At 44.3% G+C, this 116341-nt stretch overlaps 2 protein-coding genes across 3 annotated transcripts; one reads left to right on the top strand and one right to left on the bottom strand.

The window, feature by feature from the left end:
* Window positions 1–544: 544 nt before the first annotated feature.
* On the bottom strand, window positions 545–46835 carry LOC136581702 (inactive hydroxysteroid dehydrogenase-like protein 1). Its single transcript, XM_066582326.1, has 5 exons — window positions 46733–46835; window positions 6498–6753; window positions 4344–4789; window positions 1976–2203; window positions 545–649 (listed from the first exon to the last, which is right to left on the bottom strand). The coding sequence occupies exons 2-5, from the start codon at window positions 6751–6753 to the stop codon at window positions 545–547; spliced, it is 1035 nt and encodes a 344-aa protein (XP_066438423.1). The 5' UTR covers window positions 46733–46835.
* Window positions 46836–86972: 40137 nt separating this feature from the next.
* Window positions 86973–110576, top strand: DNAAF1 (dynein axonemal assembly factor 1). Of its 2 annotated transcripts, XM_066583844.1 has the most exons (11): window positions 86973–87131; window positions 88678–88765; window positions 91147–91238; window positions 94657–94878; window positions 97181–97347; window positions 98866–98987; window positions 100083–100240; window positions 103335–103441; window positions 107044–107118; window positions 107956–108250; window positions 110447–110576. In XM_066583844.1, the coding sequence occupies exons 2-11, from the start codon at window positions 88695–88697 to the stop codon at window positions 110533–110535; spliced, it is 1398 nt and encodes a 465-aa protein (XP_066439941.1). In that variant the 5' UTR covers window positions 86973–87131; window positions 88678–88694; the 3' UTR covers window positions 110536–110576. The 2 variants fall into 2 exon arrangements, with proteins under 2 accessions (XP_066439941.1, XP_066439942.1); XM_066583845.1 differs by lacking the exons at window positions 86973–87131; window positions 91147–91238 and having other exon boundaries at window positions 88705–88765.
* Window positions 110577–116341: the final 5765 nt, after the last annotated feature.

Below are 116341 nucleotides of genomic sequence, written 5' to 3'. Positions count from 1 at the left end.
CACCTTTTTTTTAAATAAAAAAACAGGGTTTTAAAATCTTTTTGTATCCAAACTGCAAGCAGCATGTTATAGGCAGGATTGATGTCGACTCTGGGCCAGGCCTAAACACCACATTTGACCAAATTGCACCAAATTGGGTTGTTGAAACTCAAGTCAGAAATGAGCGGTATTGTTAAACACACTGGGTCAAGATGGGTATATAAACTTCACTTAACTAAGTGTGCTTAACAATACCACTCATTTCTGCCCTGAGTTTCAGCAACATCCCAATTTGGTGCGATTTGGTCAAATTTGGTGTTTAGACCTGCCCCGATTCTGGTAGACGACCATCTTTTTTTATGTATATAAACATTATAAGTATACGGACATTTCTTTAGCACCTAATAGCAACCATTCCAGCAGTTATCAGCAAGCAATTCTGCAAATATGAGAAAGCATTTTAAAAGACTTATATAGTATTTCAGCAGGATTTCCACTATATAAGGTTTTAAGATATTGCATTAACAAGCCATGAAGAATAAACGTGGATGAAGATCTGTGTTTCTCAGAGCTGTTTTTTTCTTGATAGGTACTCTGCTCGACCTTTCCTGTTCAGAACCATCCACAAGAAGACCCAAAGCCATTCTGGCATCCAAGATCCTAAGGATAACTGAAAAATGGTTTTTATTAGTAAAATCCTTATTTTTGTTATTACAATATGAAGTGTAGGAAGCTTCTATTCAACTCTATGAGGCCTTCTTCAGCTTCCGGAAGCAGCCGGAAATGAGTGAACGTAGCCAAGGGGGCACAGTGTTCACCCAGATAAACGCTGCAGCTCCTCATTCTAGCAATCAGCGGGTCTCTCAGCAGTGGGACCTCCAATGATCAATAATTTTGACAGGTCTCTCTTACATGTCAAAAGTTTTCTGAAAGTACAGGTACTCTTTAACTAAGTTCTAATTGGAGAAAACCTCCCAAGCTTATCTCTCCAGTATCTTCTATGTTTGACTCAAAATATACCTCAAAGGTCAAAGCTTGGCCAAAGTTTTTTTCCTAATTTCCAGTAGTGTTAGCTACAAGCCAAATACAGCAGACAGTTAAGTAATGTAAGCTGTGTCAGCAGATCATAATGTGTGGGTATAAGTTGGCAGCCTTTTTTCCTCAGATGGATATAACTCTAAATTACTTTCCATATTGGCCACTCCCGTCTGTCTCCACTGTCTCAATGCACATGCTGCCCAGATGCAGGCTGCGGGCTTCACAGTCTGGACTGTTATTTCTGTAATTTACAAACAAATAACAGGCACTTAGAGCACACTGACAGCCCTGATAAGTGCTCAGCAGCTCTTTAAAGGGGTTGTCCAGTTGTTCTTAGGATAGGCCATCAATATTTAATCGGTGGGGGTCTGCTGCTCAGGACCCATGCTGATCATCTGTTCGCTGGGCCAGTGTGCTCATACACTGAATGGATTTGTGCAGAAAGCAGACAGCTCTGTTCCCACTGCAGTGGCCAGGTTTGGTATTACAGGCAAAGTTCCTATTGAAATGATTGGCATGTAATAGCAAGACTGACCACTGCAGTGGGAATGCAGCTGTTTGATTCCTGCAGAAATCTTTTCACTTCAGTGCACCTGCGCATTGCCCATGAGAACAGCTGATCAGGAGAAAACATAGGCAACAGATCTACTATTGATGACCTGTTCTGGGGCTAAGGCATGAATAGTTTACAACTTGAGATACCCTTTAAACAGAGAAGATCTTCTGTCCTCAGTAAAATGGTTTGTGAGTTACTGAGCATGCCCAGAAGCATGTATACAGTGAGATTAGAATAGACAAGACATCTCTGCAGCACTGCATTTTGGACACATGAAGCAAATTGCTGAACTGCTCCATTTCACTTATTAGACACAATTACCATTGATTAATGAGATGGTAATACCCCTTTAATATCTTTGTTTTCCTTTTTTGGTCCTTGTCTCCCATTCACCATATTTACCTGGATGGAGTGAGACCAGTGGCCTGCTGTTCTTGATGATACTCCGATTGTTCTTACAGCGCTGTACGCATACTCATTCGCTAGCAGTACCAACAGCGACTTTTGTATTATGCCTTTAGCAAAGTCTACCATCTTTGTGATCACAAAGAAAGGAATCAAATTCTGTATAAATATTCCCTGGGAAGCATATTCATATTGCAAAGCCACAGTGAACCTATCCAGAAAAGCCTATAAGAAAAGACATAACTGCTGTATTAATATATGAAATAGTATTCCGGAACACGTAGCTGAAATTATGAAGTTATTGATTACTCATGAATAGAGAGGAGCGAGTATACTCGCTAAAGGCAATTGCTCGAGCGAGCATTGCCTTTAGCGAGTACCTGCCCGCTCGAGACTGAAAGTTCGGGTGCCGGCGCGGGGGAGCGGTGAGTAGCGGCTGTAAGCAGGAGGGAGCGGGGGGGAGAGAGGGAGAGAGAGATCTCCCCTCCGTTCCTCCCCGCTTTCCCCCGTAGCTCCCTGCCCGTCGCCGGCACCTGAACCTTCAGTCTCTAGTGGGCAGGTACTCGCTAAAGGCAATGCTCGCTCGAGCAATTGCCTTTAGCGAGTATACTCGCTCATCTCTACTCATGAAGTAATGTAGTCCAGATAAGTGTACAGCTGTAGCAAAGTTTTAACTGAGACTCAGATGGACACTCACTTGTCATACAAGATCTGCTCATCTAACAGCCATTAATCTTGTAATATACTTGCATAAATTGTGTTTTTGTTTTACCACTGAAAATCAAGCTTGAAGTACTGCCACCAGGGGGTCTCCCTTCCCACTCTTTGCAAACCACTGCCTGTTATTAGGGATTTGGCTTCTCTAGTAACAGGGACATAGAAACACTGTTAGTTATTACATTCAACATGATATGGATTGCAAATAGCAGAAAAATAGGAAAATCTACTTGGAAAACTGAATTAATAGAGTTCACACTGGGTGCAAACAGCAGCAAAGCAGCAACCAGTGAGGACCAGAGCTGCTTTTGAAAATGTCTTTAGACCTCAGGTATGCTCTAGCACATAAAAATTAATTTTTTTGCCAATTTATTTGCAATTTGAATGGCTTTTTAATGGTTGTCTGAGTTGATAACAATTGCTTTTCAATTACTTAAGTTAACTTCAGAGGAATAGCTGTTGTCAGCCGCATACCAAATAAGTACGTTCTGTGGTGAAGTAATCATCACAGGTGCTTGCTCCATAGTATAGGGTTTAGACTCCTCAGCTCTCAATATTCAGACCAAGATACATATAGGGGTGCAGCACTCAGGAACTCAATCCGGCATCATGTTAGTAAGTGAAATTGTAGAACTTTATTCTTCTTCCATAAAATGCATGCAATGTTTCGACCAGTAAGACATCGGTTTTTGTCAAGCATACAAAGACTGGTGTCTTAATGGTTGAAATGTTGCATGCATTTTATGAAGGAAGAATAAAGTTCTACAATTTTACTTACTAACATGATGCCGGATTAAGTTCCTGAGTGCTGCACCCCTATATGTATCTTTACTGAAGTTAACTTGTCACAGAATGTTATCACACTCAAGTTAAACTTTGCTACATCTGTATCTGTTTCCTAGTTGTAGATCACTAAAACCATCAGAAAAAACTGTCCACTGAAGCAACCACAGTATAAAGAAACCTTGGTTTCCTAGGAAATACTTATATAGTAACATAGTATGTTAGGCTGAATGAAGACAATGTCCATCTAGTTCAGCCTGTTTCAACCCCCTTGTTGATCCAGAGGAAGGCAAAAAAAACCAAGAGGCAGAAGCCAATTAGCCCATTCGGGGAAAAAAATTCCTTCCCAACTCTATAATAGCAGTCAGAATAATCCCTGGATCAACCTTTGATAGTTCCTAGCTAAATGTAAGACCTGGAACAACAACCCCGCTGGTAACCTAATGTCTATATCCCATAATATCTTTGTGCTCTAGAAAGATGTCTAGTCCCCTCTTAAACTTCTCAGTGGATTTTGCCGTCACCACAGTCTCACTACTCTTACAGTAAAGAAGCCCCTTATGTGTTGGTGATGAAACCTGCTTTCTTCTAGATATAGAGGATGCCCTTTTGTTACTGACGCAGTCCTGGGAAGACTGCTGTATATAGTATTGGAAAAGACAACTGTATACCTGCAAGTTAATTCTAGATGCCAATGGAGTAGTACTTGGACATTTGCAATACGTGAAGTGAATTATCACAAGAGAGAATATGACACCGTTATATGTACCACAGGAACAAAAGGGACCAGGACACGCAAACGTTATCAGATATATTGTGACATCAAACACTAATCAGAATAAGGTGTATAGCTTTAAAAAAATACCTTGGAGGCAGCATACACAGTTGCCATAGGCACAGTTTTACAACTTGTTGCTGAGGACACATTGATTATTGCTCCCCTCTTCCGTTGTAACATACCAGGCAGCACTACATATACCATCATTACAGCAGCGGTAATGTTGACGTTGATGATGTCCAGACTTTTTTCTTCTGGTACTTCAAGGAGGCAGGCTGGATACTCATAAAATACTCCTGCATTGTTCACCAGAATCCCAACATCTACATCTTTTAGAGCCTCCTTAATGGGCTGGAAGACCTCTGGGCCCTTGCTGAAATCGGCAACTATGAAACGAGTTTTCACTCTGTAGGTTGAAGATATGGATTCAGACACATTTTGGAGCTTTTCAGTGCTGCGGCCTAACAAGATGATGTTCACACCAAGACTGGCCAACTCCTCGGCGTAGGCTTTGCCAATACCGTCTGAGGCTCCTGGGGAATTAATACAAAATACATTTTTACTCTATAAAAAGATGAATAAGATTTTCCAAATGAAAGAATCTTAAAAATGCTCTCAACACACAGACCAAAACATTCATAACATAGTAACAGTTTGTAAGGCTGAAAATAGACATACGATCATCTAGTGCAGCCTATTATCCTGCAAGGTTGATCAAGAGGAAGGCAAAAAAACCTTCCTCACCCCAAGTCAATCAGAATAACTTCTTGGATCCCCGACCCTTCTGAAGTAGTCAGTGAGTATAACATCTAATATTGTAACGCTCACAAAAGACATCCAGGCCCCTCTTGTACTGTTTTAGTGAGTTTGCCATCACCACGTTCTCAGGCAAAGAGCTCCATAGTCTCACTGCTCTTACAGTAAAGAACCCCCTTCTATGTTGGTATAGAAAGCTTCTTTCATCATGCATACTGCGATATTAAAAATCTGTGTTGTGTAGAGCAGGAAAATGACACCCATACACTGCTATGAACCAGACTGTACCTACTCGAAACTCCAACTTTCTTTAACAAGTCTTTTATTAAAATTTTCAATATGAGTAGAGTTCAAAAACACAGTAAATGCCATCCAATTGTCACAGGTTTACATAGTTATTTAATGGAGCACACCAGGAAACATATGAGCAGAGAACATAACGCCATAACAGAGGGAAAAGAGAAGGGCGTAGAATACATCTATAGCCTAAATAAACAAATTCTTGCGGTTAGTTTCTGTTGCGTCAGTTTGTAACAAATTGTTCTCATAGATTTTATTTCACTAAACTATCTAAACCTGGTAGAAACAGTGGTGGTCCAAAGGTTACTCTTTCCAATCCACTGTCTGACCACTGAAGACATTATGATTTAAGGCTGTACAGCTCTGATGTTGGAACACATCCGTCGGGGTTCTCTTACTGTATATTGCCAGCCTCTCTACTGTCGGAGCCTATCCAACGTGTCACCTCCTGCAGTACTGGCTTTAGCCAGCAGATAGCACCATTGTATAACATCAGAAAAAGAGTAAGCCCCCTAGGAAAACCAGGATACAAATTGAATTGGAAAGGGTTAAAACTTCAATTTTTTTTCTGGAGACAGAAGGAGGAATTTCTTCATGGATTGTTAAAAATAGTGGTGGCATGTTCCATAGCATGATGTATTAGGGTGGACACCCACTTGCGTTTTTCTTGTGCATTTTTGTTTCACGCAATATCGCTGCCTTTTTTTCACGCGATTGTCAATGGGACTTTCTAATGTTAAAAACGCATCACACAAAAATTGCAAAGCACAAACTTACAATGCGTTTTTAACATGAGAAAGTCCCACTGACAATTGCGTGAAAAAACGCGCAAGAAAAACGTAAGTGTGCAGGAGCCCTTACAGAGGTTCTCTTGCAATAGATCTGGCTATGACACCACATGTAGTGCCTAAGGCTCCATAATGGGGAACCATAGGGAAACCATGTAGCCATAAAGGCTCTGTACATGTGGCTTTATGGTGGATGCAGGAAGCCGACTGGTCCAGACTCAATCATCAGCTACTGCATGATGACCAAATGGAATACATTTAGAATGGATTTATTCAGTGATTTCAGTAAAATGTTTGTAGAACTTTTAAGTTTCTATTTAAAAATAATCCTTTATAAATTCAAATTCCCATATAAAATATAAAGATATCCTGTATCTTCCATATGATTTTCACTTACCAGTGACTACTGCCCACTCTCCATATTGCAGTATTGTTTTGGTATTGCTAAAAATACGAGTGAAGATTTGATGTTTTATGAAACGATAACATCCACTCAGCAAATTAAAACCTTTCCACATTATGTAGCAGACTCCAACTACAGCCAGAATTTCCATATTATTGTGATAGGATTGTGAAAGCTCTTTGGCTAGTGACGAGGTGATGTCGTTCACAGCATTTGCCAGCTTTGCACTATTAAAGTCGTAGGGCGACATCTGAAACAGAAGAATAGGCTGGAATTACTTGAAACATCTTTATAGTACTATGATCTCAAAATAACTTATATTTATACCAAAACCCTTCCTGGAAAGTACAATTATGCACCATATACTTAAAATCTACATAAATGGGAAAAAGTATAATGCCCCTACAGCGCCACCTATTACCGTAGTATGCCAGCATCCTTATAAGTCAATGTCCAACCTTCTAACAGCTCTTGCAACATGACTTAGGATTAGAGATGAGCGAACACGTTCGGCCCCGCCCCTTTTTCGCCCGAACACCGAACTTTGCGAACACTTCAGTGTTCGGGCGAAAAAGTTCGGGGGCCGCCGTGGCAGCGCGGGGGGGTGCGGCGGGGAGTGGGGGGGAGAGGGAGAGAGAGAGGGCTCCCCCCTGTTCCCCGCTACTGCCGCCCGCGCCGCCGCGCATCTCCCCGCCCCCCGGCGGCACCCGGACCTTTACGCGCGAACACTGCAGTGTTCGGCAAAGCCGGTGTCCGGGTGCGGATGTGTCCGTAACGGACATGTTCGCTCATCTCTACTTAGGATGTACAGTAAGCCAAAAAGGGAAAGCTAGCCATGTGCAGACAACTTTTTCGAAGTACTTGCCCCACATCAGTGCACGATAAGATTGCAGGTTGCCGTATGGTTGCTGTAAGGTCCCAGGGCTGTCATTGCAAACTGCCTATCAAGCCATGCCTATAGCGTGGCTTGATAGATTGCCTGTCAAATCGCGGTATTATGTAATTCTATGGCATTTCATTATACTGTAGAACATCGCAAGCTCATGTTACCTCTGGGGAGTAAAAAAGAAAAAGTAAAAATAAATGTTAAAAAGTTTTACTAATTATTTTTTTTAAAAAAGTAATAAAAGTAAAAAAGAAAACCTTTTGTCATATTTATAATAAAATAATCTAAATGCTAAAACAAAAATACATGTTTGGTATCGCTGCGCCCATAAAAGTGTGATCTATCAAAGTAACACATTATTTACCCCACATGCTGAATGCCATCAGAAAAAATAAACAATGCCAGAATTGAGCTTTTGGTCATCCTGTCTCCAAAAAGAAATGTAATAAAAAGCGATCAAAAAGTCATATATATTCCAAAATGATACCAACAGAAACTACAGAACGTCCCGCACAAAATGAGCCCCCGCACAACTATGTCGACAGATAAATTATAAATTAAGTTATGGCTGTCAGAAGAAGGCGACAGAAAATAATTTAAAAAAATTAAATATCTTTAAAAATAAATAAAAGTAGTACAGCAGAAACAAACTATATACATTTTATATCGTAGTAATCGTATTGTACCATAGAATAAAGTTATTGTGTCATTTCTGTTTCAGTGTGTCCGCCGTAGAAACAAGAATAAATCGAAGGATGAAAGAGCGCTCCGTTATTTCACATACTGTATTAATTATACGAATATAGGTGATGGGAAGCACTCACCTGGTGCCAGGTGCGAATCACCTTAGATAAGGAGACCCACCGCACCTAAGATCCAAGTTTGCATATAGACATTATCCGTTCCACAATCCAGTGAATAACCAGAGAGCCAGCTAGGAATCAGGAAAGGCTTAATCAGCAGGGAGCCTTAACATAGCCAAGACGTCCCATGTAGAAAAGAACGATTCCGTGCTCAGAGAGTCCAGGACAAACAATTCATGGTCCAAGAAATAGGTATACAGTTATACGGTCCTTTATTGCAAGGAGTTTCGGCTGACGCGTTTATCAAGCAATACATTTACATATTAAAAACCGCACCATATATATAGTATACAATGTACTCACTCGCTGGACGCTAAACTCATTAACATGTGCGCGTAGGAGGAGGAGTTAGTCCACTGACATAAGAACGTATACTAGGTGATATCTTAGAACCCATCGTGCGCTCCAATATTGAATGACATGGAACGCATTCGCTGCCTTCCATTCTTACTATTACAACAAACTGATGTGAATGTTACCCATTCATAAGTACCAATCAGGGGTAAAATCATTAGAACAAAGTTCATTTATACACCATAAGGAGGAAAGTTTTTAGGTGTTCAAGATATAAAAAACAACAAATATTATAAAAACATTTTTCATACAATAATAAATTAAACAAAACAAACAAACAAAAACATATATTTCATTAGTATATCAAAACTTATCATAGCTGCATATTATCTCTCTATATTTTCTATAATTGCTCATTTGAACCCTGCGGAATCAAAGTTTGTAGGCGAAAGATCCAATACACCTCTTTTAGAGATAAGCAAAATGCTCAGGTGCTCGTTGCTCGAGTTGAGCTTTTCATAATTCTCGAGAGCTCGTTTGAGTAACGAACCCCATTGAAGTCAATGGGAGACTCAAGCATTTTTCAAGGTGACCCATGCTCCGCATAGGGGAGGTTGCGTGAATCACCTGAAAACATCAGAAAGTCATGGAAACACCACAGAAACGGATAGGGAATGGCAGGGACAGCATGCATGGATGCATCTGAGGCTCCCAGGTCGAACTATTAAGCCAAATTGTGGGAAAGAGCCTGGCGGTCACCCCCCTAACAATTTAGTTGGGACAGACCATAATCAGCAAGGCACACGCGCTGGCACATCTTAGCTAAGCACCACACTAGGTGCAATAAAAGCCAATCACCGCCTGTGGGTGACACCACTGCCTCTTCTTCTGTGTTACATGCTGGCATTGCTGTCCAATCCTCCGCACGAGCCTGCGTCCACAGCGTCCTCAAATTTTTCCCAGCGCAGCGTTCAGCTGTCCTCATACCACACGGTCGCTTGATAGCCACACCACCCTCATGTCTATTTATAAGTGCGTATTGCATGAGGAGGAACCGGAGACTCACCCTGCAGAGGGGTGGCAGGGACCCTTTTTGAAATTGTGGGCGATAGCCCACAATGCTGATGAGAATTGCTGATAAATTAACGTATGATCATAATTCCAATCCCATGCCATCTCCGTCACAATTTCATGAGCCGCAAACATGGGCATAAAGGAGACTCAGATGCCAGTACTTCTACACATCTCCACAATTCAGCAACGCATTTTAAAACCAAAGATTTGTTTTAAGCAGGAGGTGTCACAAAAGTAGCCACCACAGGTATACAGTGACTGTGTGAAACTCTCATTACATCAGTTATGCTTCCTGTGAACACTCCAATCCAGTATCTCGGATAATTGTGGTAAAACTAGAGCTAATACATGCCGACCAGTGAGTTCTGTCTTGCTATACAATGCTGATCAGAATTCCAATGCCAATACCACCTCCGTCACAAAATAGTCAGGAGCCACAAATGTGGCCATAAAGGGGACTCAGATGCCAGTACTTCTAACCATCTGCACAATTCAACAACCCATTCTACAACAAAAGATATTTGTACCCAGAGTGCAGGTGAATCCCTGAAACATTGGTGTACCAAGAGTATAGGTGAACACTTAGACTGGGGAGTGGTGACAGTCTGGCTGGGGAGCGTTCCCCTACCTGCACTGGACATGCTGCCTGTTCCCCGCATCTCCCCTGCTAGTTGGCCCACTGAACTCCGTCCTCTACCGCCAGCGTTGTCAGATTGGAACTTTAGTATCAGCTTTTCCACTAGGGTCTTGTGGTATTGTATCACTCTTGTACTCCTTTCCTCTTCGGGAATGAGAGTGGAAAGGTTCTCCTTATACCATGGGTCGAGAAGGGTGAACACCCAGTAATCCGTGTTGGCAAGAATGCGTCTAACACGAGGGTCACGGGAAAGGCAGTTTAACATGAAGTCAGCCATGTGTGCCAGAGTCCCAGTACGCAACACATCGCTTTCCTCACTAGGATGACTCAGTCTCCTCCTCCTCTTCAGCCCATACATGCTGAACAGATGTGAAGGAAGTAGCATGGGTACCCTCTGCAGTGTGGGCAGCAGTCTCTTCCCCCTCTTCCTCCAATACGCGCTGAGAAACAGACGTGAGGGTGGTCTGGCTATCAAGCGACGTATTGTCATCCCCTATCTCCTGTTCTATCCACAAAGCATCGGCCTTAATGCTTAGCAGCAACCTTCTCAGCAGGCAAAGCAGTGGGATGGTTACGCTGACAATGGCCGCATCGCCGCTCACCATTTGTGTAGACTACTCAAAGTTTCCTAAGACCTAACAGATGTCAGACATCCATGCCCATTCCTCTGAAGAACTGCGGAGGCTGACTACCACTCCGATGGCCATGTTGCAGCTGGTATTCAATAGCTCTACGCTGCTCGTAAACCCTGGTCAACATGCGCAATGTTGAATTCCAGCACGTGGGCACGTCGCACAATAGTCTGTGCACTGGCAGCTGCAAGTGATGTTGCAGTGTCCTGAGGGTGGCAGCATCTGTGGTGGACTTGCGGAAATGTCCCCACATGCGACGCACCTTGCTAACCAGCTCAGACAAATTGGGGTCGTTTTTAAGAAAGCGCTGAACCACCAGATTGAACATGTGGGCTAGGCATGGCACGTGTGTTTGTCTGCCTAGCTGCAGAGCCACCACCAGGTTACGCCCATTGTCACACACCACCAGGCTGGTTGGAGGTTCAGTGGCAAAAGTCGCAGATCTGTCTGCTCTGTCAAACCCTGTAACAGCTCTTGGGTAGTGTGCCTCTTGTCACCTAAGCTCAGGAGTTTCAGCACGGCCTGCTGACGCTTCCCCACGGCAGTGCTGCAGCGCCTCGAGCTTCCGACTGAAGGCAACAAGCTCACACATGGTAATTGAGAGGGGGAGGAGGGGGGGGGGGTTTGGAGGAGGTGGCATAATAAGCCGGAGAAACCATGACCGAGGTAGGACCCGCAATCTTTGGTGTGATTAGCTTGTGAGCGGGCCCAGGGTCAGACTCAGTCCCAGCCTCCATCAGGTTAACCCAATGTGCCGTCAGGGAGATGTAATGCCCCTGCCTCTCAGCACTTGTCCACGTGTATCCAAAGTTGGTAACCTGCAGCACTCCCAGTTATGCTTAATAATGCAGAGGTTTGAAGTATATGCAAAGCCACTCATGGGACCATGGATCTCCAGTCCTCGTATAGTAGCCAAAAAAAGTAGTGGCAGCATCCAGTAGTGAATTTAAATAAAAGCCAACTTTTATTGCTCCATATTATAAAAAGTACAGGCAACGTTTCGACTAAAGGTAGTCTTTCTCAAGCCTGTTAACATGCCATAAAACCAAACATTATATAGCACTGACAAACAAAAAACAGGCGGAACATACCCACCCAAAACCAATTAGACAGAACACACAACATCTGACATCAATTGCTTTGAATAAAAACAAGAGGTGTAGTCACCTGACGCTCCCTCTGCTCCATGTCAGCACAGCAGGGTCTGGCATCCCACATAATGAAATACAGGTTGGTGATAGAAGCCCGGCGTCCAAAAAGTCCAAGGCGCATACGCAAGCGTCACAGCGACGTGCCGTGGTGATGTAGACACGGCAACAGAGGCGCAGGGTGCATGTGCAACAATTCTATATTACAGCATCATAAATATGTGTGTGCCACATACAAGGTGGCCAAGGCAAGAAGAGCGCATGCGCAGACACAGTCGCACAGCACCATGATGATATAAGGGCACAAAACAAGAGTACATATACCGGTGCCAACCACTGCTGAAGGCAGCAAGTAAGGACGCCAATCACAAGTAAAATGCTTTGGCACCATAATCCACATAAAAATAAAGTGATAACCACGAAAAAAAGGGGTTTGGCTACGTTGGTGAGATCACACTTGAGGCAACAACTCGCATCATTAAACACAAAAGTACCATCTGAACTAAGTGCCTTGATCTGATATAGCACACCAACTAATGTGCCCCCTCTCCAAGTAAGATGACCCAAGTTCAAATCCCCAATATGTCATGAAAACAATGAATAAATAGATTTCGCAATTAACAGTGAACCAATACACAATGTATACATTATAAACAGTGGCATAAATCTATAAAAAGTACAAGCAAAAGACTTTACAATAGATACACACATATACCATTGAACCAGTCAAATATGGGAAAACATCAAAATAGTCTAAATATGATGATTTTCACAAAGAGTGGAATAGAGTGAATAGAGGTGTCACACAGTGCTCCCCAAGTGCAGTGCAGAAGTGAGAAGAAGAAAAAACAGAAGAGTATCCAAAATTTTTTTTATATACATCAGGAAAGGGATACATAGTGAAAAAACAATGGGTGAGTATGGGGCTGAATGCCCATTTTACAAGTTAAACAATCCATTGGATGTTGCATTTGGTTCATCACTTGGAAAATAGAGAACATATACCACGGTGATAATTTCATGTATATCAAAAAGCATTAAAAAATGCGTGGATCCATTTTGTGTTTTCATAGTAATACAGTAGAGTATTTTTGTATCGTTTAGCAATTGTGCCTAATTTTTTGGTTAATTTATTGTCTCTGTTGATCCACAGAGGTATCTTTGGTCCACACTATGGACTTTAGGCAATATGAAGCTACTTGGCACTTACAGACCAACGCATTTTTTGGAGGAAATGAGATTTCTGGTGATGGTGGTGAGCAGAGAGATATGAGAGGCTGCAAAACTGAATGGAAACAATTGATCCAAAAACGATTAAAAGCATGGTGGAACAAACTGACATTGGAAAATTATCTCCAAAAGAATTTGATACCAAGGGGTTTAAGAGTACAGATTTTTCCTTCATTTGGGAGGGATGATCTCTATTTCACGAATAAGTAGAAACATATCTGCACCCAATGCTCCAGGGATTTGATGAAATTAAGTATTGCACATAATGAGGTAATCTTGGGATCCCAGGAGAAACAAATAAAGGAACTTGATGATGATTGATTTAGTTGGTATGTTGCCAACAGACGATATTGCCAAATAGAAGCTGGAAATTGCAGAGACAGTTAAAATCTGGGAAAAACAAGTCAGCAACTTGAAGTCTAAAAAATACCAAAGGGATCTTCGATTTCCGTGAAGATCGGTTCTTTAGATGGAAGTACAGCAACAGACTACTAATCATAGTAGATCGATGTCCCTTTCTTCTGCTTCTGAAGGCGAGGAGTTGGAAAGGATGTCACAGTCTTCTGATCATTACAAATTGCATGGTGCCAAACATGAACTAGAATTCACTAAAAGATGGGAGCCACACAGTACAAGAAAGCCAAGGACTGAGGTGAAGGACAGAGAACCAACATTCAAGGTAATCAATCTGTCCTCACATACATTTACAAGAGATCAATTAGATGTATTAGAACTAGGTCCCTCTTTCTCACCTGTTGCTTCCTTTGATACTTTTACAGCTATAAAAGATCTACACCTCTTTGCTATGAAACTTGTGTTTAAAAAGATTTTCTCGGAAGGCACAACTGTCTCAAACACGTCTATGTTAGAGGCGCAAGCCCTCAATGACCTTGTGGCCTTATTGGATGAACAACCACCTGATCCCTGGGGTAAGTTCCCTAAGCATCTACTGAGCAAATCAGAAAAATTTCCCCATACTTCCATTTATTCCAATATTGATCTTTTTGTTAAACTAGTGAATCAGGATTTTGAAAAAATTCCCCAAAATTTTGAATTGGATAACCTCTCTCCATCACATAGACGGTCACTAAAAGAGCTGAAAAAAATGAAAGAGGTGGTTATTAAGAGCTCAGATAAAGGTGGAAATGTGGTTATTTGGCCTTCAGCAATGTATGAAAGGGTAACTAAAAGGCAACTAGGAGAAAGGGATAAATACAGACGGCTCACCTTTCATCCTTTATCTAAATTTAAGTAGGAATTGGAAAATATAATCTGTATTGCCATGCGGGAGGACATTATCACACAAAAGGAAGCTTATTGCTTGATCTTGGACAATCCAACACTACCAGTGTTGTATCTCTTACCAAAAATACATAAAGTTTAGAGATGAGCGAACGTGTTCTTCCGAGCTTGATATTCGTGCGAATATTAGGGTGTTCGGGATGTTCGTTATTCGTAACGAACACCATGCGGTGTTCTGGTTACTTTCACTTCCTTCCCTGAGACGTTAGCGCGCTTTTCTGGCCAATTGAAAGACAGGGAAGGCATTACAACTTCCCCCTGTGACATTCAAGCCCTATACCACCCCCCTGCTGTGAGTGGCTGGGAAGATCAGGTGTCACCCGAACATAAAAGTCGGCCCCTCCCGCGGTTCGCCTCAGATGCCGTGTGAGTTAGATGAGGGACAGTGCTGTTTGTACCGGAGCTGCTGTAGGGAAAGAATTGGTAGTTAGTGTAGGCTTCAAGACCCCCCAAAGGTCCTTATTAGGGCCACTGATAGCTGTGTGTTGGCTGCTGTTAGCAGTGGCAATTTTTTTTTTCCTCAAAATCGGCTCTGCAGAGCGTTGCACCTGGCATTAGGGACAGAAGTGCTGCATAGGCAGGGAGAGTGTTAGGAGTGAGTGTAGCCTTCAAGAACCTCAACGGTCCTTTCTAGGGCCATATTTATCCGTGTGCAGTACTGTCCAGGCTGCTGTTAGCTGTGCTGCATTTTTTTTTGCTTCTCAAAATCACCTCTGCAGAGCATTGCACCCTCCATTGATACTGCAGGGAAAGAATTGTATAGGCAGGGCCACAACACAGTTATTATTCATTGAATATACGCAGTGCTGCCTTTTGCTTGTAAAACAAGTAAAAAAAAATTCTATTTGTCCTGCCTCTGTCCGTCCTAAGGGCGGTGGACACGTGTCGGCTGCGTGTGCAACCTGTAAAAATCAGACGCACCCAGCTACGTTTTACTCCTGGCTTCGCCATTTGCTTTCCTTAATTGGGAAAAAAAATACCTGCTCTGCCACAGTTAATAACTCTGCTACCCTCACGTTCTGTGACACATTAGCAGGAAAACAGCACAGTTATTAAACTTCTCATGTTCATAGAATATACGCAGTGCTGCCTTTTGGTGCAAAAAAAACGGAAAATAATTCTATTTGTCCTGCCTCTGTCCGTCCTAAGGGCGGTGGACACGTGTCGGCTGCGTGTGCAACCTGTAAAAATCAGACGCACCCAGCTACGTTTTACTCCTGGCTTCGCCATTTGCTTTCCTTAATTGGGAAAAAAAATACCTGCTCTGCCACAGTTAATAACTCTGCTACCCTCACGTTCTGTGACACATTAGCAGGAAAACAGCACAGTTATTAAACTTCTCATGTTCATAGAATATACGCAGTGCTGCCTTTTGGTGCAAAAAAACGGAAAATAATTCTATTTGTCCTGCCTCTGTCTGTCCTGAGGGCGGTGGACACGTGTCGGCTGCGTGTGCAACCTGTAAAAATCAGACGCACCCAGCTACGTTTTACTCCTGGCTTCGCCATTTGCTTTCCTTAATTGGGAAAAAAAATACCTGCTCTGCCACAGTTAATAACTCTGCTACCCTCACGTTCTGTGACACATTAGCAGGAAAACAGCACAGTTATTAAACTTAGATTATACATTCACTAGAGGCAGTGGGGCCTTTCGTTTTCAAAAAAAGGAAAAAATTATATTTGGCCTGCAGTCTTGCGCCAATTTATTAACTGCCTGTGAAATCAAATCACTGGTAATACAGCATGCTGAGGGGTAGGGGTAGGCCTAGAGGACGTGGACGCGGCCGAGGACGCGGAGGGCCAAGTCAGGGTGTGGGCACAGGCCGAGCTCCTGATCCAGGTGTGTCGCAGCCGACTGCTGCGCGATTAGGAGAGAGGCACGTTTCTGGTGTCCCCACATTCATCGCCCAATTAATGGGTCCACGCGGGAGACGGTTATTAGAAAATCAGCAGTGTGAGCAGGTCCTGTCCTGGATGGCAGAAAGTGCTTCGAGCAACCTATCGTCTACCCGCAGTTCTGCGCCGTCCACTGCTGCAAATCCGAATCCTCTGTCTGCTGCTCCTCCTTCCTCCCAGCCTCCTCACTCCACTACAATGACACCTGCTCAGGAGCGGGAACACTCCCAGGAACTGTTCTCGGGCCCCTGCTTAGATTGGGCAGCAGCGGTTCCTCTCCCACCAGAGGAGTTTATCGTCACTGATGCCCAACCATTCGAAAGTTCCCGGGGTCCGGGGGAAGAGGCTGGGGACTTCCGCCAACTGTCTCAACAACTTTCTGTGGGTGAGGAGGACGATGACGATCAGACACAGTTGTCTTGCAGTGAGGTAGTAGTAAGGGCAGTAAGTCCGAGGGAGCAGCGCACAGAGGATTCGGAGGAAGAGCAGCAGGACGATGAGGTGACTGACCCCACCTGGTGTGCAACGCTTACTCAGGAGGACAGGTCTTCAGAGGGGGAGTCAAGGGCATCAGCAGGGCAGGTTGCAAGAGGCAGTGCGGTGGCCAGGGGTAGAGGCAGGGCCAGACCGAATAATCCACCAAGTGTTTCCCAAAGCGCCCCCTCGCGCCATGCCACCCTGCAGAGGCCGAGGTGCTCTAAGGTCTGGCAGTTTTTCACAGAGACGCCTGACGACCGACGAACAGTGGTGTGCAACCTTTGTCGCGCAAAGCTCAGCCGGGTAGCCAACACCAACAGCCTCACCACCACCACCATGCGCAGACATATGATGGCCAAGCACCCCGCAAGGTGGGACGAAGGCCGTTCAGCGCCTCCGGTTTGCACCCCTGCCTCTCCCCCTGTGCCCCAACCTGCCACTGAGATGCAACCCCCCTCTCAGGACACAGGCACTACCGTCTCCTGGCCTGCACCCACACCCTCACCTCCGCTGTCCTCGGCCCCATCCAGCAGTGTAGTTCAGCGCACCGTCCAGCCGTCGCTTGCGCAACTGTTGGAGCGCAAGCGCAAGTACGCCGCCACGCACCCGCACGCTCAAACGTTAACCGTCCGCATAGCAAAATTCATCAGCCTTGAGATGCTGCCGTATAGGGTTGTGGAAACGGAGTCCTTCAAAAGTATCATGGAGGCGGCGGCCCCGCGCTACTCAGTTCCCAGTCGCCACTACTTTTCCCGATGTGCCGTCCCAGCCCTGCACGACCACGTCTCCCGCAACATTGTACGCGCCCTCACCAACGCGGTTACTGCCACGGTCCACTTAACTACGGACACGTGGACAAGCACAGGCGGGCAGGGCCACTACATCTCCCTGACGGCACATTGGGTGAATTTAGTGGAGGCTGGGACAGAGTCAGAGCCTGGGACCGCTCGTGTCCTACCCACCCCCAGAATTGCGGGCCCCAGCTCGGTGGTGGTATCTGCGGAGGTGTATGCTTCCTCCACTAAAGCACCCTCCTCCTCCTCTGTCTCGCAATCAAGATGTGTTAGCAGCAGCATGTCGCCAGCAGTCGGTGTCGCGCGGTGTGGCAGCACAGCGGTGGGCAAGCGTCAGCAGGCCGTGCTGAAACTACTCAGCTTAGGCGATAAGAGGCACACGGCCCACGAACTGCTGCAGGGTCTGACACAGCAGACCGACCGCTGGCTTGCGCCGCTGAGCCTCCAACCGGGCATGGTTGTGTGTGACAACGGCCGTAACCTGGTGGCGGCTCTGCAGCTCGGCAGCCTCACGCACGTGCCATGCCTGGCCCACGTCTTTAATTTGGTGGTTCAGCGCTTTCTGAAAAGCTACCCACGCTTGTCAGACCTGCTCGTAAAGGTGCGCCGGCTCTGCGCCCATTTCCGCAAGTCCCACACGCACGCTGCCACCCTGCGCACCCTGCAACATCACTTTAAGCTGCCAGTGCACCAACTGCTGTGCGACGTGCCCACACGGTGGAACTCTACGCTCCACATGTTGGCCAGGCTCTATGAACAACGTAGAGCTATAGTCGAATACCAACTCCAACATGGGCGGCACAGTGGGAGTCAGCCTCCTCAATTCCTTTCAGAAGAGTGGGCCTGGTTGGCAGACATCTGCCATGTCCTTGGTAATTTTGAGGAGTCTACCCAGGTGGTGAGCGGCGATGCTACAATCATTAGCGTCACCATTCCTCTGCTATGCATCTTGAGAAATTCCCTGCAAACCATAAAGGCAGCTGCTTTGCGCTCGGAAACGGGGGCGGGGGAAGACAGTATGCCGCTGGATAGTCAGGGCACCCTCCTGTCTATTTCTCAGCGCGTACAGGAGGAGGAGCATGAGGAGGATGAGGAGGAGGGGGAAGAGACAGCTTGGGCCGCTGCTGACGGTACACCGGCTGATTGCCTGTCATCCTTTCAGCGTGTATGGCCTGAGGAGGAGGAGGAGGAGGAGGAGGAGGAGGATCCTGAAAGTGATCTTCCTAGTGAAGACAGCCATGTGTTGCGTACAGGTACCCTGGCACACATGGCTGACTTAATGTTAGGATGCCTTTCTCGTGACCCTCGCGTTGCACGCATTCTGGCCACGACGGATTACTGGGTGTACACACTGCTCGATCCACGGTATAAGGATAACCTGCCCACTCTGATTCCCGAAGAGGAAAGGGGTTCAAGAGTGTTGCTATACCACAGGACCCTTGCGGACAAGCTGATGGTAAAATTCCCAGCCGACAGCGCTAGTGGCAGAAGGCGCAGTACCGAGGGCAAGGTAGCAGGGGATGTGCGTAGATCGAGCAGCATGTACATCCCAGGCAGTGCAACAGTCTTTAAGGGCCTGGCCAGCTTTATGGCTCCCCACCAAGACTGTGTCACCGCTCCCCAGTCACGGCTGAGTCGGAGGGAGCACTGTAAAAGCATGGTGAGGGAGTACGTAGCGGATCGCACGACCATCCTTGGTGACGCCTCTGCCCCCTACAACTACTGGGTGTCGAAGCTGGACACGTGGCCTGAACTAGCGCTGTATGCCCTGGAGGTGCTTGCTTGTCCTGTGGCTAGCGTCTTGTCGGAGAGGGTGTTTAGTGCGGCTGGGGGAATCATCACAGATAAGCGTAGCCGCTTGTCAACCGACAGTGCCGACAGGCTAACACTCATCAAGATGAACAAAGGCTGGATTTCGCCAGACTTCTGTTCTCCACCAGCGGACAGCAGCGATACGTAAGCAATACGTAGGCTGCACCCGCGGATGGAAGCTACGTTCTCTCTCACCATCCAAAACGGGGACATTTCTGCTTCATCAATCTGTGTCTAATATTCCTCCTCCTCCTCCTGCTCCTCCTCCTGAAACCTCACGTAATCACGCTGAACGGGCAATTTTTCTTAGGGCCACAAGGCTCACTCAAATAATTTTTCTGAACAATTTTTATAAGTTTCAATGCGCTTAAAAGCGTTGGAACTTTAACTTGAACCAATTTTTCGTTACACTGGGCTGCCTCCAGGCCTAGTTACCACTTAAGCCACATTAACCAAAGCGATTAATGGGTTTCACCTGCCCTCTTGGCTGGCCATGGCCAATTTTTGGGATGTACATTAGTACTGTTGATACAGCAATTTTTGTGGGCCCTCGCCTACAGTGTAATCAAATTAATTTTTAGCCCACCTGCATTACAGCTGACGTTACCTCAGCTGTGTTGGGCAATGCAATGGGATATTTTTATGTACCGCGGGTGGGTTCCAGGGAGCCACCCATGCTGTAGGTGCACACGGAGTTTTTAATACATCTGTACACTTCTAAAGAACCCCAGTCTGACTGGGGCATGCAGTGTGGGCCGAAGCCCACCTGTATTACACACGACATTACTACCTCAGCTGTGTTGGGCAATGCAATGGGATATTTCTATGTACCGCCGGTGGCTTCCTGGCACCCACCCAGGCAGTGGGTCCACAGGGAGTTTAACCTACATGTGTCCACTTCTAAAGAACCCCAGTCTGACTGGGGCATGCAGTGTGGGCCGAAGCCCACCTGCATTAAGCACGACATTACTACCTCAGCTGTGTTGGGCAATGCAATGGGATATTTCTATGTACCGCCGGTGGGTTCCAGGGAGCCACCCATGCTGTAGGTGCACACGGAGTTTTTAATACATCTGTACACTTCTAAAGAACCCCAGTCTGACTGGGGCATGCAGTTTGGGCCGAAGCCCACCTGTATTACGCACGACATTACTACCTCAGCTGTGTTGGGCAATGCAATGGGATATTTTTATGTACCGCCGGTGGGTTCCAGGGAGCCACCCATGCTGTAGGTGCACACGGAGTTTTTAATACATCTGTACACTTCTAAAGAACCCCAGTCTGACTGGGGCATGCAGTTTGGGCCGAAGCCCACCTGTATTACGCACGACATTACTACCTCAGCTGTGTTGGGCAATGCAATGGGATATTTCTATGTACCGCCGGTGGCTTCCTGGCACCCACCCAGGCAGTGGGTCCACAGGGAGTTTAACCTACATGTGTCCACTTGTAAAGAACCCCAGTCTGACTGGGGCATGCAGTGTGGGCCGAAGCCCACCTGCATTAAGCACGACATTACTACCTCAGCTGTGTTGGGCAATGCAATGGGATATTTTTATGTACCGCCGGTGGGTTCCAGGGAGCCACCCATGCTGTAGGTGCACACGGAGTGTAACCTACATGTGTCCACTTGTAAAGAACCCCGGTCAGACTGGGGCATGCAGTGTGGGCCGAAGCCCACCTGTATTACGCACGACATTACTACGTCAGCTGTGTTGGGAAATGCAATGGGATATTTCTATGTACCGCCGGTGGCTTCCTGGCACCCACCCATGCTGTGGGTCGACAGGGACTTCACAATAGGGAGTTGTACCTGCCTGTGTCTATGAATTAAAAAGCCCGGTCTAACTGGGGCATGCAGACACCTTGACAGAATGAATAGTGTGTGGCACATAGGTTCCCCATTGCTATGCCTACGTGTGCAGCTCCTGATGGCGGTGGCACAGGATTCTATTTCTCATTGCTTCTGTACAGCATTGTGGGCTATCGCCCCGCCCATTTTAAAGAGGGCCGCTGCCTAGCTATGCCAACCCTCTGCAGTGTGTGCCTGCGGTTCCTCCTCATGGCAGACGCACTTCTAAATAGACATGAGTGTGGCGTGGCATGAGGGCAGCTGAAGGCTGCGCAGGGACACTTTGGTGTGCGCTGTGGGGGGGAGGGGGGGCGGTTGGTCAGCATGTAACCCAGGAGAAGTGGCAGCGGAGTGTCATCCAGGCAGTGATTGTGCTTTGTTGTAGCTAGTGTGGTGCTTAGCAAAGGTATGCCATGCTAATGAGGGCTTTTCAGAAATAAAAGTTGTTGGGAGGGGGGGGGGCCCACTCTTGCCGGTATTGTGGCTTAATAGTGGGACCTGTGAACTTGAGATGCAGCCCAACATGTAGCCCCTCGCCTGCCCTATCCGTTTCTGTGTCATTCCCATCACTTTCTTGAATTGCCCAGATTTTCACACATGAAAACCTTAGCGAGCATCGGCGAAATACAAAAATGCTCTGGTCGCCCATTGACTTCAATGGGGTTCGTTGTTCGAAACGAACCCTCGAACATCGCGGGAAGTTCGTTCCGAATAACGAACACCCGAACATTTTGGTGTTCGCTCATCTCTAATAAAGATACTATGAATCCTCCTGGACGACCCATTGTTTCAGGTATAAACAATATCTGTGAACCCATAGGTAGACTAGTTGAATATACCATTAAACCAATAGTTGAATCATTGCCCTCTTTTTTAAAAGGTACTACTAACATTTTGAAAGATACTACTGACATTTTGAAGAAAATGGATGATCTCCAACTAGATGATGACATGCTGCTTGTTGCTTGTGATGTAGAATCTCTCTATACATCAATTAAACACGATCTATGCTTACGGGCTGTGGGATTTTTTTTAGAATGGTCTGGAGTAGATAAAGTTTTTGGTGAGTTCATTCTCAAATTATTGGAATTTATTCTGACCCACAATTTATTTTTATTTTGGGATGCCTTTTCCCTTCAGCTCCAAAGCACAGCTATGGGGGCCACCCTGTGCATCCTAGTACGCTAACCTGTTCCTGGGGCTGTGGGAGAGAGGCATATTTTTTGACAACCCTACACCTCTGTCAGAGAAAGTCAAAATGTGGACTCGATACAATGATGACTTTTTGTTTATTTGGCGGGGGTCAGTCAGTGACCTTGATGTATTCATGACTACTCTTAATGACAACGATCTCAATATTAAATAGACATATAGATATGGAAGACAGAATATCAAATTCCTGGATGTCCTTTTTTCTACGGATGAAAGGGGGTTAATCAAATCTGACATCTTCAGAAAACCAACGGCAGTGAATTCCATTTTGCATGCCAACTCATCCCACCCAGACCAACTTACAAGGAATATTCTGGTCAGTCAATTTCTCCGGCTAAGGCGTATCTGTTCAGATGAATCTACATTTGAACTGAGAGCCATGAAGATTAGTAATAGGTTTTAGGAGAGAGAGTAGATCAGAAATCTATTAGGAAAGGCTATTTTCATGCCAAAAACACCAGACGTCAGTCTTTATTAAAATCAAAAACACACCCCATAGAAAATCATAGTGTAAGATTTATTACACAATACAACACAGGATTGTCTAAGATGAGACGAATATTGAACAAATATTGGAATATTCTCAGGGTTGATAATGATTTAAGGAAAATATTACCAGAAAGATCATTAATCACTTACCGTAAATCACCAAATTTGGGAGATTGTCTTGTGAGGAGTCAATTTATTCCTAAACGAACTACATTTCTGTCAACTGAAGGGCCCCAAATGGGGAAGCCGACCATGTGGCCATTGTGTGGCTTGCAGAAATATGGATTCAACCACCACATTCACCAACTCCAGACATGACGACACATTTAAAATCACACATGCTATCAATTGTGAAAGTGTAGGAGTAATTTACTATGGAATATGTGTACGTAATTATATTTACACAGGTATGACCACAAGACCCCTTAAGAAGCGGGTTAGAGAACATATTCTAGCTATTGAGGCAGCACGACAAGAATCTGATGAGACTAAATTGAAAACCATTCCAAGACGCTTTAAGGAGTTCCATCAGTGTGATGGAGACTTGTTCAGGGTCAAAGGTATTGACAAAATTCTAATTAGTACTAGAGAAGGAGAATGGAAAAAATTTTTGCCCAGAAGGAATGTAGATGGATCTATACTCTTAATACAGCTACCCCTCATGGCCTAAATGAGAACATCAGCTGTGTATCCCTTTCCTGATGTATATAAACATTTTTGGATACTCTTCTGTTTTTTTCTTCTCACTTCTGCACTTGGGGAGCACTGTGTGACACCTCTATTCACTCTTTGTGAAAATCATCATATTTAGACCATTTTGATGGTTTCCCATATTTGACTGTTTCAATGGCATATATGCATATCTATTGTAAAGTCTTTTGCATGCACTTTTTATAGATCTATGCCACAGTTTATAATGTATACATTGTGTATTGATTCACTTTTAAATGTGAATCTATTTATTCATTAATTGTTTTCATGACACATTGGGGATTTGAACTGGGGTTATCTTACTTGGAGGGGGCACCTAGTTGGTGTGCTATAGCTGTGCACATACAAAGAAGCAAGTCAGATAACATCCAACTTTTCTATTTGGGTTGTACACTTCTGAATTACTCCCTCTTTGGGAGACATACTAGAGGGTGAGTTCTTTGGAGTCATGTGATACATCTGGTGCTCCATGTTTATGTTACCTTGCTCAACCATGCCAATTTTCCTTCCTATTTCCTTTCTGAATACTGATGTTAAAGTTTATGCTAAAATTCATAGTAATCAACTTTTTTCTGTCCTCCCAATGTTGATTGCTGCAGATCAATTAGGATTTGTCCCACAGAGACAGACCACCCAACGAAACCCATAAATTCTTAAATCTGAGGCGTCATATCCATGTCTGGTTCAGTAAAACACAGCAATTTACAGCTGTTTGTAAAGACTGGGTTTACCTGCAGGGAGCCGGCTGAGATTGCGTATAGCTGCGAGGGTACTGCGCATGCCTGTGTATCACATGCACACTGTCATGTGCAGTGACTCAGTTTTTTTTAAATTCCCTACTCTCAGGGTTGCGGATGAATGTATGGCGTATGGACAGGTTTGCATGCACTGCCTATACAAATATATAGGCCTCGTTTGTGATATGCAGAGAAATAGAACATGCTGTGATCTATTTCTCGTGCACTCAGCAGGGATGCCCTCTCTCACCTCTTATCTTTGCTTTCCTTATGGAACATCTAGTGAACAGATTGGAATGAATAAAAACATCAAAGGAATTAAACTAGGACATCAGATACACAACCTAGGGCTCTATACTGATGATGTTATCTTAGCAATACATATCGTATCTCTTCCAAAAAACAGGCTCAATTAGTACTCTCTAATTTTGGGAAAATGTTATTCCATAAAGTAGATAACACAAAATCTTAATGGGTGTTGGGATTGCTGATAAAGCTAGCCAATACATAATCAATTCCTTCCTGTATTCGTGGCATTCATTTAACAAGCCCTAACACTCATATTTACTAAAAACTACCTGCCCATGCTTTACTACATTCCATAACTCATAAATAACTCGTAAATCCTTTATTCTTTTGTGGGAAAGATAGCAGTGGTTAAAATGATGGCCTACCATGTATTTCACATATATTTAGAACTGTAGAGATTCCTATCTCAAGTCCCTTTTCACTAAGCTCCAATGCATTCTCAACAATTTTACTTAGAGTGGCTAACATGCCAGAATTTGATTTTCTACTTTGGCTAAACCCTGTGGAATAGGTAGTATGAAGGCCCCTGACATACTTCTCTGTAGCAATTCTAGATCAAATTAAACACTGGTGGATTTCATCTCCATAAGAAATCGGGTATTGCACCCCACCAAACATTGAACAATATTTACATAGTTATGCCCCACCACCAATCCCTGCAGAAGAGGCCAAGATGTTACAGTAGGATTTCGTGGAAAAAAAGATTTTGGAGATAATCCAGAATCTGAAAGTAGGAAAGAGCCCAGGCCCCGATTGGTTTACCCCCAGATTCTTCAAGATATGTGGGGAGATGGTGGCTCCGATATTGAGCAAGGTTTTTAATGCAGTATCAGAGAAGTGCCCATTCCCACGCCAAGTATTGCAAGCTATTATTAGTCTTGCCAAAACCAGGCAGAGATCCCATGTCGTGCGGAAACTACCGTCCAATCTCTTTGCTAAATGTGGACACAAACTTTTTGCGAGAACTATAGCCACATGCCTGAGACCACTTACCCCCCAGATTATTCATAGGGATCAAGTAGGATTTGTCCAGGGGCAAGAAGCCAGGGACAATACCATCAGAACACTTTCCCTGTTAGAAAGGGCGCGAGCTGCAAATAATCCACTATGCCTTTTATCAGTAGACGCCGAAAAGGCATTCGACCGTGTAAGCTGGGCATTCCTGGAGGCTACCCTAAGGGTGACTACCCACTACAGAAAAAAAACGCTACGAATTTCACAGTGAAAAAAAATTGTAGTGGGTAGTCACCCTAAAGAAGATAGGACTGGGTAACAGACTAATAAACTGGGTGATGGCCTTGTATAGTGATCCCACAGCACAGGTCCGGGTAAACTGGAAACTCTCCAGACCAATCGATATTAAAAATGGTACGAGGCAAGGATGCCCGCTTTCCCCAATCTTGTACATCCTGGTCATGGAGTCACTGGCCAATGCCATCAGGGCAAATAAGGAAGTGCAGGGATATAAAGCTGCTCAGAAAGAACACAAAGTAGCATCATTTGCAGATGACCTACTAGTATATATTACAAACCCTGACAAAGCTTTACTCGCCGTTCTACGAGAATTTGACAGATACAGTCATGCTAGCAATTTTAAAATCAATCTTCACAAGTAAGAAATCTTAAACATAACTGTACCAACTACGGAGGTCAGATGGCTTAAATTGCAGTTCCCTCTGAATTGGCGAGAAGATCACAATAATTATCTGGGAGTAATCCTCTCTCCTGACCCGGGACAGCTATATGAGTTGAATTTTGAGCCTATTTATTCTTCACTGGTAAGAGACTTTGAGAGGTAGCAACCACCAACACTTTCATGGTTTGGCAGGATAAATACCATCAAAATGAACTCTCTCCCCAGGCTCCTCTACCTTTTCCAAACACTACCCATTCAAATCCCAAGAAATTACTACCCTAAATTGAGAAAGGCGGTGACACGTTTCCTATGGGGGGGGGGGGGGGGGGCGCAGACCACGCCTGAGTTATAGATTACTCACCCAACGGAAGGAAAGGGGGGAGTGGGGCTACCGGACTTAACTTTATTATGTTTTTTGTAATATATTGCTTACACCTTACTGGAATATACAGCCTAGTGAGAGGCTGTACCCCAATGCCGACTCTCCAGAAGATTGGATGACAAACCCAGGGTGGTTTACAGAGTTACCGTGGAGATTAGGTGCCAGTGGTTTCTCTATCCAGAGAAATCCACTGAGAACCAGGTGAGTACACACCCACCTGTTTTTTTCTATACTCTACATTCCTATTTGAATAGAGGCACTGATCTACTGATCTATCGGACTTAACTTTATACTGTAGAGCTGTGATCAGTAAAATAGTATTAGACCTGGTTCACAAGAATCCACCTAAGCAGTTGGTCGAAATGGAGCAGTACTCGATTCCGGGGTGGGTGCAAAAACTCTTTTGGCTAAAGGGGGGGTCTGGGGCGACGAGACATTGGGATTTCTCCTTTCATGGCTTCCATTTTAAAAATTTGGGATAAATTTGCACAGCGGCAGCACCTAGTAGCCTCACCAGGCCCACTGACACCCCTTGTGGGGAACCCGGACTTCCCTCACGGAGACATAGGATTACCCTTGCTGGACAGAATGGATTTACGACTACCTAGAATAAGGGACCTGGTAGAGGAGGATGGCCTGCTGCCACTGAGCACACTGTTGGGTGGAAGGGGCCCCCTGGCAGGCACTTGGTTCCAATATCTTCAGATAGGTCACTTTATACGAGCCCAGTGGCCAATCTCGGATTTGACTGCACCACCCACATCCTTTGAGGCGATCTGTGAGGGGCCTCGACGGGCGACGGGTGAGATTTCCGCTGTCTATGACATCTTGGTCACTGGTTGAGACCGGGACGTGGTGAAGAGGCTTCAGAGTTTTTGGGAAAAGGAGTTGGGCCGGTCCCTGACAGAGGATGAATGGGACAAGGCTTGGCAACTGACCCATAAGATGTCAGTATCAGGCAATCACCAAGAACTGAATTACAAACTTATAACGAGTTGGTATCGCACCCCAGCACGATTGGCTAGATTTTATCCAGGAACCTCAGACATGTGCTGGAGATGTTCGGGAGAGATCAGCACGCTCATACACATATGGTCGGAGATAGAGGGCCTTTACAACTTTCTGAACAGGTTAGCTATAACTCTGACTCCAGAAATTGCTTTACCATCTATCTTGCCGGGCCCATTAGTTTTAACAAGAGCAATATTTTAAGATTCTTCCTCCAGGCCATGAGGATAGTGATTCCTAGGCTCTGGAGATCACAGGATCCTCCAACTCGATTGAACTGGGTAACGGCAATGGATGGAAGTGGCTGTATGCAGGAGATGAGAGCTAGAGACAGCGATCAATATACATCTTATTATGCCACCTGGGAGGTATGGTTGACATTTCGCAAGTCGGCTGGGTTTGACCAGTGGCTGGCAAATAGGACTTTGCCTAAGTGATCAGTGATGGCTGGTGGCAGGCTGGTTTGGGGGCACTGGCAGGAGGCACGCTTGTTCTCTTTTTTTTCTCTCTTTCTCTCACTTTTCTAGCTTCTATCTTTTTCTGATTCTTCACTCCTCCTTTCACATCTTTCTTTCCTTCCCCCTACCTCAATCTCTGGGGTTACTTTGATATTGAAAATGTCATTTGCTATGTTAGGGAATAGATATTCCCATTAACAAATTTACCGCAGTTTATTTGAATGTTTTATAATTTGAGGATATTGAACGTAAAAAGAATAGAGACATCTTCAGGAAACATTTCATTGAACATAAGCTTATTCCATCCGCTAAAATGTTTTTCCTGATAATATTGTTTATTATAATGCAAGGATGAATAACATTGAGACTGATACGTTATTTCCAGTCTGTATTATAGAAGTCTCTAATAAAATACATTTTTGAATAAAAAAAACAGGTATTGATCAAATCAACCACTTTGGTGGCTCCTCTGATCTTTCTCTTGGGAGTTATATCTCCTCCTTTACGCACTCACTCCCTGCTGAGCTTACAAATCGCAGTCTCTCTGGCAGCTAAATGTTTCTTCAAAAGCATCTCTGGTTCTAATTTTGGCCTTTGTTTTTTATCTTGGGGGAATCAATTATTAGGGGGATAGACGATGGGGAAATCTGCCACAAAGACCGAGATCATCAAACAGTGTGTTGTCTTCCTGGCACTCAAGTTCAACACATCGTGAAACAAGTTGACAGATTACTAGGAAGGGCTGGTGAGAATCCAGTGGTCCTAGTATACACTGGCACCAATGCCAAAGTTAGAGGTAGGTGGAAGTTCGTTAAAAACGATTTCAGAGAATAAAGATGTAAACTTAGCAAGGACATCCAAAGTAGTATTTTCAGAATTACTACCTTTACCATGTGCCACACCAGAAAGACATGGATATTAGGGAGGTATACAAGTGGCTCAAAAGTTGGTGTAGGAAGGAGGGGTTTGGGGTTCCTTTAGAACTGGGTCAACGTTGCTGTTAACCAAAGGTTCTACCTTAGGGATGGACTGCACCTCAATGGGAAGGGTGTAGCTGTGCTGGGGGAGAGGATGGCTAGAACAAAATGCTTAAACTAGGGACTTGGGGACAGGGCAACCAGAGAGATAGAAGAGAAGATAGTGTAGACAGTGATCTGGGAATAAGTAATGGAAATGGAGGTGGAGCAGTGGTAGGGGTTAGAACCGGCAGAAAAGTTAATAGGGATAAACTTAAAAAAAATAATCAAAACCTTGTAAACTGTATGGTGACTAATGCTAAAAGTCTGACCAATAAAGTTGATGGAATGGAATTAATAATGTCTGAGGAAATAACACACACAGCGGAAATAACTGAGACCTGGTTGGATGAAAGCTGTGACTGGGTTGTGAACTTACAGGGTTACATTCTGTTCAGAAGGGATTGTAAAAAACAAAGATGGGGAGGGGTTTGTCTTTAAAGTTCTGTTTAAAGCCACACTATAGAAAGATATATGTGAGGAAGATTAACATGTTTATTCTCTATAGATAGGAATTTATGAAGGAAAAACCATAATAAAATCCTCATAGGGGTTCTCTACAGGCCACCAAATATAACAGAGGCCAATGAATATCTATTGCTGAGACAAATAGATGAAGCAGCAAATCACAATGAGGTAATTATTATGGAGGACTTAAACTATCTGGATATGAACCGGGAAGTCAAAACCTGCGGATCTCATAAAAGTTACACGTTTCTGATAATAATTACAGATAATTACCTTACCCAATTTGTTCAGGACCCAACTAGAGGGATGGTCATTTTGAACATAATATTAACCAATAAACCTGACAGAATAATAGGGGTGCAGGTTGAGGGACACCTGGGAAATAGTGACCATAATATAATAAATTTCCACTTGTCTTTCAAAAGGGAGTTTTACAGGGCAGCTACAAACAAACAAAACTTTGGGAGGGAAAAGTTCGATCAGCTCAGAGATGCCCTTAATATTATTGATTAGGATAATGTCCTCTAAAATAAGAGGGTCGCTCCTGTCAAACTAATCTGATCAGCCTCTATGGGGAGGTAAGTTCCAGACTGGACCGGGGAGAGTCATTGAATCTTGTGTATTTGGACTTTTCCAAAGCGTTTGATACTGTGACACAAAAACGATTGGTATATAAAATGAGAATGCTTGGTCTGGGTGAGAATGTGTGTAAGTGGATAATTGACTTAATAGTACATAAGATGACGCAGAGTGTGGTTATTAATAGTACATACTCTGATTGGGTCATCGTTACTAGTGAGGCACCACAGAGGTCTGTTCTGGGCGCTATCCTTTTTAATATATGTTCTGGGCGCTATCCTTTTTAATATATTTGGGAAAACACTGGGCAAAACTGACATGGAAAAGGACTTGGGGATTTTAGTTCACTGTAAACGTCACTAGAGCAACCAGCGTCAGGCAGCTGCTGCCCAGCCAAATAAAGTCATAGGGAGCATCAAAAGAGGTCTAGGGGCACAAAACAAGAGCATTGTTCTTCCTCTTTGCAAGTCACTGGCCAGTCCACACATGTTGTGTAAAGCTTTGGGAACCGGTACTCAAAAAGGAAATATAAGAGCTTGAGCGGGTTCAAAGACGGGCAGCTAAAGTAATAAATAGAATGGGCGGACTACAATACTAACAGAGGTTATCAAAAATAAAGTTATTTCATTTAGAACGAAGATGGCTGAGGGGCAACTTATTAACCATGTATAAATATATCAGGGGACAATACAGAGATCTCTCCCATCATCTATTTATATTCAGGACTGTGACTGTAACTAGGGGGTACCTTTTTAGGCCGGGCTCACATGGGTGGATTCCACTTGTGGAATCCACAATCGGTGCCCGCACAGAGGATCCACGGCGCAACGCAGGCATTAAAAAGCATGTACTTAAGCTTTTTCACTCATCCTTGTGTATATGAATTGCGTATTCCGCTAGCAGAGGAAAATCGTAGCATGCTCTATTTTGCCACAGTCAGCCTCCATTAACTTTGCTATGGGCTGCGGGTACCTGCGTCCTCGCTAAGCAACAGAACAGTAAATACAAAATAAAAAAAAACTGTATTACAGTCAACGGCAATACAGCAAAATAAGGTAAGCAGGCTTAATTCTGGTAGAAAGGTTTCTACACCAACATAGAAGGGGGTTCCCTACTGTTAGAGCAGTGAGACTGTGGAGCTCTCTTCCTTGAGGACGTGGTGGTGGCGGCGAACTCAATAAAAAAGTTTAAGAGGAGCCTGAATGCCTCTCTGGAGCATTACAATAGTACATGTTATAATCACTAATTACTTCAGAGGGGTTGTTGATCTAGAAATTATTCCGATTGCCAGAATTTGAGACGGATGTGATTTTTTTTCTCTTAAATGTCGAAAGATGGCTTCTACCTGCTTTTTTTTTCCCCCATGGATCAAAATGTGTGTGTATGAGGAGAGGGGCAGTAGGCTGAAATACGTTGACATGTCTTTTTTCAGCCTAACATGCAGTGTGACTGTTATTCTTACGGATTTTGAATTCGGAACTTGAGAATTTCGAGTGGTGTGCTTTTTGCCTTTTTAGAATTGCAACATGAACTCTGTTCTATAGCTGTTATTAAGCCCTCTTTCCCCAAGTCTTTCACCTTCAAAAATGCATTTTATCTTTTATGATGACTCCTTTTTTCGAGCATCCTAAAGTAAATCTTCATATAGGCAGCTATGGGAACAAGATTTTAAACCACAATTTCAATTATGAGACTGAATGTGGCCTAATACTGAACCCTATGGAACCCCACTAGCAACAGTGGCCCAGAGTACGAACCATTTATTACCACCCTCTGTTTTCTATCTCAGAGCCAGTTCTTTACCCAGACACACACGTTTTCAATCAGACCGAGCTGCCTCATTTTATATATCAGCCTATTATGCGGCACGTTGTCAAATGCTTTAGAATCCAGATATACGAGATAAATAGACTCTCCCAAGTTCAGCCTAGAATTTACTTCATTGTAGAAGCTGATCAAATTGGTCTGACATGATTGACCCCTCATGAGCCCATTCTAATAAAGAGTTATGCTGTTGTTTACTTTGAGGTATTCTAGGATGGCGTCTCTCAGACACCCCTCTAATGTTTTTCCAACTATTGAAGTGAGTCTTACCGGCCTGTAGTTACCAGGTTCTCTTTTAGACCCCCTTTTGTATATTGGGACCACACTGGCAATGGGCCAATCTAGTAAAACAACCCCAATCTTAATGGTGTTCCTAATTATAAGAAATAGTGGTCTATCTATCACGTTACTTAGTTCCCTTAGTCAATTGTAATCCTTCTTACCTGGTTCTGCACTTCCTCCTGTGTTAGGCATGCAATACTTAGCAAGGGTTTGTTATATTCTCCTGCATCTCGTGTGACATTTCTTTTTCATTCGTGAGAAAAAAATATAATAGATTTGCCTTCCCCCATCGTCTTCTATGGTTTCTCCTGCATTATTTGTTAAAGGGCTAGTGCTCTCAGTGCAAATCCTTTTACTGTTAATATAATTGAAGAATAGTTTAGGGTTATTTTTGCTCTCTTTAGCAATCAATCTCTCTGCCTCCTCCTTGGCAGTTTCGATTGTTTCCTTACATAATTAGTTTTTTCCCTGTATGTTGTTAGCGCTTCTTTGCTATCTTCTTGTTTTAGTAATTTAGTTGCTTTCTTTTTATCACTTATTGGCCCCCTTACAGTCGAGCCACATTGGTTTCCATCTACTTGTAGTTCTTTTATCTTTAAAGGGTATGAACTGCTCACATGAGGTAATTAGGATGTCTTTAAGCTTCTCTCATTTGTCATCTGTACTGTTATTTTTGAGGATGTTATCCCAATTAATGTTACCAATAGTAGTTCTGAGCTGATCAAACTTTGCTCTACTGAAGTTTATTTTTTTTGTCGTTCACTGATAAGGCTTCTTATTAAAGGACAGCTGGAATTTTATTATATTGCGGTCACTATTTCCCAAGTGACCCTAAACTTGCACCCATATTATTAGAGCAGGTTTGTTAGTTAATATTAAATCCAGAGTGGCCCTCCCTCTAGTTGGCTCCTCCACAATTTGGGAAAGGTAGTTATCTTTAATTGCTCTCAAAAACATATCGTCCTTATGAGATTTACAAGAATATGCAAAGTAAGGCAGCACAATCCACAGCAAATAGGAAAAAGAAAGCGATACAGCCTTTATTTATTCCATGCTCTAAAAAGAGCCTCAGCAGCAACGTTTCAACCTCTATCTGGGTCTTTGTGAAGCTTGACAAAGACCCAGATAGAGGTTGAAACATTGCTGCTGAGGCTCTTTTTAGAGCATGGAATAAATAAAGGCTGTATCGCTTTCTTTTTCCTATTTGCTGTGGATTGTGCTGCCTTACTTTGCATATTCTTGGATTTATTTTTGGACTCTCTGGATCCAGTCCTTTGGTTTAAGGCGTGCATTAAAAAAGCTTTTGTTGAAGCTTAGTAAGAGTATGAGCGCTGCTGACACCCTAAATTCTTATGAGATTTACAGGTTTCATCTTCCCATATTATATTTGGATAATTAAAGTCCCCCATAGTAGTTACTTTATTGCGGTTTGACACATCTTCTATTTGTCTTAATAATAAGTTTTCAGTTTCTTCTGTTGCTTTTGGTGGCCTATAGAAAACCCCTATCAGGATTTTGTTATTCTTTGCTCCCTGTATTTCTAGCTATTGAGATTCCACATGTTCATCCCCTACATCTATATCTTCTCATAGATTCAGCATTAAGTATGATTTAATATAGACACACTCCTCCCACTTTCTGGTTCCCACTGTCTTTTCACTGCCTCCCAAGTTCGTAAAGTTTCTAATGTTAATTATTCATTTTTCTATAAAACAATTTCAATAAAGAAAAAATTATTCAAACATTTTTTTTTGCAGGAGAATGTAAGAGCAGCAGTCCATGATCTCAAGCTGAAGAGAAGTTGAGTTATGCAAGAAGACAATGACGTAAAGCACACATATAAATTAAGTAAAAAATGTTTGAAAATGAAAATCTGTGATTTGGAATAACCATGTGAGAGTCCTGACTATAACCATATCAAGATACTGTGGCCATGACCTGAAGAGGGCCACAAGGCATTACAGAAATATTGATGAATTGAAACACATATGCAAACTCCAAGCCACCATTGTGTAAACCTTATGTGCAGCTACAGGTGGTGGAGATTGATGCTAAAGGGGAATCTAGAGGTTATTAAATGCAATGGCTAACTTACTTTTACTCCATGCACTGTGGATTTAATTAATGTGCTCACTAAAAGCATGAACGGTTCAACCATGTGTGTGTTATTGGTTTACTTGCATTGTGCTTTTCTACAGTATAATTGCGCCTTAGTTAAAAATCATACTGCATTTCACTGGCAATCAATGTAGAAATTATGGTACTTCCAAGGCGTTCATCTACTTTTTCTTGTAATTGTAAGTCCTCAGTTTATTTGGTTTAACAGTTCAATGACAGGACACATGTTGAAGCAGAGAGAGGAAATCATAATGCCAAAACTCTGCCAACATTGAGATGCTTTAGTTTAATAGGCATGGGAATAAACATGCTCTGCATATATTTATGCAGAAAGTTGATGTAACAACCGTGGAGTTTGATGCCAAGTGGGAATGTTGTATGAAATTAAGGAGAAATAACAGATATAGCTAATTTTCCTTCTCTTGTGAAAGAGCAGTGGATTTTGAAAAAAAAGGAAGAAAAAAAGTGTGAAACAGACGCAGGAGACATTCTTAATGTTCTTCCTCCGCCTCCGGCTGTTATCATAATTCAGATGGAGAATATCCAAAGTCAGGATCCACATTCACTTCTATATTTTCATTATTGATATTTATGTTAAATATTCCTTTTTGTACCACAAAATATTGTTCTAAAGGTGCTCATACATATTAGACTGAGGGCTCATTCACGTTTCTGTATTTAACCCGCATAATACTTAGTGAATAGAACCCATTGATTTCAAAGTTTTCACATGCATATTTTTCAGACGATTTTTGGTTGCGTGAAAAACTCCATGGCATGTCCTATTTTGCATGGGTACATATTTTGCAGCCAAAGCAGGCCATAGAGGCGAATGTCCCAGTGTAAATATGCAATGATTACGCTTGAAGCCTGCATAGTCACTGCATATTTGTGCATCAGAACAATGGCCCTTCTGCGTATTTCTTTGCACGCATTAATATGCTGCATATTTCAGCATGCAAAAACCCTAAATAAGGGCAAAAATATGCAGGAAATAAACGATTTTTTGTTTGTGAATACCCTGCATATGAAAGTTGATGAAAATGGACAATTTCAACCTAAACAATCTTCTGTCGAGTGAAATTTAACAATGTATGATTGTTTTAACAAATGATGACAGATTGTCATCATCTGGAAAGGAGTTTGAAATTTGAATTTTTTTAGATTGTGCAAGTCCAAATGAGCTACACAAAACTCACTGTATATACTCTTGATGACCTTAAATGCTCTTTTGCACTATGTCTAATGAGGAATTGTGTAACCATTTACATATGGTTACAAATACAAATTTTATACAAAAAGGTGAGGAAAAAATAGAAATAAAAGAAAAAATGACATGTAAAACTAAAAATATCATCTATCTGTTAGAGTGCCCTTGCAGCTTGCGATACGTCGGAAGAACAAGTAATAGCCTGCACATTAGGATCAATCAACACCGGTATAACATAAAAAGGGGGTATGAAAAACACAGTATATCAAAACATTTCAAAGAAAAACACAATAAAAACAGTGAAAAATTAAAATTAATTCCTTTAGAAACTATAAAACAAAACTCAATAATGAAACTGAGAAGAAAAGAAATGTACTGGATTTATCGTCTAAACACTTTAATGCCAGAAGGACTAAATGAAGTATTGGAGAAATTTTAATAAGATAATCGCTTACACACGGAAGATTTTACGATAAAAACTAGATAAAAAATATAGTAAAACCACATAATAATAAAAAATAGAGAGTTTTTTATGTAAAATTTAGGAAAATAAATAGATAGTAACCTTATATAATTTTATAGGGAATTTTTTAGAATTGACCAAGATTATGGTGTGAATAGGAGAAACAATCGAAACAATAAAGTTTAATGAAAAAAACCATGGAACGCAATGCATTCCATGAGAGCTCCGTGGATAGACAAAGGATAAATAAATCACCCTAATTGAAAAAAAAAACAAAAAAAAACAAAACACGCCCATGGTTGATTCGGAAGTGAGCCCCACATACATGTTATCCCACACTATATAAGGCAGCATATATGACAATGTCTGTATGAACTTGAAAAAGACACAAATTGTGTCGAAACGCGTTGTTTTACAAGAATAAAAAAGATTGGTTTTCTGCCAAGGCGCGGGATAGTTTTTATTTCTATTTTTAGGCCTTAGTCAGACGGGCGGTTTTTCGCGCGATTTGCGGATCGCATGACGGATGCGCATACGCAAATCGCGTGACCGGTGCACGCAAGTCGCCCGCAAATCTGCTCCTAGCCGCGTTTCATTAGAAACAGGCCGGAGCTGTCCGGCGCATTGCATTCAATGGAGATGGCAATACAGCCGTCTCCATTGAAAGCAATGAGCTGCGGGCGAGCCCGGGATGAATTGTCGGTAAGGGCTTAAATATATAAGCCCTTACCTGCAATTCATCCTAAAATGTGTAAAAATAAAAACAATTTGTATACTCACCTGCCGGCAGCCGGAGCTCCGAGCGGCCGTCCTGCAGTGGGTGTGAAGGGGGTGTGAGTCAGACCTGCCCCCTGATTGCCTCAGCGCTGAACCAATCAGAGGCATGCCTCACTCACACCCATTCATGAATGGATGTGAGTCAGACCTGCCCCTGATTGGCTCAGCGCTGAGAGGCAGCAGTCACTCACCCATTCATGAATTCATGAAAGGGTGTGTGAGTGAAACCGGCCTCTGATTGGTCAGGCTGTGACCAATCAGAGGGAGATCATTCAGCAGGCGGGGATTTTAAAGCCCCGCCGGCTGAATAGTGCCGAGAAGCAGTTCAGGAGAACTGACAGCGGCCGCGGCTGGACTCCGGCTGCAGCGGAAAGGTGCGTATACAAATTTTTTTTATTTTAACACATTTTAGGATGAATTGCAGGGAAGGGTTTATATATTTAACCCCTTCCCGACAATTCACCCCGTGCACGCCGGCAGCCCATTGCTTTCAATGGAGCGGCTGTATTGCCGCTCCATTGAATTCAATGGGCAAACATCATTCTTCTCTGCCACAGCTGTTACAGCTGTGGCAGAGAAGAATGATTTGTCTTCTATATGTTCTCAATGGGGTCGGCGCTGCTGCCGCCGGCCCCATTGAGCGCATATACAGAAGAGAACAGGAATCGCAGATAGGTGCGATCTGCGATTTTTTGTTCTATAATTTATCGGACGAGCGCATAAAAAGCGCTCATGTGTCCGATACCATTGCAAAGCAATGGTTTTAAAAAATCGCCGGACGCATGCGCAAATCGCGGCTAAAAACGCCCGTCTGACTGAGCCCTTATACTCCGTTACCCAGCCAGACCGTGCTCACAAACACGGTGAAAGGATATCCCCGGACGCCGCTCCAAAAAGGAAACATGGAGAAGCAAGAAACCTGCTGAAGGCAAACGTGGACAACAGGTGCAGAGGGGTTGATTCCTTTACCATCGGATTAACCCTTCTGGCACCGGGTAAGTCCACCTTTTATTTAACTATAAAAGCATTGCTAAATTGCTAGCGAGGTGCATTTTAAAGCATATTTTTCTAAGAAAAAAAGTGTGAAACAGACGCAGGAGACATTCTTAATGTTCTTCCTCCGCCTCCGGCTGTTATCATAATTCAGATGGAGAATATCCAAAGTCAGGATCCACATTCACTTCTATATTTTCATTATTGATATTTATGTTAAATATTCCTTTTTGTACCACAAAATATTGTTCTAAAGGTGCTCATACATATTAGACTGAGGGCTCATTCACGTTTCTGTATTTAACCCGCATAATACTTAGTGAATAGAACCCATTGATTTCAAAGTTTTCACATGCATATTTTTCAGACGATTTTTGGTTGCGTGAAAAACTCCATGGCATGTCCTATTTTGCATGGGTACATATTTTGCAGCCAAAGCAGGCCATAGAGACGAATGTCCCAGTGTAAATATGCAATGATTACGCTGGAAGCCTGTATAGTCACTGCATATTTGTGCATCAGAACAATGGCCCTTCTGCGTATTTCTTTGCACGCATTAATATGCTGCATATTTCAGCATGCAAAAACCCTAAATAAGGGCAAAATTATGCAGGAAATAAACGATTTTTTGTCTGTGAATACCCTGCATATGAAAGTTGATGAAAATGGACAATTTCAACCTAAACAATCTTCTGTCGAGTGAAATGTAACAATGTATGATTGTTTTAACAAATGATGACAGATTGTCATCATCTGGAAAGGAGTTTGAAATTTGAATTTTTTTAGATTGTGCAAGTCCAAATGAGCTACACAAAACTCACTGTATATACTCTTGATGACCTTAAATGCTCTTTTTCACTGTGTCTAATGAGGAATTGTGTAACCATTTACATATTAATTATGACACTTAAGAATTTGTTTGTTCTGTCGGCTATAATTAATTGAAGAGCCTAACCTGCCCATACTCCTTCAGTAGCTGGCAGACAAATACTTGTTCAGCTGTACAGTAACTATTTCACCTGAATCCCCCTTATAAACATGAACGCTCAGATCATTGAACTGTTTATGTGTTTTCAATAGGCAAAGTGGAGAAAACTGCTGTCAGACATACCTGGCAACAGAAGAACAAAGGGATTAGTCATTGAAATTCAACAAGCCTGATTCTTCTTTTCTCTGACATTATCTGTCAGGGTAAAGTCGGGAAGCCCTCATACCCGTACAATGGTCAGTGGGTTCAGCCTACAATACAATAATGTGTGTGGGGGCCTTTAAAAGCACAAAAAGTAACTGTTACTATTCAATCATCAAAACAATATAAAAAAGTTATGGTCTTAGAATTCGGTAACATAAAACTATATTTTTTCATGAAACGTGCTGTTATTGTGGACAAGTAGTAAAGCTTAAAAAAACAGATTTGGTATCACCATAACTGCATCAACCCATAGAATAAAGGTAACACATTATTTATGCCACCCGGTGAATGGCATAAACCCATGCAAACATGGAGAGAACATGCAAACTCCATGCAGATGGCATCTTGGTAGGACTGGAACTCAGGACCTGAGAGCTACAAGCAACACAACTAACCTCTGAGCGCTAAATAGTTTTATGTCTTCAAGATGCACAATGAATGAAGGATATAAAACAAACCTTCTGCGCTCCTGTTGTAGATCTCTCAGTAAAATGAATGTGTGAGGGCTCTCAAACCCAATTTCCACAAAATACATTTATTAAAAAATATGAAATAAAAATTGACATGAAGTCCCCAAAGAGTATGCAACGCGTTTCGGCGTCCTAATCGACGCCCTTCTCAGGCATGATGTACAGCACAACAACAGTCCTTTATATAATATATATTGTGCTTACCTTGTGCAGCAGATGACCGAGCTGCATGGCGCTGAACGCCAGTCGATCTTGCACTGACGTCATTGATCAGCGTCCGATCACCTGACTTGCCATCCTCTCAACTGTACTGCGCATGTGACCGCAGTAATAGAACGCAAATTGCGTGTCACTCTTACAGCGCATGCGTTCGAGGTCATCCATCTCCACAACCAAACTATGGAATGCATGTTTTCTATGTATACACTTAATACAACATCGAGCAATATCTATTCTCATTATTTATATCTGCAACTTGAAGAATTTTATCAACAAATGGAATATATTATTCTGTATAATCACTAAATACATAAATAGTGTATTTACTCTATATAGTAATAATGTACAGCGGGATATTTTAGTCTAAATATGAATCTATACATATTGCAAAGCTAAAATATATGGTGTTAAATACCTTTTATAGGAACGATGAAATAGTCTAAAAATTAAAAATATAAACATGAAATATAGCACATCAGACAAATATACATAACAATCAATAGAGCACACAGTAGCTGGACTAAAATAGACTGCGGGATAAAGATATGCAATAAAAAATGCAGAATCTCAGAATGTAACCTGTAAACTACAAATAACACAATCACTGTAATTATTCATGAATTATTTAGATTATATATATAGAATTTTTTTTTCCCTCCGACATCATGACAGCACACATTTGGAGGTTGCTCACCTGCTGACCTGATGGGACAGGAAAAGGCAGAGCATAAAAGGCACCTCCCCTCCACCAAACACCAGTGTTTTTCCTGTCCCTCCAGGACAGCAGCGGCAGAGCTCCAGCGATGCTGTCCCATGCCGCAGGTTCCAGGACTTACTAGTAGCAGTGACGACATCTCTTTGGGCAGCCCGGGTTACCCCAGTGGGAAGGAGCTCACCTGGGTGCTAATCGGGGACTGAGTGGGCCTGGGTCCAAGTACAAGCTTTCCGGTTCCACCGCGGCCATCATCCAGGCGGCGGCCGCTACCTCTGGGTCTCCCGTCTTAGCGGTGATGTCAGATGCTCCGCAAGGGGGCGTGGCGTTGGACGAAGCGCACAGAGGGGGCGTGGCCTGGTGCGGCTTGGCACCAGATTCAAAAGTTAAAAGCCCCCTGCACCAGGAGATGGCTGGTGCCTACCATACACTGGGAATCGAACCTAAGGACAGGAATTGATCCCACAAGCGCAGGATGTCGGCCAGGGAGGACCCAGAGAATCTCCAAACTGTAAGTGGCCCTGTGGGCCAACCTACAGACACCTGCACTACACTTCCCTTACTAACAGAGCTCTCACTTGTCATTTTACGATAGGGATACTCAAAAACCTAGGGAGGCTAGGAGGAGAAGTAAAAAGTGTCCAGTATGCTTAGCAAAACTTCACGACTCCTATACTAAAACATTATGCTCTTCCTGCTCAGCGAAAATTCTGCAGGAAGAAAAATCTTACCTCATGTCTGAAATCCGGTCGGTTGTCCAGGGAGAAGCACAGTCCTCCCTTTCGGACCTCCAACCAGGCCCTTAGGGGGCCACAAGAAGGTCTGCTCCGGCAGTGTTAGAGTCTGACTCTGACATGGCGCAAGAATTCGATCTTGAAGATCTTGGGGAAGTGTCACAGGGGGAGAAAAAATATTTTTTTTTTGCTAACAGGGAAACCTCGCAATATGCAGGACGTCATGTTTGCGGGTCTGCTTCCACAACGTAAATCTACATTCCCTGTAAACGCCACACTTAAACAATTGATCCTTAATGAGTGGAATTGTGTGGATCAAGCTCCGTTAATTTCTAAAAGAATTTCAGGAGCGTCTTTTATTTGCGGACGATGAAGTGGCTATCCTTGAGGAGGCGCCAAAGGTTGACACAGCTATCTCTATGGTGTCTAAAAGAACTGGGCTACCATCTGAGGATATGTCCCACTTAAAGGACTCTATGGACAACAAAGTAGACATGACCATTTGTAAGGCTTGGTCCACGTCCAGTCTCATTATAAAGTCTAATATTGCGGCTTTTTCTGTGGCTTGCTCTATGGCAGTTTGACTGGATCAGCTTCTACGGAGACGGTTCACTGCGGAGCCCGCGTGGCAGCCCTATCCAACACAGCCAGGAGGGCATTTTGAGTAAAGTAGTGGTCAGAAAACATAACCTCCAAAAATAGGTTGTGTACCCTACCCTTTCAGTGCTGCTAGTCATCAGACCTCCCAAAAGCCCCTTCACACCACGTACCTCGTCTACAACGTACATGGGGAAAGGAAAGACCGGAAGGTGGTATTATCTGAAGGGAGGCAGGGGTAAGGCTCTTACTGTTGTTCCTCAGCCTGCATCTTCATGCCTGGTGGGCAGAAGATTAGTTCATTTGTGCACTAGTTTGAGAAACATAACTATTGACGGTGCCTACCACACACTGAGAAACGATCCTAAGGACAGTAATTGATCCCACAAGCACAGGCCTGGTGGCGGAGGGGTACAAGATTGAGCTAGAATCCCGCCCTCCAAATACATTCATTTTAACCTCGGGGGACTATGTGGGCCTGGGTCCAAGTACAGGCATCCGGTTCCATCGCGATCGTCATCCAGGCACCAACCCTAGAGCAGGCTCTACTTAAGGGTGTACAGATCCTGCTGGATCTCGGTGCAGTTATGCCCATCCCTACAAGGGAATGGGGGAAAAGCTTTTACTCCCCTCTCTTTCTGGTTCCCAAACCAGATGGCTCCCACCGATGGAGACTATCAGAACCGCAACCCCCCTGTTTGGTAGGGATAACGTTATGGCTACGATTGATTTAAAGGATGAGTATTATCACATCCCCAATTATGTCAATTCACAAAAGGTTCCTAAATTTGAGCTGAGAATGGGAAATCCATCACTTCCAATTTATCCGCCTTCCCTTTGGAATCCCCTCTGCTCCATGGATCTTTTCCAAAGTGGTGATTGAAATGGTAGCCTTTTTGCATAATCGCTGGATTATTATCGTCCCCTATCTGGATGGTTCCCTGCTGGTGGCAGATTCCCTCACTATTCTGAGGTCCCACTTGGGGTCCACGCTTCAGCTATTTAAGGATCTGAACTGGATCATTAATGATCTGAAATCCAACATGGAACCGGAAACCGGGAAAAACTTCCTGGGAGTCATTTTGGATTCTGGTCTCCAATGTTCGTCCCTTCCTCCTCTAAGGAAACAGCTCATTCTAGAGGAATGTTCTGCTCTATATAAAAAATCTACAGTATCAATAAGAGAGGCGATGCGGATCCTGGGGCTAATGACTTCATGCATTGCAGTGGTTCCCTGGGCCCAGTTTCACAGCTGTGATCTCCAGACACTTATCCTCCAGAATTGGGACAAGTCACAGTCCTCACTTGATAGGACAATCCCTATTTCCACTAGGGCTAGATCCTCACTCTGCTGGTGGTTGTCCTCAGACAACCTTTCAAGGGTATTCGAATGTAATTTGGACCACGCGATAATAACGTTAATTGAGAGTATAATAAAAAAAAGAATTGGGATACTCTTAAAAAGGATCCGTTCTTGGCTAACGAAATTCAAGATAGACCCACAATCATTTATCGCCGCAATAAGACTTTGCAGAATACACTTGCTCCGTCCAATCCACAGAGCAAATTTCAAGAGACGTCTCTGAATAAAATAGCGCCGGTTGGAGTTTACCGATGTGGGAGAAAAAAAAGGAAATGTTGCGCAGTAATCACACAAGGAAGAAAAGAGATATATTGCCAACGAGAACAGAAGAAAGTGAAAATAGACCAATTTTTGAACTGTTGTGCAAGATTTATTGTATATCGGATAGAATGCCCATGCGGGCTACAATACATTGGAAGAACTACAAATACTCTCAGTTCACGCTTAAACCAACACAGGTTTAATATCTGTCCGGGCTATATTAAACATAGCGTGTCGCAACTTTTTGCACTGGAACATCAAAAGGACCCAACAAGAATTAAAATCACCCCTTCAGAACATATAAACTCACGCGCGTTCTCCAGACTTCGGGCATGGGAGATGTTCTGGATTTACAGAATGAACACCCTGTCTCCCACCGGTTTAAATTAGGTTTTAGAAAAAGTATGAAAAAAATATATATAAAAAAATAATATATATATATATATATATATTTTATGAATAATTATAGTGATTGTGTTATTTGTAGTTTACAGGTTACATTCTGAGATTCTGCATTTTTTATTGCATATCTTTATCCCGCAGTCTATTTTAGTCCAGCTACTGTGTGCTCTATTGATTGTTATGTATATTTGTCTGATGTGCTATATTTCATATGTTTATATTTTTAATTTTTAGACTATTTCATCGTTCCTATAAAAGGTATTTAACATCATATATTTTAGCTTTGTAATATGTATAGATTCATATTTAGACTAAAATATCCCGCTGTACATTATTACTATATAGAGTAAATACACTATTTATTTATCTATTTATTGATTATACAGAATAATATATTCCATTTGTTGATAAAATTCTTCAAGTTGCAGATATAAATAATGAGAATAGATATTGCTCGATGTTGTATTAAGTGTTTACATAGAAAACATGCATTCCATAGCTTGGTTGTGGAGATAGATGACCTCGAACGCATGCGCTGTAAAAGTGACACGCAATTTGCGTTCTATTACTGCGGTCACATGCGCAGTACAGTTGAGAGGATGGCAAGTCAGGTGATCGGACACTGATCAATGACGTCAGTGCAAGATCGACCGTCGTTCAGCGCCATGCAGCTCGGTCATCTACTCCACAAGGTAAGCACAATATATATTATATAAAGGACTGTTGTTGTGCTGTACATCATGCCTGAGAAGGGCGTTGATTAGGACGCCGAAACGCGTTGCATACTCTTTGGGGACTTCATGTCAATTTTTATTTCATATTTTTTAATAAATATATTTTGTGGAAATTGGTTTGAGAGCCCTCACACATTTATTTTACAGAGAGATCTACAACAGGAACGCAGATTTGTTTTATATCCTTCATTCATTGTGCATCTTGAAGACATATAACTATTTAGCGCTCAGTGGCTAGTCCTGTTGCCTTGTAGTTCTCAGGTCCTGAGTTCCAGTCCTACCAAGATGCCATCTGCATGGAGTTTGTATGTTCTCTCCATGTTTGCATTGGTTTGCTCCCACATTCAATACCACCTTATTTTATCTTTTTTTTAAATTTATGCCATTCACCGGGTGACATAAATAATGTGTTACCTTTATTCTATGGGTTGATGCAGTTATGGTGATACCAAATCTGTTTTTTTAAGCTTTACTACTTGTCCACAATAACAGCACGTTTCATTAAAAAATATAGTTTTATGTTACCGAATTCTAAGACCATAACTTTTTTATATTGTTTTGACGATTGAATAGTAACAGTTACTTTTTGTGCTTTTAAAGGCCCCCACACACATTATTGTATTGTAGGCTGAACCCACTGACCATTGTAGGGGTATGAGGGCTTCCCGACTTTACCCTGACAGATAATGTCAGAGAAAAGAAGCATCAGGCTTGTTGAATTTCAATGACTAATCCTTCTGTTCCTCTGTTGCCAGGTATGTCTGGCAGCAGTTTTCTCCACTTTGCCTGTTGAAAACACATAAACAGTTCGTTGATCTGAGCGTTCAGGTTTATAAGGGGGATTCAGGTGAAATAGTTACTGTACAGCTGAACAAGTATTTGTCTGCCAGCTACTGAAGGAGTATGGGCATGTTTGGCTCTTCAATTAATTATAGCCAACAGAACAAAAAAATTCATAATTAATATGTAAATGGTTACACAATTCCTCATTAGACAGTGAAAAAGAGCATTTAAGGTCATCAAGAGTATATACAGTGAGTTTTGTGTAGCTCATTTGGACTTGCACAATCTAAAAAAAATTCAAAATTCAAACTCCTTTCCAGATGATGACAATCTATTTATCTATTTATTGATTATACAGAATAATATATTCCATTTGTCGATAAACTTTTTCAAGTTGCAGATATAAATAATGAGAATAGATATTGCTCGATGTTGTATTAAGTGTTTACATAGAAAACATGCATTCCATAGCTTGGTTGTGGAGGTGGATGACCTCGAACGCATGCGCTGTAAAAGTGACACGTAATTTGCGTTCTATTACTGCGGACACATGCGCAGTAGATTCGAGAGGACGGCAAGTCAGGTGATCGGACGCTGGTCGATGACGTCAGTGCAAGATCGACCGGCGTTCAGCGCCATGCAGCTCGGTCATCTGCTGCACAAGGTAAGCACAACATATATTATATAAAGGACTGTTGTTGTGCTGTACATCATGCCTGAGAAGGGCGTCGATTAGGACGCCGAAACGCGTTGCATACTCTTTTGGGACTTCATGTCAATTTTTATTTCATATTTTTTAATAGATATATTTTGTGGAAATTGGGTTTGAGAGCCCTCACACATTCATTTTACAGAGATCTACAACTGGAGCTCAGAAGATTTCTTTGATATCCTTCATTCACTCTCCCCATTTGGTCATCCATTTTTGGGGTCCTTTCCTTCTGCTGTTCTCCTATTTCTTTAGGATTGCTGAAGATCCCCATTATTCATTACAAACATGCTGGGACCATCGGTGCAAGCGGGATGCCCTCTATGTTTGAGAGCCCCGCTATGCACCAGGTGAGTTTAATCTAAATATTTATCGCATCTATGTGTGGTGGCGCGGATTGCCTCTCTCTCAAGATACACAATGAATTATACATAATATGTAATAGCAGAACTCAGAATGTGATCCTCATTGAGCATATAACTCACGTTTTAGATGGAAGGATAGATGAAAATGATGTCTTCACTGATAAAAATTTGTCAGCTGTTTTCTTCCCTGGAATGTAGATGCCTCTTATATTTTGGTCTGCTGACAAACTGCTAAAGCTTTTTGCCCAACAGTTCATTTAATGTCTTTGGAAAGTTTTCTCTTTTCTTGCCCCTCCCCTTTCATGTGTGTTTCAGGCAAATCCAATTAAAACTATTGAACTAATGCCAGACTCCTAAAACATGAAAACCTGTGACGCTTGTAGGTGTAATGGCTACAGGTCCAGAGAATGACACCACGTGGAATCCAGCTGCACAACAAAGTCAATTCCTTTGAGGATTATCAGCGTGGGTAAAGGATGAACTTGCCAGAGTGAAGACCCCTGATATTCTGGAAGACTTCATTCAGCTATACATCCGTGTTGACCAGAGACTTTCCGAGTGATGAAATGAGAGACTGTGGGGTTTTGGCACCAACACCCCTACTCTTTTAGTTGATCCACGTTGAGTCCCCTGTTGAGGACTGAAGCTGCACCAGAAGTGATGCAGGTCCCTTCACTGAAAAAGAAAGGCGACATGCAGAAAGTCTGTGCTTTTATTGTGGAAGCTTGGGACATGTTGCCTTAAACTGTCCAAGCACACTTCTCCGCTATTTCTGCAAGACCCCCTGATACTGACCTCTTTCTTCCTCTCTGGCTACGTTACTCACCTCATCCATCTGTGCTGCAAACCGAGACCCCCTGTTGCATTTATTTAGAAAACCTCAATATTGAAGACAATCTCACGCAAATTTCGCTGCCAGTGGCATGTGGATGTCTGGCTCTGAAGTACGCATCTCCAGGAGTTGCCTCTGTAATCCCTCGATCTCTGGTTGCATATTAGCAACCTTTTGCTGGTAAGGGTGGCTTCACATGAGCGTGTTTTTGTTTTTGTTTCCTCATAATAGCTACTATGGTCTCAATGTTTGGGCGTGCTTAATTTGTAGTGGTTTCAGGCACGAGGCTGGAGTCTCAGGTATAATCGCTGCAGAGTAGTCAAGGATAAGCCAGAAGTCAGCAACAGGAGGTCTCAGTTTATAGCACAGATGAATGAGGTGGGTAACATAATCAGAGAGGAAGCTAGAAGTCAGCAATGGGAGGTCTCGGTTTGCAGTACAGATGAATGAAGCTGGTAACATAGTCAGAGAGGAAAGTCAGAAGTCAGCAACGAGTGGTCTTGGTTTGCAGCACAGATGGATGAGGCGGGTAATGTAGTCAGAGAGGAAGCCAGAAGTCAGTATCAGGGATTCTTGCAGAAATTGCGAAGGAGCAAGCAAAATGGAGCTTCATCAAACAGTGCTGTGAAGCAGATTATTAATGTGCTGGCAAAGTGGCAGGATCAGGCTTTTTTTTTTAAATAACTTGTTTTTATTGAAATTTTCATAAAATACATACATAGGCATATTATAAGTAGAATCCACAAAGAAAACCTTACAGCATATGTTGTTTTATGATACCAAGTAGTTCTGGTGAACTGTGACCTACATGCCGTAATTTCCTCGTGGCTAAAAAATTTTTCCATGAATTCCCTCCACTTTTCAAAAAATTTGGGGGCTTGAGATTCCACATATCATTTAATCTCAGTTCTTTCCATTTTCAGGAGATGTTTTAACTGTTGCAAGATATTGTTTATTCCCGAGGGTTTGGGTAGCAGCCAGTTGTTCAGAAGGCACCTCTTGCTGATCATAAGATGTGTCATATTAACCTTTTTCGTTTGTTCTGGTAATTGGTGAAGTATATATACTTGTGGTGTTAATTGCAGGCTCTGACCCCCTATGTCTTGCACCAATTTTTGAATCTCAACCCAATATTTACTAAACTTCGGGCATTTCCAAATGCCATGTAAAAAATCGGATTTAGGCAAGCTACATCTAGGACAAGCTTGCAGCCTTGTTGGGCCATTTGGATTCTGCGGTTTGTCAAACCCATAAATTGCTCCGTGGATTATTTTAAAATAATTTCCCGCCACCGTTCATTTGAGATCGCCTTTCTCACAGAATTCCAGCTCTTAATCAATCCCTCGGAAAGTTCTGAGTCCTGTAGGTCACGGAACCATTTTTTGAATAAGTTAGAGCTGTTCTCTATCACCCACCCCTATCTAAATTTGTTATAGAAAAGAGAAATTGAATATTTATGTGGAAGATTTTTAACTAGTGTATCGATAGGGTTGGATATGGCCTCCTTAGTTAGATCGGTTAGTCTTTTCTGTAAAAAGTTTCGTACTTGAGCATATGGGAGGAAATGTATCGCCAGTAGATTGTATTCTATGTACAGTTCCCTAAAAGTCTTATATCTAGGAGGTGAATAAGGTGGTAAAATCGCGATTGTGCAAAATTGCAATTTACCGCGAAATCGCGATTTTGCGCGATCGCGATTTTAACATTACAAGTCCCATACACCCCTGCAGAAAAAAAAAAAGCTGCGAATTTCGCAGTGAAAAAAAACTGTAGTGGGTAGTCACCCTAAGGCTAGCAACATTGTACATACGGATATCTGGGAAGTTTAATGCGCCCCACCCCTAGGAAGCATCAGTTTTTTTAGGGCAATATATGCCCGCCTCCGAGTCCAGATAAAGGTCGTAAATGCCGTGTGCAATTTCCTCAAGTCGCACCTTTGCAGTAAGAGGGGTATTGTCTGCAGAGGGTAAAGGAGTCTCAGGAAGCTGACCATTTTAATTAAATGGCACCTGCCCAGGAGGGAAAGAGAAAGATTACCCCATCTATCCAGTTCATTTATTATCTTTAGTATCAGTGGGGGATAGTTTAGTGAGTAAAGGGATTCTGGTCTCTTGCCTATATTTATTTCCAAGAATTTAATACTATTTTTGACTATACTGACAGGGCAGCTTTTGAGATCTATGCCAGCAAGTCCACCACGGGGGGATACATCCAGCAATTCACATTTAGTAGTGTTTACCCTGAAACCTGATTGCTTCCCAAAAGATTCTAATATAGCAAAAACATGCAGCAAATCAGTGTGCGGCCTGCCAAGTGTCACCAAAATATCATCCGCGAATAGCATTGTCTTAACCATTTTGCCCCGATCCTGATACCTTCGATCCCTGTAGTCCCTTCTAGTAGTCTTGCCAACGGTTCAATGGCAAGGTTGAATAAAAGTGGGGAGAGCGGGCAACCCTGTCTGGTACCTTTCTGTAAGAGGAATCGTAGAGAAAGAAAACCTGGTGTATAAATTTGCGCCTGACGGGAGGAGTACAAATTCCATATATAGGAGCATAAGGGGCCTGTAATGCCCATCCTGTCCATCACTACTTTTAGCCACTTCCACGAGACATTATCGAATGTCTTTTCACCGTCTATTGCGACAAGGACAGGAGTGGGATGGGCAGAAGGGTGTAATTTAATGTCATCAAGCACTGTCAAGATTTTATGAATGTTCATGATGGCCGAGTGTCCTTTTGTAGTGGGGAAATTAATTTGGGCAAGATATTGGCAAGGTATAATTTTTGCCATCAACTTTAGGTCAGTATTGATTAAGGAGATTGGACAATATGATTTTACGTCCTTAAGATCTTTTCCGGGCTTAGGTAACAGTTTAATGTGGGCTGTGTGTTCATGTCGGAAGGAATGGGGCTGTCACGCATATACCCATAAAACAGAGTTTCAAGTAGTGGGGCAGTCTGGTCCTTTAATATCTTGAAAAACTCACCTGTATACCCATCTGGTCCCGGGGCCTTGTTATTTGCCAAATTTTTAATACATTCCCTAATTTCTATTATATCTATGGGAGAATTTAGTTCCAAGTTTTGTTCCTTTGTCAGCGAGGACCAGGTTATGTCTGAAAACATGTCCTCTGCCCCCTCTACTCCCAATTGTGAGTGCGAATAGAGTTTTGAGTAAAACTTAAAGAATGTTATTAATTTTTTGGGAATGAGACTTCATCTTTTCTGAAGTGTCTTTCAAGCCTACAATATTAGCACTCTGAATTAGTCCTCTTGCTAATTTAGCCATTATTTTCTCTGCTTTGTTACCATATTTAAACAGTTTTGCTTCCTTACGCAAACATCCTAGTTGTTCTCTTCTGTGAAGCCAAGATTCATAGGACTCCTTTGTGCTTTAGTTAAAGCACTTTTTTCTCCCCTGTCCTCCTGCACACAGGACCTCAGACACATCCTATACATCTTTGGAATCGTGTCACCCCTAGGCATCCTGTTGTCCTATCCAGCCGAACTGACGAAGGGGTTCTTCCCCGAAACGCATATTCCATTGCTGGTTTTTAATTTCTGAAAAAATAATAAAAAAGAAGTGCTTTCACCATCACACATTGGACTTTGATCTACATCTTCTAGTAGCTTAGAGTGTTGCGCCTCCATACCAGTTCTTTTCACATCCTTTTCGCTACACTTACGCCCACACTGGTGGAGCGTCATCTGGTTGGCAGCACCCCCACCATTGAAAATACTCAATCATTGAAAACTCTGTGTACTCCATAAATATTCCACTACCCTCACTGGGTCTTGCTCCACCCTCCTTTTTCATTTCTTTTACTCTCTTTCAGAGATAGCACTACTGGCGCATGGTCTGAAATTACCATCTCCCCTATGGTAGGTTATCCTGGAGGCATCAATACCTTGAACTATAACTTTTATTAAAAAAAATAACAATCAAATATAATGCTGTCTCCTTTAGGGTCAAACGCCTAGTATAAACCCACAAGATATAATGAAAACAAAGATCTGGTACCGTGTTAGCCAGTAGAGCAAAATGTGATTGTTCTCATCAAGAGAAACGATGTAATCTTGTAGATATGATACCTTTTAATGGCTAACAAAAATACTTTACATTATTACATCATGTATTTTTGTTAGCCATTAAAAGGTATCATATCTACAAGATTACGTCGTTTCTCTTGCTGAGAACAAACCCAAAAGAAGAGTGCATGAGTTGACTTCCTTTAATTCAGGATCGGGCTTTTATAATGAGCCCAATCAGGTGGAGTCAGGACTAGGAGATAGGAACTAAAAAAAACTGGGATCATGGAACATGGCTGATAGTAATGCCTTGGCGGCATCCAGCTAGCGCACCACCCTTCGTCCTTCATTATCTGCCAGTAGTCGGAGATTGAGATACAATCTTCGTATGTTAATTGCCATGGATCGTGTAGGGATAAATCCGCTTTAGTCTGGATGGATCAGGGACTCAATCACGCCTGAGAGTCTATTGGCTAAGACCTTCACCAGAATCTTTACATCTATATTTAGTAATGAAATGGGTCTATATGAGTGGTGTCAAGGGGTCTTTCCCTGGTTTCGGGATTATTGTAATTATTGCATTTTTCATTGATGGTGGTAACTCTGCTCGCCGTATCGCCTCCAAGTGCACCTTAACACTTTGGGTAACAGTATGCTTGCACACTATTTATATATCTCTACGGGGAGTCCATCATCTTCTGGAGCCTTATTATTATGCAGTGACTCTAAGGCTTTCTCCATCTCCTCTAGACCTCTCGGGGCATCTAGGAATTCCTTTTGTTCGGTTGTCAATTTTGGTAAAGCAATACTTGCCAAGTATTGACTAATTTGTTCTTTTGTTTTACATAGATTGGGGGAGTATAGGGATCTATAATATTGCTTTATTATTTCCCTAATAGCTTCAGAGTCTGTCTCTATTGTGTCTTGGTTGTTTTTCATCCCAGTAATGTATGTGGTACCCCTTTGTGCTCTAGAGATTACGGCCAACATATGCCCCACTCTCTCGCCTTCCTCAAAAAAAAAGCAGCAGTTTCCAGGGTATACAGATTTAGCGCTTCCTGGTCTCCCCGCCACTGTCTTAGCGCTTCTTCTGTGCCAAACTCCACAGATCTAGCCTCACTGGTTACTAATTTTTCCTTAAGCTCTTGCCCTTTCTCTCTATGTCTCCTTTTAATCTGTGTAACCCGCTGTATTAGAATACCTCTAAGATAGGCCTTCATCACTTCCCACTGCATGGCATTGGTTGTGGACCCTGTATTCAACTCAAAGTATTCTTTTAGGATTTCTCCCATGTCTTGGTTCTCTATGATGTTAAGCCAGTATGCATTAAATTTCCATAGTGGACGTCTAGGTGTTCTGATCTCGGAGTGTCGTATTACCAATTGTATAGGGCAGTGATGGCGAACCTTTTGGAGTCCGAGTGCCCAAACTGCGACCTAAAACCCACATATTTATCGCAAAGTGCCAACATGTCAGGGGGTGGGGCTTATCTCGACGTATGATTTTACCTCCGTCGTTCTAAAAAGGACAGGGCCGCTTCAAAATAGACAGCGTGCAGATTTTAACTGCTTTTTGGATGCGCGTCCATCAAAGTAGCACATTATTTACCCCACATGGTGACCGTCATCCGAAAAATTTTAAAAAAAAGAACGCCAGAAATGCACTTTCAGTCACCCTGTCTCCCAGAAAAAAATGCAATAAAAAGCGATCAAAAAGTCGTATGTATTCCGAAATGATACTAAAATAAACTACTGGACATCTCGCAAGAAATGAGCCCTCGCACAACTACGTTGATGGAAAAATTAAAAAGTTATTGTGCGCAGATGATGGCGGCAGAAAATAATTTTAGAAAATTAGATGTCTTTACAAAAAAATAAAAGTAGTACAGCAAAAAAAACTATACAAGTTTGGTATCATTGTAATCGTACTGACCAACTCGTCCCGCAAAAAACAAGCCCTCATACAGCAACGTCGATGGATAAATAAAGGAGTTATGATTTTTAAAAGGGAAAAGGAAAAAACGAAAATGGGGAAAAAAAACGAGTCCACGTCATTACAGGGTTAAACGTGAACTTTGAGCCACCTGCACATAGCCGGGTCAGATCCCGCAGCGGAATCAACCCTGTGCCTCGCCAGTGATCCCCGCGTACCTATCCGGGTTCTTCATAATCTGTATTGCGGCTCTACCAGCCAGCATGCATGCGCAGTACAGATTATGCCGCGCTGACGCAGGTCCTGCGGCCATTCTGTAATTATGACTGCGGAATGGCCGCAGGACAAGCTGCTTCCATTGACTTCAATGGAAGCCATCCGTGCGTAGCCCTCACAGAATCGCTGCATGCTGTGATTTCTCTTCCGCGAGCGGAAAATCGCAATCAATTTCTGCTCATGGAAGTGAAACCACGTATTTCCCCAGCATGCTATGGGGCGGTATTTGCTGTGGAGTTCGGAGGTGGACGCCCGCTGTGGACTCCACAATGCAAATCCACCTGTGTGCGTTCTGCCAAAGGCCGCCTGCACATGAGCGGAAATTCCGCGGTGGCATTTCCCGCGGAATTTCCGCTGCTGGAAGCCTGCATAGGATTGCGTTAACAAACGCAATCCTATGCAGACGGCCGCGGTTTGGCCGAGAGAAATATCGCGCAGCAAACAAATTGCGGCACGCTCTATTTCTGTGCAGGGCTCGCAGAAATGTCACTCACCCGCTGCCGGATCCGGTCTGCCCAGCAAGCCAGCACATCAAACAGCCGGAGCTGCGGGGCGCGGGTGCGTACGCACTGGTCCCTGCAGGTGCTCGGGTCAGATCCCGCGGCGAGAATTCTCGCTGCCGGATCCGACCCGCCCGTCTGCAGGCGGCCAAAATACAACATGCTGCGATTTTCCATCCGCGAGCGAAAAGTCGCAATTGATTTTCGCTCGGCGACATGGAAAACTGATTTCCAACAGCATGTCTATGTGCAGTATTTGCATTGCGGAATCCGGAGGCGGACACCGCAATGCCAAAACGCCCGTGTTTATGTGTTTAGCAGTTATCTTTGCAGTAACTGCTGTTCGCTTCTTACTTTAACCCAGGCAGCAAGGATCTTCTTTTAACCCCTTGAGTGGCAGGTTTCCTACCACCCTGTCGTGCCCACCAGGGCAGGTTTTTTAAAATGGTCTAATCATTGAATTTCAACTAGTTTTGCAGTTGCGTCTCAAGAGCCATAACTTTTTCATTTTTCCATTGACATGGCCATATGAGGGCTTGTTTTTTGCGGGACAAGTTGTGATTTTTTAAACAGGGGGGAGGAAAAAAAGAAATGGGGGGAAAAAAGAAAAAAGGGGCCATGTCATTAAGGGGTTAAATAATGTATTAACTTCCTTCTCTGGGTCATTAGGACGCACATGGATACCACATGTGTGATTGTATTTTTTATTTTTTACAAAGTAAAGGGAGACAAGTGTTTTTTTAATTTTTTAAATAATTTTTTTACTTTTTTTTTTTATTTTTTTAAATTTTTTTTTTTTTGTCCCTTTAGGGGACTTCCACAGGGACCCATCAGGACCCCTGATCACATTCCAGGGGTCCGATGGTGACAGCCCTTTACATGCTGCAGTGACAGCCCTTTACATGCTGCAGTCACATAGACTGCAGCATGTAAAGGGTTAACACAGCAGAGATCGGAGGTTTTCTCTGATCTCTGCTGTAAGAGCTAGTACCTAGCTGTCCTCTGACAGCTAACAACCAGCTCTCCCTGCCACAGAGACCATCGGCTTGCTTCTGACAAGCCGATGGTCTCTATGGCAACCTGTAAACAAAGCAGGAGGTTGCCGACATGTCGGCAATATCTTCTGCTGGTTTTTCAAAGCCCTTGCACTGCTCTGTGTGGGACTGTGCAGGCAGAGCACACTGTCACAGCTTGTGGCATTGTACTCTGCAGCTCCCATAGTGATACATAGCCCGGAAATCTTCCGGGCTATGTTGCTATGAGCAGTGGAGCTCGTCACGGAACTTTTCCGGGCGTGCCACTCAAGGGGTTAAACCTCTTCTTTACTGCTGAAGCTCTGCTCTGCTTCTCTCACCACAGGCAGTCACTGAGCGAAGGCTGTTGTCGGCTCTGCATTGGAAATCCCCGCACTACTTCTGACATGGGAGGTAGAAAGCGCTCCCATTGGGCTGCTGTGCGGAGGGGCGGGGATATGAGGAGCAGACAACAGCCTGCGCGTGCCGGCATCTCCTTCACCTCCGCTGCCGTCTGGGCTTTATTTAAATCTCCCGCTATAGGAGTGACAGGGGAGTAAGGAAGCGCTCCCATTGGCCTGATGTGTGGAGGGGCGGGGGGGGGGGGGTACGAGGAGCTGCTAGAAGACCGCGCGTGCCGGCAATCAAGTTCACTCTGCAGTCAGTGCTGCCCTGCCTTACGTTTGACAGGGCAGGAAGCTCTCTCTGCAGTGCCGACGGCCGGGTGATATCAGCGAACAGCACGCGTGCCGGCAGAAAGGACTCCGCGTGCCCTCCCCGGCACGCGTGCCATAGGTTCGCCAACACTGGTATAGGGGAATGGTCAGACAGCACTCTGGGTAAGTATTTGACTAATAGCACTTTATCCCACAGTATTGTGTTACCAATCACTAAATCGATGCGTGATATAGCCTAGTATGTACTGGAGTGACAGGAATAGTATCTTACACCCAGATTTTTGGCTCGCCATATATCTAGCAGAAGTGTCTCTGTTAGTAGTCCTGCCAATGGGGTTGATCCCTCTTTGTTTGGTGTTCCCTGTGTACTCATTCTGTCTCAGTGGGGGTCTATTACTGAGTTAAAGTCTCCTAACATTAGCACTGGGATGTCTGGTGTAGCCGCAATAAAGCTCAGTACTTGTTTTAAAACCGTGCTGCTATAGGGGGGTGGAAGGTATATCGAAATCAACAGACAGGCATAGTTAAATATCCTACAATGCAGGCAAACAAAGCGACCTTCCGTATCTATCTTTTGTGCAATTACGGCAAAGGGGATGGAGTGGTGGACAAGGACACTGACCCCTCTAGAGCACAGGTGTCAAACACAAGGCCCACAGCCCGAATCCGGCCCGCCAAATGTGCAGTAAAGTTCCCTCACCTCCGTGCTGCTGTCAGTAGGCGATCTTCTATTGGTTTCTACTGTCTAGTGTAGACAGTAATAGAGGATTGCCGATAGCAGACTGACAATGGCCGCGGAGGAGGGAAGAAGACTGCAGAGAACATGATCTCTGCAGCGAGTAGAGCGACGCTGAGGAGGAGCAGCTGCACGGTGAGAGCCTGGTCAGCGCTGAACCCCTCTCACTGGCCCTACCTCCGTTCATGGCTGCAGGCCTGGGGAGACATCAGGGGCCCAAGTATGCAGGAAGGCCCCAAGAAGAGAGCAGCCGGTATACCTGCCAGTGGGACCACATTGGATGCAGGTAAGTATAAAAATGTGTATAAAAATGCAGAAGTGTCCTTGTGTGTGCGTGTATGTATATATATATATATATATATATATATATGTGTGTGTGTGTGTGTGTATGTATAGTGTGTGCGTCTGAGTGCATGTGTAATAATAGTGTGTATCTGTGCATGTATGTGTATAATGGTGTGCGTCTGTGCATGTATGTGTAGAACGGTGTGCGTCTGTGCACATGTATGTGTAGAACGGTGTGCGTCTGTGCACATGTATGTGTAGAACGGTGTGCGTCTGTGCACATGTATGTGTAGAATGGTGTGCGTCTGTGCATATATGTGTTTGTGTGTATATATATATATAAATATATATAATAGTGTGTGCCCGTGTGTGTGTATATATATATATATATATATATATATATATGTATATATATATATATATATGTATATATATATATTAGTGTGCGCCTGCGTGTGTATAGATGTGTGTATGTACATGTGTGTGTGTGTATATATATAATAGTGTGAGACCTTATTACGAATTGGGCCCCTGTGGGGTTCACTTTTACTATACTGTCTTACAATTAATTAGAATCGGCCCTTTGAAGACAACCAGAAGACTGATGTGGCCCTCGGTGAAAATGAGTTTGACACCCCTGCTCTAGAGCATGTAGTGTACACTGAGTGGAAACTATGTGTGGCCCATTGGACTTTGAACGAAGACAGTGAGTCTTTGGAAAGATGTTTCCTGCAAGCAAAGTATTAATGGATGGATTTCTTTAACTTTCCGGAGTATCGACAAGACGTTTAACTGGATCCCCCATCCATCGTATATTCCATGACACAATCGTGAATCTATCAGCCATTTCTCATTAGTTGAATATGGGTAGAGTGGGTCACAATAATCAGGAGCACGGCAACATCCCAGAACATCACAGTTTCTCTACATTAGAGCTCAACTATATTCCCCTCCCCACTAGCACAAGAGAGACAACAAACAAACCCAACAAACATTCCCCACATAAATCTCTCAGACAGGGGCGTAACTAAAGGCACAGGGGCGTAACTAAAGGCTCAGGGGCCCTGAGCTGGGGCCCCCCTATATCTGTATCTGTACCCGTACCCATACCTAAACCATGCTGCACAGAGACATAACTTGAAGCTCCTGGGCCCCAATGCAAAACCTGTAACAGGGCCCCGAACTATAATGCTTTATTCATAGTACTGGGCTCCCTATATGGAAAGAGAGGCCTTATGGGCCCCCTAAGGCTCCTGGGCCCGTGTGCAGCCGCATCCCCTGCACCCCCTATAGTTATGCCCCTGCTCTCAGATCTGTCGAAGCCCTCACAGATCAGGGCATTAGTCCGCCAAGTCGTAGGGTATGGCAACGTGTCCTCAACTATAAAGGCAGAAACTTTTAAACTTGGTATAATATCACCAAAAGTAGTACAAAAAGTGTTCGAAAAAAGGAAGGACTGTATTCTTAAATGGTCGTTTCTTCATATGTTGACCTTTACTCTTTTGTTATTTTGCTCCATCAATGCTCCCAGGGAGTAAACATGGAAAAGAAAAGGAAAAAAAGAAAACGGAGGATGTTTCTAGTGCAGCTCCTTCTCCGTCAGTGGCCAGTATTAGGCTTCTCCGGGCGACGAGGCGAGCGCGCGGCAGTGCGAAGTGCGGATACATTTCTCTCCAACCAGATCGAGGCGGTCATAGGGCTATCGAAGAAGTGCGCTTCTCCCATCGCTACCACTCTCAGTTTGGCCGGGCATAACATGGCGTATGGTGCATGTAGATCTCTTAGCCGGTTTTTGACTTCTTTTCCTTTGTATTTCTCCCGAGAAGTCTGGGAAAAAGAAGATTCTGGCACCATTGACTTTAATGTCGCCTTTATCCCTAGCTCCTCTCAGGGCGGTGTCGCAGTCTCTGAAATGTAGGAGTTTCATAAGGACTGGCCTTGGAGGAGTCCCTGGGGGAGGGGGTCTCATGGGGACACAATGAGCACATTCTATTGCGAACATTGATGAAAAAGCTTCTCTGCCAAATAAGTCCATGAGCCAGTTTTCAAAGTACTCACAGGGGTTGTTGCCCTCCATCTTTTCTGGCAGCCCCACTAGGCGTACGTTATTTCTACAGGAGCGATTCCCCAAATCGTCGATTTTGGCATAGAGAGATGCTAGTTTTTGCGCGTTATTATCTACTTCATGTTGCATAGGAGTCACTCTATCTTCTATATTGCTGATCCTTCCCTCTGCAGCGGTTAGTTTTTCGGAAATCTTTTGCACACCTTGTCTGATTAAGCTCATGTGTTCCTGTAGTGTGCCGAATTGCTGGTGTAGCATTTGTACAGCATTTGTGCATTTGGTGATAGCCCCTAAAATGTCCTGCAGTGTGGGTTCTGCTTCATTTGAGCTTATTTTGTGAGAAGTCTCTGTGGGTGTCTGGCTTCTCTCCCCACTGCATGTTGGAGCTCCCTCCCCCTCTCTCTCCATCCCCTGTGCTGTGGTGCGCGTGGATGGTCTTACCAGAGTCCCAGGGTTTTCTCCTGTTTTTCTGGGCTGCTCAGGTCAGTTGTCGGTAGCGGCTCTTCTATGGCATAACGGGCCAGTCTGGCGGCGGTATCTCTGCTGTGTTCCGGATAGTCTGTCCGCTCGCCTCCCGACACATGTTCCCGCTCTGTATACGCATTGGCGCCATCTTGCCCACCTCGGCCGCTCGCCTCTCCGCCCTTCTCCTTATTTTTCTTGCAGGTCATGGTGAGTTTTAGCTGTTTGGCGTGTCTCCCAGTCTCTGGACCACCAGAAATTCACCGTGTTGGGTAAATAATGCACTACTGTGATAGATCGGACTTTTATGGACGGAGTAATACCAAATATGTATTTGTGTTTTATGATTTATTATAGACATGGCAAAAGGGTGTGATTTAAACTTTTATAACTTATTTTTTTTACAATTAGTAAAACTTTATTGATCTGATTTTTACTTTTTTTTAAGCCCCCCTAGGGGACCACAACTAATGATGCTTTGATCGCTCCTGCAGTATGATATAATACCACAGCATTACATCATACTGCAATCTGACAGGCAGTCTATCAAGCCACTCCACGGGGATGGCTTGATAAGCAGTCTGCCAAGACAGCCCTGGGGCCTTTCAGAAGGACCCTGGCCGCCATAATACCCGCACGTCTCCATGCGATCTCATTGCTCGGGGGGGGGGGGGGGGGGGTGCGGAACCCCCGAACATCGTCCAGGGAAATTAAATGCCGCAATCTCTCTTCATACATACCCTGATGCTGCAGGACGTAAGTGTACGTCACATAGCGGGAAGGGGTTAAAAAGAAAAAAAAAATGTTGTGCACAAAAATGGCAAAACATACAAAATCTTTATGAACATGGTGTCGCCGGAATCTTTTACTAATGAGCCATTTACACTGTACAATTATTGCTCAAAATGCATTCAAATGAATAAATTTGAGCAATAATCATCCAGTGTAAATGCAAAAAAAAAAAAATCACTCATTATTCATTCACTTGTCGTTATCACTGATTTTCAGACAGCAAAAAAGACATCACTGGCTTCTCGTTACGTGTAAGCGCTCGCCGCTTTGCATAAAAGGTGAAGTGCTGAACGAGAAGCCAGCAGAAAAGCTCTCGATCCAGCGATGTCTGTCTAAACTCTCTGAACAAGCACTAATGACGTTTAGACGATTGTCGTCTCGTGTAAAAGGAGCATTAAGCTGAAAGTTCTCTATCTCCGGCTACCTGCTCAAAACCATTTTCTAAAGATTCTTCTGAATATTTTACCACACCACCCCAATGTTAGAGGAAAGGTCATTCTCCTCTGGTACCTCCAACATGTTTTTAGAGAAGAGTCCAAAACATGGATGGATTAGGTTGACTCCAGCTCCACAATCAAGAAAAACTGTGATCGGATCACTATCACTCCCAAGAAGGACCTCAGCGTGAAGAACCATCTAAGCAATTAGTGGACCTTGTAGGACCTACCCTCCCTCTTTCAGCGCCCCTAATTTCTCCGGCTGAGGCCGACGACAATTTCGATCGAAACCTCCAGTATGATCCCATATGAAACACCTTTAGACTGCAATTTCTCACCTCTCCTGATATTGCCAACTACTGAACCCAGTTGCATGGGTTCCTCCCCATCAGTAGACATGAAACATGAAGTAGCGAACAGCTCATTTTGCCTTTCTCTAATCTGTTGACCAATTCTGATAGCCAAGGACATGGCATCATCAGGGGGACAAAGCATCGGACAGGCAACCAATAAATGTTTATTACTATTAACCAGATCGCAATAAAACTGGTTTCATAAAGCAGGGTCATTCCACCAAGTCTCTGTCGCCCGACGGCAGAATTCAGCACAGAAATCTTCAATAGAAGATCTCCCTTATGTAAACCTCAGATTTTTCCCTCTGCCAGCGACACCCTTTCAGGATCGTCAAAGATTAACCCAAGAGCGTAAAAAAACTATCCAGGGGATAAAGGTCAATTTACACATAACGATTATTGCTCAAAATTCGTTCAAAGGCCCGCAAATGAGCAATAATCGTTACATATAAACGCGGGCAATCTGCACGTTTTGTCTGAACGATGATTTTAAGGTGATCTTAAAATCCATTATTCAGCTGCAAAGAGATGCATATCTCTCAACAGACCGCATGCTGTGTTCTCCAAGGGAGTCAGGAGATTTCATTGTATTCTGCCGGCAGCCCTGAGGAGAACAATGCAGCTGTGTGCAGATCCCAGCATGTGTTTAATCACATGCTGGGCTCTGCAAACAGCTTGTTGAGACCCACTTAAATACAAATGAAGATGATATTCATGAATATCATTAGTGTCCATTAACACTTTATGCAAACAGATCGCTAAAACTTTCAATCGTTTGAAAAATTATTTGTGTATAAATGGGCCTTAAGGCTTCAGAGGAGAGAGGCCACAAAAAGGCCCATGGCTGGAGAGTCCCCTGCAGTCTGGAAATGGCAGTGCTAACCTTCTGTAACTTGTTTCCTGAGGAAACAGGACGCGACATGAAACAAAGCCTACAAGACTCTAAAAGAAGCAAATTCCTACCTGTATTCAGAGAAACAGTCAGGTAAATAAAGTTTGGGTTCCCTTCCTACAGTCGCAAAAATTGGCTGCTGCTGCTTAATCCTAGTGACTTCAATTTCCAACGTCAACGGCTTCCTCCGATATAAGATCTCCTCTAGCTCTCCGTCTTCACAGAGCTCCACGACCAGGTATGTCCTCTGAAAAGCAAACATCAAATACCTTGCTTTATCTACATCCCCAATGGCAAAAAATGTTATCAGCTGTGTAAAATGCAATAAATGTAATGAAATAATGTAATGATTGGTAAATCTCATCTAACCAGGTTTTATTCACAATAGAGCACAGAACACAAATCAGAAGGGGCAGGGGGATATTTTTCCTTTTAATTCATAACTCATTGAGAAATTGATGGCAGCAACACATCTCACAAAAGTTGTGGCAGGGCCGTGTCTACCGCTGTGTAGCACCTGCAGCATGCCAGTGGAGGTAAACCAGCTGCGGGGGAGACCGTCGGCATAAACAAGATGGTGGTCACGGGTGGCTCTCCAATCTTTCTCTACAAAATGGCCGCGAAGAGGCCTTGCTGGGTCGAGCGGTGGTTATACAGGAATTGGGAATTAATTGACTTATGTTGAGGCGTTTTTGTCACGGGTGATGCCAGTACCTTTAAGTTGTGAACTCTTAGTGGATGACACAAAAATAACGGAGACGAGTCCACAGCTTTTCTGTTGGAAACTGAAGAAACAGTTTTTCTAACACTCTTTCTTTTAGAGATGAGCGAGCACCAAAATGCTCGGGTGCTCGTTACTCGAGATGAAATTATCGCGATGCTCGAGGGTTCGTTTCGAGTAACGAACCCCATTGAAGTCAATGGGCGACCCGAGCATTTTTGTATATCGCCGATGCTCGCTAAGGTTTTCATTTGTGAAAATTGGGGCAATTCAAGAAAGTGATGGGAACGACACAGCAACGGATAGGGCAGGCGAGGGGCTACATGTTGGGCTGCATCTCAAGTTCCCAGATCCCACTATTAAGCCACAATACCGGCAAGAGTGCCCCCCCCCCCAACAACTTTTACTTCTGAAAAGCCCTCATTAGCAATGCATACCTTAGCTAAGCACCACACTACCTCCAACAAAGCACAATCACTGCCTGCATGACACTCCGCTGCCACTTCTCCTGGTTTACATGCTGCCTAACCCCCCCCCCCCCCCTGCACGACCCAGTGTCCACAGCGCACACCAAATTGTCCCTGCGCAGCCTTCAGCTGCACTCATGCCACGCCACACTCATGTCTATTTATAAGTGCGTCTGCCATGAGGAGGAACCGCAGGCACACACTGCAGAGGATTGGCACGGCTAGCCAGCGACCCTCTTTAAAAGGGGCGGGGCGATAGCCCACAATGCTGTACAGAAGCAATGAGAAATAGAATCCTGTGCCACCGCCATCAGGAGCTGCACACGTGGGCATAGCAATGAGGAACCTATGTGCCACACACTATTCATTCTGTCAAGGTGTCTGCATGCCCCAGTCAGACTGCGTTTTTTTATAAATAGTCACAGGCAGGTACAACTCCGCAATGGGAAATCCGTGTGCACCCACGGCATGGGTGGCTCCCTGGAACCCACCGGCTGTACATTAATATATCCCATTGCAGTGCCCATCACAGCTGAGGTAATGTCATGTTTAATGCAAGTGGACTTTGGCCCACACTGCATGCCACAGTCAGACTGGGGTTCTTTAGAAGTGGACACATGCAGTTACAACTCCGTGTGGACCCACGGCATGGGTGGCTCCCTGGAACCCACCGGCGGTACATAAATATATCCCATTGCAGTGCCCAACACAGCTGATGTAACGTCAGCTGTAATGCAGGTGGGCTAAAAATTAATTGGATTACACTGTAGGCGAGGGCCCCCAAAAATTGGTGTACCAACAGTACTAATGTACCTCAGAAAAATTGCCCATGCCCAACCAAGAGGGCAGGTGAAACCCATTAATCGCTTTGGTTAATGTGGCTTAATTGGTAACTAGGCCTGGAGGCAGCCCAGTTAAAATAAAAATTGGTTCAGGTGAAAGTTTCAACGCTTTAATTAGCATTGAAACGTATAAAAATTGTTTACAAAAATTATATGACTGAGCCTTGTGGGCCTAAGAAAAATTGCCCGTTCAGCGTGATTATGTGAGGTTTCAGGAGGAGTAGGAGGAATATTATACACAGATTGATGAAGCAAAAATGTCCCCGTTTTTGATGGTGATAGAGAACGATGCTTCCATCCGCGGGTGCAGCCTACGTATTGCTTAGGTATCGCTGCTGTCCGCTGGTGAAGAAGAGAAGTCTGGGGAAATCCAGGCTTTGTTCATCTTGATGAGTGTAAGCCTGTCGGCACTGTCGGTTGACAGGCGGGTACGCTTATCTGTGATGATTCCCCCAGCCGCACTAAACACCCTCTCCGACAAGACGCTAGCCGCAGGACAAGCAAGCACCTCCAGGGCATACAGCGCTAGTTCAGGCCACGTGTCCAGCTTCGACACCCAGTAGTTGTAGGTGGCAGAGGCGTCACGGAGGACGGTCGTGCGATCGGCTACGTACTCCCTCACCATCCTTTTACAGTGCTCCCGCCGACTCAGCCTTGACTGGGGAGCGGTGACACAGTCTTGCTGGGGAGCCATAAAGCTGTCCAGGCCCTTAAAGACTGTTGCACTGCCTGTGCTGTACATGCTGCTCGATCTCCGCACCTCCCCTGCTACCTGGCCCTCGGAACTGCGCCTTCTGCCACTAGCGCTGTCGGGTGGGAATTTTACCATCAGCTTGTCCGCAAGGGTCCTGTGGTATAGCAACACTCTCGAACCCCTTTCCTCTTCGGGAATGAGAGTGGGAAGGTTCTCCTTATAGCGTGGGTCGAGCAGTGTGTACACCCAGTAATCCGTAGTGGCCAGAATGCGTGTAATGCGAGGGTCACGAGAAAGGCATCCTAACATGAAGTCAGCCATGTGAGCCAGGGTACCTGTACGCAACACATGGCTGTCTTCACTAGGAAGATCACTTTCAGGATCCTCCTCCTCCTCCTCCTCCTCAGGCCATACACGCTGAAATGACGACAGGCAAGCAGCATGGGTACCGTCAGCAGTGGGCCAAGCTGTCTCTTCCCCCTCCTCCTCATCCTCCTCATGCTCCTCCTCCTCCTCCTCAACGGGCTGAGATATAGACAGGAGGGTGCTCTGACTATCCAGCGACATACTGTCTTCCCCCGGCTCTGTTTCCGAGCGCAAAGCGGCTGCCTTTATGCTCTGCAGGGAACTTCTCAAGATGCATAGCAGAGGAATGGTGACGCTAATGATTGCAGCATCGCCGCTCACCACCTGGGTAGACTCCTCAAACTTTCCAAGGACCTGACAGATGTCTGCCAACCAGACCCACTCTTCTGAAAATAATTGAGGAGGCTGACTTTCACTGCGGCGCCCATGTTGGAGTTGGTATTCCACTATAGCTCTACGCTGCTCATAGAGCCTAGCCAACATGTGGAGCGTAGAGTTCCACCGTGTGGGCACGTCGCACAGCAGTCAGTGCACTGGCAGAGTAAACCGATGTTGCAGGGTCCGCAGGGTGGCAGCGTCCGTGTGGGACTTGCGGAAATGTGCGCAGAGCCGGCGCACCTTTCCGAGCAGGTCTGACAAGCGTGGGTAGCTTTTCAGAAAGCGCTGAACCACCAAATTAAAGACGTGGGCCAGGCATGGCACGTGCGTGAGGCTGCCGAGCTGCAGAGCCGCCACCAGGTTACGGCCGTTGTCACACACGACCATGCCCGGTTGGAGGCTCAGCGGCGCAAGCCAGCGGTCGGTCTGCTGTCAGACCCTGCAGCAGTTCGTGGGCCGTGTGCCTCTTATCTTCTAAGCTGAGTAGTTTCAGCACCGCCTGCTGACACTTGCCCACCGCTGTGCTGCCACGACGCGCGACACCGACTGCTGGCGACGCGCTGCTGCTGCTGACACATCTTGATTGCGAGACAGAGGTTGCGTTGGAGGAGGAGGAGGAGGAGGGTGGTTTAGTGGAGGAAGCATACACCGCCGCAGATACCACCACCGAGCTGGGGCCCGCAATTCTGGGGGTGGGTAGGACGTGAGCGGTCCCAGGCTCTGACTCTGTCCCAGCCTCCACTAAATTCACCCAATGTGCCGTCAGGGAGATATAGTGGCCCTGCCCGCCTGTGCTTGTCCACGTGTCCGTTGTTAAGTGGACCTTGGCAGTAACCGCGTTGGTGAGGGCGCGTACAATGTTGCGGGAGACGTGGTCGTGCAGGGCTAGGACGGCACATCGGGAAAAGTAGTGGCGACTGGGAACTGAGTAGCGCGGGGCCGCCGCCACCATCATACTTTTGAAGGACTCCGTTTCCACAACCCTATACGGCAGCATCTCAAGGCTGATAAATTTCGCTATGTGGACGGTTAACGCTTGAGCGTGCGGGTGCGTGGCGGCGTACTGGCGCTTCCGCTCAAAGACTTGCGCCAGCGACGGCTAGACGGTGCGCTGACAGACATTGCTGGATGGGGCCGAGGACAGCGGAGGTGAGGGTGTGGGTGCAGGCCAGGAGACGGTAGTGCCTGTGTCCTGAGAGGGGGGTTGCATCTCAGTGGCAGGTTGGGGCACAGGGGGAGAGGCAGCGGTGCAAACCGGAGGCGGTGAACGGCCTTCGTCCCACCTTGTGGGGTGCTTGGCCATCATATGTCTGCGCATGCTGGTGGTGGTGAGGCTGGTGGTGGCTCCCCGGCTGATCTTGGCGTGACAAAGGTTGCACACCACTGTTCGTCGGTCTTCTGCACTCTCAGTGAAAAACTGCCAGACCTTTGAGCACCTCGGCCTCTGCAGGGTGGCATGGCGCGAGGGGGCGCTTTGGGAAACAGTTGGTGGATTATTCGGTCTGGCCCTGCCTCTACCCCTGGCCACCGCACTGCCTCTTGCAACCTGCCCTGCTGCTGCCCTTGCCTCCCCCTCTGAAGACCTGTCCTGAGTAGGCGTTGCAAACCAGGTGGGGTCAGTCACCTCATCGTCCTGCTGCTCTTCCTCCGAATCCTCTGTGCGCTCCTCCCTCGGACTTACTGCCCTTACTACTACCTCACCGATAGACAACTGTGTCTCATCGTCATCGTCCTCCTCACCCACTGAAAGGTCTTGAGACAGTTGCCGGAAGTCCCCAGCCTCATCTCCCGGACCCCGGGAACTTTCCAATGGTTGGGCATCAGTGACGATAAACTCCTCTGGTGGGAGAGGAACCACTGCTGCCCAATCTGAGCAGGGGCCCGAGAACAGTTCCTGGGAGTCTTCCCGCTCCTGAGCATGTGTCATTGTAGTGGAGTGAGGAGGCTGGGAGGAAGGAGGAGCAGCAGACAGAGGATTCGGATTTGCAGCAGTGGACGGCGCAGAACTGTGGATGGACGATAGGTTGCTCGAAGCACTTTCTGCCATCCACGACAGGACCTGCTCACACTGCTCAATTTCTAATAAAGGTCTCCCGCGTGGACCCATGAATTGTGCGATGAATGTCGGTACGCCAGAAACGTGCCTCTCTCGTAATCGCGCAGCAGTCGGCTGCGATACACCTGGATCAGGAGTTCGGCCTGTGCCCACACCCTCACTTGGCCCTCCGCGTCCTCGGCCGCGTCCACGTCCTCTAGGCCTGCCCCTACCCCTCAGCATGCTGTATTACCAGTGATTTGATTTCCCAGGCAGGAAATAAATTAGCGCAAGCCTGCAGGCCAAATATACTTTTTTCCCTTTTTTTTTAAAGGAAAGGCCCACTGCGTCTATTCAATGAATAATAATTTTAATAACTGTGTTGTGCCCCTGCAAATGTGTCACAGAACTTTAGTGTTGCAGAGTTATTAACTACAGCTGAGCAAGGAATTTCCCAGGCAGGAAAGAAAGTGGCGCAAGCCTGCTGTAAAACGTAGCTGGTTGCGTCTGATTTTTTTACGTTCTCCACGCAGCACACACGTACCCAGAGCCCCGAGGACTGTCAGAGGCAGGCCAAATATACTTTTTTCCCTATTTTTAAAAGGAAAGGCCCACTGCGTCTATTCAATGAATAAGTTTAATAACTGTGCTGTGCCCCTGCAAATGTGTCACAGAACTTTAGTGTTGCAGAGTTATTAACTACAGCTGAGCAAGGAATTTCCCAGGCAGGAAAGAAAGTGGCGCAAGCCTGCTGTAAAACGTAGCTGGTTGCGTCTGATTTTTTTACGTTCTCCACGCAGCACACACGTACCCAGAGCCCCGAGGACTGTCAGAGGCAGGCCAAATATACTTTTTTCCCTTTTTTTTAAAAGGAAAGGCCCACTGCGTCTATTCAATGAATAATATATGTCTTCTGGCCTTGCCTAATCAATTCTGTCCCTGTAGTATTAATGCAGGGTGCAATGCTCTGCACAGCCGATTTTGAGGAGAAAAAAAAAATGCAACACTGCTAACAGCAGCCTGCACAGTACTCCACACGGTTAAATGTGGCCCTAGAAAGGACCGTTGGGGTTCTTGAAGCCTACACTCACTCCTAACACTCTCCCTGCCTAACCACCACTTCTGTCCCTAATACAGGGTGCAATGCTCTGCACAGCCGATTTTGAAAAAAAAAAAAAAATATATACACTGCTAACAGCAGCCTGCACACGGGTAGATGTGGCCCTAAGAAGGACCGTTGGGGTTCTTGAAGCCTACACTCACTACTAACACTCTCCCTACAGCAACTCCAACACAACTGGACTTTCCCTCAGCTAACTCACAAGGCATCTGAGGCGAGCCGCGGGAGGGGACGCTTTTTATACTCGGGTGACATCTGATCGCCCCAGCCACTCACAGCAGGGGGGTGGTATAGGGCTGGAACAACACAGGAGGAAGTTGTAATGCCTTCCCTGTCTTTCAATTGGCCAGAAAAGCGCGCTAACGTCTCAGAGAGGAAACTGAAAGTAACCGGAACATCGCGTGGTACTCGTTACGAGTAACGAGCATCCCGAACACGCTAATATTCGCCCGAGCATCAAGCTCGGACGAGTACGTTCGCTCATCTCTATTAGATGTTATATATGCCATATTGTTGTGCTTCTGCTGCAGTTACTTCCTCATCTTTATCGTAGTTATTCTTTTTTCTCGTATTTTTTTCCCCCTGTTTTTTCCTCTTCTCCGCCTCGTTTTTTCTGTATTGGAGTTTTTGGGGTCATAATTATAGGTTTTGTAAAATATTAATAATATAATAATAATAAACTTTATTTGTATAGCGCCAACATATTCCGCAGCGCTTACATAGACAGGGGATACAGAAAGACAAGAGTACAAACATTACAGAACCACGGTTACAAAGTAATCAATTGATGGAAACAATAGGGGTGCGGGTCCTGCTCCAACGAGCTTAGATATTGACCTGTTTTGGATCTGGTGTTGGCTGGAGTATTTTTCATTGGAATTTTTTCTTTTGTACTGGTAATTCTTTTAGCTTTCTCATTTTGGATTCTTGTGTATTCTGTCCTATCTCTAAAAAACGTTCCTGATCAGGGTTTTTCGATGCTTCTAGGTGTATCAGAAATGAAACTAACTCTTATTGGAAATTCCGGAGGGGAATCGCAAGGAGAGGTGTTTAATGCTCTTTATGAATGAATGAAATAAATGATGTGTAGAGACACAGGACCTGCAATGACGTGGGGAGTCACGTGAGCGGGATTTCCCAGATCACGAGACACAGAGCGTGCGCATATTTTGGCGTCCTCCATGGAAATAATTGTAAATGGGTATATAAATGTGATTATTCACATTTTTTTTATAAACGAATCAGTAAATGATGTGTAGAGACACAGGACCTGCAATGACGTGGTCTGTCATGTGATTGGAATTCCTTCGATCATGTGACACCAAGAAGGTGCCGGCACTAGCGTCCTCTGCAAAGGTTAATGTAACTGCATTTTTAACTATTTGCTCTATATATAGAGAGAGAGAATGTTTTATTTGTGAATTTTATGCTTGAAAAAGGCAGTTGGAACTGCCGAAACGTGTCGCATAATAAATTATTGAATAGCAGCTTCTCGGATTCCTGTGGGTTCCTGAGCGCGGGGTTTTTTTTTTTTGCTACATTGCCTACACCTTATTGCAAACATACTGTACAAATTTTTGATAAGATATATATTTCCATGTCTAACAGTAAAGAACCCTTTTCACCAACATAGAAAAGGGTTCTTTACTGTTAGAGCAGTTAGACTGTGGAACTCTCTGCCTGAGGACGTAGTGATGCCAAAATCCTTAGAGCAGTTTAAAAGGGGACTTGATGTCTTTCTGGAGAGGAAGGATATTATAGGCTATAAATCTAAGGTTATTTATTCCATCAGACACTGGGGGAAAACCTCTCAGAGCGGCAGTAGGCATGATGAGGAACCCTCCACAAGTGACACCTGTTTGGAGAAACTCAAGCAACCCGGCAAGGAAACACCTTCCACAGTACCCCTAACATTAAAATCTTTTACATTCCATCAGACACTGGGAGAAACCTCTCAGAGCGGCAGTAGGCATGATGAGGAACCCTCCACAAGTGACATCTCCTTGGAGAAACTCAAGCAACCCGGCAAGGAAACACCTTCCACAGTACCCCTAACATTACAATCTTTTACATTCCATCAGACATTGGGAGACGGAACCTTTGGAGAAGTCTACTTGGCAAAAGATATCATCCACAAAGAATGTGTTGCCCTTAAACTGTCAAGCAAATGTTTGTTCACACAGTATAGGTACAGTTTCGTAGAGCGCAATATCTTAGAACTATCCCATGAGAGCCCATTCTTGATTCATGGCCTGGCCATGAAAAGCATGTATTTACTATGTATTAGAATTGGCCGCCAGAGGGGACCTGTTTGCTTTAATGCATAAGAACCGTTGTCTTCATACCCCCACAATACAATTCATTATAGCAGAAGTGATCTGTGGCACTCAGTTCCTGCACAAGAAAAACATCATACATCAGGACCTGAAGCCAGAAAACATACTTCTGACCACAGACGGCCATATGAAAATAACAGACTTTGGCCTTTCTGTAATGGGTGTGTATGAGAAGACCAAACAAAAGCCTAGAGATACACCTGCATTTATGGCCCCAGAAATAGTGAGGAACCAGGAACATAGGCGAGAGGTAGATTATTCTGCCATAGGTGTGATTCTGTATAACCTGTATTTTTCCTGGGAAAAATATCATCCCTGGGCCACTCGATGCCGTGCTGTGCCTGTGTGCCGGTAAGTCCTCTCTGCTCTTTCCCCCACCCCCTCCTCTTCCCCTGTCCTCTCTCCAAGTCCCACCCCTCCCTTCACATACTCTCCTCCTGGCTTGTGCTGTCGGCCGGACCGCACTAACTTAGCAAGCGGCCGCCGACAGTACAAAGTGAAAGTAACCTGTATATGCAGGAGGGCAACCTCTGGGCCCCCTAAAGCACAAGGGCCGGGTCGCCATTGCGACCCCGGCACCCCCACCGGTACGCCTATGCTTGGGTGAGGTCTTCTCTCAAGTTCTCAAAACATGTATTCCATCATTCCTTAGTTATATCTCCTCTATCACTGATAATGTATAAAGCAGGTTTCAGGTTATCAAATTTCACTTCTTATCCTATTTCTATAGATATGTTCTTTACAGCTAAAGTGTCAGCTGAAGTACAGGAAGAAAATGTGGAGGAAAATCAAAACATTCCTACCGACAATGAAGAGGCAAAAGTATTGGTGACAGACAGTTTTGTGACACAGAAAATCAAAGCAGAATACCAACGTCTTCTTGACCTGATCCACAGCCAGGAAGATCTGTACATCCAGTACTATACTAGTCAACAGAAAATACTGGCAGAGTACGATCATATTCGTGACCAGATCCAGATCACAGAAGATCTGCACATCCAGGACAATGAAGCAGAGGATGAAGAACAACAGGATGGGAAAGAACTGGAGTGTAAAGTAGAAGATAATGCAGAAGGGGGCGGAGCCTGACCGCGATGTGAGCGGCCGCGTCTCGGAGCAGCTCCGCTAAAAACGAGCACATACATCCTGCTTACGGGTCCCAAAGGCGGCGAAAAGCCGAACAACACAGAGCGGAGGCACAGCGGCGGCCAGATAAACACCCGCGGAGGAAATGGTCCGCGGTAAAGAGAGAGGGAAAGGAGAAGCCGGCGGCCGGCAAAAGCAAGATGGCACCGGCGGGAGAGAGCCGCGAACGCTGATACCGCGCCCCAGTATAAGCAGCACAGATACAGCACGCAAGCTGGCGAGGTATGCGAGGGAGGAGGGGGGCAGAAAAGAGACATCCACAAGCCCTAAGCAGCAGAGGGGAGACATAGAGGAGCAGGGGAGCCCACAAGAAAGCACACTAATGGCGGGAGTAGGAGGGGAGGAAGAAGCCACATACACAGGAAATGCAGAAAGAGTGAAAAGTAAAGAAGGGACAGACAAAGCAAGCACAGAAGAAACCCCTAACAAGCACAGCCAAAATAAAGATGTGCACAGCAGCTCACACACTGTGCAAAACACTGACAAATACAGACAAGAAGTCACAAGTAACGCAGACAGCCCCAACCGCAATAAAGATGGCGCAGTTAACACCAATGCGGCTGACCACCATATGCGAAAAAGCATAAACAATTCAAGTAATCCAGATAATGGTGCACATAGCGCAAATTATGCAAACGCACCAGATAGCTGTACATGGGATGCTTCCCACAATACAGACGACTCTGCCATAAAAGACCAAAGCCAAATAGACGCAAGTACTGCCAGAGAACCTACGCTGAAAGAAATTTTTGGGAAGAAAACCGGGGAACATAAGGAAAACCGAATTAACATCAATGAAGAGAATGAAGAATGTAGATCTAAGCAGATGTCAAGCAGTACAAGCAGTTCTCTAGATGATGAGACACCAGAGGAGCTCTACCAATCCAACAAAACCTCTCCGAGCGTCAGTAGTGACGTCAGATCTGATTTCTGGTCGCTAGATGAGGAGACACTAGAGGAGCTCTTCAAATCCACCAAAACCTCTCAGAGTGGCAGTAGTGACGACAGATCTGATTTCTGGTCGCTAGAAGATGAGACACTAGAGGAGCTCTTCAAATCCAGCAAAACCTGTCAGAGCGGCAGTAGGCATGATGAGGAACCCTCCACAAGTGACATCTGTTTGGAGAAACTGAAGCAACCCGGCAAGGAAACACCTTCCACAGTACCCCTAACATTAAAATCTTTTACATTCCATCAGACACTGGGAGAAACCTCTCAGAGCGGCAGTAGGCATGATAAGGAACCCTCCACAAGTGACATCTGTTTGGAGAAACTCAAGCAACCCGGCAAGGAAACACCTTCCACAGTACCCCTAACATTACAATCTTTTACATTCCATCAGACATTGGGAGACGGAACCTTTGGAGAAGTCTACTTGGCAAAAGATATCCACAATGAATGTGTTGCCCTTAAACGGTCAAGCAAATGTTTGTTCACACAGTATAGGTACAGTATCTTAGAACTATCCCATGAGAGCCCATTCTTGATTTATGGCCTGGCCGCCTTCCACACAAAGGCATGTATTTAGTATGTATTAGAATTGGCCACCAGAGGAGACCTGTTTGCTTTAATGCGTAAGAACTGTTGTCTTGATACCCCCACAATACAATTCATTATAGCAGAAGTGATCTGTGGCACTCAGTTCCTGCACAAGAAAAATATCATACATCGGGACCTGAAGCCAGAAAACATACTTCTGACCACAGACGGCCATATGAAAATAACAGACTTTGGCCTTTCTGTAATGGGTGTGTATGAGAAGACCAAAGAAAAGCCTAGAGATACACCTGCATTTATGGCCCCAGAAATGGTGAGGAACCAGGAACATGGGTGAGGGGTAGATTATTTTGCCATACGTGTGATTCTGCATAACCTGTATACATCTAAGCTCCCTTTTCTTGGGAAAAATATCAGAGCAGTTCAGCACTTCATCCTCCACTATTCTCCATTCTACCCAGAGTTCCTGACTTCTGACACAGTGGACATCTTAGAAGGGCTACTGTGTAAAGATCAGGACTATCGGCTAGGAGTAATAGGAGACATCAAAAAGCATAGATTTTTTTCTGACATCAATTGGGAAGATGTGGAAACCAGAAGAATGGAACTACCAGCCGCAATCATGAAAGCAGCTTCTGTTGATCTGAATATGGATGAAACTCTGGACTATTGGGAAACTGAATACGACATAAGACCTGAAGACCAGAAAATTTTCAAAGAATTCAGCTTTGTATGTCCAGATTGGTCACAACACTATCATCCCGTCAACAATCAGGCCATATTAACCCATACAGAATATAGACGTTATATACCGGACTTGACAACACCCTCAAACATCCACCACTTAACATCCACGTAGATTCGAGCTCTGACGACCCACGGACTCATTCCGATCGCCATATTTGGGGTCGGGGAGGATTTTTTTCCCCTAGTATAAGGACAAACCAACAATCCTCAGGGCTTTTTGCCTTCCTCTGGGACAACATAGCAAGTAATTACAGGTTGAAATTGAAGGTGTTCTTTCAACCTTACTTGCTATGTAACTATCTGGACGTCTCATCTACAATGTGGGGATGACGACCAAAGGAAGCTGCTAATAAATAAAGCAGCTCCTTCACCTATCGGACATGACAAACTGAGGGCCCAAAGGCTGAAAGTGACATGTTGTAGAATTCCAGGAAAGCGCCACCTCTGTGTGATCCAGACCTGGATTTCCAAAAACACCACAAGAGCAAGCCAAGGTCTGAAGAGCGGAATCACCATCATCTGCTCCTTTCTATTCACTGCATGCGTTAATAATAAATGTATAAAAACATCTATACAGAATTTGTCTTCATCATTCCCACATACAGTATATGTTTTGTTGGAATTGGTACCAGGGAGAGTTGGAATAAGATGAAGAGAGGCGGTAGCGACCAAGGAGACCACCACCATTTACAAGAAAGGGGGTTCGATAACCCACTCTTCTCTTCCACGGTGGCTCGGTGAACTCATCCACAGTAACAACAGATTAAATGGAGCAACGGTTCATTCAAATCACTGAGTACATAGCATTCGGTCAATAATTTCTTACAAAAAAGTGGTCTATCAACATAGAGGATGTTCTGATAAATTTAAAAAGTCCGGGGCTTATGGATAAACTCGTAATCCACATTACAGATCGAATAAATCTAGCAACGAGAAGAGAAAAATAAATACACAACGGACCAAGCATATCAAGGTTTTTCTTTCAACTGTTTATTGTTTATAATGAATAATACTGAAATGATAAAGTTTGATATAAGATTAAAAAAACGAATGAGAAATGATATGTACACAGAAATGTATGTAATATTTGTCTTGCAGTCTGCTGGTAAAACGAAGTTAAAAAATATTATATCTGCAAATTTAGGTCCCTTGCTTACTTCTATTCAAAAGGAGTTGGAGCGGCTGGAGAAGACAGAGCCCTCGTGGTTTGGTAGACTAATATTGTACAAGATGTTAATACTACCAAAAATTCTATATTTCTTTCGTACTTTAGCTTATCCAATCCCACAATCTATTATAACAGGATTTCAAAAACAACTGATGTGCTTTATTTGGAAAAAAAGGTCTGGAGTAACAGCCACACTCTTATACCTACACCGGAGGCCGGGAGGACTCAGTCCCCAATTTACAAGCATACTACCAAGCAACTATCATGAATCAGTCTACTTTATGGTTGGGTGCCTCCCAGACAACAACTTGGGGCCATATGAAAAAGCATCTCAATAGAAACAGGTCATCAGACTCCCTTCTTAAGGCCTTAATTCTGGGTATGCTTTACCCGAAGCTAACTCCAAATTTAAGTATATAAATTTCAACACTCCACAGGAAAAAAATATCTGGAGCTGCGGGTGGAGATTCTCACGTATTTTGTTCTCAGTCTAAATATTGGGAGGTGCGGCAGATGGGATATGGTGTGTCTCAGATCTCTTGGATGGGAAGGGAACTTTGCCATTTTCCCTACTCAGAGAAAGATTTGATCTACATGCTACTGACTTTCACGTCTATTGCCAAATACAATCTGTCCTCCATGGGTCTTATTTAGAGAGCTGTACCTTCCCGAAGGGATTAATTTCCCTACTCACTAAAAGCCTTGCCTCACAAAAGTCCCTTACGACGACATTCTACATTGCCCTCTCCAGAGACATAGGAGACACAAAAAAGATCCATTTACTAAATTGGGAGACTGACCTGAAGAGGAAGTTCTCTCTAGATCAATGGTTGTTGTCCTTTGAGTGGGCCAATAAATCTACTTTGTCTACTAATCTCTTGCAAACCCACTACAAGGTTCTAACCAAATGGTACTACACCCCCACTAGGTTGGCGAAATGTTTCTCTGTGTTGAGTAAAGAGTGTTGGAGAAATAGTGGCCAGAAAGGTAGTTTATATCACATTTTTTGTGCCCAAATTCAAATATTATGGAGAGATGTGTTTCGGCTCATACACACTACTATAACAGGCTTATTCCTAAGTCATAGCCCACATTTAGCCCTCCTACTTCTGGAGTGCGATAACATTTCTCAACAATACCGAAACTGGACATGCCATTTCCTATTAGCTGCTAAACTCATCATAGCTAAGAGATGGAAATGTTGCTCTCCCCCAAATATAGAAAGTTTGCTAGATATGATGGCTGAGCACTACACTTATGAGGGAATGTATGCTTACTCTAATAATAGTCTAGACAAGTTTAATTTTATGTGGAATCCTTGGAGGCGCTATACATCAAAACTTTAATACTATGCTACTTGTTGGTTTAATGGTGTTCAAAGTTAATGTTTTACTTTCTAGAATGTATCTCCAGAACTAGTTCAATATATCTTAATATACTTGAAAACCTAGCAATGATAATGCTAGTCAGTAACATAGTATGTTAGGCTGAATGAAGACAATGTCCATCTAGTTCATCCTATTTCCACCCTCTAGTTGATCCAGAGGAAGGCAAAAACCCCAAGAGGCAGAGGCCAATTAGCCCATTTGGGGGAAAATTCCTTCCCAACTCCATAACGGCAGTCAGAATAATCCCTGGATCAACTTTTGATAGTTCCTACCTGACTATAAGACCCGGAACTACAAACCCGCTGGTCACCTAATGTCTGCAATATCCTTCCGCTCGAGAAAGACTTCTTGTCCCCTCTTAAACTCCTCAATGGATTTTGCCATCACCACGTCCTCGGGGAGAGAATTCCACAGTCTCACTGCTCTTACAGTAAAGAACCCCTTTTTGTGTTGGTGATGAAACCTGCTTTCCTCTAATCGTAGCGGATGCCCTCTCGTTACCGTCGCGGTCCTGGGTATAAACAGATCATGGGAGAGATCCTTGTATTGTCTCCTCATGTCTTTATACATAGTTATTTGATCGCCCCTTAGCCGTCTTTTTTCCAGGGTAAATAATCCCAATTTGGATAGCCTCTCTGGGTATTCCAGTCCTCTCATTCCATGTATTAGTTTAGTTGCTTTTCTTTGAATCACCTCAACCACTGCAACATTCTTCCTGAGCACGGTGTCCAGAACTGTACATAGTATTCCATGTGGGACCTGACGAGTGCCTTATAAAGTAGAAGAATCATGTTCTCATCCCTCGCCCCTATACCTCTATAAATGCAGCCCAAGACTTTATTAGCTTTTGCAGCAGCTAACTGGCATTGGTTACTCCAGTTTAGTCTACAATCCACTAGTACCCCCAGGTCTTTTTCCATATCCCTTTTCCCTAGCAGTAACCCATTTAGTGTATATTGGTGACATCCGTGTCTCCTGCCCGTCTGCATCACCTTACATTTATCCACATTAAACTTCATTTGCCATTTTTCTGCCCAAGCCCCCAGCTTATCTAGGTCCCTTTGTAGCCGCACATTGTCCTCTGTTGTATTAATTGTCTTATATAATTTTGTGTCATCTGCAAATATTTATATTTTACTGTGCAGCCCCTCTATCAGGTCGTTAATAAATATATTGAACAGAATGTTCATGAATATTGTTTGAATTATCCTTGTCTTTGCTGATTACCTATTGAACTAAATTTGTATGCAACAATGTGATGTCAACGAAATTGCTAAAAATTAATTAAAATTTACTTGTTAAAAAAAAAGCCTTACAGACTATTTAAAATGAATAACATCTCAGTCTCTGATATCCAGACTCGTGTGGTCTTAATTACATCAGTTAACCTATTAGAGACCGCAATATTAATCAACACTTCCTGTGGAGTCTAATAGGCTTAGTAGAATACACTACATACGAAATGCAGTGCACTATTCCAGCAATCAAACAATAGCATCTTCAGGTCCCATTCAGGGACTAAAAAAATTGTGTGAAAAAATTCAATAAAGCTTAATTTAAAGTTAAAAAAAGTTCAAAAAAATATGCATTTTTACCCACAAAAAAATTTAAATGGTAAAATACTGTAGAAAATTTTTAAAAAGCAGAACATGATTAGGCGTTACTGCATTTGTAACGACAGACAATGAAAATGTTTTATTTATCGTGCACGGTGAACATCATAAAAATAGTTCTAAAAAGTAATGTCAGGGTTTTTTTTCTTTTGTTTCCTTCCCTAAAAATGCAATAAGCAGCCCAAAAGTCTCAAGTACCTCCAACTGGTATCGATAAAAACAATTCTTCCTGTAAAAACAAGGCCTCACAGAACTCCGCTGCTAGAAAATGTAAAATATTATAGGTCTTAGAAAGGGGCGATGCAAATTCAATTGTTTTGCTTTAAAAAGATGTTTTTATTGTGCAATAGTAGTGAAAAATAAAAATCTAAACTTGGTATCGCAGATTTTAAAAAAATCTAAACTTGGTATCGCAGATAAAAAAAAAAAATCTAAACTTAGTATCGCAGTAATCTGCAGATCCAGATAAACAAATGATTGTGTTATTTTTACCGAATAGTGAACTCTATGAAAACACAACCCAAAGGCAATGTTTTTGCAACTCCCCACCAAAAAAAGGAATAAAAGTTCTACAACACATTAGACGTACCCAGAGCGGTGAATGAAAAATACAACTCATCTTATTACAAACAAGCCCTCGTACGGCTGTCAACGAGTTGTGTCTCTTGCAATGATGACAATCACTTGGTCTTTAAGGCTCTAAGAGGTTAATCTTGGATGCATCACGTAATACTTCTTGACATCCTTTGTAGGACTGTAGTGCATTGGACTAAATATTATACAAATCTGTTTTATTCCTAATATTCTATTGTTTATATCACATTAGTACTTTATGTCGGGGCTTCTCATTTCTTTCTGGCACTTCTTATATATCTGATGTTTTTGCACTGATACTTTACAGACATCTAAGTACTTTATTTGGGTCCTTCTCTTTTGTGCTTCTCATGTATTTATCGTAAAGGCATATATGTTCTTTGAGCCCTCTGCTTTTGTGATTTTACATATTTTGTGCCAGCCATGTATGATTATGCATTATAGACTTTTTCAGCGCTGTGTTACGTCTCACAGTATTATTGCGCGTCTTTGGTATGCTTTGATTTCTAGTGTTTTTAACAAGAAAGTGAAATATTGTATAGGCGTTTTGGGCATCAGCACGGATATGGATAATGGTAGTACCCCTGTTTCCAATAAATTTAATAATGCATTTCCAGGAGGAATGACAGAGGAACAGTCTAACATCGCTCTATCAAAAGAGTCTCTGGAAATATAATCCTAAAGAGCACACGTTTCAAACTCAAGGCCTGCAAACCCGAATCAGGCCTGTCACGTGATTTTATGTACCTGTGACAAGGTCTGAAAGCAGGGGGACAGGCTCTCCACTTTCCCCAGAAGACGCAGCCATCGCTTGGCAGAGGGAGCAATGCCAGCACAGGGTTTGGGTGCTATATTGGATTCCGAACTCTGGTGCTCAGTAGGAAGCTTGGTGGTAAAGAGGTGGAAGAGGAGAAACCCCATCAATAATATAATGTGTCCTGTAATATAAATAGGGGGTCTCAGGGAGACGGTTAGAGGTGAGAGGCAACTAGAAATGTCCTCCATCACAGGCAGCGCGGTGCTTATGACCCAGGAGACGTCTGATACATGTTATTAGCTGCCGGATAGGAGCCACAAGCAGAAAACACTCTGCTAACTGATGAGCAGCAGAAGAGATGTGCTGGACGTTGTGTAGAGAGGATATATATATATATATATATATATATATATATACACACACACACACAGAAGAGCGCTCCATAAGCATCACAAGCTGATATACTCTCTGATATTACACCCCGCTGATGATCTATTACAGCAGTAATAATCCCCGATATGACGGCTCTCTGAGTGGAATAGATAATATGAATCCAGCATCATGTCCGCCTTTCCCTGCAACAAATAATACATTTTGTGCCCCTAACATCTCCAATTCTGTGAGAAGGCATTTATCCATAGACCAAGTGGCATTTGGGTGGTTTAGTGGGCAACAGGCTCGGTTATCTGTTTGGGTGGTTTAGTGGGCAGCGGGCTCGGTTATCTGTTTGGGTGGTTTACTGGGCACTAGGCTCGGTTATCCGTTTGCCCTCAACATGGCGTCCTGAACTACAAAGAGACGGTTCAGCTTCTACTCACTATGACCTATAAGTGGAACCAATAGGGAGATTTGATTATCATGAAATCTCTGTATTTGAAAGGGGATTGAGTGATAATATCTGAATATCTCGGCTTTAGGCTTTATTCACACAGGCGCATATAAAAGGCACATTTTCACGCTTGACCATATATAAGCGACCAGCTGAGGCATTGGATTCCAATGCACTCGTTCCCACGGGCGAAGATACGGCACATAAAAACGTTGAACTGTAAAAAATGGAACATATGTGACCGAAATACGCTCAGACGTGTATACGGTGGCCAAAAAGATACTTCTAGTTCTAGCTTTTTGCATATATATGCTAACGGCTTCCATAGACTCCTATAGGAACAGGGAATAAAGGGAAGGGGAGGTATTTTAGCAGCGTGCAGAGCGCAGTAAAGCTTCCAGGTGCCTCTATAGAGACTTGTAACGTTATCCGAGCATTTTAGCCGAGTGGCGGTTTTCCAGGATTCATCATATTTTTTCTCTAAATACAACGCTCATGTGAATGGGCAAGAAAATGTCCGGGATCGTGGAAAAACCGCGCAAAACCGTTTACGCTCGTGTGAAAGAGCCCTTACCCCTAGATGTGCTGATATACTCTTACTACACCGCCCAGGCCTGAGTATTGTGCACATCCCGCTGACAATCACATATATGTATACTCCTGACAGGATCTAGTTGACCATTTGTATAATTGAGGATTCCAGGGTGAACATCCATAACCCGCAGTATACAGATAGGGGGGAATTTAGTCCGCCGCCATAGATATTTTAATACATGTACATAACGGTTTGTTTTTAGTTCTTTTTCAGTGACTTGATGTTACTAAAAGATGGTAACCAGTAGGAACCAGCATGGATACAACAGCGGACGTGTCAGCTCTGCAGACATGATTGAGGGAAGACATACCTGAGTTCTCCATAGCAGGGGGCCCGTACTCATCACTGAGGCCATATACACATAGCACTCCTTATCACTGAGGCCATATACACATAGTACTCCTTATCACTGAGGCCATATACACATAGTACTCCTTATCACTGAGGCCATATACACATAGCACTCCTTATCACTGAGGCCATATACATAGTACTCCTTATCACTGAGGCCATATACACATAGTACTCCTTATCACTGAGGCCATATACACATAGTACTCCTTATCACTGAGGCCATATACACATAGTACTCCTTATCACTGAGGCCATATACACATAGTTACTCCTTATCACTGAGGCCATATACACATAGTACTCCTTATCACTGAGGCCATATACGCATAGTACTCCTTATCACTGAGGCCATATACGCATAGTACTCCTTATCACGGAGGCCATATACACATAGTACTCCTTATCACTGAGGCCATATACACATAGCACTCCTTATCACTGAGGCCATATACACATAGTTACTCCTTATCACTGAGGCCATATACACATAGTACCCCCTATCACTGAAGCCATATACACATAGTACTCCTTATCACTGAGGCCATATACACATAGCACTCCTTATCACTGAGGCCATATACACATAGTACTCCTTATCACTGAGGCCATATACACATAGTACTCCTTATCACTGAGGCCATATACACATAGTACTCCTTATCACTGAGGCCATATACACATAGTACTCCTTATCACTGAGGCCATATACCCATAGTACTCCTTATCACTGAGGCCATATACACTTAGTACTCCTTATCACTGAGGCCATATACACATAGTACTCCTTATCACTGAGGCCATATACACATAGCACTCCTTATCACTGAGGCCATATACACATAGTACTCCTTATCACTGAGGCCATATACACATAGTACTCCTTATCACTGAGGCCATATACACATAGTACTCCTTATCACTGAGGCCATATACACATAGCACTCCTTATCACTGAGGCCATATACACATAGTACTCCTTATCACTGAGGCCATATACACATAGTACTCCTTATCACTGAGGCCATATACACATAGCACTCCTTATCACTGAGGCCATATACATAGTACTCCTTATCACTGAGGCCATATACACATAGTACTCCTTATCACTGAGGCCATATACACATAGTACTCCTTATCACTGAGGCCATATACACATAGTACTCCTTATCACTGAGGCCATATACACATAGTACTCCTTATCACTGAGGCCATATACACATAGTTACTCCTTATCACTGAGGCCATATACACATAGTACTCCTTATCACTGAGGCCATATACGCATAGTACTCCTTATCACTGAGGCCATATACGCATAGTACTCCTTATCACGGAGGCCATATACACATAGTACTCCTTATCACTGAGGCCATATACACATAGCACTCCTTATCACTGAGGCCATATACACATAGTTACTCCTTATCACTGAGGCCATATACACATAGTACCCCCTATCACTGAGGCCATATACACATAGTACTCCTTATCACTGAGGCCATATACACATAGCACTCCTTATCACTGAGGCCATATACACATAGTACTCCTTATCACTGAGGCCATATACACATAGTACTCCTTATCACTGAGGCCATATACACATAGTACTCCTTATCACTGAGGCCATATACACATAGTACTCCTTATCACTGAGGCCATATACCCATAGTACTCCTTATCACTGAGGCCATATACACTTAGTACTCCTTATCACTGAGGCCATATACACATAGTACTCCTTATCACTGAGGCCATATACACATAGTACTCCTTATCACTGAGGCCATATACACATAGTACTCCTTATCACTGAGGCCATATACACATAGTACTCCTTATCACTGAGGCCATATACACATAGTACTCCTTATCACTGAGGCCATATACACATAGTTACTCCTTATCACTGAGGCCATATACACATAGTACTCCTTATCACTGAGGCCATATACACATAGCACTCCTTATCACTGAGGCCATATACACATAGTACTCCTTATCACTGAGGCCATATACACATAGTACTCCTTATCACTGAGGCCATATACACATAGTACTCCTTATCACTGAGGCCATATACACATAGCACTCCTTATCACTGAGGCCATATACACATAGCACTCCTTATCACTGAGGCCATATACACATAGTACTCCTTATCACTGAGGCCATATACACATAGTACTCCTTATCACTGAGGCCATATACACATAGTACTCCTTATCACTGAGGCCATATACACATAGTACTCCTTATCACTGAGGCCATATACACATAGTACTCCTTATCACTGAGGCCATATACACATAGCACCCCCTATCACTGAGGCCATATACACATAGCACTCCTTATCACTGAGGCCATATACACATAGCACTCCTTATCACTGAGGCCATATACACATAGCACTCCTTATCACTGAGGCCATATACACATAGTACTCCTTATCACTGAGGCCATATACACATAGTACTCCTTATCACTGAGGCCATATACACATAGTACTCCTTATCACTGAGGCCATATACACATAGTACTCCTTATCACTGAGGCCATATACACATAGTTACTCCTTATCACTGAGGCCATATACACATAGTACTCCTTATCACTGAGGCCATATACACATAGCACTCCTTATCACTGAGGCCATATACACATAGTACTCCTTATCACTGAGGCCATATACACATAGTACTCCTTATCACTGAGGCCATATACACATAGCACTCCTTATCACTGAGGCCATATACATAGTACTCCTTATCACTGAGGCCATATACACATAGTACTCCTTATCACTGAGGCCATATACACATAGTACTCCTTATCACTGAGGCCATATACACATAGTACTCCTTATCACTGAGGCCATATACACATAGTACTCCTTATCACTGAGGCCATATACACATAGTACTCCTTATCACTGAGGCCATATACACATAGTTACTCCTTATCACTGAGGCCATATACACATAGTACTCCTTATCACTGAGGCCATATACACATAGCACCCCCTATCACTGAGGCCCTCGCCAGCAGAACGGCTTCTTCACACAGTGTATTTGCCATCCGTATTACGCACAATAAAGACAGCTTGATCCCTGCTGGGGGCTCAGACGTGTTTTTCACATGTTTTTGCATGTGTAAAAAAAAAAAAATTAAAAATCGCAGCATGACCTTTTTTGGTCCATATTAAGGATCGACATTAGTCATTAACCCCTTACTGACACGGCCTATTTTTGCTTTAAGGATGCAACGATTTTTAGTGGATTTTCATCTCCACTTTTCAACTTCATTTTCCCATCCCCCTCACTGCACAGAGCTCCCCAGTTATGGAGCAGTTACATTGAGGGCTCATTCACACAGGTGGATGCAGGTTCGGTCCATGAAATACGCAGCGTTCTCACACACTGAAACTGCCGCACATTCACTGTATATTTCGACCTTCTTGTGGTTTTTGTGGGGTTTTTGCACACATATTCAGTGTTTTTCACATGTGCAAAAAAAAATAATAATAATGCAAGAAGGTCCCACAGATTGTTCCTGCCTTCACGTGTACATATGCAGTAAAGACGCATGTACTATATATTAATATGATCCCATTCACTTTAACCCCTTAATGGTATGTGATGTACGTCATGGCAGCGCGGTACGTAATGCACCAGGACATAAACTTCTGTCATGTGAATGGCGCAAAATCAGAACCTGAGCCCACGCCATCCTGCAGCTGGGGAAAAACAGAATTTCCTAAACAAATCATTTTGGTATCGTCCTAATCGTACCGGCCGCACAACAAGTGTATCATCTGTGCTACATGATTAATGCTGGAAGAAGTGCAGAACTGAGGTTTTCTCTCCCTACTTAATAATTATATGTACGCAAAAATGGTATCAATAACAGCTACAGTTCGCCACGCAAAAAATGCCCCAGCCCCCCAACATGCCCCCCTCGCCCCTCCAACTGCCCGGACTATTACACTCTGCAACACATTTTTGAAAAACGTTCGGAACAGAAAGTAATTGATGTTTCTGTAAAAAGCTAAATCCCGCTGATTGCGCTGGTGAAGCTGCATACTGGCCACCCGCCTCATGGTCAAGCTATTTAACCCCTTAGTGAACGAGCATTTATTTTTTTTGTTTTAAAAAAAATCGGAACACCTTTATCCACCGACGTCGCTGTATGAGGGATGTTTTTTGGGGGACGACTTGTATTTTTCAGTGGTCCTATTTAACGTACTGATAGACTTTTTAAAAGTTCTAAATGAAGTTTTAAAAAACCCTAAATTCCGCCATCTTTCAGTGCGTAGTTTTTACGGCGCACAACCTGCAACAAGAACGACCTGATAACTTGGTTCTACGGGTCGGTACGATTACTGCGATACCAAACATGTCGTTTTTTTTGCTGTACCACTTTTTTTTTTTCAAAGACACTTTGTTTTTCCTTATTATTTTCTGCCGCCATCTTCTGCGCACAATAACTGTTATTTTTCCGCCCACGGAGCTGCGCTCATTTCCTGCGGGGCGTTGGTACCATTTTACACGTTTTATTGCATTTTTTTCTTGAAGACAGGATGACCGAAAAAACGCATTTCTGACATTTTTTTTTCCCCCTTCGGATGGCGTTCGCCGTGCGCGGTAAATAATGCATTACTTCGTTAGATCGGACTTCTACGGACGCGGCGATACTAAGCAGGTATTTTGGTTTTATGATTTTGTCTGTTAGGCTGGGTTCACACGGGACGGATTTGCCATGAAAATTCTGTGCGACAAATCCGCCCGCAGCTCCTAGTCCCGGGATTAGCCGGCCATGTGGACAAGATTTGGCAAATATCTCATCCACATGGGGCGGCCAATCTGTCATTGGCAAAGACAGGCGGACCTGGCGATGCGGCGCAGAATTGACAGCCGCAGCATGTCAATTCTTTTTGTTTTCCTGTTGTGGCCTCGCTCCTCTCTACGGGGAGAGAGAGTCGCAACAGAATGCCGGGGGCCGAACCGCGGCGAAATATCGTGGCTCATGAAGCTGCGGCTGTCTTGTGGAAGCCTCATGGCTTTTCAGTGTGGCTAAACCATTCCCAACCCATGGGAACCCTGCCTTAAAATGCATCCAACTGCCTCCTAGTATATCTGCACTGTCTCTCTCACTGTCTGACTAGCTGTCTCTCTCACTAGCTGTCTGACTGTCTAGATATACTGATTCTTCAGGAGAGAGACAGGGACTTTGCTGATGTAAGCAGAGCAGCCTGATAGCAGCCCTTATGTCTGACTGTCGGATCACAATGTGCATCACCGCCTGCAGAGCTGAGCCTGAGGTAAAGCGCGGCAAAGCAGCAACCAATCAGCTCACAGTTTATTCACAGGTCTCTATCCCTCCCCTCCCTGCCAGCCTCGCCCATGTTCCCCCTCCCTCCGAGCCTCGTGCCTCCCGCCTCCCTGCACGTTCTCATGACGTCAGCGCGCACTCTGTCTCCTGGCAACGACGCTGTACACAACTAACTGCTTAACCCTTTAACAGGACGCCGCATCCTAAGCTTCTTTCTGCACACACAAGCCCAATTCCTCCCCCGGACTCCGGCTGGTAAGTCCCCAGGATGCCTCCTTCTTCCTCTCTCTAAAACTCTTCTTTATTTTCCCTTCATCCTCCATAAACATTTTCAGTGTTCCCCTGCACTTTCTTATGAGCTCACTGTCTCCCCCTACAGGAAATACCTGCATAACATGCATCCAACTCCAGCCAGTACCTTCACATTATGCATCTACCTGTATACTGCTTTCCTTTCATTCGTTTTTGATGCGGTTTTGATCATTGATTGATTTTTTTTTCTAATGATGTTTTTCTGTATATTAACCCCTTAATGACAGTTGTTGTTTCTGTTATACTCCTCTTCTTTTTTTTTTCAAAGACATTTAATTTTTTGCAATTATTTTCTGCCGTCATTTTGTGCGCGCAATAACTTTTTAATTTTTCCGTCGACGTAGTTTAGCGAGGGCTCATGTTTTGCGGGATGTTCTGTAGTTTTTGATAGTACCAACTTGGAATACATACGACTTTTTGATCGCTTTTTATTGCGTTTTTTCTGGGAGACAGGGTAACTAAAAAAAGTGCATTTCTGGCGTTCTTTATTTTTTTTTTCAGACGACGTTCACTGTGCGGGAAAAATAATGTGCTACTTTGATAGAGCGAACTTTTACGGACGCGGCGATACCAAATATATATTTTTAATTTATTATTTAGATTTTTTTAATAATAGATATGGCAAAAGGGGGGTGATGTAAACTTACACAACTTTTTTTTCAATTAAAAAAAACTTTATTGATCTGTTTTTTTTTACATTACTTTGAAGTCCCCCTGGGGGACTTTAACAAGTGATGCTTTGATCGTTCCTGCAGTATGACGTAATGCTATAGCATTACGCCATACTACTTTTCGACAGGCAGTCTATCAAGCCACCCAGGCAGCCCTGGAGCCTTCCATTAGGCCCCCGGCTGTCATAACACCTGCACGGCTCCCCCGATCTCACCCCGGGGGGGCCGTGACAGCGGCATTTAAATGGTTAATAGCCGCGATCGGCCGCGCGCGGCTATTGCCTGCTGGTGTCAGCTGTTATAAACGGCTGACGCCCGCACTGTATGAAGAGAGGTTTCAGAAGACTAAAAAATTGTATAATGGAAGGAAATGTAATAAAGTAACAAAAGAATCTATACTCGGGTGTTAAACCGCCTCAGCAATCAGTTCTCTGTCGCTCTAGTTGTCCCCACTTGTCTACTGGGCTGTAGCGATTGGCGTGCCCATGTACCCACGTTACCGCTGCAGCCAATCACTAGCCTCAGTGGTCTCATGCTGTATACTGCTGAAGTCACTGATTGGTCATGTGGGTATATGCGCATTACTGTAGCCAAGTACACAAAGACCATCTCGGACCACCAGAGCGGCACTGTTGGAGCTGGAGGGGATTTAATATGAGCATTTTGGTTCTTTTGAGATTTTTTATCCCTTTGGCCTTCTACTTACTATCTTGAAGCCCCCTTTAAGTCCTGTGGATGTAACATCGGCTTACTGGAAGATTTCTGCAACTGTTTTTCGTTTCTCATCAAACTATTTTTTTCTTCCATGTGCCTCAAAGCTGAAAACCTCGACTGTATGGAGACCAGAGATCAGCAAGAAATGATCAGCTTGACAGATGAGAAGAATGAAAAAGATGGTGGTCCCAGGTAATTACATAAAAACTAATCCAGTATGTATCGCTTAAGGGTTTGTTCACACGGGACGACTATCGCTGGAATTCGCTGTCTCCAGCAATAATTTGGGTGATGATCGCCCCGTGTAAACGTTCCTTTATCCCCAATCATTAAATAGCAGATTGATTTTTCTTTAGCTTCACTCTTAATCACTGATTATTGTATTAAACGGGAGCCAACGAGAATCGTTCACTTCTCACTCGTTTATTGTCTGCAGGCATAGAAATCATAGTTGGCTCGTTCACTTCTTGTCTGGTTTAAATGGCGCTTGTTTAGTGTTTCACATTTGCTAATTTGAACAATACTGAACGATTCTCACTAAACGAGTCAATGATGAATCTGCCTGTGTAAGCAGGCTGCCCGAAGGCGAACATGCTGGTGATGACATCACTTGTTTGTTCACTCGTGCAAAAAAGAATCGGCTCGTCTAAAAGGAGCAGATGGCCCGTTTACACGCAGCGATTATCGCTTAATTTGTTCAAATGAATATGAGCGATAATCGTTTAATATAACTGCAAAATAATCGCTCACTATTTGTCTGCGGTTGTTTATCGCTGACGTTCAGTCAACAAGAAAACTATCACTGGATCGCTGGCTTCTCGTTGCGTGTAAATGTAGAAGCCAGCGAGAAGTCCTCCAGCCTAAACGCTCTGCACAAGCGCTGAAGACCTTAGCGATGACGTCGGCACTTCTGCAGTCTTTTAAACGCCTGTCGGCCCGTGTAGAAGGACCACTAATGTGATATCCTTGGCCAGTATTTGCTGCGGAAACCGGAGGCGGACGCTTGCTCCGGATTCTGCAATGCGAATATGCCCGTGTGCAGCCGGCCTTACACTTCGAATTGCTTTACAATTTGTTTTATGTTAAAATAAGAGAACAATGGCTTTTTAGGTGGTTACCGGTGGTCTCACATCTGCAGTTGGGTTTCTGCTTTCCTGCTCCGTTCTGGGAGAAGGTAAAGGGACGGCCCCGAGGCCAAACAGAACCAAACCGAACAGTGCCGAGTGGACCCAGTGATTATAATGGGGTCTATTCGGTTTCTGCTCAGCTGCCCGGGCATTTGGGTGGAAGAAAAACCGATGCATGCAACACTTTCTTCTGGTATTTTGAGCCGGATCAGCGACGGAGGTTCCAAGGCAGATGTGAAACCAGTCTAAGAGAAGATAACTTTCTGCGCCTCCATCACAATCAAGAAAACATTTGCAGCATCTGTATTGCTATGGAGGAATACAGATTTACGCAAATGCAGAAAGCCTATTGAAACGGCTTCAACTATGAAAAGTGACTTTAATTAAGCCAGTGATTAGCAATATAGCAGGTAGAATTAGTCAATTTTAGGGTTTATTCAGACAATTGTGTCTGATATTGGTCCATGCAAAATGGACTAATTTTAATATGTCCATGTTGTATCCGCATGCGTTGCGCTTGTCTGTTTTTTTCTTTCTCATGTCTTTTATGGGGTTTTTTTTGTTTAGTTTTTTTGTGTAGGAAAAAAAAGATGGCCCTTCTTTTTTCTAGTATTGCTTAGCAATGATCAGTGAAAAAATATATATATTTTTGCACACCCATTGACTTGAGTGAGTGATGGTTGCCCACGAAGTTGGACCAGAATAGAACATTTACATTCTGCCTAAAAAGTGCACATTTTTATTTCCACATTGACTGTAACGGATCGCTGTGCTGTCCGTGCGTAGTCAGTTGTAAATACGGACAGCACACGGACGTGATAAGCATCCATGTGAATAACCCTTTGTAATGTGGATATACAGAACCGCCGTATGGTTATAACAAAGCTGTAGGACAGAGGCAAGGAATGTCCTGGATTCGCCTTAGACACCGGAGTTTATAATGGGCAGAAACCAAGATGAAGATCAGAGCTAAAGTGGCTGATTGATTGGAAAATCTATTCTGAGATAAGCCTGCCATGGAGTTAGTAGAGGAGGGTCCCCTATTCAGGACCCCTTATCTATTAATCAAATCGGAGAGTAGTTATAAAGAGCAGCTCTTGCTCTGGAGGGCCTGGCATGCCTATGCAATATATAGACAACCCATTGATTTAACTGATCACTGTGTAATGCTGCAATTACCCTGCAGTGGCGCTGCAAGCAAATCAATCAGTTCAGGTTTTGACCGGATCCACCAAAAATTTTCTGCGTTTCAGAGGCCTGATTTCCACCTGGGAATAAGTCATGTTAGGAGTCTCTGGCTGCAGCTTGTCGTCCCCTCCGGGCGGTTGAGATGGTTGACAACTGTCTTATGTATGACTTTGGTTCTGCTGCTTCTGCATGAAAGATCTTTTTTGATTGGGCATTACATACAAGAATTATTTTCTTACCTTACTTGTCTTGTTTTAGGTTAACCAAAAAGTACCTGAGAGAACTGTGCAAGCAACAAAAACTGTATACAACGCCATATCTCAATGATACTTTGTACTTACACTACAAAGGTAGGCAAAAAGCAAATGACCAAAAAACCCTCTTCTCTGCCTGACTAAGGAGCCTCTGGCCGGCTGCACACGAACGAGTCGGATTCTGAATGTGGGATTTCGCAGTGGAATCCGACCCCCCTGCCCGGCCGGTGTCCCCACGTACCTGCTTCTTTTTTTCTTTTCCTGTACTGCGGATGCGCAGTACAGTTTTTCTTTTTTAAACCCCTAATGTCCTTGCGGAAGGGCCGCGGGCCGGACGGCATCCATTGAGTTAAATGGATGCCTGCACAAAAATATAGCATGCTGCAATTCTTTTTTTTTTCTCTCCACAAGCGGAAAATCGCAATGTATTTCCGCTAGAGATGAGCGAATATACTCGTTTCGAGTAATTACTCGATCGAGCACCGCGATTTTCGAGTGAGTGAAAAGATTCGGGGGGCGGGGGGAGGCGTGGCGGAGCTGGGGGTAGCAGCGGGGAACAGGAGGGAGCCCTCTCTCTCTCCCTCTTCCCCCCACTCCCCGCTGAAACCCCCCCACTCACCCACGGCGCCCCCCGAATCTTTTTGTCCGAGTACGGAAGTACTCGAAAATCGCGGCGCTCGGGCGAAAAAGGGGCGTGGCCGAGTAGGTTCGCTCATCTCTAATTTCAGCACATATGCAAGTAAAAGCGCTTTTCTATGGCATGCTCTGGGCGGTATTTGCTACGGAATCTGGAAGTGAACGCCCACTTCAGATTCCGCAATGCAAATCCGCCCGTGTGCAGCCGGCCTCTGTGATGGGAAAGTTTGCAAATGTAATTTTTCTAGTTAGCTAATAAAGGTATCACCTCAAAGATTCTTTTGTCTTTTTTTACACTCTTCTATTTAACATCAAATGCGTTTTTCTAGTTAACGTGTTACTATGCTATCTTTGTTATGTCATTTTTTTGGTAATATTTAAAAAATATTAAGTCATTTCAATTTTTTTTCTTAAGTCCTATTAGAGAACTAGAACTGGGGATCATCTGACTGAAAGTTTCTGACGCTACATCAATTCCTTGTTCCTTGCAGTTCTGCCCTAACGTTCCTGAGAAAGTTTGTAGACACTAGGTGCAAAGCATTCCACACTTGTTTCACATCCCCCTATATAAGAACTATCTTCAACGAGAGGCAATAAGACATTTTCATGGTCCTCCTCGTGTTCAGCGCACCAAGATACTGCAGATTAGGACCTTTGTAAGTCTGTACCATCTCAGTGTTGACCAGTGTACTGGTTTTCATGGAACAATGTCATTCAGTTGTCTACATGCAGAAACTAAACAATGAAGAAGTGTAAGCCTTCTCGCTGGTCGTTCCGTCGGTGTGCGCGTTTACACTGAACGATAATCGTTTAGATTCTCGCTGGATCGCAGGAATCCGAACAATAATCTTTCCATGTAAAAGCACTTTAATGGAATATCCCATCAGTATTCCCACTAACGGACACGTGCTCCAGCGCTCACACACTTTGTCTGCAGAAAAAGGCACAACTCCTCTTTGTACCGACAGCAGAAAAAAATTCCAGGATCTTAGCGCACAATTTGATGACAGTGTGTGAGTGCTGAAGCTTCTGTTAGGGCCCCTTTACACAACCATATGTGCAAAAGCACTCGCCGCCGCGCAACATATCCGCGCATGAACGAGGTTGGACGAAGTACATTGCATGTCTGTGCGTATTACTGTACTTTTTGCGCACGCGCAGGGCCAGTTTACACCGACGCCCAACACAACCCTTCTGTGGAATAAAAGGATGATTAGCCTAATGAGGTTCAGATGTGTTCTTTCCACCCGCATTTTGCGCAGTGTCAGACCCTTCCCCATGCGCATTTTACGCATTTCTCATAGACTTCTATAGGGCCTTAGCTGAACAAAATGCAGAAAGATGGAGCGGGTTGTACTTTTTTCCGCACAGAGATCAATGGGTTCTGTTCTCTGTGTTTTGCGTGTACCCGCGCAAACACGATCGTATAAAGAAGTCCTTAACGTAATTGTTGCGGCCATTGTTTAACGCTTACTTATTGGATGCGCAGATTTCTGGGTTTTTTGCCACATGTGCATTTGTGTAGGAGTGGCTGCCTGTACTGTTTACCCATCTGACCCAGGCAGTTCAGTGATGGTATACAGCGGGTATCCAGCTCTCCCATCCATCAAGGTTCACCTGGACGCTGTGCATGGAGCCACATAGTTTGGGCAAATTATACGTGAAGAACCCTGCATTCTCCTTGCAGTTCGTATAAACAAAACGTAGGCATTTTTATGCAGATATTATGTGTATGGCACTGAAGTGTTACTGTAATAGTTGCAGTCATAGCTTAATGCGCACCTTCACACCTAAATCCAGTCTGTCACCTACTTTTAGCCCTATTAACTAAACTCACAGGCTAAAAGTAGGCGACCCGCTGAGTCCGAGAATATACAAGTGTTGTACTTACCTCCCCTGTCCTTCCCCCAGGGTCAGCTCTGAAAGAGCTAAGTAGTCCGCCTTTATAATTTTATAACAGGCGGACTACTTAGCATGACCTGTTGGGGTGCCTTGAGGAACGGAGTTGGGAAACACTGCTATAGGGAATGCAGTTGTACCCGGGCCCAGGAACCTTAGGGGGCTCCATAAGGCCTCTCTTCTCCATATATGGAGCCTGGTAGTAGGAATAAAGCATTATAGTTGGGAGGCCCTGTTACAGGTTTTGCATTGGGGCCCCGAATCTTCAGTTTACATCTCTGGGTATGGGAGGGTGAATTTTTGCACCTGGGCCCCTTAGCCCTTAGTTTATAAATCCCATTAACACTTGTCATTGTTTCTGGTGGAGAATGTCGTTGATGCCGAAGTTCTGGAAGGTCAATCACACAACGATCAGTGCTGCAGGAGAAATGTGGTATTACATGGCGTGCATTTCAGTAAATGGGGGATCATGTATGGATTATGCTTTGTCCTCCAGAACAGAAGCCATTGTTTGCAGCAGCGGCTATTAGAGAGGGGTTCTCTCTATAACGTTCATGAGCTGTAATAAGGCATATAGACGGGGATTCTCCTAATGGGACAACCCCTTAACGATGTGATCCCCTTTGTAAGATGGACAGGATCTGATGAGTGCTTTTGTAGTAGACAATAAATTAGAAAAAAACCCCGTGCTCCAGTGATCGGATAGACGAAATGAGAAGGCAGAAGGAACTTACTTAGCAGGGGTGTCAGTGCAAATGACACCCCTGAAGATCCAGGTCAGCTCGTAGAAATAAGGCTTGTCCAGGTTATGACGTTTATAAAGGTTCTTTATTCACAGGGTGCAACGCGTTTCGGCTGAAACATCAGCCTTTATCAAAGAGTGCTTTTGTACTATATTGATTGCAAGCTTTTACTGGACCTCCATGTGTGCCTGCGTGTTACTCTCATGTCCTTATATCCTTGTGTTCTCTGTATTTAGGATTTATGCACTTGGAGAATCTGGAGGAATACACGGGCCTGAAATGTCTTTGGCTGCAATGTAACGGGCTGCAGAAGATTGAGAATCTGGAGGCGCAAACAGAACTACGTTGTCTGTATTTACATCAAAATATCATAAACAAAATTGAGAATCTTGAACATCTTCAAAAACTTGACTCCCTCAATGTCTCCAACAATTACATCAGGACGATAGAAAACCTATGTGAGTGCTGAGATCAGTTATTTGTCTGTTTGGGGTTTTTTTGGGGGGGGGGGGGGGTTAACCCCGTAAGGACTTTAGGGATTTTACCATTGTAATATTTTTTTATCAGCTACATTTTTTTTTTCCCATGACACATACAGCTATTTTTTACATATTTTTTTCACTTCATTTTTCCTTTTTTTGGTTTGTTTTACTAGGGGTAAAAAGCTAAAATATATATTTTTTTTTTCTTTACATTTTATAGTTTATGTTTATAATTAGTATATTTACGCTAAAATAAAGTCCAAAAATGGTACCCCCATTATGTTTTGAGCATTTTTATATACAATTTGTATAGCCTTGGCATATAGGGTGGATATGGTGACAGTTTAGGTTGGTGTTGGCGGTGGGTCGTTTTTTTTTTCTGTTTTATATATAAAAGAAGTATAAAAAAAAATTACAGAATAAAGTTTTTATAAATATATAGATATATAATATAACTTTATTATGTAATTTTTTTTTTTTTTTACTTCTTTTTGGAACAATTTTTTACCGTTTATGTCTCTCATGAAATTATATTAGACCTCCTGGGGGACGTTCATAATGTCGTTTTGTTCTTCAATTTCACACTTTTCCACTGTTGCAGCATCCACAGAAGCTCCAGTTACAGGTGAAAACATCCCCCTGTACTGACAAAACTGGCAGAGCTGATCAAGGTTGAATAGAACTGATCTCCATTACATGATTGCGGGTCAAATAGCAGAAGCAGCACTTTCACTATTCACTACATGGCACTCATTTAACACCATATAGTCCACAAAAGAGAAGGCAGAAGCAGATAAAACCGCTTCTGCCTTCTCCTCCGAGTCCTCGGCTGTCACGGATAGCAGAGGACCTGACCTGCTACTGCAAGCTTGCAGGAGATTTAATCCCGCACCACATTTTTACTATAGTGTTGGATTATAGCTCAGGGCCTAGCGCCATACATTTACAGCGCTTGGTTCTTATTGGGTTAATATCAGGGTGCTGTTAGTAGTAATTTCATAGATCTGCCTTATACTCCTATGTGAAAGAACTGGAAATATAAACAGGCAAATGGTAATGTCTTAAACTGATTAAAAAGGGTGGATTTTGGTGGGATTGGCCAACTCTCTATCATGCATGGGAATCTCACGTCTCTCCCTACGACTGATCTTAGTGGAAAAAGATCAGTCATGTTGAATTTCAAAATGCCCATGGGAGACAAACTGCCGCCCTATCTGTCAGACAGGGAATTATTCCCATCTCCCCATTAAAAAACAAAACAAATGCACAGCCATGTTTTTCGTGGAATCAGAAGAAATGGCTGTAAGGAGTCCCGCCATCTCCTGTCATCCGGTCGCTTTGTTTACTGTCTGTAGCGATCACAAGGCTGTTTACTAGAGATGAGCGAGCCTACTCAGTAAGGGTGACTACCCACTACAGTTTTTTTTCACTGCGAAATTCGCAGCGTTTTTTTTTTTTTTGCAGGGGTCTATGGGACTTGTAATGTTAAAATCGTGATCGCGCAAAATAGCAATTTCGCGGTAAACTGCTTAGTGACCCGATTAGGCTCGGGTGGGCTGCGGGAGGAAGAGTGAGAGAGATCTCCCTCTCTCTTCCCCCCGCTCCGCTCCCCCCCCCCCCCCTCCCGCAGCCCACCCGAGCCTGCTCAGATCACTAAGCAGTTACTCGAGAAGAGCGATGCTCGCTCGAATAGCGGCCTTACCGACTAGGCTCGCTCATCTCTACTGTTTACCCATGTGACTGCTGCAGCTAATAACAAGCCTCGACGGGATGTCACTGAACCAGAAGACCCGGTTACCGTATGGGTCACATGCCGTGGCATTAGAGCGGTGGAATAGCACTCCAACACCGTGGTATGTATATTACTAAAATATTTGAGAATGTGGGTCTCAAAAACAATAAAACAAAAAATTGGGCAACACCTTTTAAGTGGGCTTGAGTATTCATCACATTTCATGTAATGGTACTTAAAGGGATATTCTGACTGTAGACATTTATAACGTAAGATACATCATAAATGTCTGATATGTGGTATTTCTTTCTTCGGGAGAATAGAGTTTCCTTGGCCCCATTGTATCAAACAAAATGGCCGACCCCAGCTGAGAAAAGGTGGTATCTAACAGTCTGTCATTTATGGCAACCACACAGCCAACTGTTAAGTTCTTTAATATTCTACATTAAAAGCTACTCGGGAGGGTTAATATCGGGGTCTATAGTAAGATTGGGGAGCCTAATTCTACCCTGATACCATTCTAATGTCTTTGTGTTTGTATTCCAGCTTGTCTTCCAGCTCTGAACACTCTACAGATCTCCCACAATCAGTTACGGACAGTGGAAGATGTCCAACACCTCCAAGAATGCCCCAGCGTCCGTGTCCTAGATGTATCACACAATAACCTGGATGATCCTGCAGTAATAGATGTTCTTGAGAAGATGCCAAACTTGGTGAGTTGTCCTAGAAGATGGCTGCGTGTATTACACATGAGTTTGTCCGTCAATTTAAGGTTTATGTTCCTGGAGTTTGTCTTTGCTTTAGGACTTCTTCACCTTTGCGTATGCGAAACTATGCTTGCCACTACGGAGCATAGTTGTGCATGAATCTTGTGTGGTTTTTTTGTTTTGTTTTTTTTCTTCCAGACTCCATGCTAGTGAGTGTGAGTTTGAAGGAAAAAAAACCAGAAAGATAGGTCTTGCCCTATCTTTTTCGCACATATTAACGGGCGAGAAACCTGCTAGTTAAAACGAAGCCATTGAAATCAATGGCTTACTTTCATCCCGTTATGCAGCCGTGATTATCACAACTCACGCCCATCTATTTAAGCCCTTAGGTGTCCTTTTGTCATTGTTCCCTTAGTGTTCCCCCTGTCTCTGAATTTGCATGTGGCTGTCATGCTGATGTTTGTGGAGTCCTGTCTATCCAATGACATCGCATTGGTCATTCGTCGGTTCCTGGACCCGGGAGTTGCTGATGATTGTCACAGCTCTAGTGCAGTGAGTTTGTGGTTTTTGGAGCTCTGCTGTTACAGATAAATAGTTTTCTTTGTTTATGCAAACTTTATGCAAAGTAGAGTTTAAGTTATCTGTTTGTTTCTCCTTGTTAGGTGTAAAGCCTGGTTTAGACACAATAATCGTTGCTCAAAAACTCTTTTGAGCGATAATGGTTGTGTTCTTTACAGCGCAAGGTGATCAAACGTTCAGGAGCACCTTGAACTCTGAGCGGGGGATACAGAAGACAAGCCGGGCCACTTGTCTTCTGCATCCAGCTGTTCCCCACTCGGAGTGCCCAGCTGTTATACAGCCGAGCGCTCCGAGCAGGGTATGGAGAATAGATGGACTGCTCTGTTCTTCATACCCAGCCTGTCTACAGGGAGTGGAATACAGCTGAAACCATAGTATCAGCTGTATTCCGCTGTGAATTCCTGATAACTGATCGCTGATCTGTCGGCATGCTGAAAGACAACGATCAGCGACATCCTAACGAAACCTGCACAATGTCAGTGCAGTTACACAGAACGATTATTGCTCAAAAGACGGCTTTGAGCGATTTTTATTTTTTAGCGAAAATCGTTGTCTAAAAGGGCCTTAAGAAGTTAATGGCCAAAGCACGGAACGCGGGGACGCATTTTCGAGGTAGTAGCCATGCTTTTAGGGAGGACTCTTCCCTCCTAGACGTCGGGGTGTGATTATCCCTTCCCTTGGTTTTTTTATTCTATTTACTTTATCATTTCTGCATTGCGACTCGCGGTTTGCTCCCTATGTGAACACAGCCTTGCATTCGTCCTGGACATGGTGTGTTTTGTGTTTGCGGCTAACACGACCGTACCTTCAACTTTATTTCTTGTCATCTGCCAAACATCCTTTATAGGTATAATGTCAAACTACAAGACGTCTACTCTGAATCAGGGACATCTCTTTCTGCATCGCTTACCAGCATTTTCTCTTGCTATTGTTTGTTTCATGTAGCATGTAGTTAACCTGATGGGGAATGGACTCATTAAGAAGATTCCTAATTACAGAAAGACTGTTACAGTGCGGTTGAAAAGATTAACATGTCTGGACGACAGACCGGTATTTCCGAAAGACAGGTAGATAATACATCCAGTACATCCTGATTCAAGGGGCCATAACAGTAAACAACCAAGTAGAGAATCTATGACTAAGGGCGCCTTTACACGGGCGCTGCAATTTCCGTCCGGCCGTGTCACGGCCTCAGCACGGCTGAAAATCGCATGGACAAGAGGCAGCCGTGACCAAGTCACAGCTGCATCTACTGTTTATGCGCCTGTTCAGACGGCCTGGGGCGGTGTACGCCGCACCCGGAATACCATTGGACGGAGGGAGAAAGTTTAGCCCTCCTAAATTCCTTCCCCCTCTCTGTCCCTTGATGGCTGCCTGCAAGGGGAGGTGGTTGGGGGGGGGGGGGGTCGGGCGGGAGCTAGACTGCTAATCTCCCACCCCAATCCCTTTGCCGATAGCTGGTAAGGGGCGGAGGGAAGGGGGAGGGAGTTTAGAAGAGACGCTGCTAAACTCACTCTCACCTCCCTTTTCCGGCAGTTCTCATTGGCTTCCATAGGAGTCTATGGGACCATCTGGAATAATCCGTCTGGAAAAGATGGGTCCAGAACTATCCTTCCCAGCCAGTGCGAAAACAGACGGACGGAAGGTGCACCGTATTAACTACCTCTGCTGGCCGATATATGCTTGTGTGAATCCAGCTTCAGGCCATATTTACCTGGAGGAGTGCGATATTTGTCTAAGATACGTAGACCAATATCGCACTCTTAAACAGGCGATTTTATCTGCGAGCGTAATGCATTTTCTCTGAAGAATGTATCACATCGATACACATGATTTTTCATGTGTGTGAAAATCACATGTTTCAGTAGGGAGAAAAAAAACTGTATTGCACTTGCCTTATAATGGCATCTGCATGCGAGTGCAATGCAACTTTTTTTTCTTTTTCTGGTTTCCAAAGAAAATAATGGTCCAAAAAATAGGACATGCTGTGATTTTTCTATCTTGGGCTCATAATTTTAGAGAAAAATTGCCCACATATAGAAACACATAGGAAAAAAATGTCCCTTTATTTTCTGTGAATTCCGTCCATTTCGTAATTGGTCAGAACTCGTGCAAGGAAATCGCCCATGTAAATATGGCCTAATATTCTATTCCTCTGATAGGGCCTGTGCAGAAGCCTGGGCCAGAGGAGGACGAGACGCTGAGGATGAGGAGAGGGAGCGATGGGAGACCAAGGAAAGGAAGAAAATCCAAGACGGTATTAATGCCTTATCTGAAATCAGGAGGCAAGCTGAGGAGAGGAAGGAGATGGAAACAGGAGGTATAGAACATTAATATTTGTGTAAGGCTGCTGTATCTTACAATGTAATCTAATAGGCTCTAAAGAGCGGCCCAAGAATTTCGCAATGAGCGATATCGCCAAAAGAATGAACATGCTGCGATTTTTGTTTGTTTGTTTGTTTCCTGTACTACTTTTATTTTTCTTCGAAGATATTTAATTCTTTTACGTTTTCTTTTGCCATCTTCTGACAGCCATAACTGTTTTATTTTTCTGTTGGCATAGTTGTGCGAGGGCTCATTTACGAGAAGCCCTGTAGTTTCTATTGGTACCGTTTTTTTTAAAAAACATACAACTTTTTGATCGCTTTTTGTTGCATTTATTTTCTTGGAAACTGGATGACCAAAAATGCAAAATTCTGCTGTTCTTTCTTTTTTTTTTTTTTCTGACGATGTTCACCATGCGGAGTAAATAATGCATAACTTTGACAGATTGGACTTTTATGGACGCAGCGATACCAAATATATATTTTTGTTTTATTTGGATTCTTTTATCATAAATATGGCAAAAGGGTTTTTTTACTTTTTTTTTATAATTAGTAAAACTGTTTAAAACTTTTTTTTTTTTTTTTTTTAGTCCCTATAGGGCAGGGGTCCCCAACTTCAGTCCTCGAGGACCACCAACAGGTCATGTTTTCAAGATCTCCTATAGTAAGGACACCTGTGGCAATGTCTGAGGCACTGACAATAATTACATCACCTGTGCAGTGCTGAGGAAATCCTAAAAACATGACCTGTTGGCGGTCCCTGAGGACTCGAGTTGGGGAACACTGCTATAGGGAACAAGGACTTGCAATGATTTGATCGCTCTTGCAGTACTATGTAATGTCATAGAATGCCTGTCAGATCGTCGTATGATATAATTCTATGAAGCCGCGCCACAGGCATGGCTTGATAGGAAGTCAACAATGGCAGCCTTGGAGCCTTTCAGAAGGCCCCGGCTGCCATGACAACTGCACAGCAACCCATGATCTGATCGCGGGGGGTTGTACGGGATCCGCAAACATCGGGTGAGGCATTTAAAGGGTTAAGTGCTCCAATGAGTCGGCACCCGCAATGTATGGAGCGGGGTAGCCCCATGATCCCCTTTCATACATGCCCCGTACCTGTAGGACTAGACTGTACATCCTGCATCGTTAAGGGGTTATCAAACACAAAATGGGAAATTTGATTGTTTTGAAGAGGCATAAAACAAAGCAAGACCTCACAAAAACCCTGGTTTACTAAGGCCCTGCTCACATAGGCACTTGGATTTTTAGTGTTCAGCTCCATTATAGTAGCTAAATAAGAAAAATCACAGAAGGGCCGGATCCAGCACTTCACTGACATGAAAGTCACCGGACAGACCCCATTGCCTATAATGAAGTTTGCCAAGTTTCCATCACGCCGCCCAGCACTTTACTGGCCAGAATAATACAGCAAGCTCTGCTCTAGGATCTTGGTCCAGATTGGCGATGGATTCTTTGATGCCGATGTGAACAGAGCCTAAGCCATGTATGTTATGCCAGTCTAAGTAAAGTAGCTATGTCATTATTTGCAGCAAACTTATTGAGACGCTCCCCTCTTAATACATTTCATTCACAGAAGAGGACCCTAAAATTATAAATTCTTTATTATTAAATTATTAAAAAGTCCAAGGACAAGGGACTAGAGAGACAGAAAAAACACATATAATGACCTAATCCAGCTGTGTGATACTGAGTGTGTCCCACTGATAGATGTGTTGACTCCCTTATTGCATGCTCGCATCTAACACTGGATAATTAGGCACTAACCCTATTGTACAGGGTCTCCCAATAGACAAAGATGGCTTACATGCCATAAGAATAGAACGAAAAAAATAACCAGATGTATATAAACTTTTGATATTTGGACTAGATTGGCTCACCCAGGGGCGTAACTAAAGGCTCAGGGGCCCTGATGCAAAAGGTCAGCTGTGGCCCCCCCCTCTATCTGTACCCGTACCCATACCTAAACCATGCTGCACAGAGGCATAACTTGAAGCTTCTGGGCCCCAATGCAAAACCTGTAACAGGGCCCCCAACTATAATGCTTTATTCCTAGTACTGGGCTCCCTATATGGAGAAGAGAGGCCCCCTAAGGCTCCTGGGCCCAGGTGCAACCGCATCCCCTGCACCCTCTATAGTTACGCCCCTGGGCTCACCTCAAAAGAATAAGTCCCATCCAATATCGTTTGGAAACCACTATTCGTATATTCAGTACGATTGTTTAGTTCAATTGATTCAATGCATTTCAGTTGGACCGAACAAGTTTTCAGGAACCAGGTGGTCAGGTTACGGAGAAATTAGAAGGAGGAGGCCAAATTGGTCCCTAAACCTTCGATACACGACTCTTGTAAAATGACACAGAGTCGTGGAGAGTTAGAAGAACAGTCAATACTGTCAGAACGACTAGTAGGATGTTGAGTAGTGATTGCTAACACTAGGTTAACTAATCGTAGGGAGGTTCGAGATAGTTGGAACCTCAATGCTATTGGATAACTCCCAGAGAGTGGCAACTAAATCAGATAGCTGTAGATAATGTTCATACATGCTATAATAGATGAGTAGTGGCTAGATGAACCCCAAGCTAATAAATTTATAGTTAGTATTTCTGCATGTTCCTAGTCTCCTCTTCATCCCTCTATGGAAACTAGACTGTCCCCACTTTCTGCACCTTAGCTGCTAAGTTCTAGCGATGGACGATCAATCCCCTACTAGTCTACTTAGAGAGGTAAAGGACAGTATCCTATCCCATGCCCTAGTGTAGCAAAAAGTCAAAAAGAAAAGAAAAAAGAGCAAGACTGTCAGTCCTGATGGTGGAGTGGCGGCTAACATGCAGAAATACTAGCTGCAATTTATTTAGCTATCTAATATTTATTTATTTAGTCCTCTTTAAAGGCATTGCAGCATATTATAAAACGGGGTCTTGTTTTTTTCACCAGAAACCGGGCCATCTTGGGTTGTGTCTGATATTACAGCTTCTTTCTCCTTCCTGCACTTGTATTTTGTGTAAGCTCTATCACATATTGTTCATCATTCCATTCTACAACGAATCACATTGTATTTTGTCTTTAGAATCGGAGGAGGAGATGAACAAGGAAGGTTCTCTGACCGCTGGACTGCTTGATGCTGAAGATGTGGAGACCCTTCCTCTGAAGACTACAGAAAAGCTGTATATAGAGGTATGTAAAGCTGAGCCGGAACAGCTCCCGTCCCTTACCCGTCGCCTAGCAAAACAGCTCCCGTCCCTTACCCGTCGCCTAGCAAAACAGCTCCCGTCCCTTACCCGTCGCCTAGCAAAACAGCTCCCGTCCCTTACCCGTCGCCTAGCAAAACAGCTCCCGTCCCTTACCCGTCGCCTAGCAAAACAGCTCCCGTCCCTTACCCGTCGCCTAGCAAAACAGCTCCCGTCCCTTACCCGTCGCCTAGCAAAACAGCTCCCGTCCCTTAACCGTCGCCTAGCAAAACAGCTCCCGTCCCTTAACCGTCGCCTAGCAAAACAGCTCCCGTCCCTTACCCGTCGCCTAGCAAAACAGCTCCCGTCATTCTTCCTTTTAATTCACTTTGAAGTGTATATCAGAAAATTGCATCAGTTCAGATATTATGAGGTTTCCATCAGCCGTGCGAAGAGTGTCTAATGAAAACCTGCGTGAGTTTAGAGGGTGTAGGGATGTGCTACAGAAGATGGCCTGTAGGGGGCAACAGACAATCAGTCTGATGCCTGAAACAAGAGGGAAAACACCCACAGGTGTGGTCAGTGCTATAAAAAAGGGTTGTTCCCACTGCAGAAGGAGACAGTGTCTGGCTGAGAGCCAGAGTGCTGGGCTGCCAGGCCCAGGGCGACTTCCAGTGTGTCACTTGAAAAAGGCCTCCCGGCCGAAACGCGTTGTGTATACTTCAATTGCACATATTAAAAGTTGTGGAAATACCTCCGCTGCCGCTGGTATTCATCTCCGTGTGACAAGTTAACCCTGGATTGGGAGGCGCCTTGGCCATAGGCGCCTCCACTAAGTAAGTCCTATCTTTTATCCATTTCTGCATATACATATTTGGTGTGAGCGCTGAGGATTTTTTCCTTTTTATTTTGTCTTGCCATTTTATTGTCTCCTTCACTCTGTGAATGGAGTCTCCTCTGGCTGCCGTCTCACTAATGACATGAGATTTCTTCGGAGCACCTTTACATCTTTGGTTTGATCTGAGAAGATTGACTCTCTGACTGTAGAAGTATCTCGTCAGACAACTGTATCCCTGGCACCTTTGCAGTGAGCGCTCTTCTATATATATTCTTCAAGTAGAAGAAATGGCGCAGATCTTCCACTGTGGAAAATCCTGCATCATTTCCTCTTCAAAATCTGCGCCGTTGGTGGGGAGTTTGCTGCAGGTCCACAGCTGATTTCACTGGTTCAGCAGAAAGGGTGACGTCTGCTGCAGCGCCAAACCAAAATCTACATAAAAAACGCGAAGTGATGCAGATTTAGACACGTTTTTTGTTGCAGAAATAATCCAGATTTTGATACAGATTTTCCACTACGAAAAATCCATACTACTTCCAGTATGTGTGACTGTATCCTAACAAAGGATATAACTCAGGTTAGTGGAAGGCAAGTAATGTATGCACAGAACTGCCAGTCCTGTTTAGGGTGGTCTCACACTGGTGATAAAAATCGCACAATGTAAGTAAAAAAACAAAATTATGAAACCAATGATTTTCAACGGTTTTCTTCACATTAGCGATATTTTCACTGATACGATGATGTAAGGAAAAAACATGACCTGCAGAAAAAACAATAATTTGATTAACGCTGTAAAAAAAAATTAGAAAAAAACAATGGCAGAATTAATTGTTGATTGTTTTCTCTCCCTGCTCTTAAAAAATAAAAGTTTTACAATACATTACCTGCACCCAAGAATTGTACCAATAAAAACTATAGTTCACGACGCAAAAAACAAGCCCTTATACGGCCGTACCGACGGAAAAATAAAAAGTTATGGCTTCAAAAAGTGGGGATGAAAATCCCCCAAAAATCCTTGCGTCCTTATGGCCAATATAGGTGGTGTCCTTAAAGGAGATGTCTCGAGGAAGCAGTTAATTTTTTTTTTTGCCCAGTCCCCCCCATTAAACACACATTACTAAGCCCCCCTGTAAATGACATTTCTAGCTGGTTCGTACTTACCGTTCCAGCGTTTCAGCAAGTTATAAAAGTTTCCTCAAGATGGCCGCCGGCTCTTTCCCAGTCGCTCGCTGCAGCCCGACGTGCGCGCTCCCGAGACGCCGCCAGCTGTGTCTCCATGGCAACCGGACGCATCGCAGCCGCCGACCAGACAGCAGGTAACCGGCGCTAGCCCCCGGCTCCCCAGCGCTAGCTCCCCCGGCGCAGCGACAGCCCCCCCCCCCATCGCAGCGACAGCCCCCCCGGCCTAGCGCTAGCTCCCCCGGCGCAGCGACAGCCCCCCCGGCCTAGCGCTAGCTCCCCCGGCCTAGCGACAGCCCCCCCGGCCTAGCGACAGCTCCCCCGGCGCAGCGACAGCCCCCCCGGCCTAGCGACAGCCCCCCCCGGCCTAGCGACAGCCCCCCCCGGCCTAGCGACAGCCCCCCCCGGCCTAGCGACAGCCCCCCCCGGCCTAGCGCTAGCTCCCCCGGCCTAGCGACAGCCCCCCCGGCCTAGCGCTAGCTCCCCCGGCGCAGCGACAGCCCCCCCGGCCTAGCGACAGCCCCCCCCGGCCTAGCGACAGCCCCCCCCGGCCTAGCGACAGCTCCCCCGGCGCAGCGACAGCCCCCCCGGCCTAGCGACAGCCCCCCCCGGCCTAGCGACAGCCCCCCCCGGCCTAGCGACAGCCCCCCCCGGCCTAGCGACAGCCCCCCCCGGCCTAGCGCTAGCTCCCCCGGCCTAGCGACAGCCCCCCCGGCCTAGCGCTAGCTCCCCCGGCGCAGCGACAGCCCCCCCGGCCTAGCGACAGCCCCCCCCGGCCTAGCGACAGCCCCCCCCGGCCTAGCGACAGCCCCCCCCGGCCTAGCGACAGCCCCCCCCGGCCTAGCGACAGCCCCCCCCGGCCTAGCGACAGCCCCCCCGGCGTAGCGCTAGCTCCCCCGGCGCAGCGACAGCCCCCCCGGCCTAGCGACAGCCCCCCCGGCCTAGCGCTAGCTCCCCCGGCGCAGCGACAGCCCCCCCGGCCTAGCGCTAGCTCCCCCGGCGCAGCGACAGCCCCCCCGGCCTAGCGACAGCCCCCCCCATCGCAGCGACAGCCCCCCCGGCCTAGCGCTAGCTCCCCCGGCGCAGCGGCAGCCCCCCCGGCGCAGCGGCAGCCCCCCCCCCGACCCATCACTTACCTGGGAGGCTTCTCGGGGCTGCTGGGCTGGGCTGGGCTGGGCTGGTCTTCTCCGCTGGGCAGCTCCAGTTTCTGCACCTTCCTCTAACAGAGGATGGTGCAGAATGGCCGCTTCAGCGCGCTCCCGAGCAGTGACAGCTCGTCTGCGCATGCGCAGAAGAGCTGTAGCGGGGAGCACACTGAAGCGGCTCGTGCTGAATGGAGAAGACCGGACTGCGCAAGCGCGTCTAAAAAAGCAAGCTGCCAGCGAATTTAGACGGAACCATGGAGACGAGGACGCTAGCAACGGAGCAGGTAAGTGGAATAACTTCTGTATGGCTCATATTTAATGCACAATGTACATTACAAAGTGCATTAATATGGCCATACAGACGTGTATAACCCCACTTGGTTTCGCGAGACCACCCCTTTAAGGGGTTAAATGTAACCTTTTGCTTTCTAATTATTTCTCATATAGGATTTGCCAGATTTGGAAGCTGTGGACGTTAACGAGCTGCTCCCAGACGTGCGGGAGAACCTCACTACCAATCAGGCAAGTATTTGGGCTCAGTCACAACATCATTGGGCTTTGTAGTTCTCTGCTACATTATGGGAGCAGGAAAACCGCATTCCCTGTATGACCGGATCCAGCTTACGATGGAGACGAACGGCACTTTGTGGACCATATTAAATATAATGGGGTCCGTTCAGTTTCCTGGATGGTAACATAATTTGGCAATGGAGGCAGTGAACGGCGCCTCCAATGGGGATATGAACAAGTCCTTACTGTTAGAAATAGGTGATAAATGCTAGACCAATGTGATTTGTGTCTGCCTGCTTGGGCCCCCATTAATTACCAGAGCAGAGGGCCCTGGTCCCCCCCTCTCCCTAGTTGCAAAACCACAATTTGGAGGAGTTTGAATGGAGCGGCCATCAAGTATTCAGAGTTTTTGGTACCAAGTAGAGATGAGCGAGCGTACTCGGAAAAGCACTACTCGCTCGAGTAATTTGCTTTATCCGAGTATCGCTGTGCTCGTCCCTGAAGATTCGGGTGCCGGCACGGAGCGGGGAGCTGCAGGGGAGAGCGGGGAGGAACGGAGGGGAGATCTTTCTCTCCCTCTCTCCCGCCCGCTCTCCCCTGCTCCCCGCTGCGACTCACCTGTCAGCCGCAGCGGCACCCGAATCTTCAGGGACGAGCACAGCGATACTCGGATAAAGCACATTACTCGAGCTAGTAGTGCTTTTCCGAGTACGCTCGCTCATCTCTAGTACCGAGGGCTCAGCTGTTCCATCGGTGGCAGTGCCATAGACTTTGCTCCGTGCAGCTTCATTCAAACTCCTTCTGTTCTTCCTCTTTTATGACTTGTTTACCCATTATGCCTTGTTACAGGTGTATCGCCCAAAGATTGAAGTGCTATCTGGGGACAGCGATGAGAGTGACGGTGAATGGGAGAAAGAAGCCATAATCCGGGACATTGGGGACAATGAGCAGCCTACACACCATCTACTAAGTATAGTTAGTGAACATCCTGATGAGCTGTCAGTGACTACAAATATCCAACCAGAGGCTGCGACATTCAAGCCTAAAAGACCTCTCATCCAGGAAATGGTTAATGACCATGTAGATGAAAGAGACCACAAAGACCATCAGAATAGGAACTACAATCTGCATGCCCCACCATCGGGTAATTAGCTTCTATTTTATCTTATATTTAGTTTGACTTCTCTGTTAGGCATCAAGTTAAAATGGAAATGTGCAGCCTTGCAGTATGGATACAGAATGGATCATATGGTAACACGACTGTGTACATTGGGCGTCCACAGGGCTAGCATGGTTTCCTTCTGTAAGCTCTATGAACTTGCAGGTAGAACTTCTGGGGGGCATCATTCCTTGGAGACGAGGGGCACATTTGTCTGGTTCAGACACTCTTCAAAAGGAAAGGCAGATGAACATCTGTCTATCCAAGTCAGGAATCCCCCATTCCCTTCTAGTGAGGGATTACAGGAAGATGGACTGCTGAATACTCATAGTATTTGCTGCCTTATTGACTCACTGACCAATGAATTAATAGGTAGTTCTAAATCCTGATTCAGTGACTAGAAATATAAAACCGGTTTTGAACAATAGAAAGACGTTCACTTTTGGGCAGCGCCGCCTACAATGGAATATGCTCCTTTGTATACTTACCCTCTAAGGAACAGAGGGACTTTACTGTAAGTGTTCGGTCTTCTGGATTTTCTCTTTACTTTTTAATTGTTTGCCTGTGTCGTATGTCATTTTATTTGGTCGTCTTTAAGTATTTGTACGGACTGCGTATTTTAGTGTTTAAGCATAAAACTTTAAGCTAGTCCTTGATATTCTGAATCTATAGCCTCAATAGTGTTAACCATTTTAGTGGTAGCCGTGTGTATCTGGGTTGGTTGGACTGTGTTGGGGTGCGATTTATGCTCAGTGGCAACCTGAGTGGAAGGTGATTGCAAGTTTGAATGTAATTCGATTACCTCCTTCCAAACTGCACCCGCGTCACATGCTGGGAAAGTGCGTATGGAACGGCAGGCGGTGCAGTTCTGTGTGGGGCTAGATATTTCAATAAGTTTTCCTGTAATGGTATCAAATGGGAAGGGAATACTGCAGACTTTACACCAAAATTAGATGTGGAAAATCAGAAGTATTTACAGTACAAACATTGGGGATTGGATTTTAACCCCTGAAGGACCAGGCTGTTATGTGCCTAAGGGCGTATTCAGACGACTGTATGTCCCTCCCACTCCCATTGCTGGTTTCGGACAAGGAGCGGTGAGGGGGCAGGAACATAACCTAAGAGCACTGAAAATAATCTTTCTAGAGGAAGCTTGGTCTGACACATGGCATCTGAGGGAGCACCTGCTATTTTTATGGGAACCTTGTATACTGCCATGCTTTCAATTAAGATCCGTGGCGGGCTTAGGGCTTAGTCACACGAGCGCATCAGCGCCCATGTTACTGCAGGAAGAAGATGGGCATACTTCAAGACGGACATCTCTCTGCAGCGCCGGAAGAAAGAACATGTGACTGGCTTCATTGCCGGTCATGTGTTCTTTCTTCAGCGCTGCGGGGAGTCGTCCGTCTTGAAGTATGGCCGTCTTCTTCCTGCAGTAAGGGCTCAGTCACACGGGTGCCGATGCGCCCGTGTACGAGTGCCAATGCGCCCGTGTGACTAAGCCCTCATTGTGTTATCCATGCACATGAAGCCTAAGGATATACATTTTACAAAAGCGTATTGAACAGGTTGAATAAATCGGTTAAGTTCCTTTGTTTTTACTGAATAGAATAGTCTGGCCATCAAAGAGGAACAGAAATATTGCAGAAAAGAATAAGAGATATGACTTGGGCCTTACTTAAAGTGGTTGGCTGGATGCTAGACAGTTTTTCTTTTTTTTTCTAAACGTAGATCCAAGTTTATTTAAACAGTAAAACCAGTAGTACTTGCCTGTCTTCTTCCCCGGTAATCCAGCGCCGCAGCCCCTACTGTCCTCTTGGCCCTCGTTTTTTGAATGGAAACCACCTGGTAGCTGCAGCCCATCTGAAGCCGCGGCGGTCAGGTGCCATCCTCCTGGCATCATGGCTTTCAGCATCTGACTGTTGGGGCCACAGTGCTGGATCACAGAGGCCGAGGATGGTAACGTAACACAACTTTCATTGTCTTTGCAAATTTGGATCTGTTTAAAAAATTGTATAGCATCCAGACAATCCCTCTAAGATAGTCTTTCAGAGTTGTAAAAATATCCTAAATTAATATTATATTAATATCTATCTGTAGTTGGTAAACTTTGAACATTTCCTCCACCTCGTAAAGTAATATTTAACGCATTATAAACTTTATATTTTGTTTTCTTTGCAGAGAATTGCTTTAATGTGGACAAAACCGCCAAAGACTCTTCAACTCCCGGGAAGGAGACTGCAGAAGCTTGTATCTATGATTTGGATTAAAATGCTAAAAGCAAATAAATAGCTTTATTTTATTACTTTCACATAGAGACCTTTTGTTTGATCATCATCCTCTTGGTTAACAGTAACAATGGTGATTGACTGATAACTGCAGTTATGCAGGCGCTGAACATTTTCAATACAGTAAGGCCCAATATCCACATGTGGCTTTGATTTGTGGAACCCACGCGTGTGACCCGCAAATCAAAGCGGACCATAGGGATGCATTAGCATCCGCAAACTATTTAAAAGCATGCAGAGGCCATTTTCTCCCGGCGTGCGGATCACACGCAGTGGGAAAAAATTGCAACATGCTCCATTTTGGCCAGAGATTCCTCGGGACTGCTTCCACTGAAGTCAATGGAAGCAGTCATATCCGCGGCACAGCCACAGCTATCATTTTGGCTAGGCCGCGGATTCCGCGGGAAAGCAGGACATTCAAGAAAGAAAAAAAGCACTGCTCATGCATCCGGCAAAGAAGATTCGGCCGGCGCAAAGGAGATCCGCACGGGAGGCGAGGAGGTAAGAAAACCTTTTTTTTCTCCCCATGGCCTCTGGCACGCAGGGATTCTGCTGCGGGATTCAGCAGTGGAATCTGTGTATGCAAGTGGACATTGGGCCTAAGAATAAAACTCCAACTCCTTTCTAAAACATAAAATTGGGACAGAAATCATCTCCAACCCGAACCATACAGAGATTTGATAGCTGGAGTTTGTTAGACTGAAAGACATCAAGCCCAACTACTCCAGTGACGTGTATCTACAACTTCAGGTGACACTCCTCTCTGACCGCAGGGGTGTATATATTGGTGACGGAGTGTAGCTATAGGGGTGCAGAGGTATTAGTCACACATGGTCCCTGGTGCTTCAGTGGACCCAATGATTCCTCTGGCATATAAGAAGACACCATTATAATAAATGGTAATAGGAGGGGGGGGGGCCTTGTTACAGATATTGTATTGGGACCCAGAAGATTCAAGTTCCATCTCTTTCCCATGTTAGGTGGGGCTAGGGGATTGGAGAGATCAAGTAAATGGAACCTGTAAAATCCTTATTTGCCTGGGAAGACTATTTGGTCCTATAGACTGTAGATTTTGAGTTGAACTCAGGGGCGTAACTATAGGGGGTGCAGGGGATGCGGTTGCACCCGGGCCCAGGACCCTTAGGGGGCCCATAAGACCCATCTTCTCCATATAGGAAGCCTAGTAGTATGAATAAAGCAAAGCATTATAGTTGGGGGGCCCTGTTACACATTTTGCATTGGGGCTCTGAATCTTCAAGTTACGCCTCTGGTTGAACTCATGAGAAGCAGCAGGATCCTTTGATTACCTTTACCGTGCCTTGATTCATTATGAGACAAGCCCCACTACTTTAATGGCTCTGGGTACAAATCCCAATGGCACCTGACCGCTGCGGTTTAAGATGGGCTACATAGGTAAGACAAAGGGGCGCGTTCTAACAATTGGTGGAGGTCTGAAGACTGACAACTCCAGACATGTCTTCATGAAAGTGACACTTTACTCCTGGTTGTTGCAGAAAAAGACAGACAAAAAGCCCTAAAAGGGTTAACCACTTTATAGCTAATCTTTACAAATGATGCATTTCTTTCTACTTACTAATTACATCCTTTATTGAAGTTGCATCTCATTTTTTTATTACTGAAGGCAAACTGTCATTTAAAATGCTGGTCTTAAAGGGCTTCTACAGTTACTGGACAACTCTGCTTCAGTACGGCTGCCTGTAAATAAACTAAGATATATTTACCCCTCCACGGCCACAGGATCCAGCACTGCAGCCCAGCTGTGGTCCCAGTGATTGTTGTGACAAATGATGTCACAAGAAATCAGGAGACTGCTACAGCCAATGAGAAGCTGCTGCATCACTGCTTATTTTCCTGGCATCGACGCTCCGATCCTGGGTGCCAAGATGCCAAGGGTTTGGAGACATGACGCTATCATCTCATACTGGGGTAAGTACATCTCAGTTCATCATGACTTTTCATATTTTAGGCACCTCCGTGCACCTACACTAAAATGTATACCAAGTTTAAGCATCTGCAAAATTTTGTAACTTTTTTTTTTTTACCCTAGAAACTGGCATAAAATGTTTTATAAATGTCCCATCAAGTGAGATTTTGGTATAGTATAGTAAAAAGACAGATTTTGGCTCAGACTCCCTGTTAGAGATGAGCGAGCGTACTCGTTAAGGCAAAATACTCGAGCCCGCTCGTGCCAAAAGATTCAGGGGCCGGCGGGGGCAGGCTAGATCTCTCTCTCTCTTTCTCTCTCTCTCTCTCTCTCTCTCTCGCTGCCCCATGCTCACTCACACAACTCACCCCCGCCGGCCCACAAATCTTTTCTCACAAGCGGGCATGTACTTGAAAATGGCAATACTCGCTCTAGTATTTTGCCTTAACGAGTACGCTCGCTCATCTCTACTCCCTGTCCTTTTACTATCCAGTTGACCTCAATGTGAATCCGCACCGTAGTTCATACAATGCACATTTTTCAACATACGCATTGGAAATCTGCATTGTAGAAGAAGATGAATTGACGTGTTATTGCTTGATGTGCAGCATCTTCAAATTAAAATTACTGCATCTCAAATCCGTGGTAACAAAAATTCGGCTGCAGAGTAATTGTCTGAAGGAGCCCTAAGGGCAACACTAAACAAATAAACCACGCATATTGCTGATACTGCACTAAAAAGGATTGAAGCGTATTCACAGATGACCACAGGATATGCCAGAAGAATGTGATAGGTGCAGGTGGTGATAATCCCCGGACCACCTCCAGGGGGCGGTAAGGTATTACCGGAACAGCTGATCACGCTGTGTAACACAGTTTTCCTGACTCTCATAGAAGTGAATGGGAGTTACAGAAACACCATAACACTGCAAGCTGTGTTGCTTCCATTACACCAGAATTATTGGAACAGTGTAAATCGCTGTGCTACGCTGTTTGCATTTCTTGCCTAGCCGCCATGCTCAGCTGGTTCCATCCTCCTCCCACTTTGTAACCAGCAATGTTCCCACTACGTCCCTGTTTGGCCAAGATGACAACACCCCATTAAAGTTTAACAGATAGGCAATGATAAACATAAAATCACTTGTAGAAGTCCATAGCCCGGAAGGGTCTGACGACGACGACGACGACTACTACTACAAGACTGTTCAGCTCCAGAATGTGGAAATCTATACAAGTCAATTGTTGGTGGCTATTGGAAAGCTGCGACAACTGAGAAGACTGCGACAATTTTACGTGGCAGTACTTCCTATAGACCATTAGTTGTCCATCACGTTGTATTTAGTGGGAATCCTATTCTTGTCTTTGGTGAATATCCAAAAATGGCCACAAGATGTCAGTGGTTTCCATAGCAAAAAACTCGTGGCGACGTCGATGACGCCCCATGGATGTAAAACGCTTTCTGACAATTTCAAATCTATTATCCTCAGAGAGATATGTGGCTCATTTAGACATAACGATTCTCGCTCAAAAGACATCTACCATGGATACGGTTGAAACGTTGCCTTGCAAGGTGAGCCAGTGCTCAGAATAAAGGACCTGTTTTGATGTCCCTGGTGTGAGTATCCTTTAACACAGTACCTCAGGTGCTGCTCTGCATCTTTGCTATATTGAGTGTGGCTATATGGATCCTTCTGTCTGGATCCTTTGACAGAGCGTGCAAGATATTGGCCAGAATTCTGCTCTCCCATTTGGGATCTATTTGTAGTGTCGCTGTATCATTTTTGGATTGGATCTCACCGCGTGGGGTGGGCTGTATGGGACCCCCAAACATCGTCAGAATTGACAGCGGCATTTAAAGAGTTAATAGCCGCGAATGTCCGATTGCAGCTATTGCCCGTGGGTGTCAGCTGTAGTAAACAGCTGACGCCCGCCCTGTACGAAGAGAGGTCGCCCCGCTACCTCTCTTCATACATACCCTGACGCTCCAGAATTTAAATGCACATCCTGGAGCGGGAAGGGGTTAAGTTATGACTAGCAGTCAACAATCTCTCAACTACACAAAAGTAGCCTCTAAGAGCCTTTTTAACCCCTTCCTGCTATAGGACGTACAGTTAAGTCCTGCAGCATCAGGGTATGTATGTAAAGAGATCGTGGAGCGACCTCTCTTCACGAGTGCCGGCTGTTTATTACAGCCAGCACCCGCGGGCAATAGTAGCAATCAGCCACGCAGCTGATCGACGCTATTAACCCTTTAAATGCCGCTGTCAATTCTGGCATCCCATGATGAGATCGTTGGGAGCTGTGCAGTTGTCATGGCAGCCAGGGACCTTCTGGAAGGCCCCAGAGATGTCTTGGCAGAATGCCTATTAAGCCGACCCGTGGGGTGGCTTTATAGACTGCCTGCCCGATGTTATGCATTACATCATACTGCAGGAGCAATCAAAGCATCGCTAGTTGTGCCCTGTGGGGACTAAAAAAAAAAAAAGTAAAAAAAAAAACCTTTTGCCATATTTATAATTTAAAAATCTAAATAATAAAACAAAAATGCATATTTGGTATTGCTGCATCCGTAAAAGTCCGATCTATCAAATTAATGCATTATTTACCCTGCACTGTGAATGTCGTCCGAAAAAAGAAAAATAAAGAATGCCAGAAATGCACTTTTTTTGGTCATCCTGTCTCCCACAAAAAATGCAATAAAAAGCGATCAAAAAGTCATATGGATTCAAAAATGGTACCGACGCAAACTACAGGACGTCTCGGACAAAATCAGCCCTACCACAACTATGTGAACGGAAAAATAAAAAAGTTGCAGAAGATGGTGGCAAAAAAATAATTTAAACAATGTAAATGTCTTTGAAAAAAATAAAAGTAGTACAGCAAAAAAAAAAAAAGCTATATAAGTTTGATATCATACAAATAACTCCAGCAACACTCTCAGAACCCTTTGGTATTGTAGTAATTGTACTGACACATAGAAGAAAGTTATCATTATTTTTGTTACAGTTTGTGTGCTGAAGAAGCAAGACAGCGAAAAATGGCGGAATGTGGGGTTTTTTTTCTTTCATTTTACTCTACTTAGAATTTTTTTAAAGTTTTTCAGTACCTTATATAGTACATTAAATAGTACCATTGAAAAATACAACTTGTCCCGCAAAAAAAACAAGCCTTCATACAGCAATGTCAATGGATATAAAAAGAAGTTACGATTTTTTAAAAGGGTGGAACAAAAAACGAAAATGGGAAACAAAAAGGGCTGTGTCATTAAGGGGTTAAAGATCGATGCGCTCAGCCTCTCCCAAGTCTGATTTGGCTACTTACACCGGACAATAGAAGGAACAGTAAATGTAGAAAAAAAATACACTAAGTTTAATATCCCTTTAATAAAAAGTAGTAAGAAACTATTCTGAATCCAGAGGGATGTTTGCATCCTCAGTGATTTTTTTTTTTTGCTGATGAACAGGTAGAATGGTTTCTGACTTGAGCTTCTTGGGCGATTAGGGCACAAATCAGGATTACCATTTATCTGCCAAAATCCAGGATTAAAGAGAACAGCACAGACTGTAATACAGAAGACTAAGCAGAGACACAACACAGTCTGCTAATCTTATATGGAGGTAAGTGGAGTGGCTAAATAAAGGTTGTGCTCCAGCGGTCTCTGACAGAACTTCCGTCTCATGAGGGAACTTGGTCATCAAAAGTCGAAATCGTCTGTAATATTGCTCAATACAAGAGTTGCATTGCGTTTCTATTGATGACCTCTCTTGAGGAAAGGTCATCAATACTTAATTGCTGGTGTGGTGACCCATCGCTCGGGATCTCTTTAGATCCGCTGATCATCAA

Source organism: Eleutherodactylus coqui, chromosome 11 (genome assembly GCF_035609145.1).
Source record: "Eleutherodactylus coqui strain aEleCoq1 chromosome 11, aEleCoq1.hap1, whole genome shotgun sequence".
NCBI classification, from domain to species: Eukaryota; Metazoa; Chordata; class Amphibia; order Anura; family Eleutherodactylidae; genus Eleutherodactylus; species Eleutherodactylus coqui.
This window is presented reverse-complemented; position numbering and strand designations above follow the sequence as displayed.

What these genes read in the sequence shown, in the direction of transcription:
- DNAAF1 (XM_066583844.1), top strand. Translation starts at nt 88,695, where the DNA reads ATGGAGACCAGAGATCAGCAAGAAATGATCAGCTTGACAGATGAGAAG. An exon ending in GAAGGAGATGGAAACAGGAG is followed by an intron (nt 100,241 to 103,334) that starts GTATAGAACATT and finishes TTTTGTCTTTAG; the next exon opens with AATCGGAGGAGGAGATGAAC. An exon ending in TCTGCATGCCCCACCATCGG is followed by an intron (nt 108,251 to 110,446) that starts GTAATTAGCTTC and finishes TTTTCTTTGCAG; the next exon opens with AGAATTGCTTTAATGTGGAC.
- LOC136581702 (XM_066582326.1), bottom strand. Translation starts at nt 6,753, where the DNA reads ATGTCGCCCTACGACTTTAATAGTGCAAAGCTGGCAAATGCTGTGAAC. An exon ending in AGAGTGGGCAGTAGTCACTG is followed by an intron (nt 4,790 to 6,497) that starts GTAAGTGAAAAT and finishes TTAATTCCCCAG; the next exon opens with GAGCCTCAGACGGTATTGGC. An exon ending in CTGTGTATGCTGCCTCCAAG is followed by an intron (nt 2,204 to 4,343) that starts GTATTTTTTTAA and finishes CTTTTCTTATAG; the next exon opens with GCTTTTCTGGATAGGTTCAC.